We start from the raw sequence: 142891 nt of genomic DNA on the forward strand, positions 1-142891 counted from the left end.
TGACAAGAGGTTGCAGTGAGGTGAGGTCTCTTCTCCCAGGTAACAAGTGATGGGAAAAGAGGAAACGGCCTCAAGTTGCAGCAGGGAAGGTTTAGACTGGAGCTTAGGAAAACGTTTGTCACTGACAGAGTTGTCAGACACTGTCCCAGGCTGCCCAGGGAGGTGGTGGAGTCCCCAGCCCTGGAGATATTTAAAAGCTGTGTAGCTGAGGGACATGGGTTAGTGATGGGCTTGGCAGTGTGAAGTGAGTCGTTGGATTTGATGAGCTTTTCCAGCCAAAACAATTCTGTGATTGTATGGCAGTAAAAAAATCTAAACTTTAGAGCCTAAAAATATACCAGGACAACCCAGGGCAGGGTATGTACTGAGTAGTGGGGTTATGAAAGCAACCAGTCTGGGTAAGCAGCCTCACCTGGTCTGTGGGTGGCAAAGATAACGATGAGATCGTGACAAGACCTTGGGTTGGAAGGGACCTTAAGGATGATCTAGTTCCAGCTCCCATCTTTTGTTGAGATGGCATGCTGCTCAGTGGGATTTAGCAGAGCTGCCTTAACTTAGGATTTCAGTTGCTTGCTTGTCCTCTCTCTGCCCTCAGTACATCTCAGTTTTTCATACCACACTTCACCTGATGATACCTTTTCCCTCACAGGACGGTGTTTAATTGCCATGAAGGACTGCAGCCAGCACTGCACATTCATCATCAGGATCTCAGACACTTCTGTTGGACTGATAACCATGGGACAGTGATGGCCCAGACACAGCAGGGTATGAGGATTTTTCTTGCAGTAAATGAAGCATAAACATGATCTCTGTACTTCCTTTCATAGACTTGTACTTGTCATGTTCATGAAAGCCCTTATTCCCTCCCCCTTCTCCTCTCTTTCAGATTTTAACAGTGGGAAGATGCTGATGGACACAAACGAAACTTGTCTCTCTAATTTTTCCTCTGCTGCCTCCTCCTTTGTGAAAGGAGGTGGTCCATTGGCAGGGGTCGGCCTCCAAGAAGTGATCATTGGGCTGATACTGACCCTCATTGACTTGATCACGCTCCTGGGAAACACAATAGTCTTCCTCTGCCCGCTGGTGGAAAAGAGGCTGCGCACCGTCACCTACATGTTCATCATGTCCTTGGCCATGGCAGACTTCCTCGTAGCTTGTCTGGTCATGCCCTTTAGGTAAGGAGTGCTGGTAAGGCAGGATCAGGCAGCAGTGTGACATCTCTCCTGGCTCTGCAGCCACTCTTCGAGCAGGGCTGGCTCAGTGTTCACATGGTCTCCAAAGAGCTTAACTGTGGGTCAGTGCTTCCATGCCTCAGTTTCCCTACCCTTTATAATGCCTTAAAATGACTAGAGGAGAATTCCAAAGGGTATTTTTCTTGTTGGCTGTAGAGGGACCCTGACTGCTGGTCTGAACTAGATCTCCAGCTTTTCAAATGGCTCCAGTGCACTGAGTTCCCTCTTTCAGGACCAGCTCTGTGTTGCATGAGGTGATTTTTGATGCTCTGAGGAGATCAAGTGCACCCTCAGTAAATTTGCTCATGACATGAGGCTGGGCAGGTGGGTAGACCTGCTTGAGGACAGGAAGGCACTTCAGAGGGCCCTCACCAGGCTGGAGTGATGGGCTGAGGCCAATTGTATGAGGTTCAACAAGGCCAAGTGCTGGGTCCTGCACTTGGGCCACAACAACCCCAGGCAATGTTCCAGGCTTGAGGCAGAGGGGCTGGAAAGCTGTCCAGGGGGAAAAGGACCTGGGGGTGTTAATTGACAGCAGCTGAAGATGAGCCAGCAGTGTGCCCAGGTGGCCAAGAAAGCCAATGGCATCCTGGCTTGTATCAGAACTAGTGTGACCAGGGCAGGGATTGTCCCCCTGTGCTCAGCACTGGTGAGGCTGCACCTCAAGTGCTGTGTGCAGTTCTGGGCCCCTCACTACAAGAAAGACACTGAGGTGCTGGAGCGTGTCCAGGGTCAGGCAACAAAGCTGGGGAAGGGTCTGGAGCACAAGTCTAATGGGGAGCAGCTGAGGGAACTGGGGGTGTTTATTCTGGAGGAGGCTGAGGGGAGACATGATCACTCTCTGCAACTCCCTGACAGGAGGCTGTGGTGAGGTGAGGGTTAGTCTCTTTTCCCAGGGAATGAATGATAGGACAAGAGGAAATGGCCTCAAATTGCAGCAGGGGAGGTTTAAGATTGGAGATTAGTGAGAACTTTTTCCCTGAGAGAGTCGTCAGCCCCTGTCCCAGGCTGCCCAGGGAGCTGGGGGAGTGCCCAGCCCTGGAGATATGTAAAAGACACACAGATGAAGTACTGAGGGACATGGGTTAGTGATGGGCTTGGCTGTGTGAGGTGAAGTGTTGGACTCGATGATGTTAAAGGTCTTTTCCAACCATAATGATCCTATGACTTCAGAGGGCAGTTCTCCATGCTTGAGGTTTATTTTCACAGGAGCTTCACTACCTGGCTCAAATACAGTATATCTAATCCAGAAAGCAGGCTCTGGCTGTCTTGTGCTGCAGAATGGCCAGATTTGTGTAAAGCAGAAGGCTGGCACCCTTGTTTAGTGTTCCTGGAGCAATATGAAGAAGCTGAACTCTTTTCACCTTCTGTGCCTCAGTTCTCACAGAGCTTTCTGTGCTTCTGAATTTGGCATCAAAAGTTATTTTCCCAACAAGTAATTAGAATCTCATAACTATGAGTTCATAGTGTCAGGTGGAATGGAAAAAAAAAAAAGCAGTTAATGATGCCCTTTGAAAAAACATTGCTGTCAATTTAAATTCTAAGCTTGGTGAGTTTTTAAGTTCAGATCCTGAAAATATCCATCTGTATTCACCTGCCTCTTCCCTCCACCTGGTGCTACACATATCTGCCCTGGGGGTTTGGATTGCAGCTCAGTTGTAGGATGATCCCCTGCTGCTCTCCTGTTACAGTTGGTGGGAATGACAGTAGGGATTTAGCCAGGAGATTTCTATTGCTGGTAGTGGGGGTTTTGCTCTGTGTTGGAGAAAGATCACAGAACCACAGAATCTTAAGGGTTGGAAGGGACCTCAGAAGCTCATCCAGTGCAACCCCCCTGCCAGAGCAGGACCACTTAGAGTAGGTCACACAGGAACATGTCCAGGTGGGTTTGAATGTCTCCAGAGAAGGAGACTCCACAGCCCATCTGGGCAGCCCCTGCCAGTGCTCCCTCACCTCAACAGGGAAGAACTTTTTCCTTGTATTTCTTTTGGAACCTCTTATATTCCAGTTTGTGCCTGTTGTCCCTTGTCCTATCATTGAGAATAGCCTGGCTCCATCCTCCTGAAACCCTCCCTCTATGTATTTGTAGACATGAATGAGGTCATCCCTCCACAAAGATGGGATTGTAGAGGTGGCTCTTTGCCAGGCAGGGGTGGGAAGGGTCTGCAAGCTGGCTGACTATCAGCAGCTCTGAGTAGGTATGTGGGTGATGACCTGGCTGATGTGGCTGCAGCAGTCCGGCTATCTGCTTCCTTCCCCATTTCCAGTTGTAAGGCTAAACTGGGCTGGAGCTGGTCTGCAGCTGGTGGTGGTGGAGTCTGCAGGGCCTGAGCTGGGCTTGCCTGCAAAACAACGTGGTTCCCCCTGCCAGAGGGGATGCAGAAATGATCTGTGTGCTCCTATCAATAGCACCCACTCATTTTTCCCAAGAGAAGCTCTGGTTCCCACTGCACAGATGAGGCCACTGCAGACCACTGCAGCCTCCTAGAAATAGCACAGGGCGTCAGACACCAAATCTTAGCTAAAGCAACAATCCTTCTCCTACTTAGCATTTCCATGTGCTATTTATTTTTTGCCTTCCCATGTTCTTTTTTAAGCTCAGAAATGAGAGGTTTTCAACCTGGTAGAGCCCAGGTGTCTCAAGGAGTGCACAGCATCCCCTGCTCTTACACCCACACCAACCATCCCTCCAGCACATCACCTTCTCCATTTCCCCAGTCTTAGGAATGGCAGCACCTCATTTGCTCAAAGATGAGAAAGGCTCAACAACCCCTGCTTAGGAGTGAGTTCCAGCTGATAATCGCTAGCACTGCTTCCTCTTTGATTTTCCTGTTGTCCACTTGACTCCTCTGGTGTCTCCACATTCTGCTCGTGCCTGGCAATATCTGTCCTCAATTTCTTGTCTTGTAAATGGAGTCTGGGCATTTCTAGATATCCTCCATCCTCGTTACTTCTGCCTCCCAGCTACTGATGGGGTATTTGCACCCTGGGCAATGGGAGGGAGCAGTAACTAAGAGCAAAGGCAGATGGGTGTCTTGGCATGTGTAGCCTCCCCTGCCAGACTGGTGGCATCCCCCATCACTGAAGAAAGACTTCTTCCTTGGCAAGGAGAGAAAGGGAATTTGGCACTGGGTTTTGCTCAGTTAGGGATGAAGGAGAAGGGAATTCCTGCTTCTGGGGTCCCAAAAAAACATGGAAGGAATGAGAAGAAGCAGAAAAAAATGTCTGTAGCTTCTCAGACCCAACAGCAAAGGAGAAGAAGGGTACAGCAGGGATGAGGAGGGGAACACAGCTGTGAAGAGGGTGAGGGGAGAGGAAGGATCATAGAATGTTTTGGGTTGGAAGAGTCTTTTAAAGATCATCTACCCCCACCCTCCTGCAGTGAGCAGGGACATATTCCACTAGGCCAGGTTGCTCAGAGCCCTGTCCAAGCTGACCTGGAATGTTTCCAGGGATACGGCATCTACCACCTCTCTGGGCAACCTGTGCCAGTTTTTTACCATCTTCATTGTAAAAAATGTCTTCCTTATATCTAGTCTGAATCCACCTTGTTTTAGTTTGAAGCCATTACCCCTGATGCTATCAGAGGGCATTACAAGGGGGAAAGGATTTCCATGAAAGCCAATGGCTTTGCCATGCAGCCACAGAGAGAACAGCCCACCTAGGAGAGTGGTGACTTAGTTAACAGCAACCCAGATTCCGAAGGGGAGCAAAGACCAGAGCAAAACTGATGTTCTGTGCCCCTCCTGAATGTCCTGGTGTTGCCTGGCATGAAGACTTGCCAGCTCTTGGTGGGCCACGTTGTGAGGAACAGACCCTGCAGGCTCAACTGGCAACGTTCAGCCCTGCTGATGAAGTGGCTGTTGTTTCACATCTTTCCCAATGGTTTGGCTTCATATCTATGTTGCTTTTGGGAACTGCACTTTGCTCCTCAGCTGGCATATTAACACATGCCAAAGAGAAAGAAAAGAAATGATCTTAGGAGCCATTTCAGCTCTGGAAAGTATGATAGAAAGGAAAAATAAGGTGGTTTCTTGGTGCCTTAATTTTGTTAGAGTAAGGCTTCTGTTTTGCTCCTGGTTTGGCTTGTTTGAAGGAGTGGTTCAGCTGTGCTTAGCTTGTCATCTGGATACTCCAGCCAACCCAGGCTGAGTATTTCCAGCTCCTCTTTTCTCTTACAAACAAAAGTGAAATAGAGGTGACTTCACTTCTGTTCATATTGTGTGTTTCTTTGGGCTTTTGTTGGTCGTTTTTTACCAGTATAATCATAGAATCCTAGAATGGTAGGGGTTGGAGTAGAGAGGGAGAAGAATCTCCTTTGACCTGCTGCCCACATTCTTCTTGATGCCCCCAGGATGCCATTGGCCTTCTTGGCCACAAGGGCACATTGCTGGCTCATGTTCAGTTTATTATCAACCAGCACTCCCAGGTCTCTCTCTGCAGAGCTGCTCTCCAGCAGGTCAATCCCCCAGCCTGTCCTGGTGCATGGGGTTGTTCCTCCCCAGGTGCAGGACTCTGCACTTGTCCTTGATAATGCCCAAGCTGCAGAGACTGTCAGAGAAAAGGGAATGGGTATCCACCACCCTGTGCTGAGAGAACATCTGCTAGGTCAGGTGCATCCCACCAGATGTGTGCTGATGAGAACTAGCCACCTGCTCAGCTGGGCTCTGTGTGCAGGGATGCTCATGAGAGCAGTGTGGTCTGCTTCTGGAAGGCCACAATGCTCACACCACAGGCTTTGCAACTTCTCTGGGGAGAAGGAAGGCTTCTGAGGAGTGGCTATTAATGGATTCCTGCTTCAACTTCTGTATGTCTCATGACCCCATCTAAACAAGATCCATGAAACTTCTCCCTGTGTGACCAGTAGGAACCCTCCATGCAGCCACGTGGAGGTCACCACGGTGCAGGGACAGGTTCTGCTGTAGATTAACATCGACTTGAATTTTTGCCTAGCATTTACATAACATAAAGCTGCCAAGGGCTGGGGCCTTTCAGCAGCACTGTACCCACCTAGAGCAGCCCTTGTGCTCAAGAATAACCTCCACAAGGCATTTTAATACTCTGTTGCTCATTAGATGCAGAGCAGACGTTGGTTTCTGACTCCTCTGCCATCAAGTTGACTCTTTCTGCCCTTGCCAGAGCCCACCTGAGTGCACAGCAGCCCTATTTTCAGTGTATTTGACCAGCAAGCTGTGAAGTTACAGGATAATTAAAGCCTTGCAGGACTAGGTAGTTACTCAGCCTTTCCCATCAAATTCACACGCAACAGTTCCTTCGGCAGCACCGCAGGAGTTGCAGAAAGCTGGTGAAAGAAAGGGGGAAGTAAATGGCATCTAACTGGATGCTATAGAAACATGCCTGAGCCTTCCTACAGCTGCCATATGTTCCTGCCTTCGCTGCTCGCTTCTAACAGGCCCTTTTTGACTTCAGAAGATATAATTTTGGCATAATGTCTGCTTTTTGCTGGTGTGTTTATCCTGCTGAGGCACTTGTGAGCTGCACACCTTATGAGCCATGGAGGCTTCCTCCTAAGAGTTTGAGTGGGGTTTTTTTTCAACCCAGAGCTGAAATCCTCTAGTTCTGAAACACAAGACCAGATGAAAAGTGAGTTTCTTGGAGGAGAGAGCAACTTCTGTGCCCTAGGAACTGGGCCATTGGCAAAAGCTGTGGGAAATAAAGCTGTGCAGATGAAAAGGAGGTTGTGGAGTCTCCATCCTTGGAGGTCTTCAAGACTCACCTGGACGTGTTCCTGTGTGACCTGACCTAGGTGGACCCACTTGAGCAGGGGGGTTGGACTAGATGATCTCTAAATCATCTAAATCCAATCCCTACTATCCTGTGATTCTATGAAAATTTGGGGAGCTTTGAGGTGCAAAACACTTCTCTTGAGGCATCTACTTGGAGTGCAGGAAAGAAGCATAGGTTTGGTCTTCACTCATAGAATCAAAGAATCACAGAATGGTGGGGTTGGAAGGGACCTTTATCTAGTCCAACCCCTCTGCAGAAGCAGGTCACACAGGAACGTGTCCAGGTAGGTCTTGAAGACCTCCAAGGAAGGAGCCTCCACACCCTCCCTGGGCAGCCTGTGCCAGGGCTCCCTCACCTCACAGTGAAATAGTTTTTCCTTATATTTAAATGGAACCTTTTGTGTTCCAGCTTCATCCCATCAGCCCTTGTCCTGTTGTTAGATACCATAGAAAAAAGTGCTTCCCCAACCTGACACCCACCATTTAGATATTTGTAAATATTAATGAGATCCCCTCTCAGTCTCCACTTCTCCAGACTAAAATGTCATGCCCCACCTGTGGCTTATTGCCACAGCAGCATTTTGAGGATGAATCCCTGCTGTCAAACTGAGCTGCACCCCCATCTGTAGTTAAACAGTTGTATTTTTTTTGTAGTTAAGCCCTCAGAGTTAAAATACCATGTTACCTCAGTGAAGTCTTGAAGCAATGCCTGAAATCCACCCTCCCAGCTTTGACTTGAACCCATTTCTCTTGCAGCATCATTTACGAGGTGACAGGGATGTGGTTGTTTGGGAAGCTGTTCTGCAAAGTCTGGATCTCCTTTGATGTCATGTTCTGCACTGCATCCATCGTCACCTTGTGTTTCATTAGCCTGGACAGATACTGCTCCGTGGTGACCCCATATCACTATTCAAGAAGGATGTCCCGTGGCAGGTGAGTGGAGCTGCTCCTCACTTTGGGTCCTTCCAGATTCTGACTTGTCCATGGCCTGTATTGATTCGATGCCAAATGACCTATTGACAGTCACTGCCCAAAAGCAGAGTGATGTGGCAAAAGCATCTTCACATCTTTTCAGACTTGGCAGAAAATGTTTAATGTGGTGCAGGAGAAAATGAGAAGGCAACTGAGGTGGTTTGATGGTGCTCCTGGGAAAGCACTTCTCAAGCTAAGGATGGATTGTAAACGGTGGTAGAAACCAGAGATGTACCTACATCTCCTGCCCCTTGTAGGCATTTCATGGGAATTTACTGTTGAGGTGAGCGAGCCCTGCCCCAGGCTGCCCAGGGAGGGTGTGGAGGCTCCTTCTCAGGAGGTTTCCAAACCCATCTGTGTCCCCTGATCGAGGGGAACCTCCTTTCGCAGGGAGTTGGGCTGGATGAGCTCTGGAGGTCACTTCGAACCCCCACCATTCTGGGATTCCATGATTTCTCCCAGGAACTAGGGGAAATGACCTCCAGAAGAATGCATGTAGCAGTAGTCTTCCTCCTCTTAAACACATGATGTTTTCTCAAGTGATACTCATGGGGGAACTGAAGTAAAAACAGGATGAGCTTCTAAGCTCCTGTCCAGGTTTCACATGGGAATGTTGAAATGAGGACTGCAGGGTGGAGGAAGTTGCCTGAGGAGGGGCAGAGAGGAGGCAGCAGCTGCGGGGTGCATGACAAGGTGGGTTCAGGCTCTTTTGGGGATGTTTTTCCCCACTACAACTCTTGTTGTGCATGGTTTGTGGAGAACAGGCAGTTGCCAAAAGGAGAATGGGGCTGTTCAGGCCATCAAGTCATAGAGCAAGTGGTGATGGTACTGAGGATCTGGTGTCCATCCAAGGCATGAGATAATGGGCAGACATTAAAGCTGAAACCAATCAGAAAAAAATCTGCATGCTGATGTTTTAAATATTCATAAAAACCCTCAGTGAAACTTTCCCTCCTCTTTTTCAGGCAGCTCTGAGAATCCCTTACGCTGACCCCAATTCTGTAAACCACAGACCCAATTACCCACTCATTAAGAGATATTCATGTGTGGACTCGTTGTACCCTGGCTTTTTCCCTTCTCCAGGCCCTGTGGGACTGCTAAGCAGTGACATATCCCACACAGGTTACCATGGGGATTGAATTGTACTGGATGTTCTCAACTCTAAATTACTCAGCCCCTCTCTCCCCTCCCCATCTCTCTCCTCTGGCAGATGCATCGTGATGACCTGCACGGTCTGGGTATACTCCTCCCTCATCTCCTTCCTTCCCGTCATGCAAGGCTGGAACGAGATCCCTGGGGTGGACTTTGATGCAGGCAGAGAATGTATCTTTGTCACCAACTGGATTTTTGCCATCGTGGCTTCTGCTCTGGCATTCTTCGTCCCATTCATGGTCATGTGCAGTATGTATTTCTTCATCTACCGAGCTTCCAGGCTCAAGGCTACTCGTATCATGTCTCAGAGCCTGGAGATTCACTACCACCCCAACAGCAAGCGGCAGAACCACCTGCAGCTGGAGAACAAGGCCACACGGACCATCAGCATCATCATCTCAGTCTTTGTGCTGTGCTGGCTGCCGTACTTTGTCCTGAACGTCTGGCTGGCCGCCAGAGGCACCGACTCCAGCAGCACCGTCTTGGTTGACACCTTCAAGATCATCACTTGGTTGGGGTATTGCAACTCTACCATCAACCCAATGCTCTATGCTTTCCTCAACAGGGACTTCCAACGGGCCCTGAAGAAGCTGCTCATTTGCAGGCACAGGTCTCAGGTGGACATTGGAGAGGACATGGTTTCCATCGCCACCTTTTCCAAGACTGCTCCAGACTTAGAATACAGCATCACGGGGCCTGTGCCCAACAGTGCCCTGAAGGGCAAACCCAACTAATGGGGATTCAGTTGCTGGAGGCAGTGGAGCAGAAAGTGCCAAAGCACATCCTGATGGGAGAGTAATGGGCAGGAAAACAGGGGAAGGAGGGGCTGGAAGATGACAGTGGGAGGCACATGACACAGACGCATTCCTTCATCTTCCAGTTTTACAAATGAGGAACTCGGATATTTTCGGGGTGATTTGTTATAACTAATGGAGTTAATTCTTTCCTGGGTAATCATTTTTTTAATGAGCATTTCCTAAGATAAATTCAGGCTTCAGGCTGGGGGGAAAAAAAAATATCAGTATGATACTGTGAACTTGTCCTTGTGTATATCCCAGAATGGTGGAGGTTGGAAGGGACCTCTAGAGCTCCTCCAGCCCAACCCCCTGCTAAAGCAGGTTCCCCTCACTCAGGGGGCACAGGAATGTGTCCAGGTGGGTTTGGAAACCTCCAAAGAGCCTCCACACCCTCCCTGGGCAGCCTGGGCCAGGGCTCCCTCACCTCAGCACCAAAGGAGTTTCTCCTCAGGTTATGGTGGAATTTGCTGTGTTGCAGCTTGTGCCCATTACCCCTTGTCCTGTCACCCAGCACTGCAGAACAAGGACTGGCCCCATCCTCTGGACACTCAGTCTTTGGGTGTTTATCAGCATTGGTAAGATCTGCAAAGTGAGGTGGGACAGTAGTTCTTTCTTCTCAATCCAGTGTAGCTCTCACTTTGCACTTTACATTACAAATTTGTCCAGACAAGTCCACACATGTCAGTGTATGGGAGTTAGGAGGGATGTAGTCAAAGAACAGAGGTGACTTCTTTACAAAGGCACTACTCTGCAGTCAGGGCTCGTGCTCAGATTTCCATTCATTTCTGAAATATCAAGAGGTTCAGAGCTTCTGTGAATTACAGGTAACTCACAGGTCTTTCCTCATTCTGGAAGGGAATATCCCATGCTGCAGATCCCAGGAGATGAGCAGGACTCGCTGTAACACCGAGAGCACTGAGTGCTCTGGGGGTTCAAAGGAGGCTGGCTACAGGTCACCAACCAAAGAGGGGATAGTGAAGAGGGATTCTTACTTGTGTTTTGCACTGTGATGTCTGTGCCTTGATGCTGTGAGTGTAGCTACAGAGTACTGCTGGACCCCACAGCTGTGAAAAAAAAAAGATCATTAATGGGAACAATTATTTTTACCACTCCCGAGAGCTTGTCTGGACTTCAAACAGCATCACACATCCCCAGCTGCCTGGAGGAGGGCTGTGGAGGAGCTCCCTGAAGCATCACCCTAGAAAGGCAGCACTGTAACAGTGAGCAAAGGTAAGAGCTAAGCCCCAGGAACACAGCTTTTCTGTAGCAGGGTCCTGTGAGGGCTGGTGCCTGCTCAGACAACAGCCATGGCTTCCTCCAGCGCAGTTCTGGTGGGGGCTCATGCTGGTTTGCACAGGAGGGTCACTGTCCCCAGAGCCTGCTCTGCTTTGGACAGGCAAGGCTTCTGCAGCCTGGGAAGCAGAGAAAACACAAAGCAAAGAGATCCAGGCTAAAACTAACTCACTCAGAGGGGTGAAGAAGGTCACAGTATTAATGAATAAAAGGGGAGGCTAGTAGAAGTTCTGAGTCCCTGTGCTCTTCCAGCTCAAAAGCAGTAGAAGGTCGTCCTCAGAGGTGTAGCAAAAAGCAAGCAGCTACTGCCTGGAGCAGCTCAGCTACTGCAGATGCTGGTACAAGAATCAGAAGTTCTCTGCCAAGAGCCTGGTAGAAGAAAAAACCCTAGCCTGGGGCTGCAACTCCTGTCAAATCAACTCTTCATGGAGTGGGTGAGGTCTTCCACCTGACAGGACTCCAGTAACAACAGGGAAGAGGTGAGCCTGCCCTTATTCTGGGGGAAGCATCCAGAGGGCACAAAGCTGGACAGGGCAGGAGTCCTCTCTGCCCAACTCTCAAGCCAGTCAAGATCTTGCTGAATGGCAGCACAGTCAACCTTGACTATGAGCCATCTGATGTCCCTGGAACTAGGGTTATCACGTAGAGACTGGGATCTCACAATCAAGGTGGAAAGCTGCTGCTGTCACCCGTACAGAGCCAAGACAAGCTTCTCTTCATTGCTTCCTCTTCCAGGATGAGAGCAAAGAGCAAATGCAGATTAGATCAAATGCCTTCAGTCTTTCAGTCATGGTTTGCTATCTGGTCTGAGTCAACTGAAAAATATCCCCAAAAGGCTGTGCTGCCATTCAGGGAGATCTGGACTGGCCTGACTTGGGCACAGAGGAACGTCCTGAGGTTCAACAAGGACAAGTGCAGAGTCCTGCATCTGGGAAGGAACAACCCCATGCACCAGCACAGGCTGGGATGGACCTGCTGGAGAGCAGCTCTGCAGACATAGACCTGGGAGTGCTGGTTGATAATAAACTAACCATGAGCCAGCAATGTGCCAAGAAGGCCAATGGCATCCTGGGATGCATCAAGAAGAGTGTGGGCAGCAGGTCAAGGAAGGTTCTTCTCCCTCTCTATTCTGCCCTGGTGAGGCCTCATCTGGAGTCCTGTGTCCAGTTCTGGGCTCCTCAGCTCAAGAGGGACAGGGAAGTGCTGGAGAGAGTCCAGGGCAGGGACACCAAGATGATCAGGGGACTGGAACATCTTCCTTATGAGGAAAGGCTGCAGGCACTGGGAGTGTTTAGCTTGGAGAAGAGAAGGCTGAGGGAGAAATTATCAATGCTGGTAAATACCCAAAGGGTGGGTGTTGAGAGGATGGAACCAGTCTTTTTTCTGCAGTGCCCAGTGCCAGGACAAGGGGTAATGGGCACAAGCTGCAACACAGGAAGTTCCACTGGAACAGGAGGAGAAACTTGTTTGCTATCGAGGTGAGGGAGCCCTGGCCCAGGCTGTCCAGGGAGGGTTTGGAGGCTCCTTCTCAGGAGGTTTCCAAACCCACCTGGACACGTTCCTGGGCCCCTTGATTGAGGGGAACCTGCTTTAGCAGGGGGCTGGGCTGGAGGAGCTCTGGAGGCCCCTTGCAACCCCCACCATTCTGTGATCATCTGACAGAAGGACAGGGATAGAACAGTGGCATGTAGTATAATTAAAACCCGTTTTAAAAGAACATAGGAGGTGCACTCCTCTAGGTAGGCTGCTTCTAAAGAGCTGACAAAACAGTCCTGGAGCTGATAGGGGTGTTGAAGCCCACAGAGGTGTTTCATAGAAGTATCCTGTTCCCCCACTGCTGAGGCAGAGCAAGTAGAGCTGTCAGCAACAGGGAAACAATCGCTTGTAGGCAAGATCTGAGTTCAGTGGGAAACTTCTCTGGTTATGGAAAAGATTTTCTTGGTCAAACCCTGCAGCAAAGCCAGAGACACCACACTCCAGCATCCAGTGCAAAGAGAAGCAAAGACTCACTGACACAGGCAGGAGAGTGGAGCCTGGCCAGGTACTTTTGTGGCTGGGCCTGTACCACACCAGGTAGGATTTGCACGTGCCTCTGAGGACAAGGGTGACGTCCCAGAACATGCAGACACATTTTGTGTGAACACATAAGGCAATTTTTGGTGGTGAAATGCTGCAGGGCCCTTAGAATGGGCAGCTACTTACACCCAGGCACAGATGTACAGCAAGTTAAAAATACCTTATTCCTCATTTCCTGTGCTCCACCTGTAATCACAGAGCTGGCAGGGAAGGCAAAGAGCTTCAAATGTGGCCATTTAGCTGTGTGTTTACACCTGATCCTAACAGGGAACACGCTTAACTGGCTTCTGTTTCAACTCAGCTAACCCCAATATAATTCTGTTTCTGACCAAATATTCACTGCAGCATTCAACTGGACAAGCCTGTAGCCAGGAGAGCACAAGCAAGCCCATCTTTGTAATCCTCTTTTGCCTTATCACAAAGCTGCAGAGTGTCAGCAGGTTTAATTGCGGGTCCCAGTGTCACACCACAGTCCAGTGACCCCCCCAAAAGGATCTGAATCCAACATCTTTCTAAGAAACTGATTTCAGAGGCCAGAACTTTTAACAAATTTAAGCCTGCGAAACAGGAAAATTCAGTTATATGAAACCAGTTCTAATTGTGTAAGAATTACCTCTTCTTCTTCCCTCTCTGTTAACAGCTGACTGTCTGCATAACCCACTTGGTACACTGTCTCCCTTCCAAGCAGCATATTCATCTTCACATGCACTGTGGCAAGTCTGGTCACAAAAAGCAAAGTTACATGAACACCATCACCCACCTCTCATGTTGCAACTGCACCAGGCTGCTGTCTGCAGCAAGCACTGATGCAGGGCTTTGAACAGAAAGAAGCAACCAACCATCCAATTGAAATCTTATAAATAAAACCAAAAAGAGTTTATTAAATCATTTAGACTTGAAAGAAGTCACAATAATTAATGCACTCAACAATTACAGCAAGTGCATTCTGTACACCACCAACCCAAATGGATTGATCCTCTAGTTTATAAATAAAAATAAACATATTTACAGGGAGAAATGAAAGCATGGCATTAGGCAGTTAAATCAGCAGATTACACAAATGCCTACCAATTGATTTTTTTTTGGGGGGGGGGGGGTGTTTTACAAAGTACAAATCTACAAGATTACATATGACAAGTATGACTTCATTAGGTTTAAGTTTTTGCAATCACAACTTTTTCATACAGGATTTTTCCTATGGCTCTCCAGACCACTGCCTATTAAAAAACCCTCCTTTTAATGGCAAAAAGCTCCTTTTCCTTCTCTACAGCTTTATCTGTATAAAATGCATTCCCTAGAACCATAGAATGGTAGGGCTGGAAGGGACCTTTAGAGATCATCTAGTCCAACCCCCCTGCAGTAGCAGGGTCACCTAGATCAGGTCGCACAGGAACGTGTCCAGGCGGGTCTTGAAGATCTCCAAGGAAGGAGGCTCCACACCCTCCCTGGGCAGCCTGGGCTCTCTCATCCTCACAGTAAAAGTTTTTTCTTATATTTAAATGGAACCTTTTGTGTTCCAGCTTCATCCCATTATCCTAGATCTACCCATTTCCCTAAGATCTACTACAGTGCAGAGGTATGAAATGATTTCCTCTAATGACTGGCTACAATGAGTGACAGTTTGTACAACTGTGGTACTTTTTTGCTTTAAAAATAGTGCAGATTCCCAGTTTACCCACTAGGGACAAAAAAAAATGGAGTCATAAGTCAGTTCCAAATCATTTCACCAAAGAGCAAGTGATCCAGACAGATACTTACTAGGCTTAGAGACTGTAACTCACTCTATAAAAATACAGTATCTTAATTCTATTTACACGTTACAGATCTCTCACTTACCCAGCAAGCTGATATATGTACAAGCTTCAAAAAACCCCAAACCAACCCCAAGAAACCCCAAACCCTTGAAAAACAATAATGGAGCACAACATTGGTAAGCACAGTAGCTGGATGCATCCACTTAGGAGAGCTAAGGTAAGAAAAAGGGAATGTGAGAAGTGTGGTTACTGGCTTTCATTGGCTGTCAGAGTAAACCAAAATCTGTCCAACACGTTTTATACATGAAACATGGCAACAAAAGGTTGAAGTAAACTATTTCCAAGATAAGACATTCTGTATCATAGGATCCTTCTGCTGAACAATCCCTGGGAAACCTGCCGAGTGGAAGAAGTGATCCTGAGGATAGTTATTTGCTTGGTTGTCTGGAATGCTTATTTCCTGATAAGCTCATTGTCCGTGACCTCTGCCTAAGCACTGGTTTCGGTGGCAGTTCCAAGTCTTCAAACACAGGATTTTCTATGATTGCTGCAGCCTCTGGCCTTTCAGTGGGACTTGGAGAGAGCATGTCCTTCACCATGGTGTACTAAAAGAAAACATGACATGTGCTACATGAACCAAGTCATAAATTCTTGTTAAATGTTCTGACTTCAATTGTAGCTGTATCAACAGGTGGTAAATGTCCCCAGTTGCTTTCTGAGTGATTTGGGCACTAGTGCTTTGGCACAGTAGATGGAAGTGCACTAAATATTTGAAGAAGTATCACTGTGCATCTCTTAAACTGTCTTAACTGTGGAGGACTGCAATCAATTTGGTAAATCAAATCTGATCCAAGACTCAATAGAGTTATAAAACCTTTACATCATTTGCAAGCAAAAAACTCATTAAACACATGAAATGTAATGTATGAGTAATGTTTAGCTTCATGTGTAAGCCACTGTGTTTTAAGCCACATAGTAATTTTTCACACCAAATTGGAGGTTTTCCTTTAAATATTCAGGTAGTTTGACTATTTCATAGAATCATAGAATGGTAGGGCTTGGAAGGGACCTTTAGAGATCATCTAGTCCAACCCCCTGCAGAAGCAGTTTCACCTAGATCAGGATCACACAGGAACATGTCCAGGTAGGTCCTGAAGACCTCCAAGGAAGGAACCTCCACACCCCCCCTGGGCAGCCTGTGCCAGGGCTCCCTCACCCCAACAGTGTAATAGGTTTTTCCTATGTTTAAATGAAACTTATTTTGTGCCAGCTTCATCCCATCACCCCTTGTCCTGTTGCTAGATACCACAGAATAAAGGGATGTCCCAACCTCCTGACACCCACCATTTATATACTTGTAAATATTAATGAGATCCCCAAATTTATCTTAAATTTAATCAGAATCAGTGTCCTATTCCAGCTGAGCACAGCACATCACATTGCCCTGAGCAGCCTGCATCTGTAAACCAAGAAAACCTGGTCTCCTTTAGCTGCTGCTCTGAAGCTACCATGGACACCTGAAAGCATCTCAGCCTTTTAATGGGGGATTTTGTTCATCACCCCCTCTTGATCTGCCACTGTATCACTTTAAACATCTCACTAAGAAGAACACAGCACAATTTGCTCATATGGTTTCCCACTTGAGTGATCCAGTTGCTAGATTTTTTTTTGCCTCCCTTTTTAACTGCAAAGCAATTAGAAAGCAAAGGAAAAAAGCTACAGCTATCAAAGAAAAAGCTCCAGTTAATAGCATCAGACATACTCACCTCTTGTGCATATTTCTGAGTGAACAGTGCTGGAAACTTCAAATTTCTAACATCACTTAAAGTCTGGAAAAGTATTAAGGAAAACATGTAACTTTTCAAAAACTCCATTCTTTGGTAGCATTACACTATTGCTCTTAGAAACAAATGCAAACAAATCAGCTTGATGGAAACAAAACCTTGGCTTAAAGCCTTGCTTTAGTGGCCAAAAATCACAACATACCTAAATGGGCAAATTGCTGTTTCCCTATATATATACAGCCTATAATGTTACACAATTGTCTTTCCCACTTGGGCTCTACAAAGCCAACAAGTGTGTGCACTACCCATAATCCCCAAGATCACCTGCACCAGTATTAAGACACATTAAATAACAGAATTACAGAATTTTAAGGGTTGGAATGGGCCTTAAAAAGCTCATCCAGTGCAACCCCCCTGCCAGAGCAGGACCACCTAGAGTAGGTCACACAGAACTCGTCCAGGTGAGTTGGAATGTGTCCACAACCCTGGAGTCTGGGCAGCCCCTTCCAGTGCTCCCTCACATCACCAGGGAAGAAGCTTTTCCGTGTGTTTCTTTGGAACCTCTTATGCTCCAGGTTGTACCCGTTGTCTCTTGTCCTATCATTGGCCATCACTGAGAACAGCCTGGCTCCATCCTCCTGACACCCACCATTTATGTATTTGTAAACATTAATAAGATCACCCCTCAGTCTCCTCCAAGCTCAAGAGCCCCAGGTCCCTCAGCTTGTCATCACAAGGGAGATGCTCCACTCCCTTCATTACCTTTGTGGCCCTGCACTGAACTCTCTCCAGCAGCTCCCTGCCCTTGAATTGAGGGGCTCAGAACTAGATACAATATTCCAGATGCAGTCTCACGAGGACAGAGTACTGGGGAGGGGGAGAAATGACTGGTTCTGACTTAGCAATGTAAGCCCTGGCGTTTATTTAACGATTATGGCCTAATGGGCAGATTTATCAGCAGTTTGAGGGCAGTTCACGTTGCCTATTTCTGTGACCTTACAAGGCTGCTGGTCGCCTTCAGTGTTCGTTCCATAACAAGCACATCAGCTCCATCTAGTGACAGTATGTTTTGCATGTTCAGACACAATTATTTGCAGCAGGCTGCCTTAGGAATTTCAGTTCTGTAATTGTCAGCAGCCCATGACCCACTTTAGCATGTTTTTAGGGCAGAAGGGCAATATTTAGCATTTAATTTGCTAACTGGCCTTGTGGCCAAGAAGGCCAATGGCATCCTGGGATGCATCAAGAACAATGTGGGCAGCAGGTTAGGACAGGTTCTGCTGCCCCTCTACTCTGCCCTGGTGAGGCCTCATCTGGAGTCCTGTGTCCTGTTCTGGGCTCCCCAGCTCAAGAGGACAGGGAAGTGCTGGAGAGAGGCCAGTGCAGGGCCACCAAGATGCTGAGGGGACTGGAATATCTGTGTGAGAAGGAAAGGCTGCAGGCCCTGGGGCTATTCAGTCTGGAGAAGAGAAGGCTGAGGGGGGACCTTATCAGTGCTGATAAAAACCCAAAGGGTGGGTGTCAAGAGGATGGGGCCAGTCTTTTTTCTTTAATGCCCAGTGATAGGACGAGGGGTAACAGGCATAAGCTGGAACACAGAAACTTGACTGGAACGTGAGGAGAAACTTATTTGGTGTTGAGGTGAGGGAGCTCTGGCCCAGGCTTCCCAGGGAGGTTGTGGAGGCTCCTTCTCTGGAGGTTCCAAACCTGCCTGGACACGTTCCTGTGCCCCCTGATTGAAGGGAACCTGCTTTAGCAGAGAGATGAGCTGGATCATCGCTGGAGGTCCTTTCCAACCCCCACCATTCTGTGATTCTGTGTAACTTAAGAAGGATGTCCTTCTGTGCTTTTGGGCACAAAATATTAAGGAATCTAAACTAAAAGCAAAATTCAATTCACTGTTACTCCACTGAAAGTATAAATCGACCAATTAATAGTGATGAGCAAGAGCCCAACTCCTGTTCAAGAGAACTGAGCAAAAAATTGTCCTCCTCTACCAATGCAGCCTGCATTTAGTGATGCGTTTTCAAACACTTAATCTGGAAATCACTTGCACTGCCATAGGCTGCTAACTGCTTGAGGCAGAGGCAGGTGTCATGCTCCTCGTCTGGGGATTCAGCAAGCAGTGCTGATGCTTGGCTGATACCATGAAAACTTCAGCCTAACAACTTGGAAACAGCTACCAAAGCACCTAAAGTCCAGAACTTGACAATAAAAGGGGTGAGGGTTTCTTTCTGGTTTTACAAAAAAGAATATAATGACAGTGAAAATAGTGGGAGGTCAGGGCACTCTTTTTACTCTCTCATGGAGCAAAAGGCCAGAGTTAGATGCCATTTAGGATTCACTCCCATTACTTGCTATGCTTTTAAACTCAGGAATACTGGAAGGGCAAAGCTTGTAGTCACTGCCTCAGGAGAGTTTGAGAATCCAGGATAGCTCTTTATTAGCTCTAGACCTCAGTAATTATTTTATTTGGAGAAAGAAACTGGTTCCAATGCAAGGGGTTCAAATTAAGCACTGTCACTCCTCCTCTAGACACTCTTTTGTACTATAAAAAGCCAGAGCATTTTAAGCAAGAGAATGCAACACCAGCATAGGTGGAACTTTCAGTCAAGCTGCACTCATTGTATGGTTCAAACTGCTTCTCACATCTCTGCTAAAAAGCAATCCATCCTTACAGGAGAATTTAATCCCCCCATGTACATATAAAAGATAAATACAAGTTATAATGGCTCTTTCTTTCCTGCATAGGTCACTGGTCACCATTTACAAGAGGAAAAGCCTTTCTGACTGTAGCTCCTGTACCCCATGAACTTGTTCTCACACGCATTTTAACAGCAAGGAAGAGCTGTAATGCACCATCAAACCTCCCAAATTCATATTTGATGCAGTGAAGGTCAACAGTTACTGCTTGAAGTTGTGAGACTCACAGCTAAAACTTGCTGTTCCTTTTCCTATAACAATTTCTCACTAAGTGCTTTGGGTGAAAAAAACCACTGCAGATGCAAACCAAGGAAGAAATGATAAAAATGCACAGCATGGTTCCAATCCTTGAATGAAAAAAAAAGCTGGCAGGCTCAAAGTCACAAGCTATATTTGTTGCTTGAGTTCTTGGATATCCTAGTTCAATAGTTTCTCTTACTTGGCTTAACAACAGAGGAGGTTTGTAAAGAAATTAAGGCCTCAATTCAATTGCACACATTAGGAAGACTGTAATTTATTTTCAGTGATTCAGGGGGTCTGTGAAAGGCTGATAAAGAAGCTGTCCTCCTAATTGCAAGGCTTTTTTCAAAACCAAAAAGAACTCTCTTGCAAGTGTTTCACCAGGCCAATAGCTGTCTTACACAAATGATCAAACTGAAGACAACCCAACACCATACTTACCCTGACCCTCTCCATCTGTGTGCTGAAAGGGTAGAGCAGCTCAAAGAGAATCAGTCCCAGAGAAAAGATATCCACTTTGTGCGAATAGGTGTTCCCACAGATCTGAAAATGGCAGAGTTAGGGTTTTGGGCAATCAGGGCAATCACTGTATGCAATTATGTACAATGTAAACGTCCTTTCAGGTCAACATATGGAAGTGATTAGTCCTGTGCAGAGCTGAAAACTGCACAACAGGCAAACTTTATCAAATGAGCATGGGTAAGGTCCTGACCCTCAGCTCCTCTTTGCAGAATCAACTGCAGAGCAAAATGTTTCAACTTCAACCTCATGCACAATACTGTGTCCTCGCTTAATGAACTTGAATATTACACAGTTACCTTTCTGCTACATTAAAATCAAGATAAATGAATGCATCTAGTACATTCAACAGACAATAAATGAATGTATCAAAGTACAAATCATTAGCCACTTTTTTTCTATAATCAATAAGATATTAAATTTGGAATTCAATTTAGGTCAAAACTGGAATTTTTAGTCACTTTTTGCAACAGTTCACTAGAAAGAGTGCCTAAGCTTTTTCCTCCTGGGAATTCACGTGTCTTCCAGGAACTGCCACGCAGAGCTTTAGAGCAGAAGTGCACAAACCTGTTCTGGACTCATGTAGAGTTTGGTCCCCACTTGTCCTGTGTGCCTGGCATAAGCTGGCATTGGGGTAAGTACTGATTCCTCCTCCTCATCTTGGTCCATAGCAGTCACCAGTCCAAAATCCCCAACCTTTACTATGTCATCCATTGTGAAAAAAATATTGGAAGGCTAAGAAAACAAACAGGTGAAAAAAGAACAAGTAATAAGTCTCTGTGTTTCAGCAGATACTACACTTTGTTTGTTGACAGCCATGCTTTCAAGGTTAAAAATGCTCATTAAACATCAGATTAGCACAACCAGCTAAGAATCTTAGTTATTTGGGGAAAAGATTAAATACTCTCCCTTCCTGAAACTCAGCCTGATGACTCCTTGTCATCCAGTAGAGGTTTATTAGCACTACATAGTTCTGCTGAGCAGCCTACACAAAAGTCAACAGCACAGGGAAGTTCTCCAATTTTCCATCACATGGCAAATTCACACCAGATGCTGGAATTCTGACTCCTAGTTGGTTTTATTCTGATCTCTGAGTGCTAAAATCATTTGCCACACTCTTAACTAGCACGTAGCACATAATGTTAAATTAAAGACACCTTGGAAGTCTGGGAACAAAGGCTGTGTTTCAGCTGGTACTGTGCAGTTTAACTGTGGTAGCAGCTGTTTGCACAACAGAACTAAAAGGTTCTTTTTGATAGAAGCTTCAGAACTTTGCAATTTTCTACAGCAGCAACAGTGATGATCTGGCTTAATTCTCCTTCAGCTGGTTTCCCACAGCTTGCCATCCTTGCCTTAACCTACTGCTAGAAAAGTCTGGAGTTGAGATGCTCCCTTGCTAATGGCACAGATCTCAGATGGATTCTCAAGACATTTGCACTTTGGATGACAGAACAGTACACACCAAATGACTGATTAAGTTTTTTGAAACATGACCACTCCACCTCAGTTACAAATAGAGAGACACACAGTTTTGAGGGAAGAACAGATTGATCCTGCAAGGGGGAAGAAGCAGCAGGATTACATGCAGTGAAAGGGCTGAGGCGTGGTAAAGAGGCAGGTGGTGCTGGGCAAGCTCCCTTGGACCTCCAAGGCTGAGAGAACACAGTTCACGTTCTATTGACATAAACCCTGGAACAGGAGGGAGCAAACAGATAGAGGGCACTATTTTTCTGCAAGATCAAAGGACTACAAATCTGACCTATTTCAAAGTCCTCAGTTACAGACAAACCCACTCTGTGCAAGAGAGAAAGGAGACATTTAATAGGCGTCTTGTGTCTTTTTAAAGCAATGGTCAGCTCTGACACAAGCACTACAGAAATAGATATAAATTGTTAGTTTCACTGTGCCCACATTCTGTCTCCAAAATTGCCTTCTGAGCCAGTTCTTTTCTCTGATATATTCTTCTGTAATGAATCATAGAATGGTTTGGGTTGGAAGGGACCTTAAAGATCACCTTGTTCCAGCCCCCTGCCATGGGCAGGCACCTTCCACTAGACTCCAATCCCCATCCAGACTATCCTTGAACATGTCCAGGGATAGGGCAGCCACAGCCTCTCTGGGCAACCTGTTTCAGTGCCTCACCACCCTCACAGGGAAGAATTTCTTCTTAATACCTAATCTAAATCTGCCCTCTTTCAGTTTAAAGCCATGACTCCTTGTCCTATCACTGTATGCCCTTGTTAAAAGCTCCTCTTGCTGCTTTCCTGTAGGCTGCCTTTAGGTACTGGAAGGCTGCTTCAAGGTAACACGAATGTCATGCCCTATGGAGTTCCAGCTCATTTGGTGCACAAAAGCTACTACCCTGTAAATCCACAGCACTGCCAGGCTCTTTCTGAAGCATTTATACAGCACCCACCCTCTGATTGCACACTCACACTGTCCAAAAAAATCTTTGTATCAGAATTTTAATGCTCAAGGCACAGATGTCTCCATCTGGGATTTGTATCACGTTGCCTTTTCCATTTCCCTCCTCTTCCAACAAACAAGAAGTCAGTAAGATCTGTCTTGCTCCTCAGGAGAAAGCTCTTCTCAACAGCACACTTTATTTGTTGTACTTCTCTGTTTGAAAACAGTCTGTCTCTAATATCAATGCCACCACAAACTTAAAGCAAAAATAAGCCATCAAGAGGACATTCAGAACGGGGAAGTCTAAGGCAGATGTACACAATTTTGATTTGAATCAGAAGAACAAAACCACCCTCTAGTTATCTTGCCAGTTGCACAAAGACATTTCTCTCCAGAGATCCAGATTCTTCAATCAGAATGAGAATTCCCTTTTTTCCCCCCCACAGATAAGCTACTGGCCATATCTGGAATAATACCATTTCATTCAATTAATGCTGCAAAATGTATCTAAGACTGTTCTTGGAGCCCTGTGAAACACCTAATTTCTTTTGAGCTGTCAAGCATGAGCAACAGCTTATCCTGGGAATAACAGTAAATCCACCTGACAGACAGATTTCTCTTTCTGTACTTCATTTTCTTCAAAAGAATTTGAACTGTGACCTATTCATTTGCCTGCCTACACTCCTGCCATCTTGTCCTTATGGTTATCTGTGATGAGTAGGAGCCTAATTAATACATCTCAAAGTTAACTTAAATACTTGAAGTATCTCCTTCAATTTTTAACAGGCATGCACACAAATTTTCACATAGGTCTGAGTTCTTCCTGGTGCCAATGGGAGCAAGAACTGGCCTCTGCTAGCAGCTAGCTCTGCCTCCAGCAAAGACAAAACAGCTTGACAGGTTATTTCCTTATTAGTGCTGGCACAAATTTAGGAGTTGCATGACCAACTTCTTGGAGAAATTACAAAATGAGGTGAGATATGTTCCTAGGAGTGTCTGAAAACTGTAGAGAAAAACCTAAATGTACTGACTGGATAAATCAACTTCCAGAGTAACACCTATACATGCATGGGAAGTGTTCTGAAACAAGAAGTTGTTCATCCAGGGAGAGCCTTTCCAAGTTGTTTATACCAAGTAAAAACCACCACAAAAAAATCTCTTGTTCAGATTGCTGCCAATACTGAACTTTGAAGATGTCCCAACACATCTGCTGATTAAGACCAGCATAGCTTTAAGTGAAGATTTACATAAGCTTTACTGAACAGTGACCTCAGTAAAAACTGCAGAGAGTCACAACTGACAGTATTGTTAAGAAACATTACTAATTAACATGTCTAGCAACATATTAGTACAGGGATTTAATTACTTTTCTGGCTGGTTTCTCAAGCAGTAAAGATTTCTCAGATAACTGCTTCACAGTGATCGCCCAGTGCTGATGGGGAAAGGAAATACTTAGAGTGTTTCTAACTTTGAGAGGTCTTTTCTGTGTTACTGAATTTGAATCCCCTTTTACTGCCACATCCACCATGGCATTTTTCTTTTTTGTTTCTAATGATTACCAAATGATTACCATCTGAGAAGCTATACCTGTGCTTATAAGTCATTTCAGCATTTAGTCCATTGTGGTAGGTATTAATTCCTCCTCAAATAAACAGAAACAGGAACTTGCCTCTCCACTATTTGGCAAAAGCAATCAATTTCTCAGAGCTCAAAATAACCATGCTAACTTTAGCTGGGCTCTTTAATTAAACCCTGGTATTTGGAAATACATACTGACACTTCCAGTCCTAAAAATTCCAGCAAGATTAGAAACATAGGATTAGAAGCAAAATGAAAGGAAAGGTACAAAAAGTTACTCTTGACTTCAGTTATGCTGAATACCAGAGGTAAAAACCATTTTCCCCAACCTTAACTGTCTGGATGTTATCAGACATTAAAGAGATTAAGAATCCCTCAGAAAGCTGCATTGTGATAGCTGGCACTGACTCAGAATTCAACCCCAGGACAGTTTACATTTCAATCCTAGAGCAGCAATGATTAATTTTTAGTGTCTCTAACCTGGAGTAACACTGCTGCTCTTAGGCAGTTTTGCTATAGAAAGAAGGAGGAAAACATCAGAATCATAGAATCATTTAGGTTGGAAAAGACCTTTATAGATCTTTGAGCCTAACTGTAAACACTGACAATCATCTGCTTCATGTGAAACAGGAGAACAGGATCCCAAACAGCTTGCCTTGACACACAGCTCAGCAACCAACAACCCTGTACTTGAATTACAAATGTCATAAAACAAATGCAACTGATCTGTGCCAGGTACAAGAAGTCTTGCTGTAAGAAAGACTTTAATTGCAATAATGAATGATTAATGTCTATTTCCTGGAACACTGCACCTCCGGATTATTGTGCAGATGTTAAGCCAGCTTTTTGACATCAATGCTGAGGTCTCACTGATAAGAGTCAACTACTTGAGCAACATTTGCTCCAGTGTCATATTACTCCCACACACAAAAACCAAAATTTTACCTGTATTCACCTGATCTGTAAATTTAAAGCAGAACTTGACACTGAGCTAAACAGCCTGGCACTGCTCTGCTAGGAACAGTCAAATTGGGAATGGCTGATGCGCAGCTTTGTAATGAGGTGGAGAGATAGCTACCCTGTCATGCCATTTGGGTCAGTCTATGTGTTTCAGGAATTTTGCAGCACCAGAGACTTTTCTATACTTTGGATACAGATAATTCAAGCTATGATAGCTCCAAAGACAACTTCACAGTACTGAACATTTGCCTGTAGGGAATGGCCAGCGAGATAACCAATTAAAACAAGCATTTGGAAACATCGAGCATTCAGTGATGATCACATCAATAAATACATAAAAAAAAAAACCCTCCAACACTTTTCCTACAGTAACCCATGAATACAAACCTTGAGATCCCTGTGCATTAATCCCTTGCTATGCAGAAAGTCAACTGCTTCGGCTATCTGCAGAAATATCTGCAGACACTCTGTCCTTTCTCTCTCCTCTATCAGGCATCTTCTGCTCATCCAGTCTTTAAGGTTCTCTTTCCTGCAGAGCTGCATCTGGATGTAAAGATACACCTTTGGAGAGGTGGGCTTGACCTTTTCTGCAATATTTTTAGATAGGTCCAGGCTTAAACTTGTTGGCCTTGGTGGAGAAACGGAGAGCGGACTTCCTGAAGCAGATTTCTTGTTAGCAGATTCCTTTGTAATTTTTGCCTTATCCTCAGAAAGACTCTCATCATGTGAAATATCAACTTTATCTTCCTTACTGGAAGCATTTCCACAACCAGAATCCTCAAACACAATAGAAGAGGAGGTCCCTTCCCTCAGGTGTACAACAGGAACAGCTGAAGAACGAATTTCCAAGGAGTGACCCAGCTCGTTATTGTTGATAGTACTGTCTTCTACATCACAGCCTGTAAGGACACTGTCCTGGAGGTTTAAGAGTGGATCTTCTGACTGGTGTAAGTCCCTGTTGTCTGTGGCAGAAAATTCCAGAGGAGAAAAGTGGCTTCCAGAAGAATCAGACTGACCACAGGGTATTCCCACAGACCTTACCCTCTCCGATGAAGTGGCAATAACTTCAATGTGCTCCTTTGAGGAAAACGGCTCTGTTCTGATCTTAAACGATGGGACATCCATTGGACTGGGAGAACTGAGTGGCCAGTCAGTGCTAGAAGAACAAAATCCAGAGATCAGTCAGAGTGAGGATAATGCTTTCTCATTGATAAAGGACAATTTAGCAAGCTCTACTGCCTGGATTCCCAATGTGCAATCAGGCTCATCTTTAGCTTGAGAAAACTTGGTCCTTTAGAACATGCATTGCAGTGACTATCTAAAGTGCCTTGGCAGAATTACAGCTGTGAGATGTTAATTTGATGCCTGAAACATAAAGGTTGCTATATTCTAAAGGATTTTCAGGCACATTGAGATCACTAAATAGTCTTGTATTAGGCTTCATTCTTGAAATGCCAACATACACCCACACTTTTTCCTTTCTTTTAACATCCTCTAACTACTTTATTGAATTTTCCATTTTTAACCTTCTTCTACCAAGCTTTATAAATTGTCCCTGTTATTATCCCTCACACATTTCTGATGAACTACATTAATTGAAGCATTGGAGTACTGAACCAGATCCATCTAAACCAAGACAACAAAGAGGAGAGAGTTTAAAATTGAATCACAATAGCAATGCTTCAACCTTCCAACCACCCAAAAAGCCAATTACAAAAGTTAAATTAAGAACTACAAGATGTTTCCTAAGCTGAAAGAAAGACTTTAACACAATGGAGGTCCCAAAAAAATTGAGACATCCTATGTACAACTGTGACCTATTTGTACCTTGTTCAATTTAAAAATTGACAGGCTAAGTTAATAACATGAGTCAGCAATAAGCTCAAGTAGACAAGAAGGCCAGTGGCATCCTGGCTTGTATCAGAAATAGTGTGACCAGCAGGGCCAGGTCAGGGATTGTCCCCCTGTACTCAGCACTGGTGAGGCTACATCTCAAGTGCTGTGTTCAGCTCTGGGCCCCTCACTACAAGATGGACATTGACAGGCTGCAGCATGTCCAGAGATGAACACCAGAGCTGGGGAAGGGTCTGGAGCACAAGTCTGATGAACAGCAGCTGAGGAAGCTGGGGGGAGACACGATCACTCTCTACAACTATCTGAAAGAAGGCTATGGTGAGGTGTGGGTTGGTCTTTTCTCCCAGGTAACAAGTGATAAGGGGAAATAGCCTCAAATTGTGCCAGGGGAGGTTTAGATTGGAGATTAAGAAGAACTTTTTCCCTGTGAGGGTTGTCAGACACTGTCCCAGGCCGCCCAGGGAGGTGGTAGAGCCCCCATCCCTGGAGATATTTAAAAGACATAGATGAGGTGCTGAGGGACACAGGTTAGTGATGGGCTTGGCAGTGTGAGAGGTTGGACTCAATGGTCTTTAAAGGTCTTTTTCAACCAATATGATTCTATAAAAACTACCTCTTTCCTACCCAGTCTCTTCATCTTCCTGGATCATCTACCAGTTCTCCAGTTCTGTTGATGTACAAGCTTCAAACTCAATTGTTAAAAAACAACGCAAATTACCTTTCATCTTTTAACCACTGTTCATCCATCTTTTCCTGCCATCTCTCAGGTGGAGCTTCCAGCCAAGCGTTGAAATACCGAACAATCCCTGGATGCTCCAGCTTAGCTAATGCCTTGACTTCCCTCATCACCTTCTCACGAGCCAGCTCCCTACAATTTGGAGGGAGAAGAACAAGAGATGTGGTCACATAAAGCAGCAGCATAGCACAGAAATTTCTGCAAAGAAATTTAATCAAATTGGCCCACTATAAGCCAGGCAGGTAGTATTGCTCTTCACACCAAAAGACAGGTATATCTTAAATACCCCAGAGTAACTCCTTTACATTAGAAGTGTGGAGGAGTGGTATGTGCTCATCACAGCTAAGTATTTGGTCATCCCTTTTCAAATAATTACAAGCAGCAAAACTGAGAGGAATGGGTTCATCTTGCTCTCAACTGTTTATAAGGTAGAAAAAAAAAGGGCACTAAACAATATTTTACAGGGATGTAGAAGACACTGACAGAAAAGAAGACAGTAATCATAGAATCATAGAATGGTAGGGGTTGGAAGAGACCTCCAGAAATCATCTAGTCCAACCCCCCTGCAGAAGAAGGTTCACCTAGATCAGGTCACACAGGAACATGCCCAGGTGGGTCTTGAAGACCTCCAAGGAAGGAGCCTCCACAACCCCACTGGGCAGCCCGTGCCAGGGCTCCCTCACAGTGAAATAGTTTTTTCTTATGTTTAAGTGGAACTTTTTGTGTTCCAGCTTCATCCCTTTCCCCCTTGTCCTGTATTTCTTTACTAATTGGCACCACACAAGGAGACTGCATAAAGACTCCATTCTATGGACAGGAAAACAGGCAGCCTACTATCTTACTGAAGTAAAGACTTGCTGCTCTTGAGACTGTAACCAAATCAAATGAAGCCTGCTGATTTTATTTAATGGGTTTGAATATGCCTGGAAAAGAAGAACCTTAAATTTCTACCTTAAATTTCTAAGCAAAACCTTTAAACTTAAATAGTTACACTTATTTAACACATTCAAAAAAGTAGTTATTCTACATTTCATAGTTTTACCCCCTCCCTCTACTGGCCTGCCTGTTGCTGTTCTAACTTGAGATTTCCAGAAGCAGTGTCTCCCATCTCCCACTAAAAGGAACTGCTGCAAGCTCTGTGTAGGGTAATTCAGTAGCATGGCTTGACCACCTATGACTGAAAGAAAAGGTAGGGGTTGTGGGACCAGAAAATGAAACAAATGAACAAATGGAGTCAGAAAAACTGGGAGAAGGGAGAGAGAAAAGAAAGAGAAGGTGGGGTAGGAATGGTAAGGAGAGGAAGGAGAGAAGCAAATTAACAGTGCTACAAAAAACTGGTCCTCTTATCAAAGGCTGTATTCATCAAGGAAATCAAATATGTTTCCACGTAGCTGCAGCATCCTCACAAGTGTCCTGCCACACCAGTATTTTAGCCAAGCAGGTCACCCTTCTGCTGTGATTATATATGCCAAATTCTCCATGCCAAAACTTGGTAAGTTTCCCCCCCCTCCCCAATTAAAAAGTCTGTCATCCATCCTAATGTAGTATCTGCGAAACCAGTTCAGGAACAGATGGTTCAGTGCAGGATGGGATCCCACCATTCACTTGTTACTTTTTCTGTATCTTAACGAAGTAATTCATTACCTGTTGGGTAAACGGATCCTTTTGATGGCGTAGTTGCAGTCGTCCACTTTATTTCTAGCTTCAAAAACTACTCCAAAACCTCCACGACCCAGACACTGAATTGGTTCAAAATCTGTCAGATATCTGGGAGGAGAAGGGTGTGAAGAAGAGACAGAAGAATATAGGGAGGATAAGGGAGAAAAATACATTAGTATAGACAGAAGAAAAAAATCATTTGAGTAAGAGTGAAATATTTCTGTACAGCCAAAACATACTGAACAACTTGAAGCATTTCTTAACCTTTTTCCTCTGATAACTCGTTGAGGCAATCAGATATTTACCTATTTATGAAATGGACAGTTGCTGATTATGCACTTATCCAGTGTCTAACATAACCCAGCAAGATCCATTACACATGTACAGGGGAAACAGAAGAGGTTTTTCATACTATCAGCTTGCAAGCTTACTGGACTATGGACCATGAGTATGGAGCCTAAGTTTCTATACCCAAACTAAGTGGTGACAAGTAATTACTTCCTAAATCATGATTTGCCTTTAACCCCACCCCAAATAACTATTTCTGTAATTAGTCCTTCTAAGTAACCATTCCAAAATGTCACTGTTCTTAGATCTCACTATCTTACTCTTCCTCATTTTCAATACTCCAGGTCTTACTTTCAGTGAGTTACAAATGTGCAGGAAACAGTCACATTTTCTCCAGAGTATCATGATACATCCCTATACACCCTCTGTCTTAACCAACTCCTTAATAGCAGCAAAGGTTTGTTCCAACTACAGTCTGCCTATTCTGCTGAGTATATAAAACATCACCTGTTTCCATTTGTAATTGCCTTTCTCTGCTTTAATCCATAAATAGAGAAACAGAAGGCATAAACACTGATTAAGGCTTTCAAGAAACAATCTTCCATTTCATGTATCAGCAGGAAATATGACAGCAATGTTCCTGATCACAGGAATCTTGCAAAGTCTCTGGGACTGCTTAGACCAACTATAACTGTAATCTTCCATCAGTAATGGGTGACAGGGTTCTTTGTGTCAGCTGCCATTATCCTGCAAAGTCAGAGCACTAGGGACTAGGGTAGGTAAGAACAAGTGGACATCTACTCTTTCATAGAGCACAGAATCCAAGGGGTTGGAAGGGACCTTGAAAGATGATCTAGTCCTCAAAACAGTATTAGTTGTCACACTGACTAAAAACTCTGTACTGGTTATGTTGAATTGAGCTCACCTTGACACATATCCAGAGTTCTTGACGTCACTCCAGCTGCTGTCTTTAACATCTCCACAGGCGGGCTCGTATTTACTATCAGTCTGACATTGTGTTTCGGATTCCTTCCTCAGCTAACAAGGGTTATGGAAACAAGACCAAAGAAAACAAGCAAACAAAAAAAATCAGCTCCTCAAGTACTTGAGACCAATCTGTACCCCTAGATATGGCATTGAGTCATTTCAGTGTAAATACCTCCGGAGGTACCAGATATGGTTGACGCAGTCTGATTTGCTTGCTGAAGCAGTTAAGTAAACTGTAGACGGCAGCTTCACAGATAGATTAGAACAGTAGATTTAGGCTTTAGATTTTGCTGTTTAATTAGTTATTAACTTATTAATACTACTCACTGCAGACTCAAACCCCAAAGGCTAGAAGAATATCCTCTGTATTTAGGATTCAGATAAAAAACAAACTTACTCTGCTGGAAGGATGGGGATGGAAAAGTTTGCGAACGATAAAAGTTGTGGCCACGATGCAAAATACAATAGTGCCAACAATCTCCTTCCACCAATGAAGCAGAAGAACAGGATCTTTCTTGCGAATGTTCTTGTAATTTGGATCGTCAAAAAACCTCACAGTGATCTGAGTGCTCCGTTTGTTTCTCTCTCTCTTGTAGTAGGGTAAGTAATAACCATTATCTGTGTATAAAAAACACACAGAAGGCATAGATTTACTTGTAGGTAACTATGATCTTCTCATTAACAGTTGTCCTCAACAGAGAGGGAGTATTCTTCATAGAATCATAGAATGGTAGGGGTTGGAAGGGACCTTTATAGATCATCTAGTCCAACCCTCCTGCAGAAGCAGGGTCACCTAGATCAGGTCACACAAGAACATGTCCAGGTGGGTCTTAAAGACCTCCAAGGAAGGAGCCTCCACAACCCCTCTGGGCAGCCTGTGCCAGGGCTCCCTCACCTCAACAGTGAAATAGTTTTTTCTTATGTTTAAGTGGAACTTTTTGCGTTCCAGCTTCATCCCATTACCCCTTGTCCTGTTGCGACCTGTAACAGAAAAACGGGATGTCCCAACCTCCTGACACCCACCACTTACATATTTGTAAATGTTAGTAAGATCTCCCCTCAGTCTCTCTTCTCCAGACTAAACAGCCCCAGTTCCCGCAGCCTTTCCTCATATGAAAGATGTTCCAGTCCCCTGAACAGGTGGCCCTGCACTGGCCTCTCTCCAGCACTTCCCTGTCCCTCTTGAGCTGAGGAGCCCAGAACTTGACACAGGAGTCCAGATGAGGCCTCACCAGGGCAGAGTAGAGAGGGAGAAGAACCTCCCTTGACCTGCTGCCCACATTGTTCTTGATGCATCCCAGGATGCCACTGGCCTTCTTGGCCATGAGGGCACATTGCTGGCTCATGTTTAGTTTATTATCAACCAGCACTCCCAGGTCTCTCTCCTGGTGCTGCTCTCCAGCAGGTCAATCCCCAGCCTGTGCTGGTGCATGGGGTTGTTCCTTCCCACATGCAGGACTCTGCACTTGTCCTTGTTGAACCTCAGGAGGTTCCTCTCTGCCCAACTCTCAAGCCGGTCAAGATCCCGCTGAATGGCAGCACAGCCTCTGGAGAATCAGCCAGTCCTCCCAGTTTGGTGTCATCAGGGAACTTGCTGAGGGTCACTCTGTCCCCTCATCCAGGTCCTTGATGAAGATGTTGAACAAGACTGGCCCGAGAACCGATCTCTGTGGAACTCCACTGGCCACAGGCCTCCAACTCGACACTGTGCCATTGATCAGCACCCTCTGGGCTCTGTCATTCAGCAGCTCTTGATCCACCTCACTGTCCACTCATCCAAGCCACACTGCCTGAGCTTTCTGATGAGGATGTTATGGGAGACAGTGTCAAAAGCCTTGCTGAAGTCAAGGTAGATGACATCCGCTGCTCTCCCCTCATCTAGCCAGCCGGTTATGCACTCATAGAGGGATATCAGATTGGTCAAACAGGATTTCCCCTTGGTGAATCCATGTTGACTCCCCCTGAGTTGTTCCATCACCTTTCCAGGGATGGAGGTTTTTGTCTGCATGCTCTATGATTTTAAATGGCACATAAGCAAGCTCAGTTCATTGAGTTTACAGGTTATAAACTCCACAACAACTAAGCCTCCCAACAAAGTTTACCACTTGAGACGGCCTGACTACTGAGAGCTTGAAACCAGAATATCTTCCATATATACCACCAGGCTGAGTCTCTAGCAGTGTTAGCAAATTCTGAAGAAGTAACAATTCACAAGGTTTTTCCACTTGGACCAACTACCAGTGGCAATGGCAGTGCACACAATACTTCTGCAGCAGGGATTTCTGACACTCTGGAGTGCTTTGTGTGGCACTAATGGTACACATGCCACCATTTGGAAACCCTACTTTGGGCAATAATTTCCCAGTTCATAGAAGGTTAAAAAGAGCTATATATTTAAAATCAAACAAACAGGTACTTATTGAATGTCACAGACAATAAATGGGTAAGCCTTGCTGCTGAATTGGGAACTTCCACCTACCGTATGGATACTGTAGAACTGAAAGTGCTCCATTACTGTACTCCTCATGAGAATATTTGTCATTGCTGAGACACTTATCAAACTCATCAGACCCCACCAACACTGGAGTCCTGGAAGGCGAATCTAAGCATAGAAAAGACACAATTTTCTGAGCTGGACTGTTACCAAAATTCTGTTATTGTATTAATTTAATGACAACTTCAATTGTGTAATCTATGTCTCTTGGATCAGATCATGAGAACCACAATTACTGCAAGGAAACATTGAGAAAGGTATTTTAAGGTAACTTAACAACTCTCTCCCTTGCCAAAATACCACTTTTAGACAAGTCAATTCATTTATATTCACATCACTGCAAAAAAAATCCTCTTTTTCTTTGAAAAATGTGATTTAGAAGACACAACAGTTCATTATTAAAGATGACTGTCAAATTCATAGTAAAAGAAAGCAGATAGAAAACATTGAAATAGTAACAAACCCCAACAATTAATAAAGCACTGACATCATGCCTAAACTGTTCCACAGCTGGAAACTATTAGACTAGCTTGCAACATACTGAAAATCAGAAAGATGGCCTACCTTTTCAGAGCTAAGAGAGCAATTGAAACTTGGAACTGCTACTTACGGATTAAAGGTTTCCATTTGATTTTAGGGAGAGGAATAATTGCATTATCCTTCCTGGATTCCAGAGCTTTTGGGTTGGTTGGGAATTTCTCAGAAATTCTGACTGATGACTGAAGATACAACTGGCCTCTATACATACCTAAGTAATAAACCAGAAAGCATATTAGTCTTAAGGTTTTAGGTCACTTGAGCCTCAGAATAAAGTTGCCTGGTTAAAATACACAGTTAAAAACATTTTTGAAACTATTTCTTTATATTCTGAGAGTCTGAGATACTGACTCTAATTGCTAGGCTGGATGAATTCAAATAATATGTTCCCCCTGTTCTAGAAAAGCAAGAGATGAGAACATCCCATTTTCACTGTTGGAGACCTGCTGCTACAGAAAAATGCCAGCAATTCTAAAGAGCTATAAAGCAGCTTGGACTTTGCGTAGCTAATGCTTCTTTCAAACTTCCTACCCTTGTTAATGCTGGTAGATGACTCCTCAACAACCATTAGCAGGAAGGCTGAATCATAGAATCATAAAATGATAGGGTTGGAAGGGACCTTTAGAGATCTAATCCAACTCTCCTGCAGAAGCAGGTTCACTTAGATTAGGTTGCAAAGGAACATGTCCAGGCGGGTCTTGAAGACCTCCAAGGAAGGAGCCTCCACATCCTCCCTGGGCAGCCTGTGCCAAGGCTCCCTCACCTCAACATTAAAATAGTTTTTACTTATGTTTAAGTGGAACTTTTTGTGTTCCAGCTTCATCTCATTACCCTTTGTCCTGTTGCTAGTTACCATAGAAAAAAGGGATGTCCCAACCTTCTGACACCCACCCTTTAGATATTTGTAAATGTTAATGAGATCCTCTCTCAGTCTCCTCTTTTCCAGACTAAACAGCCCCAGTTCCCACAGCCTTTCCTCATAAGGAAAATGCTCCAGTCCCCTCAGCATCTTCAGGTAGCCCTGAAAAACCTGTCTTCTTTCTAGTGTTGTTCTTTACCTGTGTAATCACTAAAAGGAAAGCTACAAGGAAAGCTACAAGAAAAGGTTAAGGCAAACAAAGTCTTCCAAAACCAAAGCACATTTACCTCTCAGCCAGAGTCAGCTGAGAGGAAGAAGGATCAGAGTTCACTATTTCAAATTGTCATAAGCCACATCAAATGAATTCTGACAGCTGGATGACAACTTAAGGCACGTAAAATCTTAACTGAAATTTCTTCATGCTAAGTTACTGTAATCAGCGTAGAGGAAAAAATGAATGTGACAAATCAGCAGACTGGAGGGTGATGTTGCTCACTGATTACTGCTTACCAAGCAGTTAAGACTGCCTTGTTAGCTCTAAACCTATCTTTAAAAGTTTTAAGACTTTGAATAATCTCCAATGTAATGAAACTACAAAGCAACAAACATTTCAGAATCAAAATGGAAAAGACTGATGGTTTTGAAATCTTCTGTGTTTGAAAAAGAGGGAGGAAATAAATCAATCTTTTTACTATCAGTGTCTAGGCTAAACAATAAAGATATCAATTCTCCCATAGCCAAAGCTATCCTGTGCCTTCTGCTACTGTCACAATTTCTAAGATGGGTATATGGAACACTGACTCTGAATGACAACAGTAAAGATCACAGCAGGCTAGGAATTGATGAGGACACATCTCTACCTTCTGAAATTCTTTAAACCAAGTTTTTCTGGGCTGTGTATGTGAGTTGGGGCTTTATAAAGCAACATGGGCTAAATTTGACAGCCTTCATTATGCAGAATATCAGACTGGACATGTTATAGCTCTTTTTAACTGTGATCAAGAAATGTCTGCTTTACTACAATCTCAGAGAGGAGAATAATGTTTGCTACAGATAACGTTTCAGTTGGGGTCTCACCCAAATAGACGCTGGATTCTGTGGCCCCTCTGGCGGCTTCCACGAGATCTTCTTCATCTTCCAACACTTCACTGTTTGCAGTGTAACTTGTGTCATCAAACAGACTGATTGGAATTACTTTGCCATCCTTAACCAGCCATGCAGAAGCAATTGGAGTGCAAAACTGAAGAAGAAAGAAGTAACTGGAAAATTAATGCTGTATAACTGGATATTATACAAGAATAATGTTAAACAATGTGCTTAAATTCCTTGGTTTAATTTTTGTGCAGCTCAAAGTCAGAACTTCACTTAAAAAAAATTACAAGCAGATGTGTGCCTCTGTACAAAGGCAGTACCTGAAACTCAAGATGAAAGACATCAAAACTTCTGCTTTAGTAACATTTAATATTCTGTCTTTTCCCTTACCTGATATTCCCATTCCAGATGTCCTCCTCGTTTGTTAAAAGCCATCACCTTCCAGTCAGCTACTGAGACCTTTATCACTGTATCTTTCATCATAGCTTCCTGCTCCTCCACATCTGAAATAATTTTTGTTTCTTCTTTGTTCATATTTGATTTTAAATTGCTCTCAATATACCCTGCTCTAGTTTCAATGTCTGGGACATAGCGCAGCTCAAAGTGACCAACACTGAAATTCCACCTTAAAGAAAAAGAGAAAAACTTTCTGGAAACAATTTATATATCCCAAATCCTCCATCCAATTGATTCTTAAACTGAATATACCTATATTTGGCCCATATCTGCACCAAACTCTTTTAAGATTGTCAGATGAACACAGCTGTACCAGGAGGGGGAGTGCTAATGCAGAATACAAACCAAACAGAAATCTCGTCCAATATAGTGAGGAAGTTGAGGAAGCCTGTCTGGACATGTTCCTATGTGACCTGATCTAGGTGACCCTGCTTCTGCAGGGGGGTTGGACTAGATGATCTCTAAAGGTCCCTTCCAACCCATACCATTCTGTGATTCTGTGAAGTAGGGCCAACGGCATTAGAGGTGTAGTATATGGAGAGGCGTATAAAAACATCAGACCCTACAGCTGTGTGTGTTTAGTAGGAAAATGTTATGTAGCTGATGAAAGCAACAAGCATAAAGCATTTAGGAAGCAGTCTCTTACACAAGACATAGTTATCTTCATTAATAAAGTGGATTTAATTTGAAATGTAAGGTACAATGCTTGCTTTTGTTTAATCCCTCATACAAAGTAACACAGGATTTGTTAGACAAGTACTTCATGAAACCAGGAACAATCACAGCCCATGAGGTAATGCTAACACCAAAAAAATCCAGTTATCTCACATAGACAGAAGCTTTTTATTTTTGTAAATCAACAAATTGGGGCAGAAACTGAAAATTATTTTCAGATAGAATAAGTCTGTTTTGTTCCCCATAATATAGACCAATGCTGTAGAGAAGACAGATGGGAAAGGATGGCAAGTTTGCTTCTTTAACAGCAAAAAGGAGGAAAATATTTCAACAGTATGGCCAGGACCAGTCTGGCAACAACCAGAAGTCCAAACTGCCTCCTTGAAGAATTTACACCCTTATGGTAAAAGTCTGGCATATTGTATATATTCAATTCATTTATTAAAATTTTTGGGGTTTGGCTTTTTTTTTCCTCTGCATTAAAAACCCAGATCTATCCTGTAAACTCCATAGCAGCCCTATCATGTCACCAGGAAAGCAACTCTATTTCTAACTACAAAGACAGGAGGATCTAGAAGAGATGTATGAAGGAAAACACATGTTTTGATGACACAACTCTCCCTGTCAATGTAAGTATCCAAGAAGGAAAGAACCTGAGAGTTCTCTTTTTAGACATCTGATCTGCTAATCTGTTGCGAGTTCTAATTAGCTTCCCTCTGACACACTACAGATGCACAACCTGTCAAATCCTGCTGCAAACAGTAGAGGGAGCAGAGGATCAAGGAATGTAGTTCACTAAATTGTTGGGCAGTTATTGTATCAATGTATGACAACCAGCCTTTTGAAGCTGTATTTTGTGAATCATAGAATCCCAGAATCGTTTAGGCTGGAAGTGTGTTTTGGATGTTTATAGTAGAATACCTGCCTGTGACCTGATCTAGGTGACCCTGCTTCTGCAGGGGGGTTGGACTAGATGATCTCTAAAGGTCCCTTCCAACCCTACCATTCTATGATTCTATGATTTTTATAGCAATCTTGATGTAGTTAAACTTCAATGTGACAGCACTCAGCAAGTCACAGGCTGAACCACTACCTACAGTTTGGACAGAATAGACCACCTATGTTACAAAATGAACAAAGCAGATTTAAGGATGGGACTTCTAAAAAATACGACTGAAGACACTTTAAAGTATTAAGTTAAAATGAAAGCTAAAGACACCAACTATAAAAAAAACACCCAACCACACCACCACATTGGCACATACCATGAGCAGGTAAAGAACTAAAAACTCCAAGAGCAGGTCATAAGAAGACTTTTTGTCTCCTTTAGTACAAAAAAATAAAACAGTTGAAACAAACACTATTGACATTTGCCTGTGCAGTAGAGCAATGACAAGCTCTTTTGAGGAGAGTAATTTTCATTTGACTTAGAGGGAATAAACATGTGTACATATCTTCTCTGTCTAGTCATCTATAAAACTAGAGTTCAGGACATTGTTCCAAAGCACTGAGAAGCAAAGGGCTTAGATTCTAGCCAATAGTTCGGTGAATTCCTTCGCTTAACCAGCAAAACTCCCTTGTGCAATGTCTAGTCTAAAGAGAGGAAAAACAAGGTCAAATCCTTAAAACATTACATATTAAGCTCTTACCTCTATCAGATTATTTTGCAGCAATTCTTACACTTACTTTTCATTGCCACTGCGTGGTCCAACAGCACGGACTGTTTTCTGGGTTCGGTGTAATAGGAGTGTCTCTTCCTGCTCTGTTTCCTCATCATCCCACCGGCGACAGCCCACAGCTGAGCAGATGTACTTCACCTAAGTGACAACGCAAGAGGCTTGCACATGCTTCCAAGTTCTGAAGCACTTCAAGGCAAATGCAATCAACAGCAACATTCCAAGCTAACAATCAGTACAACACATTATTGGCTCGCAGGCGATTTGGAACTCTGTGATTTTAAATGCTCAACTTGAGAGATGTTGAAAAGGTTGGTTTAAGAGATAAGGGCTTTTCAGAACTACAATTTTCAAAATATTCCAGAAAGTCTACAGTTTTGGCTATTTTTTCCCATCTTTGGGTATATTTTGCACATATTTCTACTTCTAACAGAACAACAATCTTAGTTCTCTTTTCCCACTGTTTCTATAGGCATCAAAAGAACTTTCCTTTAGGACCCACAGTATAATTCCACTTTCATGCCATATGTAACTCAGCATAACTCTATGAGCTTCAAATGAAGTACTATTGACTTAGGGAAATGGTCTAGTGCTTGATAGGGGTGGGACAAAGGCTGGACTCAATGATCTTAAAGGTCTCTTCCAGTTGAAATGATTCCATGATTCTATCACATAAAATAGCACTGAGCCGTCCCCCTTCGCCTTGTCAGCTATCAAAGGGGAAAGATTTAACTCTCACAGTCATACAGACTGCAACAGTCCCAGTTTCAAACACAATTTGAGTTCTGCGGGCAATTGTCTTTTGAAAAAGGATCTGAACACACTTTCAGGAAGTCTGAATCGACAACATACTGCCAAAGACAACAGACTGCCCAAATTCTAAACAAGGAAGAGTCGGGCACTATTTCCTGTATGAGGCACCTTTGCTACTGTGAGCCTAAGCCATGAATCAAGTAGAAACCAAAATTTCCACTTCCTGAACAGTGGAGGAGGAACAGTTTGTTGGGGCACAGTGCCCCAGGCTATCAATGAGGAAATCAAATTGCTCTCAGTAACTCTTTCTTTGGGTCTGTGCTCTTTATCACTAGTGATCTCACTACACCATACCATAAAAGTTTTCTACATTAAAAGTGTCTATATTAAAATGTAGGGTCAAATAGATATAAAATGAAACAAAGATTTTGTGGAAAACAAACATTGGAAGTTTAAATTGAATCTATTTTTTTCTTAAACTTGTTTTCAAATGCACAAATGTTTCTGATTTTTAAATGTCTGTTCTTCACTATATAAAGTATACACAAGAGGTTTTCATGGCATCTGACATGAAGGGACAGGGAGAGGGGGATGTCAGTTCTAGGATCCTGGATAATGTAATTGATTCTTGTGCTTTTTCTAGACTTTTTTCTTCTGTGTTTTATTCAAAATAGAAAACTTTTAACCTATGGATTTCAGCAGAAAATTACTTTCTGAACTAGTTAGCTAGCTAGTTAGCTAGTTTTCAACTTAACTATTACATATGATTTGAAAATGTATGGAGGACTTCTAAGAGACTGTAAACTTGCTGACAGGAATTACATCTTCAACTTTTCCATATACTGAATGTTTTTCTTGTTTTCAACCAGCCATTCCTCGTTAGTTGTGAAAAATCCAAACTTAGCTGTGAAAAAAGTGTGTCACTTAAAGCTTTTGTTATACAGTAAGATGAACAGCAAGCCTGCTTCAAGCAGAGATATATGAAAAAGCTGAACTTCTCTCTCAGCTCTGTAGAAAGGAGTCATCTGTCTTTTTTTCTCTCCACACTTACCTCTGATCACAAAATCCTGTCCCTTCCCTACTGCTGGCTCTGGCACTCTCTGACCCCTTGCTGGGCTGGCTACAGCTAACACAGCCAAAATGAATCTAATAACTGTGGTCTGTTGAGTTAGCAAGTTCAATCAGCTTGGCAAAAGGTGAGACAAGAGTTGAAACCAGAACAGAAGCACACACGAAGGAGATCGCAGTGAGGGGCTCAGCCATCCTATCTAACTGCACCAGCTGCTAGCCTTACTCCAGCCCACTGCCTTTGTTGCCCAAGAAGCTCAGATTCTCCTCTTTTGGGACACTGTACTCATGTACTTTAGCTATACTGCAGTTTAAATCTCAAGAGCAACCTATTTGCAAGACACTACTGGAAATACACATACATAAGGCAACTTTCCAGGCTCTCACCTTCCCTGAGTATGAGCTCAGCCCATAGGTCGTCAAAGACTTTCCCCCAACTAAGACAACATCCTCGCCAAATTTGTAGGATGACTCCAGAAGAGATTCAACTGTGAAAGGAACTGCTTCCATGCTCTCTCGATCCCGATCCCACTGGAAAAGGTCCCCATCCAAGGAAGGGATGATCATCTTATTTCCAAACACCTAAACAAACAAATGAAGTTTAGTTACCATTTAACGACGATTTCATCAAAGCACAAGGTTCACAACTGAAAACAGAAATGCTGTATAAGCAAGGACATACAAGTATATACAATATATTGTATAAGCAATATATTCCAGTGGCCTATTTTATGGTTCCCCTTCCAGAGTGTTATTTTTCAAGGTTATACTGAAGACAGAAAACTTTCAGGCATTTAAATCAAATCCGTATTTCATGATTCTTAGTTAAAAAAAAAGGTTTGGTGTGGGACACTTCTTCCACTGCAAGCAAAATATTTTAAAGCTCACTTGATAGACTAGCATTCACCCAAAACGTGACATAGAGGGGAGCATTCTTGAAGAGACAGTCACTGCTCAAAGTGTAAATTTTGCAATCAGTTGTGATAGTTCCAAGACAATGGCATCGTAGGTAAAGTTCAACTTCATCGCCCTTTTTTTTTCCCAGAGCTAGTTTACTGCTAAACACAGAATCATTGTCTCTAGATCAGAAGACTGAATTCTGGTCTTCAAGGAAAAACTGAGGTTGCATGTGAAATCTTTTATAATTAATGACTACTCCAGGACATCTATCCTCTTGTAAAGCAGAGAGAGCAATCAGTATCAAGATCAGAGCTCACATTTCACCTTTGCCTTTCCAGGTAGTTCAATCTAACTTCTCTTGTCCATAATTTCTTAAGCATACCGTTCCTTTAAAACTTGCCTGGCTTTTTCTTAAAGACACAAGCTAAAAAAATTAACAATCTTCCCCAGGATATGGCATTTCATCCATTACACTGAGATTTCCAAGGAGACCCTAGTTCGGAAGCATGACTCATTGTCAATGAGTACTGAGGGACTTATTAAGAAACTCATTATCAGCCTGATAGACCATAACTAATACTGTGGAGCCACAGTGGCTGTGTCCATCAAGAACAGTGAGAAACTGTAATCCACATAATCTTAGCTTTTGAGGCTATGGATTAACATGGAAGATTTTAATAGATCTTCAGAACTCTGTCCATTTGGGCAGTATCCTACAACATAAATTACTTTAAATTCAGATACTTTAAACATTAGGATTTAAAGACTCTTTGAGGTACATATATATCAGTCACTTCAAACAAAATATTCCTGCTCAGACTCCAAGGCACAAACGTGTGTTATGAAGCCATACAAAAGATCCAGAAGATTTCTGGTTATTATGGCTGGAACCACTATAGGGATCTGAAATCACATCTCCTGCATGATTAAAATTCTAACATGAAACTTTTAATTCCTCTAACTGGGTCACAGACAAACAGCATTAAGAAAAGTTGGGATTCACCCAAACAGGGAGAGTAGATGCATGCGTGTCATAACTATTATCTCTTCTCACACTGTTTGACACACTTCACTCAAAGAGAAAATTAAGGTGAGTTACTGACAATGCTGGTAACTGTATTTAAGATCCCTGAAGGATCCAGCATCGATGCTTTCTGGCTTTGAAAAGCCTCACGATGAGTGACAATTAAAATAAAAACTCCTCTCAGGAGCACAATGTGTAATTGAGGAGCTGATAAAAATAAACCCTTGAGAATTCTTTACAAAACAAAATGAGGCATGATCTCTCCCTCCCTGATAGTCACCTGATGGCAAAAAAAGGGCAAGCATCCTGCAAGAGACGTTGCATGAGATCTGTGATGCCCAAGAAATGTTGCATTATCATTGGGGAGGAAAAATGTACATAAACACACACACACACACAAAGGGCTCTACACACATGCTTACAGAAATAAACTGACAAAAAAGCAAACATTTGTGCAGGGACGGGTCATTTGGAGAAATCACCTGATCAGAGGAAAACAAAGCAAAGAAACAAGGTTTACATAAATCTTCATATTCAAGAGCAGCCTTGTGATCTTGAGAAACAAAGGCACACAGATTTGGCAAAACACTTTTTTAAAAGCAAAACATGCCAGTGTCAAAGTGGCAGCTCTAACCATGTTGGATCATCTTGTTAAAACATTCAACACAAAAGAAAACTATCATAAAATGTTTTTGCAAGCTATTCTTTCAAATGTATGATCATTTTGATGACAACTTTTAGCCTGTGCAGCTGCTATTTTGCATCAATAAATCCACTGCAAAGTTTCTTCCTGTGTGTGGTCCATATAGCCTGTGAGTAGTCTGGAAGCTCATTGCTCACCTCCAGCAACATGAGATATTCCACATATAAATAAAAATGAACAGCAAAGGTTGTTTTTATAAGCAGCTTTCCAAATATACAAAAGTCAAACCAGCTCCTGTACCGCTGTTTCGGCACACAGAGCCCAAACTCACCAAACCCAGCCATCAGCTGGCTTTAAGACGGATCCTAAAGAAATTCTACTGGCAGCTAAATTTGTGCAGTGTGGTCAAACTAAGCATGTGCCAGCGGCAGATAGCTACCTGCAAGTTTGGACTTTCAGACACACTTGCTAGAAGCCACAGCCACAATAGGTGCTCCAGGGGCTGCAGAAGATCCCATCAGTTGGTGACGAAAGGCCTTTGCCTTTTCCTGAAGTTCTTGCTCCAGGGTCAGAGTAGGAAATTTTGCACTAGCAAAAAACAGGCAAAATGTTGGCTGTTTCTGGGAACCACACCCCCGAATTCCCAACAGCCATGAAGCTGACTTAGCAACACATGCTTACTTCTATACTCCCAAAATACAGGTCAAATCAGGTGATGGCTTCTGTACTGTCAAAAATTCTCTGACAGCGGGGCACTGCCTGCTGATCTGTTAAAACCTTGTTCCACATAAGCTGTAGAGGACAGATGAGACCATTTTGGTCAGCTCTGCTATCACCTGCCTGTGCTCTCAACCTAGGGAGCCTATGGTAGCAGCATGTCCTGCGTGACATCAGGAAAGAAAGACACAAATGCTGCTGGTGAACACACCAGGAAAAGGGGACACAGGCAGTAGAAAGAGCTGCTGCACTGAAGGACAATGCCAGAGCATGAGCAGGTGGGGTTAAACCGACCATGAGTAAGTGGCATTCAGGTTACTAACCATCACCAACGTGGTATTTCATGACAGAAACGGAGCAGTGGGGGGTGAAAACAAAAATCACCTTCTTTTCAGATGAATCTCTCTATAAATGGGATTACATGATATGGTGCTGACAAGGGACTGATTGTCACAAAGGTCTGCTTTTAAAAGAGCTTTATTTGGAGAATGAGGCAGGTATGCAAATGTGCATACTTGTAAGTGCCCACATACACACATAACAACAAGCATTTGTGGCTGCTTGTGCTGACATCTTCTCGAAGGACATTAATAACAACTCCTATCCGAGTTATACAGCTCATTCTCTAGTACATCAGCAGCAGCAAAGGGACTTTCCTTGAAAGTACTAGCAACTAGCATCGGCATGCAGCTCAGGTAAAGGAATGACATCACCCTGTATCTCAAAAGCATTACCTCATCTCCTAATCCAAGGAGTGAGTCACCCAGGCAGTCAGCTGCAAATCTCTTGGCACAGAAAATGTAGGTTACCACGATGCACTTACACATTCCTCTGATCTGTCAATGTAAATAGCTATTTGTTCAGCTTCACTGGTCAGCAATATGGCACATAATTGTTAAGTGGCTTGTCTTTCAGAAGTAACACTTAAAAAAAGAAAAAAAAAACCCAAACCCACATTAACTCTCGAGTCCTAAATGAGAAGCTGCTCTTTTGCTCATTAAGAGTTTGAAGCTGAAGTTCTCCATTGGCTCAGCGCAGGGTGCCGCAGCCCTATCAGCGACGCTGGCTGCTCAATCTCCAGGCCGACGGGTGAGGTAATGCAGTTGCTAAAAAGCCTTCACACAAAAAAAAGCAAAAAGGCATAACGATCTGAAATGGCATATGCTACCAGGGAATTTGCTGTCTAGACTCTTTACTGGAAAGGAGGGCACTGCACGCGAGGTTCCACGGCAGGTTGAGCAGTGCAGGAAGAAAGCTGCTGATTTATAGCGGTAGGGAAGAAAGGGGAAAAGAAACAAAAATATAGAATCATGTAAACAGAGATCAAAACAAGCTGAAGTACTAAAGCTTCCACGAGCTGTTTAACAGCAAGTGTGACATTCATTTCCCATGCATAGTGCTTTATCGTATCAAGCCTGCTCACGTGCAGGCACATCTGAGACAAGGCTGGTGCCAAAACAGTCAATATTATTGTTTTCCGATGGGCTCAACTTTCCACTAACTCCAACAAAATAAGTAAGCAGAGTGAAATCTTTTCCTTAGACTAGGAAGTGTTAAGTCTTTATGTTTTTCTAACACTTCAGTTTATGGTTTTCAAATCTTAACAATAAACTGCAAGAGCTTCCTTCCAGTTATTAATTAACAAAGACTAACCTACATGATCTTAAATGATGAGGGTACCATTTTTTTTCCTTCTACAATTAGCCTATAATAGGATCGCTGCATCAAACAGGATCATAGCCAACATCAGGCATGTTCTTAAGAAAGCTATTTCTCAGTGAGAACTAGGTCTTTTAAACCCCTTGAAAATTGATCGAGACAACACATTAAAAGGCACATATGTCAGCTTCACTCTAAAGAGTACAAACAAGAGTCTGCACAAACAAATCTGGGGAAGTGGAAGTAATCACTGTATGTTCCTTTTTTTTTCAGTTAAAAAAATCCCTGCTATAAATGTTTACAGATTTTTCAGGTGAATACAGATGAATATATACATAGACACAAACGCTGGGCAAAGTCCTGAGATGTCCCTAGTTTAGGTTGGTCTGGAATTGATTTATTGTCTGCCTTTTCTGCATATGTACTCAGGGAGGTATCTGCACAGATGCACTGGTTTATGACTCCAGTATAACAAGTTATTTCTCCTCTTCAGCTTAGATTTCAGGATGTTGATTCATCTGTTTTCCCTCCAGCTACCTGCAGAAATCCTGAATCAGAGGGTACCACAAGGATGACAGCATACTAGCAGGCAAACCCTGTAGTACAGGGGAAGAGGGGGCCAACCAGAGTCTAAGGAGATATTTTCCTTCACATTTTCTGGAAGGCCCACAACATCACCACTTCCTTCAGAAGAGAACAAAGACCCAGGCACTAGTACAGTCTTTTGAAAAACACAGGCTGTTGAGTTAAGCTATTCCACTGCCTAAAGCACTGGTAAAAGAGCAAAGTATTCTTCAGAGCATACACTGCTGTTTAACCAGCCAAGGAAGAAGAAAATTGACTGCAAACGGGAGTCCATGATCTACATGAGTAAAATGACCTTCTGAGGCACATTCAAGGGCAATGGGGAAACTGAAGCAGGAAATACCAACAGGCAGGTGGTTGCTCTAGCTAGAAAACTCTTTCCTTCTTGTCAATGCCATTATTTCTGATCTCAGCACTAACACTTGTTTACAAAGCGCATGCCTGTTCCTGACTACATCCTGCTTGTGTTAACCAGTGTATGTACCTATATTATCTTCAAGAGCAGGACCGTGAGAAAGGCAGCACTTGACACCTGATGATTCAGTATTTTATGAGGGCAGGATTATGTGGCTTTCCTCCTCTGAAGTGCCAGTCTGTGGCAGCACGGCACATCAGAGGAGCCGTGGAAATGGGTTTCATCTCAACTGGGGTGTGACAAACCAAACAGGCACACCAGCTCTGCACAGCAACAGCCAGTGTCTATGTTTCTCAAATCTCTGGATGATTTTTACCTTCAGGCTGTACAGCTCATCCAGTAACAGTTCACAGGATAGCTCCTGTGACCAAACCAATCCCCTGCTCCTGTTTACATTAAGATCCTTATGACAGAAGTCTTTCTTCTTGTCCTGCTGTCTCCCATAGCCCACAACCTGGTAATTTCTTTTTCATTCCTCATTGGTTAGAGAAGACTAGTGGTTTAAGACAAGTCATAAACATAACTTACATGGCCCTGTATTTTGTGTATGAGGAACGCATGAAGCAATGCTCTAATCCTCTGCCTGAGTAAGTACTAGAGAACATGTTTGAAAACTCCTCTTTTTTTGCTCCCCTCAAAGCAACACCTGCAACGTTCTTCCAACAACTTCAATAAATCACTCTAGCTGGTATCTGTCAGGAGGATGGAGCCAGGCTCTTCTCAGTGGTGGCCAATGATAGGACAAGGGTCAATGGGTATAAGCTGGAACATAAGAGGTTCCAAAGAAATATTACGAAAAACTTCTTCACTGTGAGAGTGAGAGAGTCCTGGAACAGACTGTCCAGATGGGTTGTGGAGTCTCCTTCTCTGGAGACATTCAAACCCCACCTGGACAAGTTCCTGTGTGACTTACTCTAGGTGGTCCTGCTCTGGTAGAGTGGTTAGACTAGATGATCTTTCAAGGTCCCTTCCAACCCTTAGGATTCTGTGAGTCTACATTTCAGATCTTAAAATCTGATGGGGTATAAGCTATGATAGTCCTGACAAATCTGTCTTTTACACAAGCAGTGTAAAAGCAACAGATGACAGCAGCACAGTAACTTGGGCTCCAGCATGAGGGGCACAGTACCCTGTCCAGCTTGAATTTGCCCTTAAAAGAATCAGCCCTATGCTGTCCTCTCTTGATCAGCCATACGGGGAATCAGAGGAACTGCAGCATCTTAACTAAACCAGCCCTGCTTCAAAAGGGATCAGGTCCCCAGTACTGTTTGCCATGCAAATAGACCCTTTTTCTGAAGGCTATCAAACTAAAAAGCCACCATTACTTTAATCGTAGTCAAGTCTTGGGATTTTGACTACAGAGATGCCAGCCTGCTCTGCTGCCATGGTAACAGACTTTTCAAAACTGTTCTCCTTAATAATAATAAAAAAAACAACGCACAGTGCTTTAAGAAAGATTTTATTTTGACATTATTCCATCCCCCTCTTTAACATGGCAAGTTTTATTAATAATAGACTGCAACAGTCTTACAGAACTTAAGAGCAGTACTTTCTGAGACAAACTGGTACTGCTGCTACCGAGCCCATCACTGAGCTCAAAACTAATAGGGAGAAGATTAGTGAAGAGAATGAAAATTAGGCAAACCTTGCCTGTACAGAAACAGGCCCTATACAGAAGCTCATCAGACACCATGTCAAAATTGGTATTGTTCCTGTATTGGGATGTTTCAAGACAATGTTTTAACTCCACCAACCACCTCCACTTCCCCCAAATTTCCCTTGCAGACTACCTGGGCTGCAGTGGCACCACTTGGGTGCAAAGAAAGAAGCTTCTCTCTTCAGAGACAGGGAGAATGGGCAATAGCAAAAGCCCACATCACTTCAGTGGCTCAGGATTTAAGCTCACCTCTGCTGAACCTTGTGTGTTTCTTCCCCTGGCCCAGCCTGGACAGGGTGGTTTTTGAGGTAAATACACAGAATCTGCATGAAAAATTAAGTCACAGAGCAACTCCTACGGGAAAAGAGAGTCCAATACAGGATGGGAACAGAACATGGCAAATGCACAGTCTCCTTTTTCAAGGATGCAAAGAGAGTGCAAAAACCAGGCAGAGAGATTCTGACAGAAAGATTAACAATTACCTGCCTATGGAGAAAAAAGTCCTTAAGAAGTTCGGAAATGAGATGTCAGTGGCTATGCTGCTAGATAAATGATTTGCTAAACTGTCTAAAATGATTAAAGTTCAAAACAGGTGCTTTCTTTTACACATAAAGATATAGGCTGAAAGCTCAAAAAGACTTCAGGACAGAGTGTGGTGTATTGGATAGCTGAGCCCCAAATATCAAAGTTATCCATTCCCTGTCCTGAAACAGCTATTTGACTAGATATTAGTGTTAAACCACTAGAACTGCCTAACAGTCAATACAAAATATGCAGTGTACCATATGTAATCAAATTACAAGCTAACTAAAGCTTGTAAGCTCTAAAGATAACTAAACAACAGAGACAGTGAGCTGATGGTAAACATCCTTTCCAAGATTTGCAGCATTTTGACCATGTCTGTGAACGAGACAGATGAAAGCTGGTCATAAACAGTAGCCCAGCGTGACTGTGAGAAACATTCCTGGTTTTGTTCAAGGCAGAGAGCATCACTTGTGAGGCTTGAGATCAAGAGCTCTGATATTGTGTAAGGTCACAAGATCTCCTTTTGTAGCTTCCTATGAGCCTCATAACAGAAGTTATCATCCCCCCAAATCTATCTACAATGCGGGAGGACAGATGTCAGCATTTTAGAGCTAACTACGTCAAGTATCAGCAAGAAAGCAACCGAGCTAAAATTGTAGGAAGTCTTTTGTCTTTTTCAATTGAACAAGACACTGAACTAAGATGACTGCCTTTGAAGATGGGCAGTTTTGATAGGTAAGACCCCTTGTCTAAGCAATAGCCCTACTTGTCACCTCCACAAAAATCACGATGCTGCATCGTACCAACCACTAACTCGGATGAGTCATCCGTCAGCAATTCCCTTCCTCCAGAGGTTTAACACTTCACAGTTTAAAGTTTGGTTGCACTTCCTAGAAAAGCATAACTGTTGGCTGTACAAATAATTTAAACTATTAGTCTTTTGCCAGTGATGTTTTGTCTGTGAAACATCATTAGAAGTTTACTTCCAGAGGAATTATAAATTCTGGTTTTTAGTTTCACCATGAAAACAGCAAAATTCCATACTTAGAAATCCACAGGTCTCACTAGCAAGTTTCCTAAGGCTGTCACCTCTTTATGGCCATGCACACTGTACCTGTTTCCAGCAACAGAAATTAACAGAAATGCCATCAGGATTCATAATACATCTGTGTAGTTAAAGAGCAGTCACATCCATTCTGTTCTTGCAAAACGCAGGCTCCTCTCCCCTTGATAGCCCTAATAGGCCTTCTCTGCTTCAATTGCAATTAGAATTTATCTTCCTTTGAAGTACAATTCTGGACACTCACTTCTTATTCATTATGAGCTTTTCCAGGACCGTTTAAGACACTAATATCTCTCTCTCTACCCGCAGGCAGTACAGGATCACATTTCCTTCCCATGCAGAGGAATTGAGATGACAGATGATAACTTGTCACAGGATCCTTTAGTACACAGGATTCTCAGTTTTAAACTGGTCATTTCCAACCTTCAACAAAATTGTTGTTATCAAACCTCACATCTTTTATTTCATGTAGTAGAGTTTAATTCCATTTCTACGATAGAAAACCTACATGATGGAGGGCTGGAGAAAGTCTAAGCCTTCCTCTACAGGAATGATACCTCAGCTATCAGAGCATCTGGTAGCCCTACATTTGTCTCAGTAGCATACAAAAATAAGGATCAGCTACAGGACTCAAGAAACTCTACTAGAATACTCTTCCAGACAACTAAAATCATACCACCTTACCTGCAAGGAAACAATTTCCCCCCATTAGTCCTCTCAATAACAACCCATCACCTTACCTGCAAGGAAGCAATTTCCCCACATTAGTCCTCTCAATAACAACCCATTGACTTACAACAATTTGGGACTCTACATCTGGTCACAAAATACTACAGCTGGAAAGTAACTTTACAGCATTAACAGAAATTGCTAAAATTGTATTCTTTACTTTATGGAGTAAAACTTTGCTTCAGAAAGTTTTGCACATGCTTTAAAAGAACCAACTTGTTGTTCTTTGTATATGGAAGTCTGACCTTGTTGCACAGCATTTGCCACCTGCAGGCAACCTGTACTGTGCACAAAGACTTTTCTGAGGGTTAAAGATTACTTCTGTCACTGATGTAGCTCATGTCAGAAGTTTTAAGATGCACAAATACATGAAAAGTTCAGATTAACAGCTGTGAGCTAGACTGAGCCATTCATTTTTAAGCAGAATCCAGAGAGAAAGCCATTTTCTCAGAATGTTTTTGTAGTTTGAAACAAATCTCCTTTTTGTTTTGTACAGTGACTGTTGGCAGAGTCAGAACAGATTTCTACAGGTTTAAAAGAAATTCATAATACTCAGCACTGTATTCGACAGCTGCTATAATAACCTTTCTAAGTGAAAGTACTCAAACAAGTCTGACTGACAGTTTTAAACATTCCCCACCCAAGCTCAAAACAAACATATCTCATCTTTTCATTCGCTGATATTTACAGGCAATGACTTAACTGAAAAATAACTGAAACCATAAACCAAACAAATCCCTCATTTTTATTCAGGCTAATCAAATGCTGTTGCAGGGCTGCCCTAAGTGATGGGAGTGACTTTCCCAAAACTGCTATCACAAGATTTCCCTTTCAAAGAGATGGTTAAATTATTTACCCTCCCTTAACCTCTGGGAGGGCACAAACAAGAATCCAGAAATCACAATTCAAGCTCTCAGGGGGAGTTCTGACCTCTTGTCTTGCCCCGACCCACTCTAACATGGGTTTTGCAATTTCTTCTCCACCAAAGTTTAAGAGGTTCAAGGATGACAGTTACTAAATTTCTTCATGCATTCCCAAAGCAACCCAGGACAGCTTCTAGCTCTTCTCTGGCTTGACTGGGTACACAGTTTGTCTTACTCATTGTGCAGGAAAATGCAGGCAGTACCTTAAAGTGATCCCAGGTGCCTGGACACCTCACAGCAAACTTAGTATTTCTTTTGGGAAACCAAACCACTGACAATTTGGAAATGTTTATGATGCTGATAACGGGAAGGAAGAAAAAAACCAAACAACCAGAACTACCAACCCAAACTACTCCATGCAAAAAAAGGTTCATTCATACTGTACATTTAATCCTGTGACCAGTGGAGCTTAGGAAATGTAAAAATCCTTTGTCAACTTAACTACTCCAAGCACCAGTCTATCCTCTTGAAAGAGCAAGAAGGGAATGATCTGCTAGAGATATCTATGAGTTCACTTTGCCTACAATACAATTAGTTTTCAGCTGACTTTGGTATAAAATTTCTTTTCATGTCCATGTTTCTCTAGAGGAAGAAATATTATACTGGGCTATTCCACAAAAGCATGTCACTTATGTCCAAACAATTTCACATAGATGTCTGAGTTTGTAGAAAACTATTTTATGTGGCTATGGTCCTGCTCTGGCAGGGGGGTTGGACTAGATGATCTTTTGAGGTCCCTGCCAACCCTTAAGATTCTGTGATTCTGTGAATTTAAGCTATGCAATGAAATTCAAAGGTACTGAGAGCTTTTAGAGGGATAAGGATGTGGACAGATTTTGTGACAGGACACTTTAATATTTCCAGGATACAGTGGTATGTTTACTATGACTGCAATAAATGTCAGCCTTGTGGACTGAAACTCATTTTGTCCCATGATCTCCAATCTCTCAAATAAGGAAACAAGATGCTTACATAGGGATTAGTCTGTTACAGCCAAATCATGAGTCAATACAGTTACTTTTATTGAGTACATCCCAGTATAACCTCTGCCTAGAGCACTGAAACTGCTACAACTAGAGCTGCCCTGTGACACTGAACTCCCTGCAGCATTCCTGACAGCACAGAAAAATTGTGCTAGTCATGAATGTATTTTCAAGCTGTCACTTGATGGTGATGAGATGAGAGTATCTCACTTCAAACATCAGTTGCCAGCTTTTTCACAGGACTATCTCTGCCATTCATCCAGCCCACAGTAGGCACTTTTCTGTCCTCATCACTTCTTCAGCATTCCTGTCCCATCAGTCATGCAAGCCACTACTGGCCAGTCATTTTCATATACAGGCAAGTTCACATTTTCATTTCTCTCATTTAACAGATCCTCATAAAAGACAGAAGCCCATTAAGTAATTCAGTATAAAGCTATGCAGGTAAAAGGATGCATCACCCTTCATTAGTAAACAATGACAATTTCAGTGATGTGCTATGAACCACTTCCACTGCTTGAAAGACAGTTCTCTATTTCCACTATGGTTAAGCATCATTATTTTAACAGGCTGATTATTTCCAAAAGTATTCTATTCTGTCTAAGAACAGACAATGTATCATTACAAAGCTAAACTGTATGAGTAAATTAAAGTGTCTCCATGAGAAGTAAGCTCCCTTTTAGAAAAGCTGAGATTCAGTGACCTTACTTGCACATAGAGAGTGGCTGTTGATGTTCAGCATAACAAGAAATCTTGGAGTTGTAAACACACAGGCTTTATAGAGAAGGATATTTCATTTTATCACAGTGGACAGGGAAATAAAGATTTTAAGTTCTTATGCACAAGACTGAAATATCATACACCTTTTCAACACTGGCACCCTGACCATGGTTGTTTATGTTGGAGCTTAGAGTCATGGAATAAATTTTACCATTTTAGTTACTCAGATACACAATCAGTATTTCAGCAGCCTTTCCTTTCTAATTGATCTGTTCACATGACAAATGATGAACATCTCACTTGTCAGTGTCTTAAGCAGTAGTTTGAAGATCTGAAGCGTTTGACAGAGCTGCTGGAACATTTGAAATTTACTACCTCACTTTCCTAATTAACACATGAGCTCCAGACAGCCAAGTTGACATTTTACAGTTAAGCAAAGGAAGTGACTACAGTTCTATTAAACACCGAAAGTTTGAAGATCTAATGTCTTTTCTTAAAAGGCACTTGGAAATTAAATTGATGCTTTCACACCAGGAGCTGGAACTAGTTCATTGCTCTCTCTCACCCAAGATAGTTAAAAAGAAAACCTCATCAAAACAATTAAGACACACCAGCACACACTTTCCTCACTCAGAAAGAACACTTTAACACTGCAAGTGTAACACAAAAAGAGTTCTTCATCTGTTATTTCTTGCAAGAAGATGTAAGTAAACAGCTCACATGATACTGCTTAATGACGAAGATAATCTTGTGGTTGTAAGCACAGAGACCATTTTACCTCAGAAATTTTGGAAGAGGAAGAAAACATCTCAATAGTTTGAGAGCAAAATTAACACATTACATGCCCAAATCAGAGAAGAAATACTGTAGAGTAGGGAGATGATAAGGCTCCAAGACTCTAATGAGTTTAGTATTTTGACCCACACCAAAAGTTTCCCAACAATTTTAGTGAGGCCAGTTACTCATTCAAGTAGCGTTTAGATTCACTGTATGAAGTCTTTCAGATGACACTGACAGCAGATTAAAACACTTAACTATTTAAATGTTTAAAAGAAATTTTATTTAAATGCTAAAGTGTAGCTTATTTGGAGTATTCATCACTTTGGTTCATCACTTGTTCAGTTCTGTCTTATCTTAACAGCATTTGTTTACATGACAGTAAATCTAAAAAGGACTAGATTCATAATGCTTAACGGCTTCTAAAAGGCCAGAATGAAGTTTTACTTCCAAAATTAGTTCTCTCCTAGGCTCTGCATCTTAACTGCCAAAATCCATCAGTGTCTTTGGCCACAGTTGTAAAAATGAAACAATTTGAGAGCTCATCTGAAAGCTTCCTATATGCTTAACAAACACTCTCTGAAAGTGTATTTTTATGACCCCCACAACCTACTAACTTGTAGCCACAAAAGAGAATTAAATATTGCATGGATAACCTACAATTTTTGTTATCTAAGCACCAACCTTTAGTTTCTACAGTTATAGCACATTTGCAAAAAGATCAAAACTCTGGAGAGATCAGTTAAGTGAGAAAAATCTAGATCTGCAAAAAACACTGCCATAGTATGGACTGCTTTCATTCTCAAAGCCCCCTAAAACCCAGGCTCGTGTCTTCATTTGTAGTGAAAAAGGAAGTTCATATTTGCACACATTTTGTGTGTTTTATAACCAGTGGTTCTATTTACACTGTGGTCATAAAAAACCATTTCTAGCAACACATAAAAGACTGATATTTTCTGTATCTAGTATTGAAGACACTTGTGAAGTACCACAGTTTATAACTGACACCTTCCTCTCTACAGAGCTCCCTACAATTCTCTTTACAGTTTTTATATTCTTCTCAATTATGCTCTAGAACGTGTTTTGGGGGGAAAGTTCTTCTTTCCTAGTGCTTTTTCTTAAATACAAAAGAGGACCTGAACTCAGAAGCTGCATCTATAAATAAATATCAGAAATAAATGAACCTGAGTTAATGTTCACATTACTTTTGCAATCTGAGATACTTATTACTAGCTCTCATACTTGCATTACCACAGCAACAATACAGACCAAATCTTTCCTTGGACTTCATTATACTGAAACAGAGGTCATGTCAACAGCAACAAAGAATCACAAGCAAGAAGCTCATGCAGTCTGAATACCCCTGAACTCAACTTTCATTCTCTGATGCTCATCACCATAAAGTATCTCTTCCTTGGTATATTTGTTCTTCCTGATTCCAGGACAGAATGACTCATGTATCTCACTTCTTCAATGCAGGAAAAACAACCACTACACTTTCCTCTAATTTCTAGCCTAAATTTATTCAAACTGGTGGTAGAAATAAGGCAAAACAAGAAATTTAATTCTTTAGATTTCTTTCTTCCAGTTCAAGTGATGCAACCCTTTACCACTCAGCACTTCAGGGTGACCTTCAGCTTTCTATTTCATTGCCAACACATTCTATTTCATAGGCGGCCTCTACTTAACTAGTATAAAAAACCCTCAATCCTTTGTTCATTTATTAAGTCACAAGGACTTTTGCTTTTCTTGAAGAGGGTAAAAAAAGTGCCAGTACTTGCCAAAACATACTCTAATAATGCAAAGCAGATGATCCTTTCATTTGCTTCAAATTACAAGTAAGTTGTTTTCAATCAGCAATTACATACAATCCCCAAACTCAGTTACATCATCTAGTTTGAAAGTTATCACATACGTCAATCAGAAGACTAAAATGCTGACACTCTAGTTTGAAATGGCAACATGATGTAAGCACTCCAGAAAAAGTTTCAGAATAGCTACCAAACTTTATCCATTCTAAAGTTGCTGCATTATTTAACATCTATCAAACATGGAGGAAGTTGCAGTCATTTTATTACAGAAAATTCTGAGTTTTAAGCATTCAGTCAGGAAAGAGATTAAGTCTTACCTCTGGTTTACTGAGACTGGACGACACAAGAGAACCTGATCCCACATCCAGATCCCACTGCTTTCTCCCACTGTTTTCTGGATCCAGTGCAGCAATTCGTCCATCCAAAGTGCTGATAATGACTAGAGATCTGCAAGTTGGAAGCATTCACAGTCAAAACTACAGCCATATGGAGTTTATCTATCAGTTGCTTTCTATATTTAATAGAGTGAAACTCCAAGTTTCAAGTAAAGTTTATAAATTCTGTAGAACAACAATTGAATTTGGTGGCTTTATCCAGACCAACAGGAGAGAGCAGAAAAGTTGTAGTCTCTGGCTGTATCTAAAATTAATTTACATGCTGTAAGACACTTTCAGAGTTCAGTTTCAGGGGAAGTTTGCTCTCACATACAGATGTTACCACTACAACACTGAATGAGATCATCTTCTTTTGAAATATTTACATAAACAGTACATATTCTTTTTTTTATCCAGTCTCTTCCACACTGATCTTTAATATTTCCTTCCAAAACAACCTAAACGTAAAATTACTAACCCAGAAATTGGTACAGAACAAATATTGTCACAACTAAGTTTTCAATACCTCTAGATGAAACATGGACATCCTAGAGAATTGACAGATTGTAGATTACAGTAAGTCTCACCTAAGGCATACACAACACAGTAGAAACAATCACCAATGTCTACAGATAACAAAGCAAGCAAACTGCCTGCTGCAGCTTAGGCTTTAAGTAGTCTGTCTGGGGATACAGGGTGATGGCAGGCTAGCTGTTGATTTCTACAGCACCTGAAGCTCATCAATTTTAGTAACTCTTGTTTCTTATACAGTAGTACAATTAGAATAAGCACTTCTGCTTGGGCTAGAAGTCAAGCGTTAAAATTTAAAACTGAGCCAAATAACAACAAAAAGCTATAAACAACACATCAGAAAGAAAATACTGACAAGGCATTTCAGAAGGGCTTTTTTTTTTCCTTGAGGATTGTTTCACTCTGACCTGGAAAAGCTGGGATGTGTTGGCAGTTTTGGCTTGCAGCAGGCTCACCAGTCTCAAAAGGCTGTGGGAGTAGCGCTTGATCACTTTACAGCCTGCTTGCACTGAGGGAGGCTGGATCTAGTGACCCAGAAAGACCTTTATAGACATCAGTTTCAATAAGAACAAAGAACTGTGCAAATAAACCTGATGAGTAGATTTAACTTTTTTTGGGTAGGGGTGAAGGGAATAGGGGGGGGGGGGGGTGGAGTGCAAAGTAATGCATATGCAGACATGTAGATGAACCATTAGTTTAAACAACAGGAGACACTAAATTATTGCCTGGAACTGAAGCCAAATATATTCATATGTCTGAAGTTACCACTGTAGTAAGCTGAAGTTTTGAGAGGAAATGATGGGGGCTGTCACTTTTCTTTAAAGATTAAAATCATGATCCTAAAAACATGTTCAAGGATAGTGGCTTATTACATCACCTATAACAAAGGTCACGTGTAATATGGCAGTTAGATATGTAAAAGTAAACTCATACATTTTATAGGACCTTATACTATATTATAGCACTATTTTCATAGAATCATAGAATGGTAGGGGTTGGAAAGGACCTTGAGAGATCATCTAGTCCAACCCCCCTACAGAAGCAGGTTCACCTAGATCAGGTCACATAGGAACATGTCCAGGCGGGTCTTGAAGATCTCCAAGGAAGGAGCTTCCACAATCCCTCGGGGCAGCCTGTGCCAGGGCTCCCTCACCCTCACAGTGAAATAGTTTTTTCTTATGTTTAAATGGAACTTTTTGTGTTCCAGCTTCACCCCATTACCCCTTGTCCTGTTGCTAGCTACAACAGAGAAAAGGAATGTCCCAACCTCCTGATACCCACCCTTTAGATATTTATAAATGTTAATAACATCTCCCCTCAGTCTCCTCTTCTCCAGACTAAACAGCCCCAGTTCCCGCAGCCTTTCCTCATATGAAAGATGTTCCAGTCCCCTGATCATCTTGGTGACCCTGCACTGGACTCTCTCCAGCACTTCCCTGTCCCTCTGGAGCTGAGGAGCCCAGAACTGGACACAGGGCTCCAGATGAGGCCTCACCAGGGCAGAGTAGAGAGGGAGAAGAACCTCCCTTGATAAATAGGACATTAAATACACCTCTACTCAGTATAAAAAAATAACATAGCAGCTCTCACTTCTAAAAGGTGCCCAAACATCAATTCCTCCAAAAGCTGAGTTTAGGAAACTGTCAGAAAAACACCAATTCTGTAAATATTTGAACAGTAGAATGAGTTTTTATAAGCTGAGTACATACAATTATTCCAACTGTACAGACACCAAGACCAAGTTAATAATAAACCAGATTTCAGAAGACTATCTGATCTCAAGCACCATAAGCAAGTACTCATGCACTAAAGGCCACAGACACACATTTAACAGAATCCCTTTGCTTTATGGTAGAAGAATTTCTCTGAAGCCCTCTAGGATTGCACAAAAAAAAAAAATATTCCAAATGGGTCTATTAATTTTATGTTGATCCAGCTGACAATGAGGTTATAAAAAAAAAAGGTAGGAATGTAGCTAGAATGGAGGGAATTTTGGCAGTTACACTGTAGAGAAGAAAAATCCTAAAATTGCACTGTGAAATGTTTCCTTCCCATCTACTCCCATTGTTTTCCTTTATCTAATTCTTCCTGCTTGACTTCTCCCTCAAGTAACAAATGTTTTATGCCTTTGTATCTTATGGTTCCATATTATCTTTCCCCACCAGATGCAAACTTCAGCCTTCCCCGAGAGTTATCTCTATCTCAGCTTCACCACCACCACCCCAGATAGCAGTTTTGGAATCTGTATGTGCGTCATGACCTCTGGCCACCCAACTTGTGGTATAACCACCTTATGCTTTAAATTTGGCTTATGAAGAATGGGGGAGAAAAAAAAATGCCTTCAGACAGAATCTTTGTACCAATAGCATACACTTTGAGAAACTGGTTGAGTCAACTGCTTCTGCAGACCCTAAAACCATATCCACCACTAGACCACATCCCTCAGCACTACAGCTACATGTCTTTGGAATCTCTCTAGGGATGGGAACTCCACCACTGCCCTGGGCAGCTTGTGCCAGGGCTTGACAACTCTTTTGGGGAAGAAATTGTTCCTCATGTCTAATCTAAACCTCCCCTAGCATAATTTGAGGCTATTTCCTCTTGTCCTGTCACTTATTATTTGGGAGATCCACCCCCCACCTGGCCACAGCCTTGTGTCAGGGAGTTGCAGAAAGTGAGAAGGTCTTTCCTCAGCCTCCTCTTCTCCAGGCTCAACATCCCCAAGTCCCTCAGCTACTCCTTATGAGACTTGTGCTCCAGACCTTTCCCCAGCTCCGGGGCCAGTCTCTGGACACACTCCAGCACCTCCACATCTTTCTTGTAATCAGGGGACCAAAACTGAACACAGCACTGAAAGGTGCCACCACACCAGTGCTGAGTACTGAGGGACAATCACTTCCTTAGTCTTTGGTGCAATGGTACCTTTTAGGAGTCCTCTTGGCCACCAGCTCTATAACAAACTCAGTTTCACAGATTCTAGCTATTGATCAACCACTTTAGAACTGGAACTATGTGCAAGAAAAGCATTCCTTTCTGCTTTTTTAATGAGTGACTCATTTTTAATTAAATCATTATGTTTCTAGTTCCATCTTCACCTTTCTCTTCAACAATAATCCCGTGTGTCAAAAAGAAAGTGCTGAAAATTCTTCTCTTTTAACAAAATCCTGTGTTACTTTATTTTTCTAAAAATTTAAATCTTATACCTGTTCATCCCATCTCTGACCAACTCCAGCAAGTTAAAATCTTGTGACTTTCACTGATGGGTATCAGATCTGCAATTCATCTACATGTGTCCTAGATCCATGCTAGTGTTAGACTTCCATTTTCAGGTTTCCCTTCCTTTTTTACTGTGAGCTTTTGCTGCTCGCAGCTTTGTGTACCCAGAGTATGAAGCAGCGACAAGAGACCTCTTCATCTTTCAGGTAGTCTAATCAAACACTAGATTAACATACTCTGATAAGAGCAATTTAGGCAACTACTTCAAGAAACTATTTCAGAGCTTACAAACAGGCAGGCAGCTTGCTTCTTTTTTTTCACCTCATAGCCATTTCCATCAGTGTAGTGTAACATATTATGCCCAATTCTCACAGCAAATTCTTTACAAATTTACCAGTAGAATATGGCCATGATTCAAGAATAAAGAGCCACCCTTCTTTCAGTCATCTCTCTGCAAGCCTCTGCTGGCTGAAGGGTTTAGGACTGTACCTGGAATTCCACGTTAAACTGAAATAGGAGTATTCTGGGTGTCTTTGGGACACCTGATAGACGAGTTGTCAGGAAAAGGAATTCCCAAGTTACCTTCTATTTCAGTTAAGCCTGATACATTCTGTTATTCTCTGCAAAATGACACCTTATCACTGGCTTTATCAGCACAACCTCCCAACTGGGTTAAAGCTTAGACAATACCTTGACCAAAGAAGCCAGCTCTCAACACAGAAGTTTCCAAAGAACACTACCAAACTACACCTCTACTCTCCATATCATCCCACACAAACCACAAAATATTACCAAATTTAAGGTCAAAGGTAAAAAGGTTAAAAGTCACAACTATAATGTGTATTCTTGAACTGGCAAGACATCTATTGAAAAGTAAATCACAGGCTATACTGGGGAGTGAATCACATCACCCAGATACTAGAGAAGGAAAAAAAAACCCCAGCCCATCAACACAAACCCAGAATTGCAAGAGTCTCCACAAGCCTGGATCAGAACAAAAAAAGATACAGAAAGGATTAAACTAGGCTGTTACTGAAATCCCAGGATACATCAACCAGGCACTTGAAAAATGAACATCGGCAGAACAATGAAGACACAAACTTCACCTTGCCTCTAGCTGCTGCTCCAGAGCATATAATGAACCAAGCAACGGAGAAGAAAAAAAATCCCTTCAGCACCCTTATAGATGGCCAGCAGAAGGACTAAAGCAATGAGCCAGTTTAGCACATACAAAAGTATCTGTAACCACAGCACCTGGCAGAGACTAAGTTAAAACTATACAGTCAGATTTCATTTGTACTTTGCAACTGTGAAAACCCATCTGGACACACTTCCCCATCCTGACCATCTAGAAACAGCCTCTATAGTTAAATGAAAACAATTTCTTACCATTTCCTATCCTCTTTCACTCAAATACATGAGCTTGTTATTGAAGTGTAGTTGTAATGCTTCCCCCTGAGACTACGTAAAAATATCTAGTACAAACTTCCACATATATTGAGAAAAGACCGGTCCTGGACCTTAAAACCACTGTTTATATCCTAACATGAAGGCAGCCCACTTTTGGAGATCAGCACAGCTCTGTTCCACTTTACAGAAGTGAAGGTATCTGATTTGCCTACAAATGTAAGAAAAGGGCTAAGGTTGCAAGGGCAGATGAAAACAGGATAGAGGAAGAACACTTATTTATCTCATCTACTTCACTGAGCAAGAACTTTGTATTTATTTGAGTAAGTTCCTTTTGTTAAAAAAACAAAGTAAGATTTACCATCCTTTTGGTGCAACATACACTAATGTTCCCACAGAATCCCAGAATGGTGGAGGTGACCTCAAGAGATCACCCAGTCCAACTCCTCTGCTAAAGCAGGTCCACTTAGATCAGGGGGCACAGGAACATGCCCGGGCAGGTTTGGAAACTTCCTGAGAAGGAAACTCCACACCCTTCCTGGGCAGCCTCTGCCAAGGCTTCTTCACCTGTATGGTAAAGGATTTTTTCCTTATGTTTAGGTGGAACTAAACATAAGCTTAGTTCCCATTTGTTTAAAAATCAACCCTAATATCCTCAACCCTAAAGAGTCACTTGGGACACTGCAAATAACAGCTGTCAGTGAAACTTGAACTCTATAACACAATTTCAAAACTTGCATGTTTGTATATAAAGAGCATGGTAATTCACTAATCCTCACATTTTCTTCTAGGAAATGAAAAAAATCCTCAAAAACAATGTTATTACGTTCATTTGTATGCAGCAAAAACAAGTAGGGGTTGATTTTGTTGTTTAGTTTGGGGTTTTTTTCAGATTATATTACTACATGGGTATTTTATCACTCAAGAACAATTAGCTGAGGTGAACAGAAACTCACAAAATAGAGATGAAAAAATAAAGAAATGTCAGCAAATACTATGGTCAGGCAGCCATTCTATTTTTATTTGATGACAGCAAATCTATTCCTATGCACTAATCAATTACAGAACAGCTACATTTAATCTCTGGCTGAAATTACTAAATTGAACATCTTTAACCCTGAAAATACTTGAAGTAAAATACACTAAATAAATTAAGGTCTTTTTAAAAAGTGAATACAGTAGAGTTGTAATAAACTAGGTAGGATTTTGATGAACTGATAGCAACACGATCATTCTTTTGTGTGAACAGATTTTCCTCAAAGAAAATAGAATGCCCAGTTACCAGCCAGTTCCTTGCTCTAAGTAATTGCTTGGGTATACTAACAAAAAGCTTTGAGTTTTGTTTTTAGAAGAGGTTCTCAAACATAGTAGGCATTTAGTCATCCTCTTCTTCCTTTAAACTTGGGCTGTGGCTTATCACCTCATCTTCCTCAGCCAATTCAGAAACAGACTGCAAACAGCTCAGTAACATTTCTGCATTTGAGTCATTCATTAAAATCTTCCTTTTGCCAGAGCTCCCTGCCACATGCTGTTATTAACTGTTTTATTTCCCTTTGTTAATTTCTGAAACTTGTTCTGTAATTTGTCTTGCACGATTGGCTTCTCTTCAAGCATACACTAGTGTCTGTGTTTTACTGAGAATTAAGTAAACAGTAGAACTGCAATTTCTTTAAAAGAAAAAAAAAATGGGATAGGATGCTCTGAAGTAGTGTGCATTGCAGATATGGGAAAGAGTTTAGCCTACAGATGCAGTGTTTTTGAGTCTCCTTCCCACAGACACAGCACTGCCACCCGCTAACAAGTCAAGGAAGGGATCGAGGCTTGGTATTACCACAGTAAGCAGACAGGTCAGATGTCACATAGCGTGACATCCGGCAGCTTATTTGTCTAAGAATTAAGTCACTCATTCTCCTTACTAACACCTACAGAAAAGAGCAAGTACCTTACCGACGGTGAGGTCCTAAAGTTCCTTCTCTTTACAGCCACAGCCTCTCTCTCACCCCTTGGTCCAGCCTGTCCATCACTGCAATGCTACTTCCAGCCCCATCACGGGACTCATCACTTCCACCCCTTCACCCCCCAACTTCTTCCACCTCCTTCAGATACTTCCCTGCCTGTCCCTACAGTTAAACACCACACACACTAGCTTGCAGCACCCTTGTTTCTCCACACACTCCCTTCCCAAAGGGCTGCTCTCTTTTCAAACAACCTATAACCCAACTCTCCCACCTCCATCCTTCTCCTTTCTTCCCACGCCAACCCCTCTGACCTTACACCAAATGCTGTTCCCCTGCAGCGGACCTCTCCGGTCAGGACTCCTTCCTGACCCCTTCCCCACGCCCGACCCCCGGGACTTTTCGCACGCATCACTCCCCACTTCAGCACTTTTAGTTGCTGATGCTCAACATGGACACAGCTCCCCTACACCAAGCCCCCGGCACTATTCCCTTCTGCTCTAAGGCACTGACCTCCGTCCCAGCTACCGGTCTCCGCCAAGCACCCCCAAACCGGGCGCTGACCCCCTCCTCACCATCTCCACCCACTGACTCCCCTGTCCAGACGGCCGACCACTCCTCGGCAGACTCTCACACTCACCCCCATCCCCCCGAGAGCCGACCCTCCCCTCAGGCCCCAGGCACTGACCCTCTTCCCAGCCAGCGACTCCCCCCGCCCACCTGCCGCCGGTCCGGGCCTCTCCGCTCTCCTCAGGCTCCTGCTCGCCGGACGCCGCGGGGGCCACACCGGCTTCATCGTCCTCCACCGTCACGTCAGCGGAACCGGCTGGCAGAGCGGCGGGAGCGGCGGCCGCCCCCAACCCAAAAGCGGCCTCCACAGCCGCGACATCGCCCGACGGCGACTCCGGGCCGCCGGCCGCCACCCCCAACAACACCAACAACGTGAAAGCGGCCAGAGCGCTGCGGCACCGCGGCCCCCGCATGGAGGGGCCCCGCCTCGCCCGCCGCCACCAGCCGTTAGGACATGAACGCTGCCGCCGCCGCCGCCACAGAATGGGCGCCCGCCGCAGCCCCGCCCGCGCGCGCAGCCGCCCCACGCCCCGCCCGCCTTGCCGCCACGTACCGGCACTCCGCGCGCCGCCCCTCACGCCGGCACGCCGCCCCTCCGCGGCGGGGAGGGAGCCGATTGGCCCGCGGACACGCCGCTCCGCGCGTCGCTGCCCCGCGATTGGTGCTACGGGCAGCGGGGGCGGGAAAGAGCGGTGTTTGTCAACAGAGTCGCCAGGCCAATTGGAGTCACGCCGCTCTCTCCCCTCCCTCTGCCGCTGCCCCGACCAATAGAAAGAGCATGATTCACCTACCTGCTCTGTGATTGGCGGACACGGCGCGCCACATGTGCCGCTGACTGGAGCGCCGGGCGCCAGGCCCCGCCCCTTCCCGGCCGGCCCTGGCCGGGCTGGAGACGTGGCTGTTCCTCCGTGTGGGCAGGGCGGGGCCAGCGGCGCGCACCACCCGGCGCGCGGGACGGGGGACACTCAGACACACTCGCAGACGGGTAAAGGGCCCCTCCGGACCGAAATGGACCCGTCGGGCGGGAACGGCGGAGGGCGCCCGGCGCCACACACACACCTACGGCTCCCCGTGAGCCGCTCAGCGCCCTCCTGAGCCCGTGGTTCATATTGCTGCAGGCGGCTTTTCTAGCTGAGCACTTTGTCATGGAATCACAGAATGGTGGGGGTTGGAAGGGACCTCCAGAGCTCATCCAGCCCAACCCCTTGCTAAAGCCGGTCCCCCTTGATCAGGGGTTACAGGAGCGTGTCCAGGTGGGGTTGGAAGCCTCCCGAGAAGGAGCCTCCACACCGTCCTTGGGCAGCCTGGGCCAGGGCTCCCTCACCTGCACCAAACAAGTTTCTCCTTGTGTTCCAGTGGAACTTCTGGTGTTCCAGCTTCTGTCCATTAAATTATGTCAGAGCTCTATTAGAAACCATATTTCAAGCTTCCAAAAGACAACAACTCATTTCCTCTGGAAGGGGTAATAAACTTTTAAAAGAACTGAAAAATATTTTAACTTAAAACTGCAACAAACGGGATAATAAAAGCGACAGTTAACATATGAAACACTGGCCACATACATTTTTTTGGTTTAGAACAGCTGTCTCCTTTAGGAAGGGGCATGGCAGCATCAGCAGCTCCCCTCAGGAGCTCATCCCCCCTTTCATGGCTGCCTCATCCTCCCTGACTTCAGCAGGTGAGCGTGGCTGGGCTGCTATGTACACGATGGAATGTGGTGACTTGAGATACTGAAAAGCTGTGTAGATGAGTAGCTGAGGGACATGGTTCAGTGGTTGACTTGGCAATGTGAGATTAATGGTGGACTCAATCCAACAATTCTATGATTCTGTGACTGGTAAGCCCAGGAAGAGCTGCCCCAGCATGTGGCGGCAGTCTTGGGAGCTACCTGTGTTACACAGCAACTCCTGCTTCCTCCATGCGCTCACAGATTGGGTTTCCTTTAACAAACAGGTGACACCTGTGCATCTTTCAGAGGCCATTGAGCAGTCACCATTATGTCCTTTGCTCTGGGGAGCTCCTTGAATTCCCATCATCACTGCTTCTGGCTCCTGCCCTCACTGACTGCACACCTACGGCCTGCAATGGATCACGCCATGACTTGCACTGCCATCACGGTAGAGACAGGTATGTGGTTAATCAAGCCATGCTTTTATCTTTGTAACAAACCCAATTAGTTACAAGCTCTTTAATTCTCATTTTATGGCTTCTCCTCCAGCCCTTAAGTGCTCTGTCCCTTCCCTTTTTCCATTTTCATCAGCATTGCGTTTCAGAATATGGACGTCTGTGCTGTATTCATCTGTATCTAGGGGTAGAAAAGGGTCAAGTATATCCCTAGGTGTGTCTTGCCTTTGCATAGGGGCAAAGGCTGATGGTAGGCCATTAGAAAGAGCACAGCACAAGACTTTCCTTCCTTTATGTCCATGGGCATGCCTGAGGTGTGTGGCTTTGCATTTGACTATCCTAAGAGGCAATCCCTTTATTCAGACCCAGATCACCACGTTTTGAACAACACCCTTTGTCATCCTGACCATACCACCCTGCTGATGCAGATGTCATCTGCAAATTGTATTAGGAGTGATTTGGTATTTACTTCCAAATGACTAATGAACATATTGATTAGGTGCATGTGTAGTACAGCATATGTGATCCTGGAGGGATTTCATTAAAAGTAGCCTTATTCAGTAATGATTTATAACTGTTCTAAACAAAAAAAATCTCTGTGGCCAATGTTTAATATATTCTTAACTGTTGCTTTATTACCCTCTTTGGAGGTTTTTTGATTAAAATATTGTGCAGTCCTTTTAACAGTTTATTACTCTTTTCAGAGGAAATTGTATTATTTGTTGTCTTGTTGAAGCATGAAATGGGTTTTCTATTAGACCTCTGACTGACATCCTTTCATCTGAGTCACAGACCAACTATTTTTAGTGTTTAGCCACGAACTGTTCTTCCATCTACTTTTACTACAACTCTCCTTTCTGAAGACAGATACCAACCTGTCACTTTTTTAGCTTTCTAGAATTGCCCTAGCATATCCAGGTTTACTAAAGATGAACATAACAGATGAGGGGTCTCTGCAGCCAGCTGTTTCAGAGCTATTGGGCCACAGTTATCCCTAGAAGACAAGAGCTTCACTGGTTACTAATGGACTGGAATTTATCACATCACATCACTGTTAAGTAATCCCCCCACATACCTTCCTGCTTCTTTGCAAATGTAGATCATAAATGTTCCATGAACACTTCTGTATCATTATTGACATTTTAATCATGTCCATCTGGTAATGGGCCTGTACCATTACTAGGGTTTCTGGGATTTAACTTTGCCAGCTATAGATTTCCTTTGATGTGCTTCACTTCCAATAACTACTCTGCTTCTCATAACTTCTCATTCATAGCAACACTTCTTTATTTCCTGCTTTCCCCATTTTTGACTATTTATTTTGCATTTTTAATCGCTCTTCCCAGTCCACTAATTAAACAGGAATTGTCAATGTATTTTCTCTGTCAGTTTTGCAATTGTGGCTCTTTGATCAGTCAGTGAACTCTTTTTAAAGAGCCCTAACTGTCACTTTTAGACTTCTACCTAAATTTTTCTTTCTGCTTGCACTCTTACTTTCTGATCAGTTGGAAAAACTTTTAAAGCACCAGATGCATGCCAAGTCAGGCCATGAACACTGCTCCCCAGACAACCACAGAGTTGCAATCCAGGGATTTTGGAGGGATTTTTTTTACTGACTTCATTGTAACAAAGTCCGAGAGGGTTTTACCTTGTGGCACATGCCACATGGCTCCTGTCGTTTTTAGTAACTCAAATGACATTTTATTATTGTACCCATATGGTCTTGTGCTAATATTTTCTTTTTTTAGAGAACTCCTCTCTCTTGGGTGTCTACTTGTTCATATGTTTATAAAGAGTAATCAAATTCCTTCTGTTTAGCTGGGCAAACCAAGACAAAGGCTTTTATTCTTCCCTTATGCTTTTGGCTTTCTGCTCTCCTGTTCATCTCACCCTCCCCATTTAAATTAACCTTTCTTGCCTAGCAATGTTCTGACTAGTCATGTTGAATGGTAACTCTAAGACATTAAAATTCTAAACTCCATCATATTTATCGATCATGCAGAAAAACTAGTTCTGTACTGTGGGTTTTTTTACAGGAACTTCTCTCTTGTCGTACTCATTATTCAGGGGGCTTAGGGACAGGTAATACAGTAATCACAGGCCCCAGCGAGCTTCAGAATATCAGAATACTTCACCAGTAGACTTGCACTTCTACCTTTGTGCTGGTTCATGAAAGTTTATTATCCTTAGGGCAAAACAGTAACAGCCTTATGCAAGTGTCCCTATCACACCCATGAGTATGACCTCATTTTCCTGTATTTCCTCCCACCTCAGATCATCAGCCTTCATATCACAGCCTTTTATGTTAGGGGGGCTCTAACAGTTTTGATGGGAGCACACATTTTATTCTCAATTCCTTACCACTGAGGCAGAAGGAATAACAATTGTAATCTAAAAGCTCGTACTCTTCTGTTTTGGAAACATTTCTATAAGGCATGGGCAATGTTATTCACAAATCCTTAAGCCAAACACAGCAATACAGCCTTATAATTTTCACTATGATAAAAATGTCTGCCAACAAACCCAAACTTCCTGCTTTTTGTAAAGCATGACTCACATTCTCCATTCTGTTTTGACTGACATAAGAGATCTATTTCAATCATATGACAATAACTTTTAAATCTGACCAGCCATTTATGTGGAAATCAAAGCCTGTTCTTGCAGGAAGGATGGATGTTGACAGGAGCGGTGTTTTAGGTAACTCCACTACAGATCTGCCTGCTTTTCTGGAATAACTTGCTCTCAGAGCAGAGAAGCACAGCAGCAAAAGCCCTGCGTGCCACCTCGTGGCTGCCCTGCACCGAGGGCCATTCCTAGTCCCCTGGAAAAATCATCAGTTAGAGCTTGCTTTTTTTTCCCTCCTGGGAGAATTCAGACCATCACAAAACTGCACGTGTGGTAATTAGTACGCCAGCCCCCCTGCTGATGTCTTTTCACAAGCAGCCTAAACCCAAGCAATTCTTCATCCCACATGTCAAACCAGAGCCAAGGAGTGAAACAGGTGTTATTCAGAAGAAATGGCACTGAACTGGAGTTTACAGGATAAAAAATCAGGTGGCAAGAAAGTAATTGAAAGGCTTGGAGAGCCACTGCCAACCAGAAAGAGTTTATCTGGAAAGATGAGTTAGAAATGCTCCATCTTACACTCAGTTTCCCCACCGTTATTAGTGAAGTTTTACTTTCCTAAGTTGATTTTTAGCCTGTTTTGTGCCTTATCAAGGGAGGAAGTTAACTGGATAAATACATCAGATACCCAGAGACTGCAGTCCCTGCACTGGATTTTTGCTTAGGTTAGCATGTGCTTTTGCAGCAGGTTTAAACTGGTCTACACTGGGCCTACAGCCTTCTCACTCCCAACCAACAGCCCCTCCTGGCCAGCTTCCCACTTATAGATACCAGGCATGATGTCAGGTGTGGTATCTGATACCTGTTGGCCAGCCTGGGTCAGCTGCCCAGGCTGCACCTTCCTGGTTCCTCACAGAACTGAACCCTATTCCTTCCTAGTTCCTCATAGAAGTTAAACCTATCCTGGCTAAACCCAGTTTCTTATAAAAGTTAACCTTATCCTAGCCCAAACCAGGACAACATGGAAGTAGCAGGAGAACTTGGCAAGCCATGAACTGAAGGGTGGGAATGGCCCTTTTTGGGGACAATGCTCTCAGACCAGAGCAGCTTGAGCCAGGTACAAAACTCCTCTTCAGAGAGATGTTGTTTGTTAGGTTTGCCTGAGCCAGTTCAACCTCGTGTACCTGACAAGACTCCATGCACCAGTACAGGCTGGGGACTGACCTGCTGGAGAGCAGCACCAGGAGAGAGACCTGGGACTGCTGGTTGACAATAAACTAACCATGAGCCAGGAACATGCCCTCGTGGCCAGGAAGGCCAATGGCATCCTGGGATGCATCAAGAAGAGTGTGGGCTGCAGGTTGAGGGAGGTTCTTCTCCCCCTCTACTCTACTCTGCTCTGGTGAGGCCTCATCTGGAGTCCTGTGTCCAGTTCTGGGCTCCTCAGCTCAAGAAGGACAGGGAACTGCTGGAGAGTGTCCAGCACAGGGCTAGCAAGATGATCAGGGGACTGGAGCATCTTCCTTATGATGAAAGGCTGTGGGAACTGGGGCTGTTTAGAGACTGAGGGGGGGATCTCATTAATATTTACAAATATCTAAATGGTGGGTGTCAGGAGGTTGGGACATCCCTTTTTTCTGTTGTACCCAGGGATGGGACAAGGGGTTATGGACAAAAGCTGGAACACAAGAAGTTCCATTTAAACAGGAAGAAAAACTATTTCACTGATCAGGGGAGGGAGCCCTGGACAGGCTACCCAGGGAGGGTGTGGAGTGTAGGCACAGACGTAGCTTGGACCAGCCAGCTTGAATAAAGATGGTAGGGATAAGTTAATGCAGCTGGCATGCTACTTCAGAAACAGGTGCTGCAAGTTAATCAATTGGGCCCTGGGTGATCTCATGGGCAGAAGCAGCATATAAGGAGGTAGCTAGCAAAGGAAGGGTGGCTTCGAGTCAACTCTGGTGGTTGTACTGTGTTGCCCCTGTACGTCTCTGCACATGCATTACTTAGACCCTCTACGTCTTTGAGTGATTATTGCCTTCACAACAACAACATTTGGTGACCCCGACGTGATTCGCTGAATCGGTTGGATCAAGAACCCTCGGCAGAAAAGCACTTGGATTTCTGCTGGAAAAGGCAAGTAATCTGAGCAAACTGATATAATGGGAAAAATGCTAAGCAAAGAGGAAAGTCCTATTGACACCCTCCAGCATATCCTTGCGGAAAAAGGATTCAATTATGAAAGAGAGCCTTTGCTAAGGCTTGTAAGATGGGGACAGGAAGTAGGTCTCTTTGCTTCCCCCCAAGAAGTATATGAAAAAGGACACTGGGAAAAGCTAGGAGACATGTTGAATAATGCTATTGGCTTGTGTAAATTGGTATCATCCATTATACACCAGCTAGAAGCTGAGCGTGCTGCCGCTGCTGCCATGAAAGCAGAAGCTGCTGCACCATCTGCGTTCCCAGTGGATGCTAAAAGATTCTTTGGAGGTGGTGACTTTATAGTGCCATCGGCTCCACCTCTAGAAGAAAATACTCAGAGATTCTTCGGAGGGGATAATGTTGTAATACCCTCGGCTCCACCTCTGGAAGAGGAGAGCATGGATGTGAGCCCACCTCCCCCAGAACCCCCTAGAGCACCGTTCCAGGAGCCGAATACACACATTGCTTCTCCTCCCCTCCCACCCACCCTTCACCATCCTGCCCCATCCCACCCTTCTGCTATACCTGAAGGAGTACCTAACAGAGAACGGAAGGTACGTTTTACAAATGATATGCCGTTGCCCCTGAGCTCATCAATCCCTGAGTGTATCCCTCTGCCATCATCACCCCCAACTTCTAGTGAAGATCAACAAAGACAATTATTAAAGGAAGAGTTAATACAACACGGAGAAGATATGAAACACACTTTGGCCCAGCTGGAGGAACTGATAGAAAAACCAAAAGCAACAGATAATCAACTGTTGGAACGAATTAATGAATTAACCAAAACAAAGATTAAAGTTTCATCCCCACAGGTACTCAGAGATCCTCGTCCAGATGATTATGATCCGGCTAAGAAATGGAGAGGCCTCATACGTGATGCGGTAATTGAAGGCGAATTTATTCCGCAAGCCTTTCCAGTAATAACAGCACAAAGAAAACGACAATGGGCACCTTTAGATTGGAAATTGGTAAGAGAAGGCCAGAAAGCAGTAATGCAATATGGCTTGTCCAACCCATACGTTCAGACATTACTAGATCATATTTTTGCCAGTGGGTTAATGACTCCATTTGACTGCCGGAAGCTTGCAGAAACTTTCCTGAAGCCCACTCAGGTATTACTATGGGAGTCTGAATGGGAAAAAAGAGTTGATCTGACAGTGGTGGAAAACATGGACTTACAACAGGGAGATCCGCGGCGAGTCGTCACAGCAGACATGATGCTGGGTAAAGGAGCATTCGCTGATCCTCAGGTACAAGCCCGGCTGCATGAAGCTATCTTGCAGCAAACACAGACACTGGCACGTCAAGCATTTAAGATTGTTCCTGATATGGGGGTGCCAGTTCCCTCATATACAACTATTATTCAAAAACCTAATGAGCCTTTCATGACCTTCTTAGACCGCCTAAGAGCAGCTCTGGATCGTATACCAAACATGTCGGCTGAAGTAAAGGCGGAAATAGGATTACACTTAGCAGTTGCTAACGCTAATCATGACTGCAAAAAGATCCTGCAGGCTCTCCCGCGGACAGCAACTTTGGTCGACATGATAGAAGCCTGCTCTAGGGTAGGATCGTCAGCACATTTAGCTGAGGCAATGGCAACAGCATTGAAACCTTTAGTTCAAGCCCACAAAGGAGATCGGAGGCCAAAGTGCTTTAACTGTGGAAAAATAGGACACGTGAAAAATCAATGTCGGTCCAGACCATTGGTATGGACAAACAGCTCCGCCAGGCCATCTGGGTCCAATGGCAGATTTCATGGTAATTGTTACAGATGTGGCAAGTTTGGCCATAGAGCCACTGAGTGCCGCTCTCGAGTGGCCAGACATACAATGCCTAAGGGAAACGGGTTGACGAGCGCAAAAAGGGCGAGCGCGATGACACAAAAACGCCCTTCAACACCAAGAGCTGCCTGGATGGCCTCAGATCAGCCACTGCAGGAAGCGCAGGAGTGGATGTGGAAACAGCAGTAGATGTAACCATCCACAACACAGAGGTAACAATTATCTCCTCTAACGTTAATGGACCCCTTGGCTATGGATTAAGTGCTTTACTTTTAGGACGGTCATCGGCCTCTCGACAGGGTATTTTTGTGCTCCCCGGTGTAATTGATGCAGACTATGAAGGAAATATTGGAATAATGGTTAAAGTTTGGCAGCCACCAGTTTATATACCTAAAGGAACTAAAATAGCGCAGTTAGTTCCTTTCAGGGCTAAAGTTCCTTTCGCAGGAAGTCGTAAGCGTCGAGACGGTGGTTTTGGATCCACTGGAGTACCTGAGGTAAGACTGGCGGTGCCACTTTCACAGGGAAAGCCCACTCAGACAGTTGTATTCCAACATCCAAATGGTGAACACATGGTTGGGTACAACACATTACTGGATACGGGAGCAGATGTTACTATTGTGCCATTATCCTATTGGCCAAAAAGCTGGCCTTTAGAGAATTTAGATACCCCTGTCGTTGGAGTAGGAGGAATACAGATGACAAAAATTAGCACAGACCTGATTTCGGTATGCATACAGGGCGAAGAGAATAGATGTGTGCAAATTAGGCCCTATGTAATGAATACTTCAGTTTGGCTTTTGGGTAGAGACGCCTTAAGCCAAATGGGCTTTCGTTTGTCAAATGAAAATTTTTAATGGCGGCCATTGATGGGCGACCAATCCTGAAGTTAACCTGGCTAACAGATAAACCAGTTTGGATTGATCAATGGCCGCTAAGCAAAGAAAAGCTCGCCCACATTCATGAATTAGTAAATGAACAACTACAGAAGGGTCATATTAAACCATCCACCAGTCCATGGAATACACCAATTTTTACTATCCCTAAAAAATCAGGGAAGTGGAGGCTGTTACATGATTTAAGAGCTGTTAATGCAGTGATGCAGGACATGGGTGCTTTACAGCCAGGATTACCCTCTCCTGCAATGCTTCCAAAAGAGTGGCCCCTGTTGGTGATTGACTTAAAGGACTGTTTTTTCACAATTCCCTTACATGAGGATGACAGTGAGAAGTTTGCCTTTACAGTACCATCGATTAACAAACAAGAGCCAGCAAAACGATATCAATGGACTGTTTTACCTCAGGGAATGAAGAACTCACCAACTATTTGTCAAACTTATGTTGCCTGGGCGCTGGCACCTCTGCGCAAAAAATACCCTCGTGTCTTATTTTACCATTATATGGATGATATCTTGATTGCAGGGAAAGGCCTGGACCAGCATCGCATTCTACAAGAAGTGAACCGACAGTTAAGCAACTCCGGGTTGGTGATCGCGCCAGAGAAGGTACAAATGCACGCCTCTTGGAAATATTTAGGTAATATTATCACTGATGCGCGCATTTATCCTCAGAAGGTGGCAATTAAAACAGATATTGCTAACTTAACAGACGTTCAAAAGCTGATAGGTGATATCCAATGGGTACGAACCATATGTGGTATCACAAATGAGGATCTTGCGCCACTAATGCCTTTGTTAAAGGGCTCAGTAGAGGCTGATAGTGCGCGAAGACTGTCTCGGCAGCAAATCCAAGCAATAGAAAAAATAGGAAGCAAGATAGTCAATAACTACAGTCACCGATATGATCCTGACTTGTCAATTAACATTGCTGTGATAAGTCAAAACCAGCATGTAATGGCAATCTTGATGCAATGGGATTCAGTAGCGAAAGACCCATTGAGGATCTTGGAGTGGATATTTTTGCCATATAATTTACAAAAAACAATTACCACGAGGCTTGAGGCAATTGCGAAAATAATAGTTAAGGCCAGGAAACGTCTGCTGGAAATAGCAGGGATTGAGGCAGACATCATTTTCGTTCCTCTCACAGATGAGTTCTTGAACTGGGCACTGCAACAATCTGATGAATTACAGTGGGCCTTATTGTCATATCCAGGAACTATAAATAATCATTATCCGGCCCATAAATTGTTCTCTGTTAAGTTTCAAATGGAAGACCGGCCGTTGAGATCAGCAGTACCCGTTAAAGGCCTGACTGTTTTTACCGACGCCAGTAAGATCCAAGCCAAAGCAGGAGTGGTTTGGTGGGAAAATGGAAAATGGCAAAATCTAACTGTCCACTCCCCAGGCAGTTCAGTTCAACTGCTGGAACTGATGGCTGTAGTTAAAACTTTTGAGAAATGGTCAGACGTCCCATTAAACATCATCTCCGATTCCCTCTATGTGGTCGATGCTGTCACTCGATTAGAGAGAGCGCTGTTGAAAGAAATCTCTAATCAGAATCTGTATAACTTATTTCTGAGACTCTGGCATCAGATAAATGAACGGCAAACTGCTTATTATATTGGACATATTCGAAGCCATTCGGGCTTAAAAGATGGCCTATCAGTTGGCAATGAAATTGTTGACAGGATAGTGGCAGCTCCTTTATTGATACCTACGGGGCCAATAATTGACAAATTTTCTCAAGCCCGAAGATCGCACGATTTTTTTCATCAAAGTGCGAAAATGCTGGCGAAGCAGTTTGACCTGACCATATCGGACGCTCAGGGTATTGTTTCCACGTGCCCTGCATGCCAGAATCAGATCGGCCTAGGAGTAGGAGTCAATCCCAGGGGTCTGGCACCATTAGGTATATGGCAATCAGATATCACTGTCTATGCTCCTTTTGGGCGATTTAAACGTATACATGTTACTATTGATACTTATTCAGCCATGGTTTGGGCCACAGCCTTAACCAGTGACAGTTCTCGAGACGTCATAAGACATTGGAGGAGTTGCTTTGCTGTCCTTGGTGTTCCAAGAGAGATAAAAACTGATAATGGCTCGGGATACATAGCCAGTAAAACACGTAAGTTTCTAAACTTATGGGGTGTTAAACATACTACTAGTATCCCAGGAAATTCCACCGGTCAAGCCATTATTGAACGGACACATCAAACCTTAAAAGGCCTTCTAGAAAAACAAAAAACGGGGGAAGAGGGGGTGAGTCCTCAAGACAGACTAATGAAAGCCCTTTATACAATGAATCATCTCAGAATTGTGGCAAACCGGAATGAACCACCGGCATTAACACACTTTGCCCAAATGAGTCGGGATTTGGATTTCACTGACAAACCTAAAGTTTGGTATAAGAATCCCACTACTGGAGAGTGGCAAGGACCTGCAGATCTGTTAACGTGGGGAAGAGGCTATGCTTGTGTCATTACAGATCAAGGTCCCCGATGGATTCCGGCAAAATGGATCAAGCCACATCAACAGAAAGGACTTAACTGTAAGACCAATGGAAAAAACAATCTTGAGGAAAGAACCAAGTGATCCACCCTCAATCCATCACTCTATTAAAATGTAAACCCTCGCAACTGTGGCACCACTTAGGCTGCTGTAAATTCCTTCAGCTATAAAAGAATTAAAGAACTTAAGATGACCAACAGATGAAGAGATACTTCCATCTTATTGATAATGCTCACAGATCAGCATGCTAAAGGATCTGAAGAAAAGTCCAGAACTACATCAGGAAAAAGAAATATCAGTGGAGCTACCAAGACCTCATCCCTTCCTGCCAGTGTGCGTCCCTCCTACCAACACATATCAGATTGTTTATTTTGACTTTATGGATTTCTGTATTGTATTGTTCAGCGATGTAGCTGTTATTGACCTTTTGTTGTAAACTCATGGCCATGGGTAAAAATATTTATGTTTTCTTCATGTACCTTTAATTCTGAAATGTGTTGCTAAAGGCTGGCTGGTTCAAAAAAGAAAAAGGGGGGAATTGTAGGCACAGACGTAGCTTGGACCAGCCAGCTTGAATAAAGATGGTAGGGATAAGTTAATGCAGCTGGCATGCTACTTCAGAAACAGGTGCTGCAAGTTAATCAATTGGGCCCTGGGTGATCTCATGGGCAGAAGCAGCATATAAGGAGGTAGCTAGCAAAGGAAGGGTGGCTTCGAGTCAACTCTGGTGGTTGTACTGTGTTGCCCCTGTACGTCTCTGCACATGCATTACTTAGACCCTCTACGTCTTTGAGTGATTATTGCCTTCACAACAACAACAGTGGAGGCTCCTCTGGAGGTTTTCAAACCCGCCTGGACATGTTCCTGTGTGACCTGATCTAGGTTCACCTGCTTCTGCAGGGGGTTTTGGACTAGATGATCTTTAGAGGTCTCTTCCAACCCCTACCATTCTATGATTCTGTGTGTGTGTGTGCTTGGCAAGGTGAATCAGCAGAGTCATGGGAATGTCAGAGCCAGAATACACTCTGTACCCAGGCTGGGAGTGCATGGCGAGTGAAGAGAGTGAAAAGCAAGATCTTCCCCTTTTGTGAACAGCAAGCTGTTATCTTGGCTACTGTGTAATTTCCTAACATGTAATTTCAGCCTCAGATGCAGAATTCCATGCCCAGGATCACGCAGCCCCCCTTGCCAGCCCAATAGCCCAGGCAGGGCATTTTGCTGGGCTTAACACCTTGCCCTTACCACCCTGTTGGACAAACAAAAGGTCTCTTCAAAACAAAGCAGGTTCAAAAACCTCTCTCTGTGCTGAACCAGAGGGTAAGAGCTGGCTCTTGGAGAGGCTTTGACAAGGGGTGAACACAGGCTTGTACAAAAGGACTTGGAGCTTGTTGCAGAGCTGGTTGCCACTTAAATTCATTCCTAAAATGTCCAACACCACCTTCTTGTACATTGGCAAGGCTCAGCACACCATCAATGAAAGATTTTCCTGCATTCACTGAAACAGTAACCAGCAGCTTCAGATAAATTGCTAACAGCCCCATTATCTTTAAGTAGGAATCTCCACGCCCCTCCAGGCAAGAGGTGTTGCAAGCCAAAGCCATCAGCCATTGCTGTGAAGATATAAACAGGTTTTTCACTCTGTGCTGAACTTCTGGACTAATGCTCCCCACTCCGGTGGGATCTGAGAGGTGTCCACATGTACAGGTGTGCTTCCTGTAAAACCCCCATGATTGTTTTTCTTTTCAGGCAAGAGTAAAACATTTAGGATACCGAAAGGAGGAACCCCAAACACAGCCACCTGCTCCTTTGGGGTTAATATCGTAGAATCATAGAATCGTTTCAGCTAGCAGAAGCCTTTGAACTCATTGAGTCCAGCCTTTGTCCCAGCCCTGTCAACCACTAGACCATTTCCTTCAGTGCAACATCCAGCCAGCAGCTGGTGACTCCAGCACTTCCCTGGGCAGCCCGTTCCAATGCCTGACAACCCTTTCAGTAAAGAAATACCTCACATCCAGTCTGAACCTCCCCTGGCTCAACTTGAGACCATTTCCTCTTGTTCTATTGCTTGTTTCTAGGGAGAACAGACCGACCCCCATCTTGCTACAACTTCCATTTAGGTAGGTGTAGAGAGCGATGTGGTCTCCCCTGAGTCTTCTTTTTTCTCCAGGCTAAACAGCCCCAGACCCCTCAGCCATTCCTCATCTGAGATGTGTTCCAAATCCTTTCCTGGCTTGGCAGCTCACCTCTGGATCCTCTCCAGCACCTCAATGTCCTTCTTGTAGAGAAGGGCCCAAAACAGGACAGTATGAGGTGCAGCCTCATCAAAGCTGAGTCCAGGGGAACAGTCACCTTCCTGCTCCTGCTGACAACACTGTTCCTGATCCAGGCCAGGATGCCACTGGCCTTCCTGCCCACCTGGGCACACAGCTGGCTCATGTTCAGCCGCTGCCAACCAACACTCCCAGGTCCCTCTCTGCCTGGCAGCTTTCCAGCCACTGCTCCCCAAGCCTGTAGCACTGCTGGGGGTTGTTGTGGCCCAAGGGCAGGACCCAACACTTGGCCTTATTGAAACTCATGGCATTGGCCTTGGCCCAGCCATCCAGCCTATTCAGATCTCTCTGTAAGGCTTCTCTGCCCTCAAGCAGATCAACACTTCCACCCATCTTCGTGTCATCTGCAAACTTACTATAGGTGCATCTAATATTAATGCATTGTGGAAGAAAACACCACCAGAGGCTGATTCTTGATGAAACAGATACCCCATTAGATATGTGTATTTGCATTTTAGAATGGTTCACATACAGGAAAGATCATGGCCAGCTAGCAGCAAACACCAAACAACCCTATGGTATGGCCATCACGTGCTGCTCTCTCTCAGTAGCAAGTCACCTGCTTCCTGTAGAAAGGTGAGATAAAGCTGGGTGGTGATAATAGAGTCTTTGTTGAAATATCACCTCATTGTTCAAACATTACCCAGGGAAAACAAAAAGAAGCCTTTCTAGCTTCTTCAGAGCAGAATTGCAGAGGTTGGCAACAAAACCGGTAAGTCACATACACAATTAAACAAAGAACAAACCGGTGGGGGCTTTTCTGTTGTACAAACCTAAAAAAATAAACTATGTGATTCTCTAAGCAATGTGGTCTGACCTTGGAGTGAGCAGTGAGTGGTATATCCCTGCAACTCTCATCCATCTTGGTGGGACTGCAGCTTGGAGAGAAAGGGAGATGCTTGTGCGTGGTCATGCGTGGCTCCCAGGCCTGACTGTGTGGGTCCAGGCTGGGATAAGGACAAGTGAGTGCTGGCTGATAATGTTGTGCTCAGAGGACCAGCGATTTTTGTCATCCCTGTGTTCCTACCTGTGACTGCTGGGACAGCGTCTGTTCCCAGCTGGGACTGGCCTGGGCTTGCCCCTCCGTAGCCTCCAACAAACATAACAACTTTTGAGTGAGACAGTACCACAAAGTTTGTGTCAAACTCCGAGAAAGGCTCTTCCTTAGCACCTCTGGAAGCCCAGGCAGGGTTCAACTAACCCCCTGAGCTCGTTGCACTGGCCGCCCCCTGCCACCTCCTCTCCTCCCTTAGCGCTTCCAGGTGGAACATTTTCCACTCCTCTGCGCTTTGCGGGAAAGCCTCAATCCCTCCATCCTGGCAGATCCGGTGGATCGGTATATATACATCTATATACATCGATAAAACAAGTTGCTCCGCGGTTCGGGGGGTGCAGCAGGCGCAGCCGACTCGCCGAGCCGAGCCATGCCATGCCGCGCCGTGCCGTGCCGAGCTCGGTCGTGCATTGTGGGAGCCGTAGTTCGCGGCTCGCAGCACTACAAGTCCCATCCTCCCGGAGGAAGAGGAGAAGGAGGAGGAGGAGGAAGGGAAGCGGCTCGGGCCAGGCCCCCAGCCCGTGCGGGAGAGCCCCCCGGGGGGCGGGCCGCGGCGGCATGCGGCTCCTCGGCCGGCTCGGCCCGCTCCGCCACACGGCGCTGCCTGCCCGGCCGCCGCGGAGGGGCCGAGCGGGGCCGGCGGCGGGGAGGCGCGGCTTGGCCCGCGGGAGGCTCGGCGGCAGCATGGCCGAGGAGGCCAAGAGGCGGGCAGCCTACGCCGCGGTGGACAAGCACGTCCAGGTGAGACGGGACGGAGCCCGGCGGGGCGCGGGGGCGCGGCCCCCCGTCCCGGTGCGTGCGGTGCCGCTGCGGGCAGGGAGCGCCCCGGGCGCGGAGCGGCCGTGGGGTGCACGGAGCCTCCCGGGCCGCCCCCTTCGGGCTCCGGGGTGCAGTGACGGACCCCGGAGTGTGCGGAGTAGTGCCGGGGTGCAGGGACTCCCTCAGTGCATGGAGTGGCTGTGGGTGCTCGGAGCTTCCCAGTGCCGGAGGGTCCTCGGGAGGCAGGAACTCCTGATACATAGAGTAGTGGCCGTGGGTGCTTGGAGCCTCCCGGTGCCGGAGAGGCTTCGGAGTACAGGGAAGAACCTGGAGTGCACGGAGCAGTGCCCGGGTGCAGGGACACCCTTAATGCATGGAGTGGTCGTGGGGTGCTCGGAGCCTCCGAGTGCTGGAGGGGCTCTGGGTTGCACAGACTCCCAAATACACAGTGTGGCCCCGGGGTGCAGGGACCCCTAATACACAGAGCGGCCATGGGGTGCACAGAGCCTCTCAGGGCTTGGGAGTGCATGACGGGCTCCAGGTTTCATGGAGCAGCCCCAGGGTGCATGGACGAGTTGCACAGATCCCTAGCCCCCTCTCACCCCCCAAAAGCATGGATGGTACTGGAGTACAAGGAGAGACCATGAGGTGCATGGATGGGCCCCACCGAACCTCATCTTCACTTTAAACTGCACTCCTTTAGACTAGAGAGAAGGCAGAAAACTACTTTTGCCTTGTAGTCTCCATGCTTGCCCAGCACACACCTCCCAGGCAGTGGCTCTGTGCCTTGCCTGGCTTGGTATGATGCACCTCAAGTTTAGGGTAACTCCTTGCACCTCCAAACTTTAACCATGCACCATCCTGTGAGCTGGGCTGTGGTGGGAGTTTAGGTGAATGCTATGTCCTGTTCCTTTCCCCAGGCCTGGGGTGCTCTGCTGCTGGCACCCAGTGCCCAAGCAAGGAGCAACAGCCCCTGACTAGGAGGTCATGTCCTGTCCGATGCACAAAGGGAAATGCAACAGGGGGCTTGAATCAATCCCTTGAAGGTCAGATAGGACTGGAACTCTGTGAGTTTTGGCACAGGTTTATAATGAATACTTGGAAGATCAACGGTTAAAGTCACGCAATAGTTTATCTCAGTGTTTGCTGTGCAAGTCCTTTTGCAACAGCAGTGATGAAATGGGTGTAGAATCGCTGCCAAGAAGGTCGGTGTTAGCATTCAGAGGACAAAAAGTCCCCCTTCCTTCCCGCTTCCCCCCATTGGGTTGATGTCTCAAGGTTCCGTTGCTGGTGGCTTCCCTGGTGCTCCACAAACATTTCCCTTGTTTTGCAGCCTCTGCTTCTTCAGAGCAGTCTGTCCCTGCCTGCACAGAGCACAGCCACATGCTGAGACCTACCCGCTGCCAGCCCAACATGCTCAAAAGCTGTCAGAGGAGTGGGGGAGCCTGGGGAACAGACTAGCAGTTGCATAAACCCCCTCTTTCTTACCTAAAACAAGCCCCAAAGTTCTGCATTGAGGAGTTACAGGAGGAAAGATTCATGTTACAAGGTGTGGAGATGAGGCACAACCACTGCTGTGAGTTAGCGTGAGCTGAGTGCACCTTTGATTTGGGGTAAAACAGCAACTCTTGATTTTGGACTTTTCCTAGTGTGATAGCTGGCCTTTGTGCTGGTTTGTGGTGAAGTACACTTAGGATAACGTTTCTGGCCATGTCCTAGCTGATGAAAGTTCAGCTAGCCAGGCTGATTAAGTAAAATATTCAGCAGTTGAGGTGATACTGCAATGTTTGCTGTGCCAGTCAGTTTGAGGGAATGGTGGAGAAGCAGGTTACAGTTGCTGCCAAGGAGTTAGGTGGTGTCCCCCTGAGTCTGCACTGTCAGGGTGCAGCTGCTGTTGGTAATGGATCATTAGTGTTATTGCTGTTAATGAAGGGAGCAGTAACGGCTCAAAGCAAAGCTGCAAACTCCCTTCTTTGCATGGCAGCAGGATGTGGGAGATGTCCCTGGCTTCAGGGTTATGCTGGACAAACCTCCCCTGCTTAACTGCTGTAAATCCCTGGCACTGTGGACTTGATACTGGTACTAGGTCAGACTCCTCACTTGGTTACTCTCCTTCACGCTCGTTCCTGGCTTGGGCCAGTGCAGCAGCTCCTGGGGGATTAGGAGAAGATAACTTTTTATTCTTTATTTTTAAAAATTAAAGGCAGATTGATGTGTTTTCCCACAGCACTTTTTCCCTGGCAGCTGTAGGAGCCGAGTTCCCCAGTACTGGAGCAGACACTGAGATCACCAAGCTCGGAAGCTGTGGGCTGTGCTGCTATGGTGGCTGGGAGGAGTGAGGCTAGCCCAGGGCTTGGGGCTTTAGAACTATAAGCTGCTTGGGGAGAGCTGGCTTTGTGTTTATACAACACCTCAAGGCAGGCCCTGTTGGCATTTCTGACAGAAATGAAAAGATGGGTGAGAGCTGTAGGTCCTTCTGCCCTAGAGGGCTGAGGATTATTAAGAGGAAATTTTGGGCTTTGGACTGGATTTATCTCCTGCAGTTTGCTCACGTAAATCCTAGTCCTGGAAACACATTGGACTAGCCAGCCCGTGTGCTGCTGCTGACAGCTACTTGGTTTGCATTGCCTGGTTGGTATCTCAAATGCTGGGACGCATCCCTCAGCCCCTGGGTTAGCAGGGACAATGCTTGGTTGCTACTCACTCTGCTCATGGACTCCATACATGGACCCTCAGCTGTGCTGTGGCTCAGTGCCTTGGTTTTGTTTGCTGGGGCTTTGTTAAGGAACCTGAAATGTCTTTTTTGTTGCATGGGGTGCTGTGAGCTGGATCTGATCCTTGCATGCTGATCTTGTCCTCTGCTTCTCGCCAGCATTCGTCCTGATTTTTAAAAGTGGATGATGCTTTTTTGGCTGGTTTTGCCCTGGTTTGGGCTTGGAGTTGAGGAGGGAGAGCTGGAGTCATGGTAAGGCAGGGGTTGTGACAGCACCAGTTTAGACTGGATTAAACTATTTTTCTGGGAAATCTGCTTTGACCAAAGTCTTGCCACTGCCTAAGGGAGGGAGCTTCACCCATCCTCACTGCAGGCAGGCGTTTATCACCGGCGATGGGCTGGGACCTTCTGAACTCTCTTCATCACAGTAGAGTGGCTGATGCTGAGGCTTTCCCCATCCCTTTAGGACATCCAGCTGCTTCATGAAGCTGTCCCACCCTCTAGAAATGAGGGCCAAGAGAAGAAACTGTCTCTTCCCAGGTCAAAACGAGTCTCTGGGGAACATTGGTACTGCCTGTGTCCCACCAGCCCCCGAAAAGCTTTGCTTGCCCCTTCCTCATCTGGCCACGCTTGGCTCTGCCTGCTGAGCAGGGGAAGCTGAGGACCTAGGGAGCAATTGGGTTTCAGCTGTGATCTGCTGCTTTCTCTGTCTTTTGCAGAGTCACAGGGATGAGTGAGGGCTGGGACATCAGCTGGGTCTCTGGTTGTGTGCTGAACTTTGTTTTTTTAAGTTTTTAACTAGAAGCAAGGGAAATGATTAATCTCAGAGGAACGTGACCTGCCTTGAGCTCCACCTTTCCAGGCAGGCGTGCATGTCAGTAAGATTTTAGCTGGTTGAAATACTGCAGGTGTAGCTTTTTCCACAGCTGCTAAACTCTGGATTTGCCAGAGCTCCAGGGAGAGAGCTCCAGACCCGTCTAATGTCCAAGAGATAACGCACATCAGCTCTGTGCCCTCCTCTCTGACTGGCTTAACATCTTTCACATCTGAAGTCCCTGGAGTGACGTTGGACCTCCTTAAGTCAATTTAAGCTTTGAATCTCATTCAGAGAGGGGCAATGCATTGAAAGTGTGCTAGAGGCCTCAGGTAGCTTCAGTGGATGGGAGATTGAGGTGATGATAAACAAGAGATGTACATCTAAGACCATCTTCTTGGGGAGATAACACAAATGCACACATCCACCCTCAACCTGCAGCACCTTTAGAAGCATGTCTGTTGCGGATGAGAATGTCTGTTGTGGATGGGATGGTAACAATCCTTCTTAAACGTAAGCAGAGAAAGTCCAGGGCTGAGCTGTGGTTAAAATGTGATCCTCTTCAGCATACACTACCAGGCTCACCCATCTTTCAAGCGTGTTGCTGGACTGTCATATAAGTAATTGTCTATTCTGTTTCAGAGGGTGCTTTTTATTGCACTTCAGGAATGGCTGTGCGCTTTGCTTTGGCTGCTGGTGCATCCCTACCATTTACTAACAACACCGTTGGCAGCAAACCTGGGCTTTTACTGTGTGGCTTCCTTGGGAGATGTTATCTTGAGGTTGTTTCAGCTTCTTCCTCTGTGGTATTGTCTGAAACTCCCAGCTTTCCGGCAGGAAGGGGTCCATGGAGTGCCAGAAACCAACAGTGAGCGTGCATTGAACACCCCGAGAGTCAAACAGTGGGGGTATTTCTTGAGCATGTGTCCTTTAAGGGAAGGGCAAGTTACTTAAAATCCCTTAGCCACAGATAGTGATCATGCCCTCACTGGCACTGTGTGTTCCGTTCCTTGCCTGCAGCGTGCTAAGGTGTTTTGTGTCAGCGTGCATCTCTGGGCAAGGTTTGTCTTGCATGTATTTATAACACTGAGGCTCCTGAGAGAAGCAGGCAGCCCCTGTGCTGAGCCCCCAGTAACAGCTCTCCTCTGCCTCTCTTTGCTTTGCAGAACAATCAAGTTCTTGGGATCGGAAGCGGGTCTACGATTGTCCATGCGGTGCAGCGATTAGGTAGGATGCTCCCCTTCGGGACCCTCCCACTGCTGAACGTCCCCTTGCCCAGACATCCCAGCTACTTCACAAACCATGTTAAATTGACTGGATACTGACTTGGAGCTGATACATGGGGCCTGCTCACTGACTGCTGTGTCCTCCTTGAAGCTAAAGGTTAAAACTGGCTCTTGTGCTCCAAATTTATTGCACAGAGTCCCGAGGAGGTAATGATTTGCCACCTGTTCTCCCCATACAGCCAGGAATGCTGTACTGGCACCCAGCACAAACTGGAGCTGAACTCCTCCTTTGGCTCCAGCTCTGCTCAGTCCCGACTCGCTTTGTGGCTTTGGGCCATGCAGCTGCTCTGCTTCCGTTAACCCATTTGTATGCAGCTGAGGCTGCTTGCTCACATCCACAGCATTCACACTGAGGGTCCTGCTGGGGTGTAAAGGAAAGGAGGAGTGAGAAATCCTTCTGTGGTTTTTTTATACCCTACAGCTAGGTTTATCTGCTTGTCCCAGGTACAGGTTTGCTCAAGGTGTGATTCATAAAATTTCAGCAAAATATTCAAGTGAGGGAAAAGCATTTTTGCCAAGTGAATGAGGGTAATTATCCTCATGCCTCATCACACAGGACTGAGGCTTACAGTCCCCTTTGCAGGGCACTCTGAGCCCGAGGGTAGATCTGCTCCTGGAGGTGCTGTACCTCCTCCTGCTTTGCTGTCCTTGGATGCAAAACAGAGCAGCTGTGTGTGACAGTTGGGAGTGCATCCTCAGTCCTGTTCTTGGGGCACTTGCTCAGAAGCAGAGTTCAGTGTGTCCTGCCTGGGTGGCTCTGCATGGCTGGAAAGTCCCTGGTGACCTTGAGCTCCCTGGGGCAGAGCTGTTCCCCAGCCCAGGATGGGTGAGAGGGGTTCAGGTCTGAGCACAGAGGGTTGAGGGAAGTTCTCCTTCCCGTCTGCTCTGCTCTGGAGAGGCCACATCTGGGTATTGTGTCCAGTTCTGAGCTCCTCATTTCACAAGTGCAAACAGAACTGCTGGACAGAGTCCAGCACAGGGCTACCAAGATGCTGAGGGGACTGAAATATCTCCCAAACCAGGAAAGGCTGTGAGATCAGGGGCTCTTTAGCCTGGAGAAGGCTGAGGGAGGACCTTAACAGTGCAGATAACTAACTGAAGGGTAGGTGTTGAGAGGATAGGGCCATTTTTTTTTCTGTAATGCCCAACGACAAGACAAGGGGTAACGGGCACAAACTGGAACACAAGAAGTTCCACTTGAAGAGGAAAAACCTTTTTCCTATGAGAGTAACAGAGCATGTAGCCTGTGTGTTTGCTGTGGTGCAAGAGCAGTTGCTGACTGTCAGGCTGTTGGCTTATGCCTAAGTATTGTAATGACTAAAATAACATTTTGCCCATAATGATATCTTGGTAATAAACTTTAGTCATTTGAGGTTAACCTAAGGGAGGAAATATTTCCTTCCATTTAATGGAATACTGTCTTTTATTAGTACTTTCCCTGCCATATATTTAAATACTCTGTAATAAATGAATGTGATGTCCCCAAGGCAACAAGCCAGAAAACCTTTCAGACAGCTGCTGAAGCTTTCTGTTTACAAGGAGTGCAGCAAAACCTGTCTAATGGAGTGAGAGAGGGGAGTGGGGCTAATTTCCCTGCTGACAGTTTGCTGACAAGGCTCCTCTGCTGCTGGAGACACAAAGGTTAATGGCTCATGGTGTCTTGGGCTGAGCCAGGGTGGGTGTTGAAACGTTTCTGACTGTAGAAACTGAGCCTTAGTCTGTGCTGGGTGGCACCTGTTTGCTTTTTGAGCATGACTGAGTTATTTGCAAGCCAAGCAAGTAATTGCAGTGATTCAAAGGGACTGGTCTGAGCTGAGATTTCTTAAAGTGAAAGTTGGTGTGTTTTTTTCCTTCTGCAATGAACAAACTGAAGCTTCTGCTTTTTCTTCTTTCGTACAGCTGAGCGGGTGAAAGAGGAGAACCTGACCATTGTCTGCATCCCTACATCTTTTCAGGTGAGTACTTTCCTCCTTTGCTTTCTGCTACTCCAAACACTCGCACAGGGAGTCTTCCCTTTGGCTGTGGGACGCAACTACACTGCTCTCTGGACCAGCTCACTGCTGTGCCAGTTGCCTGAAAGCAGTGGGGATGCAGAGAGACCTGATGAAGCTGGGTGCTGTCTTACCCTGACCTCAGCTCCAGGGATGCCCGAGTGCTAGGAGGTGTGTTTTAACCAGTGTGGCAATGCTGGTTGTGTCACTGGTGGTGTGTGGCTTACTCTGGATCCTGCTTGCAGAAAAAGGCTGTTTAGTGGTGAAGCAGACTCAGAATGCAAAACTCATCGGAGACACTTGGTCTCCTTTTGATTCTGTATCAAGCCCTGAAAGCTGTAAAAATCACCCTGCAAGCAATAATAGCAAGCTCACGTGTTTTTGAGAGGAACTTGAAATGCATCAGCTGGCTTTTATAAGAAATTGCAGAGGAGAAATCAGCTGAATCTTTTCTTTGCTGTGCAGCTTTTGCAGGACTTGGCTTCTACCAAGCCAGATGTTGAGAGGTTTGCAAGAAGGGAGAGAAAGCAGATTGGTGGTGAAATGCAGAACTGCTGGGGAAGCTTCTGAGCTGCCTCTCTGCCTTCAGACACAGAGGTGGGGGACCACCTGCAGAGTTTTCAAGGCTGGGTGGCAATGCCCTGGTCTAGGAATTGGGCATGTGTCCTTTTCCTGGTCTTGGTGTGGACCTTGGGATTGTACTTCTCTCACAACATTTTCCCTGTGAGGACAGTCAAGCAGTGATGCTGTGCAGAGTCCTTTCTTTGAGGTTTTCAAGACTTGAGTGGGCAAAGCCTGGTAGCTGACCCTTGCTTTGACTTGGAGGTCGAATAATCAACCTGAATTATCCTAAAGTCTTATGAAAACTTTACATCCTCTTACCCTACAGATGTTCTTTTGAGTGTGGGACAATGGGACTCTCTCTTTTCCCAGCTCTTGCAAACAACCGGTGTCGGACTGAGACATAATGCAAACTGCTGCAAAGGGCAACAAGTGAAAACTACCAGTACCTCTCTTTCAGATATAGACTGTGGTGAGAGTCTGTCTTGGATCTCTCTAAAATGATCCCCTATCTTGAGATACCATGTTCCATTTGAACCTAGGAAGAGTGCTCTGAGTTCAGTCTTTGGATCTCACAGAAAATAAAGCTCTTGTAGTGACTGTGAGCTGGAGTCTGCCCTACCTTGAAGTGTTAGGATACGTTGCTGTTAAAGGAAAGAGGCAGATTGCACACCTTCAGGAGCCCAACCCCCCCAGATACGGGGTTGCCTTGTATCTTTTGCAGTCTCTTAGATTGCACACAGTTCCAAGTGAAGCGTTCCCAGATCAGCAAAACAGCATCTGGTTTTTGCTATGTACAGGCATAAATGGCTTCCTGAGGTCATTGACAAAGAAGAATTGGTTTCAGTGGGCTTTTATTCTCCTCCCTTCCCTCTTGTCAGGTTGGGTTGTTCCATCACCATCAGTAAAGCTAGAGCAGGGGTAAGTATCTGTCCCTTGGCCTTTGCATTGTTTCTTTTCACTGGGACGTGTGCTGAGAGCACGGAGTGAGACTGTTCTTGGCAAGTGCTGCACAGTTTCAATTGCTTTTTCCCCAGTTGTGGGAGCTCTGCTTTTGATTACTGCTGCTCTGCTCCCACCACTTTGCAAGCAGAGAGCCTGAAGTTCAGAGCCACTTTGTTTCCACGCTGCTGACTGGTCAGGATCTGGCCTGCATGTGCAGCACAGTGTTTTTCAATGCTGTTGATTCCCAGATACCTGAAATCTCTTTACTTGGACACCACATAATGAATGTAAAACCCACTGGTTTTTCTTCTTTTTATTTTGTGTGTCCTTAGGGCAATTCTAGTGCACAGATCAAGAACCCACAGCCTGTGGGTGTTAAAACTGCATGCTATGAAATACCACGAGAAACGATTCAAATCCTATCTCATTGCCAGGAGTAGCACCTGCTAACTCTTCTTAATGATTCTGGAGTGCCAAGACATGCAACTGATGCACTTAGTGGGTAAAATTTCAGGGGGTCAATTGATGCAGGCTGTCACACATTGGTTTCTTGGGACTAACTACAGCATGGTAGGAAGTTCAGACTCACAGATTCTGTGCATAAAGGGAGTCTCACTCAGAAGATGCTTTGTAACACAGAAAGTTCAGCCCATTGAAGGCTCTCTAAGCTTGAGCTTCTGTTTAAACTGGCCAACTAAGTGGAGAGTAACTCCAGATGAAGAGGAGGGTAGCTCTGGATGCTCTGTGTTGTATTGCCACTAGAGGGAAATAAATGGCTACTTCAGTAAGGGGAGATCACAGCCACAAAAGAGCAGTTTCAGGAGGCTTCCCAGACTTTGGTGGGGTTTTTTTTTAGTTTCTTTGTTTCGTTCCCAATGAAAAATACATTCATTGTTATTCCAATATTGCTGTGGTGTAAATATTTCATTTCCTTACTCTCATTTTTCAGCTGAAGGAAATCAGCAGGGCTGGATGGGTGGGAGGGAGAATGATGTCCAAGTTGAAGCAACACAGGACTCAAAAATCCCACGTCTGCTCTGATGCTTAGACAACACAAGTGATTCCCACCGAGCTGTTGAGGCCTCCTGCTGTTTAGTATGGAGACACCTCAACCTAGGAGTCCCATTGCACTATCTGAGCACTTCAGTTCAAATCAGGGTTTTCTTTTGATAAAAAGAATCTAGTCTGGAAGGATCATTTTCTCCTCACCGTGTGTTCCTGCCGCTGTCTGCAGCCTCTTCACCAGCACAGGGAGCTCTCCCAGGGAGACTCCAACCTTGTCACAGCTGAGGAAATGACATGAGGAGTTTGTTTTCCTTCCCTGCTGCCAGTAAATGGTGTTTGCTGTGTTCTTGGTGCACAGGCCCGTCAGCTGATCCTGCAGAATGGCTTAACGCTAAGTGACTTGGACCGACATCCAGAGGTAAGTGAGACTGCGGAGGTGAGACCTCACCTGACCTTCTTCTAACCTCGTCCTTCATAAAGCATCAGGCTCCTTTGTCCTCCCCTGAGGATGAGAGTTCATGCAGCCAGCTGCAGAACAAGAGTGAGAATTAGTGTATTTATTTTTTCCTCCAAGCCATAGTCTTGTTTTAGTGCTTGTCTCCTTAGATGGCAAGTAAGCTGCTGGTTGTGTTTCCTCCAGCTGTATGACATCTCTTCCAGGCTGAGGCTGGCTGGCCTCTGATGGGGATATAGTGTTAAAGAATTCCAGAATGGTGGGCTTTGGAAGGGATCTCCAGAGCTCATCTAGCCCAACCCTCTGCTAAAGCAGGTTCCCTTCGATCAGGGGGCACAGAAACATGGCCAGGTGGGTTTGGAAACCTCTAGAGAAAGAACCTCCATACTCTATCAGGGCAGCCTGTGCCAGAGCTCCCTCGCCTGCACCAAATAAGTTTCTCCTTGTGTTCCAGTGGACCTTCTGGTGTTCCAGCTCATGCCTGTTACCCCTTGTCCTGCCACTGGGCACTGCAGAGAAAAGACTGTCCCCATTCTACCTGCCCTTTAGGTATTTATCAACACTGATAAGGTCCCACATCAGCCTTGTCTTCTCCAGGCTAAACAGCCCCAGTTCCTGCAGCCTTTCCTCATAAGGAAGATGCTCCAGTCTCCTGATCATCTTGGTGGCCCTGCACTGGACTCTCTCCAGCAGTTCTCTGTCCCTCTTGAGCTGGGAAGCCCAGAACTGGACACAGGACTCCAGATGAGGCCTCACCAGGGCAGAGCAGATAGGGAGGAGAACCTCCTTCAGCCTGCTGCCCACAATGCATCCCAGGTTTCTCAAGTGTTGTGACCAAGATTTTCCCCAGGAGCTGACAATACTAGAGGATGAAATTATGTGCCTTGCAGGTCAGCAGTTGTTTGGGGTTTCTTTCTCCCATGCCTGTGGTTTAGCAGGGCCTGGTGTCTTTGGGTGGATGATCAGATGCTCATCTCTGGTCAGGTTGTCAAGGTGACCCCAGCTCTAATAATAATAACATTTCTGGCTGCTGCCTGTGACACGACACCCTCCCAAGCTGAACTCATAGCACTGCCTGCATGCTGCATGGCAGAGGTTTCCACACCAAGTTTCTCCTTTTCTTACAGCTTGATGTTGCCATTGATGGAGCAGATGAAGTGGACTCTGACCTCAACCTTATCAAAGGTGGCGGGTGAGCTTTGCTGTCTGTCTGTGCATGGTGCTTGTGGCCACCTCTCCTGGCTGTGGCTGTCTCCAGTAGTGGGCTGGAGAGGCTGAGGGGATCCTGTGTAGGGTGTATGTGGGAGATGGCTCCTGACCAAGAGCATGTGCAAGGAGCAGGGTGGGTAAAGTGATGGAGCAGGGGAAGGAGCCCTGGCATGAGGCAAAAACAGCTCCAAAACCAGCAAGAACACAATGGAGGGGACTGGACTTGAGGAGCATCAGGCACACTGAGGAGCAATCTGTGTTCTGAATTTTATATTACAATTTTTTTCCCCCTCCTTTGCAGGGGCTGCTTGACACAGGAGAAGATAGTTGCAGGATATGCAAAATGCTTCATTGTTATTGCTGATTACAGGTGAAAATATTTCTGTGCATTATACCTCTCTGTCCCTTGGGAGGATTAGGGTGGGTCTGTGTTAGGCCAGTATTGTCCTTCCAGTGGGTCAGGGGAGTAGGAATAGGTGCAAATGAGCCTGACTTCCAGTGTTTCAGCAATTCAATTTAGCTTTTTTTTCTTACCTTTCAACTCAGCAGGTCTGCTCAGGAGTCAGCAGAGCTTGTGGGGAAAGAGCTGCTCTGCTCTTTGTGCTCTGTGATTGTCAGCAGAGGATATATTTCCTCTTCTGTCCATACAGCTGCAGGGCTGTAGAAAAAATGACCCATGTCCTGCTTGTCCAAAACGTGTCAAAAACAGTGCTTGTGAAGCATTATGCATTAAACTGGTTCTTCCTACACATATGAACTGAGCTCTGTGCCCTCCGAGGCCTTGTGCTTGAAGGGTTTGCAAGAGGAAATGTGCCTGTGGTGCTGGTGATGTCATGTCTGATGCTGATCCCACCTCTGTGTCCTCAGGAAAAAATCTGAGAGCCTCGGGGAGCAGTGGAAGAAGGGAATTCCCATCGAGGTCATCCCCATGGCTTATGTCCCTGTCACCAGAGCCCTGACCAAAAAGTTTGGCGGTGTGGTGGAGCTGCGGATGGCTGTGAGCAAAGCAGTACGTGTCTCATCAGCTCTGCTTCCCCAGAGGAGCCACCTGAACGTGGGCAATTGGAGCAGCAGAGGTCTGGCCTTTCATCAAGTTAAATCCAGGCCTTCATTCCCATGAGTGGCATTCTGTGTGATTCCTCCTAATTGTACTTTGGTTAATGAACTGGGAACTGGGTGTTTAGGTGTTCAGGCTGCTCATGGAAAGGCTCTTTGGCAGCTAAAACAAGGATCTTTGAGGTAGGGAGAGGAGAGATTGCCAGGCCAGGTCTGACCTGCTGCTCTGCAGGGATGTTTGGGGGCTGGAGGGCAGTTTGTGCTACCAAAGAGAGTCTTGATTTGGTGGGGCAGCTAATGCTCCATCCCAGGCTCCTCCATGATACACAGAGCCAGATCAAACTGAAGCTGCTTTGCCTCTGCTGCCACTGTCCTGTCCTGGCTTGGGCAGCAAGGGTTTGCCAGGGGAAAGGAGGACTGTCTGTAGGAATGGCTGGAGTTAAGGCCTGAGGGCAGAATGCTTGGTTTTAAAACATCTAAATCCCAAGAGGATCTTGGGAAGCTGCAGTTAGGTGCCTGAGAAGAGCACATCAGTCCTTCTCTGTGAACTTGAGACCAGTCTTGCTCAGGGAATGCACATCTGTGCTTCTCCAGCACAGCCTCCACGTCCTTGGAGGGTGCTGGTCCCTCCTGTGTTGCAACACCTCGTCCTCAGACCCAGCTGTCTCTGCTCTGTTCAGAGGACTCAATTGCTCCTTTTGTTGGGCCTGAGAGCGTGTTGGGCACATCAGGGATGCTGAAGTGCAGCAGTTCAACTCTGAAACCTCCCCATGGCATCTAGCAGCATGGTGAAGCAGAGGAGACTTTGGTTTCAGTTGCCTGTAATATAATCTGGCTTTACTCTTGTGAAAAAGATGCCCTTGACTCTCTCTAAAGCATTGCAGCAGGGGTGGCTGGTCCCAGGGAGGGCTGTGACAGGCCTTGGCTGGGAGCTCATGGTGGTGACAAATGGGTTTGGTTCCCAGGGTCCCGTGGTGACAGACAACGGGAACTTCATCCTGGACTGGAAGTTTGACAAGGTTCATGAATGGAGTGAAGTGAACACTGCTATAAAAATGATACCAGGTAATGGCTGCTGTTTTAAAACAAAACCCCAAAGCTGGTAAGGCTTGATCTATGCTAGATATCCTGACTGTGGGAGCTCTCCCCTGGGCATAAGGAAATGTGTGTCTGTGTTTAGTGCACTTTTACAGGTCCCTACATTTGTTTCAACTGGAAAGCTCTATCATCTATATTGGTGTGACTGAACCCACCTGGTATTTCCATATGGTGGTGAAAACCTGAAGTGCTGCCAGATGACTTATGACACCGTTTCCTTTAGGCACACCAGTCCTGTGCTCTTCCTTACTCTCCTAGTGCCCATTTAGAGAGGGACTTTTAATGGATACACAGGTGCACTCTGGAGGGAGGTTTCTTACTGGGTTGAGGTTTCCTCTAGAGGGAGGGAGGTTTCTCACTGGGTTAATTTCCCAGAAGCTGCTTGCAGCCCTGCATCCCATTACCATTGTGCAGTCCTATGGGTTCACCTTGCTGTCAGGGTGCAGCATAATGCTATTGCTGTCTCAAAGAGCAGCAGTGAATGATCACACTGTAAACAAAACAATCTCTCTGCAAAGCCTCCTGCCTTGCAAGAGACCTGCTGTCCAGGCTAGGGCTGCTTCTGGATGATCCAGGTCTGCCCAGGGGCAGTGGCAGTGCTTGGACTGTGAAGCAGCAGATAGACTTGGGCATGTCTGGATATCTTTTTGGCAAAGGCTGTTCATGAATCTGGTCAGCTTTTGAATACATTTTGGTGTGTCTTTTGAGTTTATCTCAGATACCTTCCTGCCCCTGAAATCCATTACACAACTGCTTTCACTGACTGTGTAGTCGTCAGAACATGCAGGAACAGATAGAGATCCTGTTACACAAACCTCTGTATCCTCACAGAGCCACAATACATTGTCCTGGCACAATGAAAACCCCAGAGCAGGCAAAGGCCATGAGTGCAAGCTGGGTGAAGAATTGCCACTCACTTCTAGTTGCTTCTGTTGGGTAGTTTTGCATGCCTCAGTGCTGCTTGTAAGGCTGATTTACTGGAAACATACCCATGTTCTTTTTTTCCTGCACTCCCACTGCTGGCATGCTGCCCCTGCCTCGGCTTGTCCAGGTGTCTGTGATTTGCACTTGCCCGCAGTCAGCAGTAGATGGCAGGTTCGGACCTTCAACAGGAGCAGATCTAAAGGATCTCGATGGGCTTGAGAGATGGGCAGAGAGGAACCTCATGAGGTCCAACAAGGACACGTGCAGAGTCCTACATCTGGGAAGGAACAACCCCATGCACCAGCACAGGCTGGGGGTTGAACTGGTGAAGAGCAGCTCTGCAGAGAGAAACCCGGGAGTCCTGATTGATAATAAACTGAACATGAGCCAGCAATGTGCCCTTGTGGCCAAGAAGGCCAATGGCATCCTGGGATGCATCAAAAAGAGTGTGGGCAGCAGGTTGAGGGAGGTTCTGCTCTACTCTGCCCTGGTGAGGCCTCAGTTCTGGCCTCCTCAGCTCAAGAGGAACTTCTGGATAGAGTCCACCAAGATGATCAGGGGACCAGAGCATCTTTCATACATGGAAAGGCTGTGGGACCTGGGACTATATAGCCTGGAGAAGAAGAGACTGATGGGGGATCTCATTAAAACTTACAAGTATTTAAAAGGTGTATGTCAAGAGGATGAGACAACGCATTTTCTCTGTAGTGATAGGTTGAGGGGTAATGGACAAAAGCTGGAACACGAAAAGTTCCATTTAAACTTAAGGAAAAACTTCTTTAAGGGTGAGGGAGGCCTGGCACAAGCTGCCCAGGGAGGATGTGGAGTCTCTTTCTCTGGAGGTCTTCAAAACCCACCTGGATATGTTCCTGTGTGACCTGATCTAGGGAGACCTGCTCTGGCATGGGGGTTGGATTAGATGATCTTTAGAGATCCCTTCCAACCCCTACCATTCTGTGATTCTGTAAAGGAACCCGTGACTGCAGCTGCTCTGGGCTATCCCTGGTGCAGCTCTATCCTAATGCAGTTGCTGCCCATGGCTGTACAAATATCTGTATCATTAGAGCTGTTTCTGTGCAAGGAGCAGTGGCTGGTCATACTGTTAGCAAACAAAGCAGCATCCCTGCAAGGATATCTTCCTTGCATCTCTTGGTTGAGGGATGAGTGATAAATGATGGGACCTGTTCCATCATGTTGGTGTGGAGAAGGTTTCAGCACCATTTGCTGCTCAGAAATGTTTCTGCTAAGGAGAGAAAAGCATCTTCCCTACCCAGAATTGGATGAGCAAAACTTAAAATCTAAATACAGCGGTACTTGGGAGGATTCTGGCCACTTTGTACTTCTGGTAGCCCATGGCCTCTGTTTTTGTGGCCTCTGGCTTGTGGCTCAGTGATCGCTATGGAGTTAGGAGCACCCTATAATTAAATGCAACCAAAAGTACATTTGCAACTGGGCTACAAATTGCAGAGCTCATGTCTTTAAACTTTGAAGTTTTACCCAGATGTTGTCTAACAGTTTTTTCAGGTGTGCTCAAAAGCCAAGTGAGTAAGCTGGTGGCCATGTAGCTGAACACAAGCCAGCAATGTTGCTCCTATGGGTCATTGGATGGTGAAAAATTAGAGAATCATATTATTTGGAAAAGACCTTTAAGATCATTGAGTCCAACCATTAACCTCACACTGCCAAGCCCATCACTAACCCATGGCTCTCAGCACCTCATCTGTGTGTCTTCTAAATATGTCCAGAGATGGGCAGCCTGTGCCAGTGCCTAACAGCCCTCTCAGGGAAAAAGTTCTTCATAATCTCCAACCTAAACCTCCCCTGCTGCAATTTGAGGCCATTTCCTCTTGTCCCATCATTGTTACTTGGGAGAAGAGACTGATCCCCCATCTCACCACAGCCTCCTGTCAGTTCCTGTCTGCGGGACCTGGGGCTGTTTAGTCTGGAGAAGAGGAGATTGAGGGGTGATCTTATAAACATTTATAAATATCTAAAGGGTGGGTGTCAGGAGGTTGGGACATCCCTCTATTCTATAGTAGATAGTAACAGGACAAGGGATGATGGGATGAAGCTGGAACACAAACAGTTCCACAAAAAAGTTCCACAACATAAGAAAAAACTATTTCACTGTGAGGTGACGGAGCCCTGGCACAGGCTGCCCAGAGGGGTTATGGAGGCTTCTTCCTTGGAGGTCTTCAAGACCCACCTGGACATGTTCCTGTGTGACCTGATCTAGGTGAACCTGCTTCTGCAGGGGGGTTGGACTAGAGGATCTCTAAAGGTCCCTTCCAACCCCTACCATTCTATGATTCTATGAGTTGTAGAGGGTTATGATGTCTCCCCTCAGCCTCCTCTTCTCCAGACTAAATAACCCCAGGTCCCTGTCAGGCTTTTGCTCTAGGCCTTTCCCCAGTTTTCTGGTCCATGTCTGGACACATTCCAGCACTTCAGTGTCCCTCTTGTACTGAGTGGCCCAGAATTGAACACAGCATATGAGGTGCAGCGTCACCAGTGCTGAGTACAGGGGGACAATCCCTGTCCTTGTCCTGCTGTTCACACTGTTTCTGATACAAGCCAGGATGCCCTTGGCCTTCTTGCCCACCTGGGCACACTGCTGGCTCGTGTTCAGCTGCTGTCAGTTAACACCCCCCGATCCTTTTCCTCTGTACAGCTTTCCAGCCCCCTCTGCCCCAAGCCTATAATGTTGCCTAGGGTTGTTGTGGCCCAACCACGGGACCCAGCACTTGGCCCTGTGCCCTCGGCCCATCGCTCCAGCCCATTTAAAAGTGCCACACTCGGGACTGTGTTGGTGTAACAGTGGGGAGTAGGGTGTGAGAGTTGAGGCAGCTTTGGGAGTGGTTTTTTACTCAGGAGAGAGCTTGTTTCTGGGGTGGCCACATGGACAAGGCTTCCCAGGGCCTCCCTGGGAAGAGCTTGGACACCTCTCTCCAAACTGCCTACCACCCGCCCCCTACCCCGCCAACAATCAGAGCAGAGGATTGGGGCAGCTCTGGCATTAACCAGGCCGTGCACTGTTGTTGCCAGGTGTGGTGGAGACGGGGCTGTTCATCGGCATGGCGGAGGCGGCATACTTCGGCCTGGAGGACGGCTCGGTGAGCGTGCGGAGCCGGCAGCCTCGCTGACGCCCGCCGGGGCCGGGCTGGGGCCTGGGCCTGGGCCTGCCCCGCTGCGCTCGGCCCTTGTGCCGGTGCCAACCTGATGTTTTGCCTTAAGGAGCAGCAGTTGTGGCGGCAGGCGGGTGAGGAGTCGGTCAGGATCCGCTGACGTGATACTGAATGTCTTTTTCTAAAGAAAAAAGCCAACAAAAAACCTTAATATTCTATTTCTATAGATATATATTTTTACTTTACAGGAACCTTGTCTGTTTTTTAAAGAATCGTTTAAAGAAATTGCTTTAATGTTTTTATTTTGTTTTCTAAGGAATACTTACCAAAAAGAACCCTCCTTGGTTTGTGTTTTGCTTGGGGTTTTTTTTTTGTTATCTTTGTTTCAAACAGAACTTGAACCCTTCTGGTTGGATATAGTCCTGGGTGACTGAGGTCAGAAACACAATCCTAATGCGTCGCTCCTCACCACCCTGGCTGGGAGGGTGACGACCTAACAGGAGCACATCCAGTCAGGACCTGCAGATGCCTTATTTGGAACCTTTTTGGTTCGGTATTTTATGCCTTTTATTTTTCTATACCACTGGTTTTTAATAGTTCAGGATGTCCTCTAATTGTCCTCTGTGCACATGACAATTCTCTGAGCCTAGGGTGAATTCTCTACCTAGGGTGGTCTCTACATCTCTCTGTCTGGCACATTAATAAGGACCTTTTTGGGGCCTCTGTATGGAGGAGACGTTCATCCTTTGAGCCAAATTCAGCTCTCTATTAACTCAGTACCTCTGATTAAAATCTGTTCCTCTAGCTGGAGATGTTCTGGACCTTGTCCTTGTAAACTGAGAGCAGAACTTGGTCCTTGATGAAGTTTACAGAAGCATATTTGAGCAGCTTAGGCCAGTGTGGAGTACTGTTCAGTGGCAAATAGTCTGGTTTGGAATGAAGGTTAATTATCACCCCTCACAGGTGTGGGTTTGTGGAAGGATAGAGCAGAACGCACAGGAAAACTCAAGTCTTCCTGCCTCAATTTTCCACATGTAGCAGGAGAGAGACACTCGTTCAGTATCTTGTTCTCGGTATATAGGTGCTTTGCATGGTTCTGATGTCAAAATGCAAGCCCTCTCGTTATGTTATAGACACTGAAAATAAAGACCTGTTATACCAGATTTGGTGGTAATTTGGTTCTTAAACTAGGCAGTGGGGCAGAACATCGTCAGAATTACTTCTGCTGCAGTTTCCCTTTTAGAAGGGCCCTTCACTCAGGCATTTGATTTCTTGTTGCTTAAGGTAAATACATTACTTATAAATTAACCAGATTATCTCATCAACCCTCATTAACTGCAGCTCCTGCCTTGAGATTACCTTACATTTGCATGTCTAAAACTCTAAAAACACCTTTTTTCTTTAAGACGAAAATGAGCCATTTTTCCATCTTTAAATCTTGTCCTTCTTGCACATCTATTCTGTTAATTCTGAAGCACTTTTACTGACAACACTGCCTGCCATCCAGCCAACAACTTGTTGGGAACACTGGAATATCTCTACCTACAAAGCTGATGCTGCAGAAGCTCTTTGCAAAACCCTGTTTCTTGCCACTGGCTGCTTTCAGATGCATCTTGGGCTCCTGCTGTAACTAGACAAACAGAGAGCAATCCAGCAAAACTTTGTGCCCAATCCCTCTCACTCCACATGCTTCTGGAAATGAGATTAGCAGGAGCAGAGTGTTGCTGTTGACTCTTCTCTCTCTCTCTAAAATCAAACAGCTTCTTCTCAAAAAGCCAATAAAACCATTACTGCACCATTACTTTCTGGCCCAGGACCAGATGTGATCTCGTTCAGCTTTCTGCTTAGCAGGGGCTGGTTAAATCTAAGCCCAAAGGTGGCAGGTCTGATTCTTGAGCTGCTCTGGGTGTTTGGGGTACAGGTAGCACTGCTGGGTGGTTTTGCAGCAGGTGCCACTCCTGGGGTGGGACTTGGGCTGTGGGGTATGGGGACAGAGTTCACTGTACTACAGAAGTAGAATTAAAATCCCTGGATGGAATTAAAATCCCTGAAGGGCTGAAGAAAATGTTGGTGTCTGAAGAGGTTCTGGAAGCTTTGTGCAGATTTGCTCTGTGCAAGCTCCCCCAGCTTGGATTTGGAGTCAGTAAATGGATTTTTGAGTTAAAGATCCCTTAAGAATGGTCCAGTCCTTTCCCTCTGAGGTTGCCAGGCTCGCTAACCTGTCATGACCATCCACATCTCCATCTGACAGTGTGGGGGGGGCTCATTTAGATGTGGGGCACGGAGTCAATCCTCTCCCAGGTGGTATTTCTAGTCCCAATCCTTTTCTAGACTATCATCCTCACCATTGAGATGCTGAGGGACAAGGTTTAGTGATGGGCTTGGCAGTGTGAGGTTAGTGGTTGGACTTGATCTTAAAGGTCTTTTCCAACCAAAACAATTCTATGATCATTATGTATAATTTTTTTGAGCATGCCATGGTAGACCTTCAGATGAGGGTAGGTACCCATGGCTTCCCTGGGCAGGGGCAGTTCAGCTGTGGCCACACTGGTGGGCTGCTCCCAACAGCTCTTAGACTGGAGCTTATTGAGTATGACTTTAACACCTTGGCTGGTTTGCACTGTGGCATCTGCTTTGGACTTGCATTTTTCAAGGTGCTTTTCAAAAGACCCTTAAGAAGCTTTTAGAAAGAGGCCGACTACCTCCAACCTACCCTGCTCCCTTGCAGCCTGGGAAGAATAGCAGTGACATATTGTTAGAAGATGGCATTGGAAACAAATCATACCAAAAGCAGGTGGGAGGAGTTGTCCTTTGAAAGCCCAAGGCAGGATGGCTGTGGCTATTTAGGCAGGTTCCTGCAGTGAGAGGCTGTGAACTTCAGCTTCTGGGCTGTGAGCGCAGGGAGGGGGCAACACACAGCTGATGTAACATTAATGCTGAATTATGGATGAACTCAGCCCTGGAGAAAACAAACACTTCAGGAAAGAGCAACAGCAGCACTAAAATTAATGAGCAAGAGAAGTAATGAAACACTAGTCCCATTCCAAAAAAAACCCCTAAGCAATATAAATATAAGAAGAGTGCTTCAGATTGAATTTAATTAACCTTTGGTTACTAGGTTAACTAATTAAACTGAATTAATTAAACTAAGTAGAAAGAAATCGTTTAGTTAAAGTGAAGCAGCTTGTTCCACGTTATAAAGGAAGTATTACTATCTGTCAGGTTTTTATTGTTGCCACTGTAGGATGGGATTTATGATCTGACATAGTTATTGTTCTGAGCAATGTGACATAAAAAGAGATGAAAATAATTAAGCAGGCAGCCTGGAGGATGTGTCCTCTGTGTACTGAACCAAATGGTTATAGCTAAAGTGATAAGGAGGAAATAAACATATTCTAACTAGCAATAAAAAAATAGCTCTAATGAATATTAATAGGCTGCAGTGAGTACTAATATATTTTAAACATAAAGCCAGATCCATTTTTTAACCAGGTGGATTTAACCAAGGATTGTTTAATGATGTTGGCTTTGGTCCAGCTGCCCCAGGAGTGAAGAAGGAAAAGGAAACTAGTCCTTATTTTAAAGTGATTTTTTAAATGTATTAAGCCTGTGAATCCTCCAAAGCATCGTGGCAGTTTTATTTGACTCAGTACCTCAGCAAAAAGGTGAAGATCAATTTAAAGACCTATAAACTGACATTGTTTTGTACCTAAAACTTCTGAAGTTTGGTAATTTCCCCTTCCAGTAACTTTAATAGGAGTTGCATCATCCTTGTGTCTCCATAACCCCTCAGTTAAAAAGCCCCTATATAATTACAGAACTCAACAGATCTGCTATTTAGAGATCTTGAAACTCATGTGGGATTTGTCTCCTGACAGGACACTATAAATTACCATGAAATTCCCTAATGAAATTTTTTCTGTAGGAGAATCTCTCTCTAACATCATCTGTGTAGGAAAACTGATACCAGATATTTACTATTTTCAGTTTAGTAGACTTTTCTCTGTGTTTTTACACCTGCTGACACAAATCTCTTTTCAACTTTAATGCCACTTAACAGCCTTGTGAAAATAGTGTCAGGTCATCAAAGTAAATACAGGGAGAAAAACAGGAAAGGATCAGTGGCTTGGGTTTGACTATAACAACTTGAATGAACTACTTCTTTTAGTGAAACAAGAAAAGACTTCACAGAGGAATGGTTTAGTGTAAGGTAGGTTTGCTAACAAGGGTCATCGGTCCTGTTGGAAAGTGAAATGCTGCTGCTGGTTTGTTTCTGGAAACTGATAGCAGAAAGATGAAAATCAGGGGAAGAGAAAAAGTGACTGTTAGGCCAACCACTTGGTATCTGTAAACCTCCCTACACTTAATTACCCAAGTTCACTTGGGGTGTTGAATTAAGAACACTCTGCATCATGGTATATTGAAAGTTTGCTTCGTGTTGTTAAAAAGATGTGCAAGTAAAATTGATCTTGCAAAAAGAGTCACAGAAGCTGAAGTGCCTGCTAAATGGAGTTGTCCTTTTATTGTGCACCAAACTCTAAACTCCTTCGTGGTGACCTTCTAATGCAGGATTAATGACAAACAATACTAACATCAAGTATCCTTTCTACTTAGGAGCATCTCAGAGGTTTGTGTAACCCCTTAACTGAAGCTATTACTGGAATGCCTTATAGATCAAAATCATTAATTAAACTTTAATTCCCTTAAAACATTTTCAAAGCCCTAATTTCAGTAACTTGTGAGTGATTTGCCTGCCACAGCTCACTGTTTTCCTGTAGCAGGACTTCATAACTTGTAACAGTTTAATCCCAACCTAACGTGTTTGGCAATGACAAATTCCGTGGAAAGACCCCTCTGAAAATCTAGAGGATACACTGTGATGCTTTTCTTACTGTCTTAAATTCTTACTGAAAAAAAAGACACTCTTGCCGTCCTCTAAGCTTACATGAGTGTTGTTTTTTGAAGAGGAGATTATCATTCTGTTTACTTTTATATATAGCTAAGTGAGGGCTGGACCAGATCAGGAGAGAGTCATATCCAACAGCTGGTAAATAATGTGCCACAGCTGTCTCTGAAGAGCAGGCAGATGCTCACTGTTTCGTTCTACTGAGAAGATCACCTGGATTCAAGATGTGATCCACTATATAAGCACTTTGGGAAAGCTCAGCCACTTCACTGGGACCACCACTTACTTCTTGGACAGGTTACTTGCAGGTTTCTCAGCTGTGTGCAGAAGGATCCTGTGGTTATGGTTTATCATACATGAAGAGATTTCTACCATCCTTGACATCTTAAACAACACGTGTTGACTCTGGCCAGGGATTTCTGGATTAAATACTACTTGAAGTTCCAAAATGAATATTCATGAGAGGGAAAAGAAACCTGACACCTTTCTAGTCTTCATTTGACTAATTCAAGAGAAATATATAAGATAGAACCAGTGTGTGAGAGAGTCCACATGATGCAGTTACTCTGTGGTGGATGGCTACCTTTCCCAGGAAAGTGGAGAAATTAATGCCCTAAGGCCTGTACTTACTGCTTGAGCAGTAAGTTAGATATTTGAGGGATGTCATTGTTTACAGGATCAATGTTGCTATTTACCCAGACAGCTGTCCAAGCACGGACAAATATTGTTGGCAATCACACACTTAACCATCTGTTGATCCATCTCTGCTCCCATCTGGCTGATCAAACTGAGCTATAGTAGGACCAGGAGCAGCTTCTTCCTGGCTTTACTGCATCAGTAATAGGATTTTTCTCACATAACTTCCCACTCAAAGGCTATGTGAGCAGTTAACCTGAAGCAAAGGTGGAGCCCTGTGGAAAGAGCCACGCAGATTCATCCCATCTGTTTTAGGCAGGACCCATTGCCTCCTGGGACTGCCTACCCTAGATAAATACAACCCACATCCCCTCCTGCCTCCTAATCTCTCAACATCTGAGAGCCCTGATAACACTTTAGCAAAATATTGCATTACTTAGAGAAGACAATATAGTTTTGGTACAGGTGGGTCAGGGTGAAAAGGATGGGGACAAAATCATCCTGAATCCGGAACATTCAGTGGAGGTGGGGGGTTGGACTACATGATCTCTAAAGGTCCCTTCCAACCCTACCATTCTGTGATTCTATGATATAGACAGATTTTTTCAGATCTACTCCAGGAAATGTACAGAGTTCTTGTCAGTCCAAGCTGTGGCTGACTTTCTTGGGAAGTGTGCTAGAACGGCTTGTACTGCTCAGAAGGGGATGACCCACAGTTCCTCACCTCCACAGACAAAGCAGGAACAGCTCCATGGAGATGGATGAAGCTGATGAACAAGAAATCAGTCTTTGCTGCAGATGCATCCAAAGATGAAAAAGGAAACTCTCTGGAAATTTGGAGTGAGATGTGGTTTTACAAATGTAGGTGATCCTAGAAAACCACATTTAATGGGCTTTTTCTAAACCAAATTGTGCTCAGAGGGAGAATATGGATATTCATGAGCTGAAAGGTCTCAGGAAACCTGGGTGGGAGCAGGAGATACAATCTGAGAACCATCTGATTTTTGCAAAGACAGGGCCAACACACTCCAATTTATATTGTTTACATCCCCATCAGATGGACAGTGAATCGTGGCTGTGCTGGGGATGGGGCTGCTTGCCAGGTAGCCAGTCACTCCCTGCATCCAGTGCTGCCCACTGTGTCAGTCCTGCCTTTGCCTTCACCACCCGTGGAGGGACGATTCAATGCATTCAGATGCCAGCAGCAGGTTGCTAAAGAGCATTGCTGGGTCATAACCAAACCTGACCAGCCATGGGGCTGTTTTCTTGAGATACGGTTCCAAGAAGACAAAAGAGAACAGGGCTCTCAGTTTTCTCCTGGCAATACTAGTTGTCACCCCTGTTGATAAACAGATGGTTTCAAACTGTCCTGTTATTCTGGAAATGGGCAAGGACTCTCCAGACAAACAGGGAAATCAGTCCTTGCAGTGGAGACAAAACACACAACAAACCGTTGGTGTCTTGAAGATGGTGACCTGGAGCATCTCTGACACTGCTCCATCCCTCATAGCCCCAAGGACAAACGGGTCAAGTGGCACAGCTTGGGCAGTACACAAAGGGAGGAAGCTTCCCTGGGTCTCACATGAGGCTGGTGTGGTGCAGGAGATGGGCTGTATCTATAGCTATGATTACTAATGTTTTCATTTAGGAATTGTTAGATTTACTGAGGAAAAGCTGGTCTCTCTCTCTATATATATATATAGGCTCTCCTCTCCTCTCCTCTCCTCTCCTCTCCTCTCCTCTCCTCTCCTCTCCTCTCCTCTCCTCTCCTCTCCTCTCCTCTCCTCTCCTCTCGCTCCATTTCTTTACCCTCTGGACATGATTTCATATTATCTCAAAAGAAAGCATCACTGAGCCTAAGAAAAATGCTCATTTAACAAAGCATGTGAGCATGATGAGACCTGCTGGCCCCAGGGAGTTTTACTTTGCATCTGAAGTCAGACAGACAAAAAAAGCATTGCCTTAAAGTGGGGAAGAGGAATTTGACTAAAACCACTGTAATAAATAATCTTGTGACAAGTGTGCAAGTCATGCAAATTAGGTGAAAGTAGACAAACTGTTTAGTTTGCTGCCCACCAGGACTCCCAGCTCTCTCTCTGGAGCTGCTCTCCAGCAGGTCACCCCCAGCCTGTCCTGGTGCAGGGGGTTGTTCCTCCCCAGGTACAGGACTCTGCACTTGTCCTTGTTGAACCTCATGAGGTTGTTGAGGAAGCAGATGTGGTGCTGTGGAAGTGACAGCAAGTGGCAGCTGTTCAGGGCTGGTGTGTATTGCACAAACAGAGCACAGCAAGGACACCTTGACTGAATATGTCCACTGAATATATTTTTTCAGTACTTCCTTCCCCTCCCTCCCCCCCTTTCAGGGAATACTTTAATAGGAATTTCACAGGAATTCGGTTTTGGGTTTGTTTGTAATACATGTTGACATTGGAGTGAAAAAAGGAATCCATAGGAGCAATTACTGGTCACAACAGAGTGAGTGAATGAATGAATAATCTTCAGCTTTGTTAATTTTGTGTGCCTAATGATGACACAGGCTGGTGCACTGACTACAGCATGTTTAGAAGAGGAAGAAAAATTCTGTGAAGGCCCATGGGAGGTAATTAGTTTGGACTTGTCTCTGAAAAATGTGTGTTTTTGTTTTGTAGTAACCTCAGTGCAGAGTCCTGAGGATGAACAGGTTCCCAGGGGTGACACCAGTGGAGACAGAAATCAGGCTGCTCTAGGAAGGGAGGAAGAATCCTCTTCCCCTGATCTTCACGTGAGCTAAAACATCCGTGCTCTCTCCTTTGCATTGCAATCATTTGCCTCTCTGCCACAAGCTGCTGAAATAGGGCAGAGATACAGCCAACCTCTGTAGTAGTTTGGCACTGTAATTAGCTCCCTTCCACAGCAAATGCCCTGTGCTTGGCCCAATTACATTCAGTAAGTGTTGTGTCTTAACTATTTCAGTAGGAGAAGGTGGATGATCATGGAAACAGGACCAGAAGGTACCAATACCCACAGCAAGAGCACAAATGCCACATGCTCACTCTAGAAAAAGTATGGAAAAGTGACTTCCAACACTGAAATTACCGAAATAAGGAGAAAATAATTTTCTTGTTGTCAATTTACTTTTATGCCTTCAACAAAGTTTTTTTTGTGCCCCTCTTCAAGCCTCTTCTCCTTGAGTTTTTGCTGTAGCTTCAAAGAGTCAGTGAGGTCCTGCTGGTCTGTTACTGAACAAGGCTCAGTCTTTTTGTGCCTAAAACCAGAGGATTTCAGAAGCACGGGAATTGTTTGCTCAAGAAATGTCTTCCTTAAAATATTTTGCGCTTTCTGAGGACAAAACCTTGGTTCTTAGTTATCCTCAAAACCTTGGATCTTAGTTGCATAGTCCTTGTTTTTTGCTCCAGCTAAACCGAAGGTCCTTCTCCAGCCAGGGCTCTTCAGTAGAACAGTCCTGGGGAAAACATTAGTGAAGCAGCTCTGGCATCTAGTGGTGCTTTGTGGCTATTGCAGTAGAGGAGGAAAATACCCACTATCAATGTGACCGTATGACAACGCCGTGGTCAAAAGGTAAACGTTCATGACCAGTCTGCACTTCTCCTCTATGATGGAGCTGCAGGGAAGAAAACGCCACATCATTTAAGTAACGTGATGATTCTAGTTCCCGTGGAGGACTAGGAAAGGTCAGCTATCCTTTGCTTTTCTCTGCTGCAACTGAATTGGGAAGGTTTCCCAGAATATAAGAATAGAAGAAAAGGCTTTAAAAGAGAGATTTGAATGGAATTGATTCTGTGGGTTTTCACTAGTGCCAAGGAAACTTTATGAATAGAAAAAGATATATTACACAATGTTAAGAATGGGTATATTTAGCAGGAGCTGATTTTGTGGCTATGTTTGTGTGTGTGATGTGATACATGAAGCTGTGTCTGCAGTTTTTAAAGGTTTTTGTGGACAGGAAACTAACCATGAGCCAGCAACACATCCTCGTGGCCAAGAAGGCCAATGGCATCCTGGGATGCATGAGGAAGAGTCATAGAATCATAGAATGGTAGGGTTGGAAGGGACCTTTAGAGATCATCCAGTCCAACCTCCCTGCAGAAGCAGGGTCACCTAGATCAGGTCGCATAGGAACGTGTCCAGGTGGGTCTTGAAGACCTCCAAGGAAGGAGACTCCACAACTCCTCTGGGCAGCCTGTGCCAGGGCTCCCTCACCTGAACAATGAAATAGCTTTTTCTTATGTTTAAGTGGAACTTTTTGTGTTCCAGTTTCAAGAGTGTGGGCAGCAGGCTGAGGGAGGTTCTTCTCCCTCTCTACTCTGCCCTGCTGAGGCCTCATCTGGAGTCCTGTGTCCAGTTCTGGGCTCCTCAGCTCCAGAGGAACAGGGAAGTGCTGGAGAGGGTCCAGCACAGGGCCACCAAGATGATCAGGGGACTGGAACATCTTTCATATGAGGAAAGGCTGTGAGAACTGGGGCTGTTTAGTCTGGAAAAGAGGAGACTGAGGAGAGATCTTATTAACATTTACAAATATCTAAATGGTGGGTGTCAGGAGGTTGGGACATCCCTTCTTTCTATGGTAGCTAGCAACAGGACAAGGGGTAATGGGATGAAGCTGGAACACAAAAAGTTCCACTTAAACATAAGAAAAAACTATTTCACTCTTGATGTGAGGGAGCCCTGGCACAGGCTGCCCAGAGGGGTTGTGGAGGCTCCTTCCTTGGAGGTCTTCAAGACCCACCTGGACATGTTCCTGTGTGACCTGATCTAGGTGACCCTGCTTCTGCAGGGGGGTTGGACTAGATGATCTCTAAAGGTCCCTTCCAACCCCTACCAGTATATGATTCTATGATAAATACCTAAAGGGCAGGTGTTTACAGGATGGGGCCAGTCTATTTTCTGTAGTGCCAGGACAAAGGGTAATGAGCACAAGCCAGAACAAAGGAATCTCCACTCAAACATAAGGAAAAACTATTTCACTGTTGAGGTGAAGGTGCTGCACAGGCTGCCCAGGGAGGGTGTGGAGGCTCCTTCTCTGGAGGGTTCTAAACCCACCTGGACACGTTCCTGTACTTCCTGATTGAGGGGAACTTGCTTTAGCAGGGGGTTGGGCTGGATGAGATCTGGAGGGCCCTTCCAACTCCCCACCATTCTGTCATTCTGTGATACAGAGCTAGAGGGATCTGACAGAGCCCACAAAGGATTCAGGTGCTACAATGGGTGGACCTTCACTGATGGTGCTCCAAATTTAACTGCAAGTATGTGAAACAAGGATTAGCCCCTGTTTATTTAGTTTAGACATTTGTCTACATACTGTAGGCATTCAATTTTAAGAACTAATCCCTAAGCAAAACATTTCAGTAGAACATTAACTTGGTCCTGCAGAGCTTTGCACAGCAACATTGCTGACTGAGCAAGATTTCAGCAAAAGAACCTCAAAGAAAAATCTTCACTAAGAAGCTGGGTACTTTTCATGTTGTCAGTTATTTTTGCAAGGACAAAAGTGAGTTTAGCACCAAACCATTTGAGCTTTAGGTGCAAGATAAATCCCACTATGGGGTAAATCTATATTTATATTTTATTCTGAGGTTATTAAGCTTCCAGAGAAACAGTGGATAGAACTTCTACTCCTCAGCAGTTCCACAGTGCTGGAAAAAATGCAATTTTAGTACAAAAAAAACCCCTCAACAGATGCATTTGTGGAGCTACTGTAGCTGACAGTAGGATTTCCAGACTCTGCAAGTGACCTGTCTGACTACTGCAAATGACCTGATGGTCTCCAATAAATGCAGTAAAAAGGCCCAATTTGTCAGCTCAGCATTTCTTGAAGCTTTGACACATATTCAGAACTAAGTAAGAACTGCAGCTGAACTTTGCTTTTTGCTTTCATACATGTCCACCCATGGGAGGCAGGTGAACTTCACTGGAACTAAGGGAGAGGTTTATCAGCCGGGACTAATAAAAGCTATCAGTTCCGGATCTAGGACCATCCATCCATCCATCCATCCATCCATCCATCCATCCATCCATCCATCCTCTCTCCCTCCCTCCTCCTGTAGTCATCCCAGTGATTTCCCCATGAAATAGCAGCTGATGACAATGACAGAGGAACAAGAGATGATGGAAGCAGCTGGATCTGCTGCTTTGCCTGGTGAAGGAGCTTGTTCCACATGTCTTGTGACCTCTGGGAACACAGACCTCATCTGTTACAGGCTGTGCTAGATTTAACTAGATTGAGACCTTTCTCCTTTGATGTGGCTTTGGGTGCTCAGAGGAAGGTTACTGATGTCCACAGCTGCAGCTCTGGCCCTTAGACATCAGACTTGCATCAGCTTTCAGCTCAGCTTCCCTTATGCTGAGCTTCACTCCACAATCCTGAAGCTTTAAAAACCAGCATGGCCTCCAGGGAAGGAGAGTTGAGTTTATTGATCATACGGGGATTTATTGTTATTCAGTGGAAGTTCTTTTCAGGGAAAAGAATTAACAGCCATTAACAGATGGACAAGCCATGAGGAGAGGCTTTTCTGGCATAAGCATTTCAAGGAACCTCCATTCTGTTTTGCTCCCACTTCTTCCTGGATAGCAAAGGCCCTGCAGGATCCTGTGTCCTCCTCCAACACCAGGAGAACTCCATGTATGGTTATTGAGAGTAGAATTTGATGCAAATTGCTGCTTTCCTGTTGTGAATGCTTCCCACCTTCAGACCTGCTCCATTCCTCATGACCAGCAGGGCAACCTGACCATCTGGAAGAGCAGGTCTCTAAGACCTGACCACTTCCCAGCCCTATAGGGCTGTCCCAGGTCTGACACCTGTGTTTTTAACAAACTGGATTGTTGTACTCAGCTGCTCTGCCTCCAGGAAGGAGAACAGCAGTGGGATGTATGTGCTGCTCCAGCTGCAGCCCAGTGAGCTGCTAAAAAAACCCATCAAAGTCAAGCTTCAATTTAAGACCCAGAGCTGCTGAAGCTTTTCTGTCAAAATTTGTTGAATGATATGAGTAAACTCCCATGAGCCCCTGATATGTGACAGAGCCAGGCTTAGAATCATCACAGAATCACAGAAACTTGCTTTATGTCACACAGCAAAGAGAGAAAAGAAAAAGTATTGAAATGAAGATCATAGAATCATAGAATGGTGGGGGTTGGAAGGGACCTCTAGAGCTCATCCAGTCCAACCCCCCTGCTGAAGCAGGTTCACTTATATCAGGTCACACTGGAACACGTTCAGGAGGGTCTGGTAACCTCCAGAGAAGACGACTCCACAACTCCCCAGGGCAGCCTGTGCCAGGACTCTCTCACCCTCACAGTAAAGTGACCACAGACCTTCAGCAGCATTTTCCTTCCTGGAGAAACACAAGCTGTGATGGACCTGAAAGTGTCAGTCTGATACTGGTGGGCTGCAGGTACTGTTTTGGTGTCCATCCTTGAGGACTTCTCCCTAAAATACTTCTGATGCTGCTGATGATGTGACTTTGATTGGTGCCAAACTGAAATTGGACCCTTTGTTCATGAAGCACCACAGAAACATCAGGCTCTTTAGAAATACCAAGCCTTGGCACTGCTTAGGGAAGATGAGAGTAGAGTTTCTGTGCTTATTTATTTTTATTTGGCACTATTAACACTGAAAAAAAAAAAACCCTTAAAATAGCTGTACTAATAGCAATACCACAACAATTTGCATGATGTTTCAGAAACAGAGAACAGCATATAAAAAGTGTTTGCTGAAAGCAGTATGGGGAACGTGCAGGAAAGGAGCAATGAGATGACCCACCAACACCCATCTTTCCCTCCCTGCTGTAAACTCACAGCTGGTCCTTATCTCTGCTGCCTGGAGTTACACCACAAGTCCCAATGAGCCCATTTCTAACTAATTCCTCAACAGATGCCCTCAGCCATAGCTCTGTTACTGCAGAATCACAGGCTATAGGGAAAGAATAAAGCAGATTAAAGCACAAATGTGGCTAAACCCTCCAGAAGGAATTCTCACTTCTGATTTTCTCTGTGCTCTTTACACATGGAAGGAGTGCAGTGGTCCAGCTCCTCCTGATGACTCCCAGGACTCAGATGCTGGGACTATTTTTGCTTACAACCTGTACATTAAAGTACAGAAAGCCACAAACTAGTCTGGTTTTAAAAGGGTCAGCACCCTTAGCCACTGGAAGCTGGATATAGGTGAGGCCAGGGTACAGCTTCATGTTTGGGTCCCTGCCTTGATCCCAGGGAGATGGTGGTGAACAACCCATTTGTTTGCACATTCTTAACTTCCAGTGACAGGAAGTGACAATGCCACTAAAGCTAACAAGATGCATGAGAATTTAAAGCTGCAGAGCTGTTTCAGTGAGGGTAAGAACTGAAGACAGTGATAAAACATCAGCCAATGCTAGGAGCATAGGTCAACACTTACGTGAATAAGGGCTAAACCAGCTGAAGAGCTTGTCCCTGGTTTAGCAATCCCCTAAACCTAGGCTTTCCTCAAAGCATGGCCTTCCTACTAAACACCCTCCGCTGGACCTTGCACTTGTCAAAGGGATATTTTATTGTTGGACAGCACCAGGAGGAGAGAAACCTGTTCTCTAACGAGAACCCTGCAGGGTTCAGCTCCAGGATCTGTGTTGCTCTTAAAATGAAGTTGCTCAATTAAAAATGCAGTAGAGTGTGATCTGATCCCCTACCAGGACTTGAGGCTTTCTGCAATGGTCACAAATTACTGTTCTCAGATTAAATCCTCAAATCTTGCTTATCCTTTGGCTACCTCACTAGAAGTGTGTCAGTCCTGAACTTTGTAAGGCAGCCCTTGCTGTTGCTACCTGAGTGTTGCTGATTGCTGTATTGTTTCTCCCTGGCCTGGATAGTTTCTTTCTAGGCAATTAATTAAATCAGCTCAATTAGCATTGGTGGGACATAGTGTTCTCTGTCAGGAACCAAACCACTGGGTTAAAACAAATGAAAATGGGGTACTTTTTTCTCAATTCCACGTATGCCAAGCCAATCATATGCTGTCCATCTGGTTTCTGTACCCGGAAACTTTTACTGTTAGGGTGATAATGTCTTGCGTCAATGCTAAAATTCAAAAGGCTCTGTATGCATTCAAGTTTTAAAAGCAAATGACTGAAGAGATGTTTCACAAAATCACAGAATCACAGAATCTCAAGGGCTTGAAGGGACCTCGAAAGCTCATCCAGTGCAACCCCCCTGCCAGAGCAGGACCACCTTGAGTGGTCACACAGGAACTCGTCCAGGTGGATTTGGAATGTCTTCACAGAAGGAGACTCCACAACCTATCTGGGCAGCCCCTTCCAGTGCTCCCTCACCTCAACAGGGAAGAAATTCTTCCTTGTGTTTCTTTGGAACCTCTTGTGTTCCAGCTTGTACCTGTTGCCCCTTGTCCTATCATTGGCCATCACTGAGAACAGCCTGGCTCCATCCTCCTGACACCCACCCTTTACATATTTGTGCACATGAATGAGGTCCTCCCTCAGTCTCTTCTTCTCCAAGCTAAAGAGCCTCAGCTCCCTCAGCCTTTCATCAGAAGGGAGATGCTCCACTCCATCATCTTTGTGGCTGAGGTCTGGAAAAATCCCAAACCCCAAACCAATAACCCAAACCCTCATCTTACACAATTCTACTAGAATCACAACAAATTTGCAGTTGTCCTTATTTTATTGTGTTATTTGACTCGATGCCTGAGCTATTTTAAGTTCATTTGATATCCAACAGATGGGCTTCTGACACTACATAAGGAGAGAAACAATAACCTGCTGTATAAATTTGATGAGGTCAAAATCTCCAGGTGTCCCTCTTGACAGGAGTGACATTCATATCTGACCCTTGGCAGTCAGATAGTCCTGCCTGTCACTGCCATCGATGAACCAAGGTGAGGGGGGTCATCTAGAAATGGTTGGGGTTCTCATTGTTTCCTTTGGTTTTCTGCTGCCCAGTCTCACTCATTTCTTTTGTGTGTTGCTTTGTAGCTCAGCTTCTCTCTCTCCTCCTCCTGAAAATACAGTTTTGTTGAGAAACTGCTAAAAGCCAAATCTTCCCATAGACAGAATGATATCAGAGAGGCATCTAACTCAAATTCTATAATCCCCACAAGAGCCTTAGTGAAAGCTTCAAGTCAAGGAAAAATTGATTTGGAAATGGAACCAGGTATAAATCTTTTAGTAGTGAGTGGGTTCCTTGTAAAATCAGTGTGTCTGTCCTCCTAAGGGGATCATATGTACCTCACAAGGAGCTGAATATTTGGATGTTTTATTTATTTATTGCAGCCTCATTCTGACCTCTGTTTTATGGACATGAAGGGAGCGAAATAATAGCAGGATGAAATGAGTGTGACTTTGCCTATTTAATTTTATCCTGAAGGAAGACTTTGTCTCTTCTTGCCCTCTTCCCATATGCCTCTGCCCCTAGATGCACAGATAGATACCTGTGTTTTTTCTGAAGGCGGCTGATGGCACAGGAGATGAACTGACCAGTGTCTGAAGCTCATATGTACAAGTTAAAGCATTTAAAAACCCCGTATGTGAAGCTTCATTATAGAGTTCAGTGGCTTCTCGTGACGCTGATCTGTTTATCGTGGCTGCAAGAACTGCACATTTTTATTCAATAAATGAGCTGGCTTCACGGTTTCCCCTGATTTTTCTAACTTTTCTACAAGTCTCAGATACAGACAAATCCTCTGTTTGCTTTGGAGATGCCTTTCCTGTAATCACTGTTCCTGACACATGCTCTTCTTGTGAATGTTTGCCTAAAATCTCTTGTAAAAAAAATAGCAGCTGAGCCTTTCTCGTGGTTCATTAACCATTTTCTCTTCCAGAACAAACATGGAGTTTATGAGGTAGAAAATGCTGCTGTTAAGAATCTCTGTAGGGAGGAACAAAACCAGTAATTATTGTTTCAGAATTGTGTTGTTTGATTTATTCAAAGACATTCCTTTTCCTGCCGCAGGATCAGCCAGGTAAGTAAATTGTCCATGGTGAACAAGAAAGAGGATTGACCATTCTCTTTTGTTTATTTAAACAATTTATTCTCAAACCATGTAGCCCAAATAAAGTGGTGGGTGCTCAGGACTGCTACACTTCTCAGGCTGACCATTGCAGTCACATCTCAGGCCCTCTGCCTGAGACCATCACCTGTGTCCTCCTTGTGTCATCCACACATCTCTCAGCATTTACTCAATGCATGCTTGGCACAGTTGGGACTGGGGTTTTGCTCTCTTTCTACAGTGCTTCAGGCAAATTACTAACAAACAAGGTCAAGTATCACAGAATCATATAATGGTTTGGGTTGGAAGGGACCTTTAAATATCATCTAATCCAATCGCCCTGCAATGAGTAGGAACACCTTCTACTAAACCAGGTTGCTCAGAGCCCCATCCAACCTGCTCTTGAATATTTCCAGGAATGGAAACCCACCTTTCAGGGTAACCTGCTCCAGAGTTTCACCACTTTCATTGTAAAAAATGCCTTCCTTATATCCAGGCTAAATGTGGCTTTTTTTTTTTTTAGTTAAAGTGAGGAAAGAGATTTCATTTGATGACTAATTAAATGTAAGTTTATGTATGTTACTCAGTGAGAAGCTACCACCTCTCTCTGCAAAATGTGACCTTTTTTTTTTGGCACCTCTATGCCCCCGTTACCAAAATCCATAACAAAGAATCATTCTCCAAACCAATTTTTACAGTTTAGAAAGATGACATTAGTTTATTGTAGCACTGGGTGCATGGGGCATCTCTCTACCAGTCATGCACTCTGAGTTTCAAAAGCTTCATGAATTTATACAGTTACAGGATGCATATTCAGAAAATATTTGAGAATTACCCACCTATTTCTGAGAAGCCTAATACATATGCAGATTACTTAGGCAATACTTCATGCATGCTCAGCTAAATGAGCAAAGGTCTATAGTGATTTCTGAGGGTTGTTTGGGGAGATGGGCTCTCACTCTTTTTACCCTTACTTGGTCATCTCAGGATACAACTTGTATCTTGGCAGCTTTTTGTTGTGTCACTCTTCCCACAAGACCAGAATGGCTTTTGAAAAAAGCTGGGAAGCAGCCCAGTGGTAAAGGACCTGGGTGTGTTAATTGAAAGCAGATGAACACGAGCCAGCAGTGTGCCCAGGTGGCCAAGAAGGCCAATGGCATCCTGGCTTGTACCAGAGATACTGGGACCAGCAGGGCCAGGACAGGGATTGTCCCCCTGTACTCAACACTGGTGAGGCTGCACCTCGAGTGCTGTGTGCAGTTCTGGGCCGTGAGGACACTGAGGTGCTGGAGTGTGTCCAGAGACGGGCACCGGAGCTGGGGAAAGGTCTGGACCACAAGTCTGATGATGAGTGGCTGAGGGAACTGGGGGTGTTCAGTCTGGAGAAGGCTGAGGGGAGACATGATCACTCTCTGCAACTCCCTGAATGGAGGCTGTGCTGAGGTCGGGGTCAGTCTCTTCTCCCAAGAAATGAGTGATAGGACAAACGGCCTCCAGTTGCTCCAGGGAAGGTTTCGATTGGAGCTGAGGGAGAGCTGTTTCCCTGAGAGGGGTGTCAGCCCCTGTCCCAGGCTGCCCAGGGAGCTGGGGGAGTGCCCAGCCCTGGAGGGATCCCAAAGCCGTGGAACTAAAGCGCTAAGTGCCATGTGGTGGGTTTGGCACTATGAGGGAAGGGCTGACACTTGGTTTTAAAGCTCTTTTCCAACGGAAGCCAGTCTCTGCGCTTCGTCACGGCCGCGGCCATTGGCCCCGCTCCGCCCCGCGCCCGCGGCCATTGGCCCCGCTCCTCCCTGCACCCGCCCTCCCGCTGAGGCCGCCTCGGACAACAACACCCACAATGCCCCGCGGGCGGCCTCCGGTCCCGCCCCACCCGCTCGGCTGCGATTGGCTGCCGGCAGCAGGGGGACCGTTCGGGCTGAGCCAATGGGCGCGCGGGGCTGCCCGGCGCCGCGCCGGGGTGGGCAGTGCTGGGCGCCGCGCAGGGCCGCGATCCGCCGCGCCGCTGTCATTGCCGAAGGGGACGATGTCTCACTGCAGCCGCGCCGCCGCCCGCCTCCTCGGCCGCTTCCTCCGCCGTGAGTACCGACCCGCCGGGTCCGCTCCGCCGCCTGGCAGCCGCCGCGGCCCGCCGCCTCCTCGGCCGGCCGTCCCTCCGCGGTAGGCCGCGGGGCCTGAGGCGGGGGGGGCTCCGGCCTTCTCCGCCCGCCACGGGAGGGGAAGGGGCCGGGCCTGCGGCGGGGCAAGGTGACCCGCCTCGGGGCAGGGAGAGCGGCCCGCCCGGCCGCGGGGACATCGCAGGGCGGGAGGCGGCCCGCAAAGCCCTTTCCCAGGCCTCGGTGTCGCGGGTCTCCGCAGGCACCATGCGAGAGGTCCGAGGTTCTCCTCTCGGCACCGCTCTTCCAGAGGGTTACGTGGAGGGAAGAGCGACGCAGGCTCCTCTCAGAGGTGCTTGGCAATGTAGGGCAGAGGCCACAAGGAAAGCTCTTGTTAACAGTTAGGGAAAGCTTTTGCACTGACGGTGGTCAGCCTCAGACAGGGGCACCCAGAACAGTTGTTCGCTCCATTGTACCCACGGGAACACGAAAAACTCGACAAGGCCCGGAGGAAGCTCATAGTTGGATCTGGTCACTGCAAGTGGTAGTTTGGACTAGGGACCTCTTGAGGTCGCCAAATTATGCTGTGATTTCAGCGTGTATTAGTAATGTTTTTTTCTGGCCAAGAATAAGATTATTCGCTTTTATTTATGGACAACATGAGCATTCTAAAACTATTTCATTGTGAGAATGAGGGAGCACTGAACAAGCTGCCCAGGGAGGCTGTGGAGTCTCTTTCTCTGGAGGCTTTGAAAACCCACCTGGATGCATTCTTGAGTGACCTGATATAGGTGGACCTGCTTTGGTAGGAGGTTGGGCTAGATCATAGACTGGTAGGGTTGGAAGGGATCATCTAGTCCAACGCAGGTCCCACCTAGATCAGGTCGCATAGAAACATGTCCAGTTGGGTCTTGAAGACCTCCAAAGAGGGAGTCTCCACACTCTTCTTGGGCAATCTGGGCCAGGGCTCCCTCACCCTCACAGTGAAATAGTTTTTTCTTATTTTTAAGTGGAACTTTTTGTGTTCCAGCTTCATCCCATTACCCCTTGTCCTGTTGCTAGATACCATAGAAAAAAAGGGATGTCCCAACCTCCTGACACCCACCCTTTAGATATTTGTAAATGTTAATAAGGTCCCCCCTCAATCTCCTCTTTTCTAGACTAAACAGCCCCAGTTCCCCCATCTCTAAAGGCTATTTCCAACCCCTACTATTCTGTGATTCTGTAGTCTGAGATTAATACTTCAGCATAGAAATGTTGATGTGTGTTGTTCAGAAGATCACAATAAAAAATAAAGTGCTTTTTCTTCTTTTTTTCTAGTGTGCTTTTTTGGTTTTTGTGCAGTCATGCTGTATCTTCTGCTGAAATCAGTATGGGTATGCCTATACCCACAGCAGATTTTTAGAGCAGTTTCTGGAAATCTAAAGTGAGGAATTGGTACATTAATTTTGTCTCTTGCAGCTGAAAATTAGTGGACAAACCTCTCTCATTTTGCTGCACACAGATTTTTTTTTTTTCCCTGCCTCTGTGGTGATAACTTGCAGGTCAGGGTCTGGTAATGTGAGCTCTCAAGATTTGAAGCTGGTCTGAGTTGTTCCTGTGGTACACCTTCTACTCCCTCAGGTATTCATTCATTCCTACTTTGTGTCCTGCATAAGCAGGAGAGAAAATGGTGTTTTCTTGCAGTGCTGTTAATTTCTGCCAGTTTAGCTCTTTGAGTTAGCTCCTCTGAGTCTGATGAGAATTGGTTCTGCTGGAGTGGAACAGATGAGAATGTATCACCTCCAGTTTAGCTTAATTTATACACCCAGGAAAGCTACTTTTGAGTGCAGTTTTACTTGTTAAAACCCCACCTCGTTCCCTTTGCAAATAGCAGTAAGAGTTTCAAGGAAGAGCACTTCAAATGATTTTGTGAGTCGAGGGGAAGAAGTGGTTGAAGCGGCTCAAGAAGTGTTCTTTTTGCAACAGTTTGCAAAGTCTTTAAAGAAACTACTGCAAGACGAAACAGTCCTTCATTGGAAACCTTTCTTTGGTTGGTGTGATACTCTTTACAGAATGTTCAAAGACTGTGGAAACCCTAAATTTGGACTTTGTACATATATTTTCAGTAACAAATAATTAACGTCCACTTATCTCAGGAGTTTAAAATCAGGAGTTTGAAGCGTGTTGTGTTGCAAAAGAGGTTTCTTTTGGGGCATTGCTGAAGCAAACATGCAGGGTGTGTATCCCTAAGGTTCAGTTCAGGAAGTTGTGAAAACATGGTATAAAATATGTCAATGAGTGGTCAGTGCTTGCTCAAGGTCAGCTCAAAGCACTGTTTGTGTGGGGACAGAGTCAAGAAATACCACTTGGTAGGTACAACTGTGATAGAGGGCTCAAGATGAGGGGTTTTATGTTCTGGGCATGTTAAAAGGCTTTGGAGAGCTCTTAAAGATTACAGTATATTATGTGAATAACCCTGGCAAAGAATTGCTGCAGAAATAACAATCCAAACTGAAGAATTCAGTAATTGTTTTTCTATCAACAGTGTGGAGGGAGGAAAGCTCACAGACCTTTAGCTGCATGTGTTCTTAGCGGAGTAATCGTGAGGGGGAAAAGGGTTTGTTGCCTTACAAGAAGTAGTTGATGTGTGCTGAGAAGAACATGCTTGTTTCCTCAAGGGCCTGCGGTTTCACTGAGATGCTTCACTTTGTTTCAGCTTCATAAATTAGGGAGCAAGCTTTTCTTTGAAATGGCTCCTTCTCTCCAGTCATGTGCATCACCATGAGTGGGGATTCGAGAGAGGTTCTCCTTCCCTACTCTGCCCTCATGAGACTGCATCTGGAATATTGTGTCCAGTTCTGGGCTCCTCAGTTTCAGAAGGACAGGGAGCTGCTGGAGAGAGTTATGGTTATAAGCTGGAACATAAGAGATTCCAAAGAAACACAAGGAAGAATTTCTTCCCTGTTGAGGTGAGGGAGCACTGGAAGGGGCTGCCCAGATGGATTGTGGAGTCTCCTTCTCTGGAGACATTCAAAGCCTACCTGGATGAGTTCCTGTGTGACCTGCTCTGGCTAGTCATTGCATCTGTCCTTTACAATATGATTAATTTACTGAATTCCTCAACTCTGTGTTCATAGATTGTGGTTTCAATAAGTAAGAGGAGTTTGGCAAGGGAAAGGTGAGAGAGGAGAGGCTGAGGGTGATACCTAGAAATCCCCAGAGCACATAATCCTCTTAAATAAAGGAGTACAATATTTTGAGCAATCCCTCCATAGCATGAACACTTCTCTGTCAATCAGCATAATCTTCTACTAATGTAACTGTAAAGGTGGATTCTGTAGATGGGTTTGAGGAGGGAATTATCCAAATGTAATTGTATGTGGATATATACATACAGCCTAAAACCTAATAAAGACCTAGGATGGGAACTTGCATGTGCAATATTCTTGTTAATATCAAGCTTATAGTCAGTAAACTCTGAAATTTGCTGCAGCACTTTGGTCTTTGCCAAAGTTCAGGGTTTTTTTTAATGTCTATACTGTTCTGTAGTGTAAGAAGATGTCCAGAACTGTTTCTGTTCTGTCCCCTTCAGGGCATGTATTTGTAGGGAGAGGAAAAAGAAAGGAAATGGTCTTAAGAATGCTAATTAAGCATCTACAAAATATTGGAAAGATTTCTCAGAAACAAACTGAAGGTCCATAACTGATGGAAAATAAGTGAGGGGATGAGGGGATTGTAAAAAAGATTTCTTAGCATTTAATGTAGTGTTCTCTTTACCTCAGTCCTTCCCTGAGTTTCTGCTGTGCTGGCCTTTATTTTCCTCATTGTTATCAGGGCCCCTATGATTTCTAAGGATTTCTTTTTTCCTTAGGTAGGTTAATAGAAAGGAAAAGGAATATTTCCCTTTGTCTGCAAGTTCTCTGGCTATTTCCAGGAGTAACAGAAGAAGAACTTAACATTGCAGTGTAGGTATCTGCTCAGGTCCTTCTGGAAAGGGATCCCTGCGTTTCACCTTACTTTTATGTTGTACTTGTCTTACAAACACCCTCAGATGCTACCTCAGCATCCAAGCTATTATTTTTTTGAGTGGATGAGAGGAAGACACTTGGATTGGGTTCCTGTCTGTAGCTCTAGGAAATTCTGCAAGAAGTCCTGAAAATAACAAGTTTTCAGCTTTGTGTAGTTTGAATGAGGAAAGGGTTTAGCCCATAGTATCTGTACTGTCAGCTGGCAGAATAAATTGAGAAAAAAGGAGAAAAATTAAAGGTAGCTTCCCCCCTTTAAACCACATTCAAACACTGAATGTGATTTTAAAGCTATTCCAGCTAGCACATCCTTAGGAATCGGCATCTGATCAGCAGAAGCACAGTTTCCTTGAGTACTGTTCATTTTTTGGTACATGTGGAGACTTTGCTCTGTGTTTCCAGTAGGACCAAAGTTTCAGTTCTCTATTAGCAGTTCAACCACTTTTGACAGGCAAGGCTAAGAAGTTCATTAATCTCAGAAAGACTCCTAAGTTTCAAAATAGTCATTAAGAATATTCATGAAAGATTCTTTCTGCTTCCCTATGGATGGTGGCAGTGGAACTCTTGGATACCAGCAAAAAGAAATGTAACATGGTGGCAATAACACAAATTAGTTGGGCAAACTTAGCTTGGGTTCTGTTTAAATGAGATTTGTGCTTGGGAAGTGATGCTGCTCAAGGAGTGTCTGAAAGGTCAGTGGAAACACCATTTGTGTTCGATGTGAGCTTTAAAATACTTTGTAAATGCATCAGTTTCCTTTTTAACATGTGAATTCACGGTTGGATTTTGTGATAAATAATAAGTTATATTTCTAGAAAGGCTTGTTGATTGTAATCCACAAATGAGCTTCAAGTTCAGCTTGAGGCTATGGATGGTGAGTTTTCTTTTAAGAAGTGAATGGAGCTGGATGTTGCTCAGACTGTTCCTTAACTGCAGTGAAGTCTGGGCTGTGGCCTTGATTTCCAGCAGTGTGTCTGCTGGAAGAAACTCTGTCCTCATAGTTTCCAGTAAGGGTTCTTTACTGTAGAACAACTAGTGCTTTATATTCAAACTCACTCCTCTTTGCTCAGTTTACATCTTGTTTTTCAAGGGACAGCGGGGTTTGGGTATTTAAGCACTTTTTGTGACTACTCAGTTGTCTTTTACAATAGACTAAAATAGCTTCTTGTCACTGTATGCCTCTCTAGCTATGGAGAAGCTGAAGTACTGGAAAGCCAAAATAAATTAATCATGTTATTGGTATAATTTCTTGTTTTTAAACCACAAACTATGTAAAACGGAGCAGGGAAGGGGCAGAAATGATTGTCTGGAAAAGATCATAGAGTTTCCTATTTTGTTTTTAAGACTTTTTTTTTTGTCTAAAGGTCTGTTACAGACTTTTTTTTTGGACACAGAAATGTTCTGTTAAACTCTGATTTGACAAAATACAGCATTTCCACCATGCTTTATGGTAAGATTTGGATTTGATAAGGCTTGTCCTTATGCTCTAGGACTTCATCTGGAACCTGCAATCTTTGTAACTTGGCCTACAATTTAGCTGTGTGCATTAAAATAGCATCAGCAGTGAGTTTGGCTTTTACTAGTTCATGGCTTCTCCTGTCTTCTTGAAGTGACACGCATTTATACTGGGACACCCTCATTTGTTCTACTAAAAGCCGTTGCCTGAACAGGCACTGGAAGCTGTAAAGCAGTCTGAGCTAGTGAATGAACATCCTGGTTGGAAATTGAGACTTGGCTTCTGTTTCTGACTCTTACCTGCAGTGAACTTAGGCATGCCATTTCCATTTTCCACCTGTTTCCTTCTCATCATATATCTCTCTTGACTGTTTAAATTGCCAGTTGTTGGCATTCAGGACTTTATTGTTTCTGCTACATACAGCAGAATCTTGTTCTTGACCGATGCCTGTGCTGCTCACAGAATCGCAGATTCTTAAGGGTTGGAAGGAACATTGAAAGATCATCCAGTGCAGTCCCCCTTTCAGAGCAGGACCAACTGGAGTAGGTTGCACAGGAACTCATCCATATGAGTTTGAGTGTCTCCAGAGAAGGAGACTCCACAACCCATCTGGGCAGCCCCTTCCAGTGCTCCCTCACCTCACCAGGGAAGAAGCTTTTCCTTGTGTTTCTTTGAAACCTCTCGTGTTCCAGCTTATAACCATTGCCCCTTGTCCTGTCATTGGCCATCACTGAGAACAGCCTGGCTCCATCCTCCTGACACTCACCCTTTATGTGTTTGTAAACATTAACCAGTTCACCCCTCTGTCTTCTCCAAGTTCAAGAGTCCCAGTTCCCTCAGCCTTTCATCATAAGGGAGATGCTCCACCTTTGTGTCCCTGAACTTAACTCTTTCCAGCAGCACCCTGTCCTTGAACTGAAGGGCCCAGAACTGCTCCTACTCTGCTGATAACTGGGGCAAACTTTTCTCTTTTAGACAGGGCTGTGGACAGGAATTTAAAAACACAAATCCTCAGACTTACCCATCCCAGAAAGTGCAAGGTGATGAAAAATGTATTGCTTCCCATGCTGAGCTGCCTCTCTCTGAAGACAGCCAGGCTTTTTTGAACCAGATGTATTTTCTCTGAACCAGGGCTCTTCAGAAATATAAGCAGCACATACAGTTTTCAAGAGTAAATCCATACAAAGCTGGGAATTTAAGCTTTTAGTTATCAGTGCCCATTTTTTTTTGTGATACTTTGATAGCTTGGAAAATACTCAAAAGCTTCTTATCCTTGAAAAATATATCTATATAGTCTTCTCAAAACTGAGAATTGACAAACTTAAGCTTTCAAACCCCTTCCTTTTTTTTTTTTTTGCAAGATTATAAATATCTGAAATAGATATGGAATGGACAGCTGAACTGAGACTGTAAAATTGCTTTTATGGTACAGAGAAAGGAGTGACTATTTGTCAGTCTTTTTTTCCCAAATAGTGAAATCACTGAGTGTGTGCTGGGTGCCTGGCAAGCTGCCCTCTCTTGTTTTGCAGGTGCATTTGCCAGTGTTGTAGCACGGCTAATACACGTAAAAGATTTGAATGGGTTTGGTGCTGCCTGTGTATACAGAGGGTAATGGGATGAAGCTGCAACACAAAAAGTTCCATTTAAACATAAGAAAAACTATTTCACTGTTGAGGTGATGGAGCCCTGGCACAGGCTGCCCAGGGAGGGTGTGGAGGCTCCTTCCTTGGAGGTCTTCAGGACCCACCTGGACACATTCTTATGTGACCTAATCTAGGTGGACCTGCTTCTGCAGAGGGGTTGGATTAGATGATCTCTAAAGGTACCTTCCAACCCCTACCATTCTAAACTTCTAAACCAGCAGCTCAGCTGTTTCTCTGCTCATATTTGAAGAGGAGAAACTTGTCTTATTCCTGGAAGTGTTCCAGGACAGGTTGGATGAGGCTTTGAGCAGCCTGCTCTAGTGGAAGGTGTCCCCTTTAATATATGGCAAGGGAGTTGGAATGAGATGAGCTTTAAGGTCCCTTCTAACCCAAACCACTCTATGATTCCCTGATTTTTGTCTCTCCTGTGTTGGAGATGGGCTGTGCTTTGCCAGTTGTGTCTTTGAATGACTTGATGTTGCATCTCAGGTGCAGCCTGCAGAGTGTTGCAGCCTCACCTAGGAGGGCCAAGGTGTGCTTTCTTCTGCAGCTGTAGCAATTGATCAGCAGGACTTTCCTCTACCTTTCCACAGACAAACTCATAACCATAGCCATTAAATCCTAGCTGCAGCCATATTTTGTCTGCTTTCTTTTTCCCCTTGGTGTAAAACGTTCCGTAACAGTATCTGTGGATAAAGATGGGATTTAATTTAAAAATCTGCAGGTCAGGAAGCTGATGTGTACTCATACTACTTTTCTTACAAGTTTTTACTGCATGTTAGTCTATACATATCTCTGTAAAATTTAGCAGATTTTTACTTTATGTTGGTCTGAAGTTAGGGTGCTGCCACAGCTTCTTAGAGAACAGCAGAAGCTGATTCTGGGCCCCTCAGTTCAGGAAGGACAAGGAGCTGCTGGAGAGAATTCAGTGCAGGACCACAAAGATGATGGAGTGGAGCATCTCTCTTCTGATGAAAAGCTGAGGGAGCTGGGGCTCTTGAGTTTGGAGAAGACAGAGGGGTGAACTGGTTAATGTTTACAAATACATAAAGGGTGAGTATCAAGAGGATGGAGCCAGGCTGTTCTCAGTGATGGCCAATGATAGGACAAGGGGCAATGGTTATAAGCTGGAACACGAGAGGTTTCAAAGAAACACAAGGAAAAGCTTCTTCCCTGGTGAGGTGAGGGAGCACTGGAAGGGGCTGCCCAGATGGGTTGTGGAGTCTCCTTCTCTGGAGACACTCAAACTCATATGGATGAGTTCCTGTGCAACCTACTCTAGTTGATCCTGCTCTGGCAGGGGGATTGCACTGGATGATCTTTCAAGGTTCCTTCCAACCCTTGAGATTCTATGATTCTGTGGTTGGAGTTGAAGTCCTACCTTTGTGTTCATGCCTTTTAAGAACAGAGCAAGGCCTTTAGATTTAGCAGTAGCACTGATGTCTGTGGGCTTTTTCTGGCATGGTTTTATTTTTCTTCTATTTTTTTAAATAGAAGTAAAGCAACAAAACAATGTATCACTAAAATTTAGTTGGTAAAAGTGCTTGTGGAGGAGTCCTGTGTAGCTGCTCTGTGACAGAACTGTATGTATACATTGATCTTAAACTTTCTGCACTTTTTTACAACTCCATAGAAATTGTGTTATTGCAAGCTGTTAACAATGCATCTGAATGAGTTCTGTGCATTAGCAGTTTATATTGAAGGGTTCCTTTTTCCTTTCTTTTCCACTTAATAGTTTTTATTTCCTTCCTAAAAAATAATACAAGAAAATAAAATAATGCTTCACTTGCTCGGGAACATCTGAGTGGGTGTGTTGGACAGTCCAGGGACCATGATTCAGAATCTCTTGAGTTTTATTTCAGCTTCACATTTTACTTCTTGAAATCTTAAGTGGTAAAGTTCTAAAAGAACTAAAGTTCTGACACCATAAAATACTGGTGTCAGTTTCTGTATTAGGGTTGTACCTCCCCATGTTCACTTGAAGTACAAAATACATTTTGTTTTTAATCTAAAACACTTTCTGAGAGTAAATTGGTTCTGATCCTCACAAAACTCAGGCATTTGAAACATCATATTGCAATGAGTATAGGCAACCTCTGCTTCCTTTTCATACCAGAATAAATTTCTTCTTTAACTGTTTCATGTCAGCCTGTCTTTCCCTTCAGCAGAGGTGCAGTCATTCTCCTTGTCTTTTATACCAGCATGCACTGTGCTGTTTTTCTGTACTTGTTTTGGATTTTGTCAGTACTGGAGTTGTGAGAACTAAATGGAAAAATCATCCCAGTGGAGTGTCTGGAAAGCAGTATTTCCTTATGAGCCTGGGAGTGTTTTAGGCGGTGATGCCTAAGCTCTGTTGTTTGGCATCTGTTGGAAAAAGGTCTCTTGCTGTATGTGGTGGTTTTGTCTGGGCCAGATTTTGGTAACGGGGAGCTACAGGAGTGGCTTCTTTAAACAAAGAGCTGCCAGAAGCTTCCCCTGTAGCTGACAGGCCTAATGCCAGTCAGTTGGACCCACAGCTGATCAAGGCCTGGCCAATTAGTGATTAAGGTAATACCTCTGTGAATAGCATATTGGAGAAGGGGAAGAAGTTACTGTGCAGTTGTTAAACTGCAGCTGCAGCAGAAGGGAGTGAGAATGTGAGAAAAACATCTGTGCAGACACCAAGGTCACTGGAGAAGGAGGGGGAGGAGGGTGCTCAGGCACTGGAAGAAAGACCCCTTGTGAGCTGGGATGCAGCCCATGGTGAGGCAGCTGTCCCCCTGCAGTCAGTGGAGGCTGCTGGGGAGCAGAGATCCACTCGCAGCCCATGCAGGAGCCCATGCTGGAGCGGGTGGGTGCCTAAAGGAGGCTGTGACTCCGTAAGAAGTTCATCTTGGAGCAAGTTCCTGGCAGGACCTGGGAGCCCATGGAGCAGTTTGTGAGGAACTGTAGCCCATGGGAAGGACCCACACTGGAGAAGTTCATGAAGGACTGTCTCCCATGGAAGAGACCCCACACTGTAGCAGCGGGAAGTGTGAGGAGGCCTCCCCTGAGAAGAAACAGAGGCAAAGTCCGTCTGTAGTGAACTGACTGTAACCCCCGTTCCCGGTCTCCTGTGCTGCTGGGGAGGAAGGAGAGTCGTGGGAAGAGGGAGGGGTGGGAGAAATTGGTTTAAGTTTTGGGTTCACTTCTCATTTTCCCTGTCCCGTTCTGATTGTTCATTGATAAATTAAACCTTTTGCCCCCAAGTTGAGTCTGTTTTGCCCCTGATGCTATTTGCTGAGTGATCTCCTTGTCCTTATCTTGACTGGCAAACCTCTCATTATATTTCTCTCTCTCCTGTCCAGTTTAGGAGGGGGAGTGATAGAACAACTTGATGGGCACTTGGCACTCAGCTAGGGCTAAACCACCCCAGTCTTGCTTGGCATTAGGTTTCAGCAGAGTTGAGGGACTCTTGACCCTTTCAATGTCTCATTGTCTAGTACAGACTGTGCCGTGTTTACAGGAATTATCACATAGTAGCGACGTTTTAACAGCCTCTGGGATATCAGGATTTTAGTTCTGTTTTGTCACTTGGCAGAGTTTCTTAAGAGGCCCAAGACATGCTCATTCCCATATGAGAATAAGTGGTTATGATGTTGTTTCTGTCTGTTGTTTGTTTTGAGATGTTCTGATGGGAAGTACTCAATGTGAGAAATAGGCAGCCTGATTCCCAGCAAACTGAGTAATTGCAATGCCAGAATACACTACAGGTGGTTAATATCGTAGAAAGACAAGTACTAAATACAGCTTCCATAGCTGCTTTTGAAAATGTGAGCTACTGGATCAATTCATCTTTTGAAATAACCATTAAGATATATATATACACTCACTTGGTAGGATGTTTTTTGACTTAAAGTCTACCAAAGCAGTGGACTAATGGTTTGCACTCTCATTTCTTTTTCCCTCTAGTGCAACAGAATGGAGTACGACACTGCACCTACTCAGCATCAAGGAAAAATCTGTATATTAACAAAAATACAAAGGTTATCTGCCAGGGTTTTACAGGCAAACAGGTAAGTGTATCAACAATTTCTCCTATCACTCTTTCAGAAAATTAGTTGTCAGAAAAACATAATAATATATAAAAGGGATTATGTACTGGCTTTGCCAATGTTGATACAAAGCTGGACTTCACGATCAGGAAAGTCCTTTCAGCACTGTAGTTTCCTTTCTTTGATCCAAATAGACTCTTTTTTTTCCTCAGATCAATAGACTAGATATATCTTTACATTTGTGCACAAGTTTAAAACTCGGTTTTGAGTCATCTCTGTTATACTGCTTTTGATTTTTGTTCTTCCTTTTGGTCTTAAGCCTTTTCATTGTACACAACTGAAAGGGTTTCTTTATAAAGGGAGATTTGCAAAAAACTATGCAAACCTTAAGAAATGCTTCTTTCACAAGGGCCTCTGAATGTCAACACCTATGAACTAAATTTCTAGTTATATTTCAGGATATTGAATCATTTTCCTACATTCACTCTTTTACATGTTTCCAAGGGGAGAAGCCTGCTTTTGTTAAACTATCAGCTATTCATGGATGAGAGTACTGATTTCTTCTATTTCATTTCGTAGTCTTTGGCACCTGCCAGACATGATGTGGAAAAGAGAAAGGGGCTGCTATGTCTGCAGGTGTTCCTGTGACACACAACAAAATATCCTTTATTGTGCAACCCCAGTGCTGTGATTTAAAAGGAAAAGCATAGCATATTCTGAATGCATTTAAAATGTGTTGATGCACTCTTCAGAATAACTGAAATGTAGTGAAAACTTCCCTACCAATTGTAAATTTAAGTGTCATAAATTGCCTTCAGAATTACAGGTGACAACTGTTTTTTTTGGTTCATTTCCTATGGCATTACCTGCCTTTTAACTTTCCTTATTTTCTGTCTCCTAGGGCACCTTTCACAGCCAGCAGGCCTTGGACTATGGCACCAATCTAGTTGGGGGAATTTCTCCAGGAAAAGGGGGAAAAACTCATCTGGGTCTGCCTGTGTTTAATTCTGTGAAGGAGGTAATTTTGCAGCAGTGACTGGAGGGTAGACAATGCTGTTCAAGGGTTTCTTTTTCCTTGCTTGTACTGAAGAGACAAACATTTGAGCCATGGGTGCTCCTGTGTAAGGAGTGAAATAGAAACCTTGGAGAAGAGGGAGCATTCAGTGTGGTCAGGTGTGAGTTTGGCTGCCACTGTGAAGTTCAGAGTCTGGATATGCTTACTTCAGGCATGCAACTAGTTTCTGATTGATTCTGGTGTGTCTAGTGAATTTTTAGTAAACTGTTACCTAAAGGTATTTATGGTGGTATTCATGGGGCAAATCCTTTTCAGACAGTTGTTATGAGTTCCCTGGTTGTGCTCTATGTGTCTCACCTTCAATGAATTTAATACTTAGGTTGATTATATATAGTAAATTAATACATATCCATTTACTTCCTTTATGCCTGTGACTGGACATGATTGAAATGCAAAGTTGCCAAACATTCTCTTTGGCCTCCACTAAACACTCAATACCTTTTTTTTATGTCCATTACAGGCCAAAGAACAAACTGGTGCTTCTGCCACTGTTATATATGTACCACCTCCGTTTGCTGCTGCTGCAATCAATGAAGCAATCGATGCAGAAATGCCCTTAGTTGTTTGCATCACTGAAGGTATTCCCCAGCAGGACATGGTTCGGGTGAAACACAGACTGCTTCGGCAGGGTAAGACTCGACTAGTGGGCCCAAACTGTCCTGGAGTCATCAATGTAAGTGAATTTTGTATTTGCTTCAAGGCTGAACCATTCTTAGTGCTGGGTTGAATGTTCCATCTGACTTATCTCACTCTTTCCTTAGCCTGGAGAATGTAAAATTGGTATCATGCCTGGTCACATTCACAAGAAGGGAAGAATTGGTGAGTGTTTGAATATTTATGCATAGGATCATGGAAGAATGGGCATGGAAAGGGACCTTTAGAGATCATCCAGCCCAACCCCCTTGTTGAAGCAGGTCCACTTAGATCAGGTCACACAGGAATGTGTTCAGGTGGGTCTTGAAGACCTTCAAGGAAGGAGACTGCACACCCTCCCTGGGCAGCCTGTGCCAGGGCTCCCTCACCTCAGCAGTGATATAGTTTTTTTCTTATGTTTAAATGGAACTTTTTGTGTTCCAGCTTCATCCCATTACCCCTTGTCCTGTTGCTAGATGCCGTTGAAAAAAGTGATGCCCCAACCTCCTGACACCCACCATTTATATATTTGTAAATATTAGTAAGATCCCCCCTCAATCTCTTCTTCTCTAGACTTAGAGTCCCAGTTCCCACAGCCTTTCCTCATAAGGAAGATGCTCTAGTCCCTTGATCATCTTGATGGCTCTGCACTGGACTCTCTCCAGCACTTCCCTGTCCCTCTTGAGCTGAGGAGCCCAAAACTGTGCACAGGACTCCAGATGAGGCCACACCAGGGCAGAGTAGAGGGAGAGCAGAACCTCCCTTGATCTGCTGCCCACACATTTAAACTAAAGTTTGGCACTTGAGTGTTCTTGTTCATGAAACTAGTTACATCCTGCCTTAGAGACAATTGCAGTGCTGAAGAACAGCTTGTCTGCCCTTCAGTTTGTAGCTGAACTTGGCCATTATCAGTCCTGAGGGCCCAAACCAGTCAGTCTGGCACTGGCAGACACTGACTACCGATGGCAGAAGCAAAGCAATTGGAAGTTTCCTTAGGTAATGGGATTGATTTAGCTTCCTTAACACTCTCCTCTGAGGATACCTCTATTTATCTTGGAATTTGAGAGCACTAAGCTCTCCAGCTCCTCTTTTTCCAACAGCTTGGTTCCTGAGGAATAGGATCCTCCATGACAGCATAAGCTGCTGTTGTCTGTCAGCAGAGTAACCAGTTTCACTTGAGCATCACAGTACCCTTTTCAACATTAGCTTTTTATAATGAAAAGCTTGTTTATTATGAGAAAACCTGTTCTGTGCTCTTGGACTTATGTGGGCTTGGTGCAGTTTTTCTAACAGGAGAAACTATCTCTTCTATTTAGGCACTTCTGACTTGAGAATAAACAGTGCCAGGTGAATGCTGGAAGGTGTATGGATACTTGTGTTACACTTCCAGCACTCAGAAGTACCTATAAACCTGGAATAAAAAAAATGATTGCAATTATGCCCTTTGCAGATACCATCAAGACTTTATTCTATGACTGTAAAAAATAACAGCAACTGATGTTGCCCTGAGCTCCCTTCTGAATCAAAGTTCTGTGAAGATTTTTTAAACATGCACAAGAAATGCCTTGTAGTCACAGGCTGTTGGAATCTGAACACAAGGCACTTCAAGTGCAAAAGAATATTTAAAATGCTGAATCCAGTTGTCCCACCATGGCTAGAAACAGTTTCACTGGTGATCCAAGGATCAGGGAATAAAAATGTAACTGTGCCATCCTTCCAGCTTTGTCTAATGTTATGACACTTGGTGATATGCTCCACGGCTTTCTGTTACTGTGAGGCATTTGATAATTTTGGGATGCAAGTTATAAAAACAGCCACAGTCTTTGGACCTTTATCTGTAGCTTCTTTGAGACAATCTAATCTGAATAGTAAAGAGGAAGCCCTGTGCAAACATAGCAAAAGAAAAACTTCTCTAGTAGACACCTGAGCTGTCCAACAGTATAAACAACTGATAAAACTAAAGTTGTTACTCTAATGGTATATTTTTTTCCCCTCTGTTAATGCTATATACTTATTAAATTCCTTGTTAAATGGCTTGAAGTAGATGGCAGATGTCTGTCTCTCCTGGAAGCTTTCCCTCTTGTAGTATTTACAGAAATCTTGACTGGGACAAATGAACAAAACCCCATGCCAATATTTTGCCCTTGATGTAGGCTCTGTATTACCTTCTATCCTGAATTTAATCAGGACTGTACTCTCTTTTAATATTGCAATGTAAATCCTGAATGCATATTGTAGAGCAGTGAACTGCAGCAACAAATCCCATACAGTGATCACTTGTCTTTGTGCAGCTCATTTCAGTTCCGGAGGATCTCTCATGTGCCTGGCCATGTGGAGGTGTGATTAATACAAAATGCTTTTGTTCACTGTTGAGCTACAACTCTTGTTTCAAGTTCAGTGCAGCAGCTAGTCACATCAAGACAAGAAGTATATTCTTCTGGTTTGGTTTTAGTTTTCTTTCCTGATAAAGCTGTAGCATGAGGAATGCTGTCCCAGTCAATATTACTGACTTTGTGGGCAGGTTTGGTCTGTTGACAATCAAGTGTCAAAAAATCCCAAAGAGGAAATATTATAGATTCTCTATAATAGAGTTTTTGTGCTTTGGCAGGGATAGCTGGAAAACCTGGCAGTTTGTTTTCAGTTTATTTAGCTGATTTTCATGAATATAAGAACAACTGCCTCTAGGCATGTGCTTAGCTATGTTAGTGTTATCTCCTTTTCTTTCCTCAAGGTATTGTGTCAAGATCTGGAACCCTGACATACGAAGCTGTTCATCAGACAACGCAAGTTGGATTGGGGCAGTCTTTCTGCATTGGTAGGTTTCCTGAGGAAAAGCTTGTTGCACCTCTACTAATCTACTTTCTTTTTTTGTTTTTTTTTTTTTTTTACAAGAGGAAATCCAAAATAATTAGTTTTTGGAAGCCTGGAAGTTGCTGAATGGCAACCATGTTGAGAAATGAAGTCTGGATGTGCTGTGAAGAGTATAGCCCTTCTCTGTTATCATTTCCACATCAGATTAATAAAGGCCTAAAACTCATCTTTGACTGGAGAACTGCCAGCAAACATGTCAATTTGGAAAGAGCTTTGCTCAAGAAGTTTAAAGTTAGGAAGGGATAGGGCATTCTTAGGCATTCAGTTGAGTATGTTAATTCAGTTTTCTTCCAGCAAGTTTCTAGAGCTGGAGTCTTGGTCCTGCTGTGACTTACACAGAGCCTCTGTATAGAGGTAATATTTTGCTTGTGGTTTGAAAGGTGATTATTCAGATATCAAAGCTCTCTGTGAGTTTTAGGGGAGAAATTTGGCACACTGAATTATGAAGATCCTTTAGTGCTGCCCGTCTTACGAGCTTTTGGGAGTGATCTTTGTGCTGAAATCTGCTTGGAAACTTTTAGCACAAATGCAATATCATTATATTGAGGTTGGGTTTTTTCTTTCTTTTTTCTTTCAGGGATTGGAGGTGATCCCTTCAATGGAACTAATTTTATTGACTGCTTGGATGTCTTCCTGAAGGATCCTCATACTGAGGGGATCATATTGATTGGGGAGATTGGAGGAAATGCTGAAGAAGATGCAGCAGCATTTCTGAAAGAACATAACACTGCAAGTCTTGAACAGCTTGCTTCTAGATACTTTGGTAGTTAGTCAGCTGCTTTTGCCAGTTAGCCATCTTTTGTCATGTCAAGGAAAACTCAGTTCAATCTCTAATCTCTAGTTACAAAACCCCTAAACAGTCATACTTTTATTAAAGAGCTGAATTTAGGAGCTTTATCCAGATTAAATCTACCTGAAGAGCAGAGTTATCATTAGATTTTTAGTCCTCTAACAATATTTGTAGTGGACACTGATGTTTTTTTGTAACATACCTGGCTTTGTAGAGAGATACTTATGGTGATCATCAGGAGAGAAAGTATTCCACACTCTTCATCTTCATTCCATGTTGTCAGAAGTTTCTAGCTGTTTATTATCTTTGCCTGGCTAGCTGATATTTAAAACAAAATATGAAATAATCTGCCATCTGGAATTGCTTTTCATCTCACCCTCCCCCACATAACACAGTCTCTTCTTTCTTCACAGGGTCCAAATGCCAAGCCTGTAGTGTCATTCATAGCTGGTCTGACTGCTCCTCCAGGCAGGAGGATGGGTCATGCTGGAGCAATCATTGCTGGGGGAAAAGGTGGAGCTAAAGAGAAGATAGCTGCTCTTCAGAGTGCTGGTGTTGTTGTCAGCATGTCTCCTGCTCAGCTGGGTAGCACCATCTACAAGGTTTGTTGCTGGGAAATTGGTGTACAATGCTCTTACTCAAAAATATTGCTGCTTTGGTTAAATGTGAGAACTCTACTGACTGAACAAGCTAAAGTTATTACTTAGACACTATGCACATCTAGTTTTCTCTAATGTTGCCTTTGTAGAAAAGCAAACTGTGAAATAGAGAAGAGATTGCATTTTGCTTTCAAGTGTAGCACCTTGTTGAATTGTGTTTTCTGGATGCAAAGCACCTGCATTAGTTGAAACTACGAAAGCATTCTTTGAAGGTAGGGTATTTGAGGAAGGAAAGCCTTGGCATATAGGTCTGTCTGTTTGAAGCATTAATTCAGAATTTCATTGGAATGCATACAACTGAAAATCTTAGGTGTGGAATAGGATTATTTGCATTTTTCTTGATTCATATTAAAAAAAAAAGGCAATGCTTCACAGCTAGAGGAAATGCATAATTCAGCTGTGCTAGATGTGGGGTTTTTTTCCCTGTGGTGACCATGTAGTATAACACCCTCACAGGCTGCTGTGGGCTCCTTCCCTTCTTCTCTTGTGGTTTTTTTTCCCCTACTAAAATGACAATCTTTACTTAATTGTTTCCATGGCTTGAATCTTTTACTGTAAGGACTCTCCTTGCAATTCTCCTGCAGAACTCATGTTTTTCAAGCCTGTTGTGGTGTGCTTGGGAGCAAATGGGTTCCTTCCCAGCACTGCAACCCGAGTGCAGTGCACTGCCTGCGGTCTAGAACCACTGGCTTTTCATGGCTGCTTTTTTAATGTGGGGTGGCAGGATAAGTAATCTCTTTTCCCCTAACTTCTACACCTTATGCATTGTATTAGTTGAGTTTTTAATTCTTATAATCAGGTTTTCTAACATAAATACAAAGTAATTTCAAATAGTAATGTAAGTATTTTCTTCCCCTTCCCCACTCCTGGTAACATCTGTGTGGTATTTGCAGGAGTTTGAGAAAAGGAAGTTGCTGTAAGAGAAGACACTTTGGAATACTGTCTCCAAAACATCAGCCCAGCACCTGGCCTCTGCTTTATCTTTTGTCTGCTAATCTTCAGTTGCCCAAATGACTGACACTGGCCTATGAATTTGACTTGGAAGCCATAAACCTCCTGGCTAAACCTGTTCTGATGTCTCCTGGGTTCAGACATTATCGCCTCCATTGTAAATCACATCAAATTAATAAATCTACTACTAAATGTGATTCATCTTTGAATTCCTGAAGCAGAGCAGTTTCTTCAGTCACCCAAACCAAAATGACCTCTTCTATTTTAACCACTGCCCGTTTTTAAAGTCAAGTCACTTTTAGAGATGCTTTTAAGGTTCAAGGCGCTGCCTTTGTGCTCGTATCACACTTTGCTTTGTTTTTGGAACCTCCAGTCTTACTTGTTGGTTGCTGGCAAAGATGTTTGTTTGAACAACAGGCCAAAGCTTCCGTCCATTAAACCAAAGCTGCTGGATCTGAAGGGGTTGCTTGTTGATCCACGTAGCTGGACACGCCTGAAGTCCAGACAGTCTTTTGAGGGCTGATGAGCCGTGCACAGTGTAGTCCTCTCCTGGCAAGGAATTCTGTTTGTTGTGTGGAGGGGCAGAATTTTGATTCACAAAACAGAGTCTACTTTCCCATGCAAATGTGTATTCACAGTTGGCTGTAACTATGAACATGATTTTGTCTTTAGCTTACGTTACCTTAACTTCCTATTTATCTTAAGTAGGATTGCATTGTTTGTATGAAGTCCTAATAACATTTGGACATAATGGAGGAGAATTATTCTTCTCGGGACAAGAATGTAATGAGGTAACTTCCTTGTTAACCACTCCAGCACTGTAAGGGAAAGAAAGCCCTTTTTGTACTTTGGAAATAGCCCAAGCATTGTGCCTATGAATGAGTGTTAGAAGATCTGTCAGGATGGACTAAACCCAAGATTGCTTTTCTATAGAGGACTGAAAGTTCATGTAAGCTGGCACTTGTCTCAAGCTAACTCCATGTTCCATAAAGGTGCTGTTACCAAAACTCGTGTCGTTATTTGTTCAAAACTGTTCTTAGCTTTCTGACTGTCAAACACCTGTGAAGTTTCTCTTCCTAATGCAAGAGGTAGGCAGGAATCTTGATCCTGACATTTACAGTTTCTAGAGCCAAGCCCTGATGACATGCATAAAAGGACAGGTCATCTCTCTGCTGCAATGAAGGTGTGTTAGTAACGCTTTGTACCCACTCAGGTGGCAGTCAGATGATATAGGCCTTGGGACACAGAGACCAGATGCTGCATCAGTCACCTTGGTGTGATTTACTGAAATGATCCTGACATCATGCCACTAGACGGCTGAAAGCAGTATTGGGTGGTAAATCATTTGATGAAGCCTATGACAACAGATAGGAATTCTCTTCCTAGATCTGCTAAGTTTTCTGGTGGTGCCAGATTTAATCTGGAGCAAAAAGCCTGAGCGGTGCCCTTCAGTGAGGCAACAGCAGTGCCGGCACATCTCAGTCAGTGGAAGAGTGTAGTTCCTCACCAGTGAATGTCAGGGTATTGCAGACTGCCTCCTTGGGAGCCTGCTAATCCAGGTGCCTCGCTGTAGTGGTGGGCTGCACCACACGTCTTTTGGGATGAGTGAACTGCCTGAATTTCATTGTTGCCATCACTGTTAGAACGGGTGACCTTCCAGGACAATCAAGCTGTGTAGTAAGTTTTCTGCTAGAACTTGCTCTGTGGAGCAATTGAGAGGCACCAGCTATTTGAGAAGACAGCCATAAACTCCAATGACTGTGGCCCCCTGAGAAAGTGTTTCCTCCTATCTCGAAATCTAAGGATGCATTTACAAATGCAACTTTGATTCTGTTGTCTGCAGCAGGCACCTGGTGCTGCACCTCAGCAGCTGCCTGGCTCTGAGCCTGAGGCAGCATCCCTGCCAGCTGGAACTGAGCATCACCTTCAGATGGGGAGCAAATCTGACCTTGTCTGACAGAGAGAAGGCTTAGTTTTCACAGTTTTCTCTTGCTGCCTGAAAGCCTGCACTTGACGAGTATCATCAGAACTTCTTACACTGCTAATGACAATGTCTCTTTGGAAAACATCCACATCTGTGTAATACCATATGGACTTGTGAATAAACATTTTGACTAATCCAATCTGGAAAATTCTTCATTTATTTATTTAAATGCAAAAGTTAACATTAAGTATTAAGCCCATTGCTACTTTTATACCTTAGTAAGTAGTTTTTATGTGCAAGAGAAGCGTTGCGGTGTCACTGAGTTTTATGAAAAAGGTCTTTTTTCCCCACTTTGATCTAAAGTTGGCAGTGTTGTGTGTCCTTAAATCAGTTGTGCTTTTGAGGGATAAATTGTAGATGTTCATTTTGGTCTGGGGAATTCATTGCCATGCTGATTCTCTTGAACAAAGAGGATGCAGATCCCCTTCATACCCTTTTTTTCTCTTACTGGGCAACATTGGTCTTTGAATAGGTAATATTCTCACTAGTAGGTGCTCCTTGATGATGTTAATAGTTCCTTAGTTGATTAGAGAGGTCTGACACACCTGAGGCATAGTTTGCTTTTTTTACCCCCAGCAAGTTCCCTGATGACACCAAACTGGGAGCACTGGCTGATTCCCCAGAGGCTGTGCTGCCATTCAGTGGGATCTTGATTGGCTTGAGAGTTGGGTAGAGAGGAACCTCATGAGGTTCAACAAGGACAAGTGCAGAGTCCTGCATGTGGGAAGGAACAATCCCATGCACCAGGACAGGCTGGGGGTCGAACTGCTGAAGAGCAGCTCTGCAGAGAGAGACCTGGGAGTGCTGGTTGATAATAAGCTAAATATGAGCCAGCAATGTGCCCTCGTGGCCAGGAAGGCCAATGGCATCCTGTGATGCATCAAATGTGGCCAGCAGGTGGAGGGAGGTTCTGCTCCCTTGTTGCCCCAACCTACTGACAAACACCTTTCAAATACTTGTGTTAATGAAATCCCCCCTTTGCAAATACAAGTCTCCTCCAAGCTCAACAGCCCCACTTCTCGCAGCCTTTCCTCATAAGGAAGATGCTCCAGTCCTCTGATCATCTTGGTGACCCTGTGCTGGCCTCTCTCCAGCAGTTCCCTGTCCCTCTTGAGCTGAGGAGCCCAGAACTGGACACAAGACTCCAGATGAGGCCTCACCAGAGCAGAGGGAGAGCAGAACGTCATGGTCTTCTTAATGCCCCCAGGATCTTAATTTCATTGAAACTCTGGACTTCAGTATTCCCTGCACTAACACCATTTGCTCAGTTTCCCATCACCTTTGCACTCCCTCTCCCATGGCCTGTCCCTGGGCAGGATTAGATTAAAGCTTTTTGTAAGAGGGGCTATGTGACAGTACAGGCGGGAGCCCTCGGGTGATGTCTGGATGCAGCAGCAGGAGTTGTGTTGTGGGCAGCTGTCAAACAGCAGCTCCATGGTGTTTTACACAACAGGCACATCCTCCAGGAGCATGTGGACAGGGCTGTGAGTGCTAAGGCAGCCCCTGGCTCCATGGTGACTACAAACAGGTGGTGAAGAGTCAAGGTTGGACATTTTTCTACTGAAATTATAACATCAAAACAAAAGCAAAGCTGCTTGGACATGAACTTATAGTATCTCACTATGGGTTTACACCGCATATTTAGCCATATTGTTAAATAATTGGCTCTTCTGAATTATTTAATGAGGTTAAAGTGTATTTCTTTGTCAGACACATCCTGCTGCTGAGTGTGGTACGTTGGTCTCCTGTTGTTAAGATGTGGGAGTTGCTCCAGGCAGCAGCATGTATGGGAATTGCTGCTTAACTTCTGTCTAACCTTTGCTCTGTGCAGCTCAGAGCACTGATGACCCTTCACAGAAGGTTGATTGAGATTGGGATTGGAATATAAGGAATGTAATTCATGTTTAAGTAATGCACTGTTCCAAATTTATAGCACTGGCTCACCTGCCTCTCTCCCTCCTTCTCTGCCTGGTTTGTACAATGAAGCACAGCAGCCCTGTGACTGAGAGTGTTACAGAGATGATTCATACAGGAATTAAAACCAGATAGGTACCATTTTTAGGGAGAAGTTAGTCTGATATATCCCCTTTCCTCATGTCTGTGACAATATGGTTTTAGTGTTGAATTGACCTGAAATCCACAATTTTGGAAATTTTCTTCACTTGGAAATACTGAAACACTTCCAGTTGTCAAAAGGAAATTGGCAACTTGTTCTGTTTGAATTTGAGATGCAAACAGAGTGTCTCCCTACAAGTGGAAATCTGAGGGTTTGGCTCCACTTAAAACACTCAGGAAATTTTCTCAGAATTGCACTGGAGTTCTGGGAATTTTTCCCCTTTTTTCCTTTTCCCCTCCCTTTTTCCTTCCCCTCTTTTTTCTTCCCCCTTTTTTCTCCCCCTTTTTTCCTTCCCCTCTTTTTCCTTCCCCCTTTTTTCTTCCCTCTTTTTCTTTCTCTATCTCTTTTTCCTTCTCCCTTTTTCTTTCCCCCTTTTTCCCTCCCCTTTTTTCTCTCCTCTTTTTCCTCCCCCTTTCCCCCCACTTTTTCTTCCCTCTTTTTCTTCCTCCTTTTTCTTCTCCTTTTTTCCTTCCCCTCTTTTTTCTTCCCCCTTTTTCTTCCCTCTTTTTCCTTCTCCCTTTTTCCTCCCCCCTTTTTCCTCCCCCCTTTTTCCTTCCCCCTTTTCCTTCCCCTCGTACCCTTCCCCCCTTTTCCTTCCCCCTTTTTTCTTCTCATTTTTTCCTTCCCCTCTTTTTTTTTCCCCCTTTTTTCTTCCCTCTTTTTCTTTCTCTCTTTTTCCTTCCCCCTTTATCTTCCCCTTTTTTCTCTCCCCTTCTTCCTCCCCCATTTTTTCTTCCCCTACTTTTCTTCTCTCCTTTTCTTCCTCCTTTTTCTTCCCCCCCCTTTTTCCCCCCTTTTCCCATCCCCCTCTTTTCCCTTTCCCACTTTTTCAACCCCTTGTTTTTTTTCCCTTTTCTGGTTTTCCTTGATGGTCCCAGTCTAGACTTTCTGGCACATGATGTCTTCACCCTGCTATTTGTTGGACCTGCTGAGCATCCACATCTCGCCAACAGCACTCAGACCCAGACAGTTCACTGCTACTCTGAGCATCCAAAACTTCTCATTAAAAAACTGACTCACTTCTTGCAACAGTTGTGTGATCTGAAAAGGAAAGAGATCACTCTCTGTTTACACAAACCACATCAATTTATACAACTGGGATAAAAGCAATGTTTTTTCTGTCTATAATCACTGAAGCACACACAGCAGTGTTTGTGCTGGGAGTCGGTGCAGCAGCCTATAACGATGCCTGTGCTGTGCAGATACATAAATAAGGGTCTCTTAAAATCTGGTTTATTGCTGTAAGAGACAGCACAGCAAATTTATAGTTTCCAGCACATCTGTAACGTTACAAGAGAGCTGCTTTAAAAAACCAAAACCCGCCTATTTCTTCCCATTTGTGGGTTTGCCCTGCAGGTGGCACGTTTGGACACTAAACCAGGGGTTTGGTTCCTGCTCCAAACGCAGGGGCTCGACACGTGCCAGAGAAACAGAAGATGAAAACAAAACACTGCTGCTTTATTCTTTCTATTGATTTATGATCAGATCCTTTCATGTGAGTTGGAGACAGGTGGCAAAAAACCCGAGCTGTTTTTCCTCTCTTTGTTCTCACTGCACCCATGATGTTGAAATTTCTTCTTGTTTTTAAGCTGGTATGAGTAGTGTTGTCTGAACTGCATGGCTTTGGCAGTCAAATGGGACCTGCCTTAGAGAAATACCTATCTTCATTTTGAAATGGACAATAAATGATTTAGGCTGGGTTTTTTTTGAAGGGCACAGCAATTCTGACTTCTCTTTTTTGTGGTTTTTAGTCAGTTACCCAAGGGTGGAGGGCAGAAAAGAGGGAAGAAGAGGTAGGGCTGTTAGGAAGGAGAGAAATGAATCATCAGGCCTAAAAGGAGTTATTTTCTTTACAACAGGAAAAAAAACCCAAACAACCAGTATGTAAGGAAAAAAACACACCTATGAAATGGTCACCAACTGCTGAGTCCTGAGAGAGAAGCAGGGGATTGAGCTGCTTGGAAGAAAAGCCTCTTCCACACTGCCCTGTGCACCAGCTTCATACACTGCAGGTGCTTGGGGTGATGAGTGAGTGGTGCCATTACAGAAGCCCAGAAAGGTGGGGGTTGGAAGGACCCAGAACTCATCCAGTCCAACCCCCTGCTAAAGCAGGTTCCCCTCCATCAGTTAACCTAGACACCACTAACAATGGGACCACTCCTGTTTCTTTGTGGGATGAGAGTAACCTGGTTTGGGGTCTTTGGTGTCAGCCTTTGTGTGGAAGAGGCTGCAAGGGGTCTGGTGGCTTGGGAGGTGTGTTTGGAAAGAGCTGCTCTGTGTGTGGAGTCAGGTGTGTGCATGCACCTGCCTGCAAACGTGTCTCTGAAGGATTCACAGCCTGAAGGGCTGTGTCTTGCTCAAGGTCATCCTCTCCTTTCTTGTTCTGCTTTCAGACTGCAGGTCTTACTATTAACTATAGCTCTAGCTGCAAGGAAGAGAAAGCAACACACAGGAGATTTAGTCTCCAATTGTTTCAGTCATTTAACTGGATATATTTTATTTATCTCAGTAGACAACTGTTATGTTTGTTCAAGACAGGCACTAAATCTTTTTTCTTTCCCACTCTATAGATGAAACAGGTGTCAGCCCAGACCCTATCAGCCCTATCCTAAACATAGGATTTGAGGCAAGATCCATATCCATCTCCTGCAGTTTAGGGACAGAGCTGCATTATAGAATCAGAATTGTTGGAAGGGACCTTTAAGCTCATGGAGTGCAGCCTTTGTCCCAGCCCTATCAACCACTAGACCATTTCCCTCAGTGCAGCATCCACTCAGCTCTGAAACCCCTCCAGGGATGGTGACTCCAGCACATCCCTGGGCAGCCCCTTCCAATGCCTGACAGCCCTTGCAGCAAAGAAATTCCTCCTGACATCCAGCCTGAACCTGCCCTGGTGCAACTTGAGGCCATTTCCTCTTGTTCTATTGCTCTTCACTAGAGAGAACAGACCCACCCCGCCTCGCCACAGCTTCCTTTCAGGTAGGAGTAGAGAGTGAGAAGGTCTCCCCTGAGCCTTCTTTTTTCTCCAGGCTAAACAGCCCCAGACCCCTCAGCCATTCCTCATCTGAGATGTGCTCCAAATCCTTTCCTAGCTTGGCAGCCCATCTCTGGATCCTCTCCAGCACCTCAATGTCCTTCTTGTAGACAAGGGCCCAAAACGGGACACAGTGTTCGAGGTGTGGCCTCACCAAGGCGAGTACAGGGGAGTGATCACCTCCCTGCTCCTGCTGACAACACTGTTCCTGATCCAGGCCAGGATGCCACTGGCCTTCCTGCCCACCTGGGCACACGGCTGGCTCATGTTCAGCCGCTGCCAACCAACACTCCCAGGCCCCTCTCTGCCTGGCAGCTTTCCAGCCACTGCTCCCCAACCTGTAGCGCTGCTGGGGGTTGTTGTGGCCCAAGGGCAGGACCCAACACTTGGCCTTATTGAAACTCATGGAATTGAGTGCTTGGGGAATTATATGCAAAAGGCAAGGACAGCAGAACCTCTGAAACAGTCTTGTAAACACATTTGATCATTGCCCTATGTTTGATTATTGATCTCTACTGATTACATCACACTTAGACACCCAAGGTTCACACCGAAGTGGAGACAGCTACACTGACAGGACAACTAGGTTGGCTTTGTCTGGAGCTTGGCCAGGTGACTTGCCCAAAGTCATGTAGAAAATTTCTGCCAGGCCAGACAAGTCCAGCTCCCTTAAAGTCCAGCCCTGTATCTCAAAAGTCACCTGAGTTTCCCTTCCAGTCTCAGGTCTGATACCATTTTACTCGGCACGCGCTGTGTTGCCCTCATTTCTGATGCACTGAAACACAGCAGCAAATCTGTATTTTTCAATTTGTCCTGTTTATGGGACAGCCCATTTCTGTTGCAAAAACACTGTTAATAGTTGATTTAATGTGTCTTTTATAAATCATTTGAGAACACTGAGATCTGATTCTTGTACAGGGAGAGAAATCACGGAGCGTTAATTCTTTCTTTCTTGCAGTGATGGAAAACAATATAATTAGAAGCCATTCTTTCAGCCTGGAAATTGTAATTGGATTGTGAATTTTATAGCAGCAGCCTTCAAAAAATAAACAAGAATTAGTCAACTAAAGAAAATAGCTCCGTTTGTTTCCAGCAGAGGCTGTGTTCTGTGCTTAACTTTAGTGTTTGTTGATGTAGTTTTGTTTGGTTAGTTTTTTTCTCCTGGCAAAGAAGGCATCCTTAGGGGCTGCATTTTTCCCTAGGAAACCTTGCTGCAGTGCCAGTCACTCAGCCTGAAGGACACATCTGCAGTCTTCCTGTCCTCTTTTCTTTCTGCCTTGAAGTTTGCTCAGAGCATCTCCAGATATATTAGTGCTCCCGTGGATCAGACTTTGAGATTTGGTGGAGAAGCTGGTGTATCCTAAATGGAGGTGATATAGTAATGTGCAAAAAGGAAAGAAAAACCCCAAATCCTCATGAAAGAGAAGAGGAAAGGCAGTCATGTTGGAGGGGAAGGGGGGTTGTCTATTTTCTGTTCACCTATTTCATGCAGTCTGGTTTGAAGCACAGAGAAATAAAAGCTTGTATTTATTAGCTCTGCTTATGAGAAATAGGTAGAAATTCTCTTGTGTGAGGCACTTAATGAGGAGTGGGTAGAAAACAGGCTTCTCATCCTGTGGGAGTTTCTATATAGCCCTGCCAGTCCAAGAGGTGGCAGCAGGATCTACCAAGTTAGGAAGGAATCTCAGGGCATCTCCTGCACATTTTTTTGCATCTCAGCAGCCTGTGAATGTGAGTTTTCCTCCTTAGGGCACTTAAAGGACTTCACACTCCTCTTCCCTCCTGAACTTTCACCTCAGGGTTCCCAGAGGGAAAGCTGTTTCTAGCTGTCTAGACAACTCAAGACTGCATTGTCAACTTATACAGCAAGACCTCATTTGAATTTTTTTGTCAGATAGTGAAAAGTGAGGTTTGGTAAACACTGTGTGTTCTTATGGAGTCTTGTTACCTTTGCTTTATGGTTAAAATAAACCCGGTAACAACACAGTCTCTTGAAAATGCTCATATCCATAAATTTGAGATCCCTCTCCTCTCCCTGCAGCCCATGAGATTTTGCAGCCCTCCTCACTACATCACTGTCCCATAGACAGTGCTGGAGACCCTCCCTTGA

The 142891-nt window shown here is 44.6% G+C and overlaps 4 protein-coding genes across 5 annotated transcripts; 3 read left to right on the top strand and 1 right to left on the bottom strand.

The window, feature by feature from the left end:
* The first annotated feature begins 746 nt into the window (after window positions 1-746).
* LOC104551050 (octopamine receptor) lies at window positions 747-9837 on the top strand. The gene is made up of 4 exons (XM_061993229.1): window positions 747-765; window positions 887-1175; window positions 7736-7912; window positions 9162-9837. The coding sequence occupies exons 1-4, from the start codon at window positions 747-749 to the stop codon at window positions 9835-9837; spliced, it is 1161 nt and encodes a 386-aa protein (XP_061849213.1).
* A 5139-nt stretch (window positions 9838-14976) lies between these two features.
* Window positions 14977-64026, bottom strand: EIF2AK3 (eukaryotic translation initiation factor 2 alpha kinase 3). Its single transcript, XM_061993693.1, has 17 exons — window positions 63682-64026; window positions 55796-55925; window positions 40735-40929; window positions 38537-38667; window positions 36110-36344; window positions 35705-35867; window positions 33842-33979; window positions 33217-33339; window positions 31135-31355; window positions 30676-30788; window positions 29448-29570; window positions 27786-27935; window positions 25601-26369; window positions 20837-21004; window positions 20192-20293; window positions 16790-16852; window positions 14977-15628 (listed from the first exon to the last, which is right to left on the bottom strand). The coding sequence occupies exons 1-17, from the start codon at window positions 63942-63944 to the stop codon at window positions 15452-15454; spliced, it is 3264 nt and encodes a 1087-aa protein (XP_061849677.1). The 5' UTR covers window positions 63945-64026; the 3' UTR covers window positions 14977-15451.
* A 15452-nt stretch (window positions 64027-79478) lies between these two features.
* On the top strand, window positions 79479-98108 carry RPIA (ribose 5-phosphate isomerase A). Of its 2 annotated transcripts, XM_061993890.1 has the most exons (10): window positions 79479-79746; window positions 84458-84518; window positions 86477-86532; window positions 89438-89497; window positions 90661-90725; window positions 91044-91112; window positions 91610-91751; window positions 92764-92863; window positions 96866-96933; window positions 97055-98108. In XM_061993890.1, exons 1-10 carry the CDS (start codon window positions 79564-79566, stop codon window positions 97103-97105), a joined length of 855 nt encoding a protein of 284 aa, XP_061849874.1. In that variant the 5' UTR covers window positions 79479-79563; the 3' UTR covers window positions 97106-98108. The 2 variants fall into 2 exon arrangements, with proteins under 2 accessions (XP_061849874.1, XP_061849875.1); XM_061993891.1 differs by having other exon boundaries at window positions 96866-98108.
* A 17285-nt stretch (window positions 98109-115393) lies between these two features.
* Window positions 115394-135770, top strand: SUCLG1 (succinate-CoA ligase GDP/ADP-forming subunit alpha). Its single transcript, XM_061993704.1, has 9 exons — window positions 115394-115531; window positions 126586-126689; window positions 127570-127686; window positions 128204-128416; window positions 128505-128562; window positions 131108-131191; window positions 131825-131976; window positions 132451-132639; window positions 133590-135770. The coding sequence occupies exons 1-9, from the start codon at window positions 115480-115482 to the stop codon at window positions 133614-133616; spliced, it is 996 nt and encodes a 331-aa protein (XP_061849688.1). The 5' UTR covers window positions 115394-115479; the 3' UTR covers window positions 133617-135770.
* The last annotated feature ends 7121 nt before the right edge of the window (window positions 135771-142891 follow it).

The sequence above is a fragment of the Colius striatus genome, chromosome 3 (assembly GCF_028858725.1).
Source record: "Colius striatus isolate bColStr4 chromosome 3, bColStr4.1.hap1, whole genome shotgun sequence".
Classification (NCBI taxonomy): Eukaryota; Metazoa; Chordata; class Aves; order Coliiformes; family Coliidae; genus Colius; species Colius striatus.

Bases quoted from the DNA above. Each gene is read 5' to 3' on its own strand.
- LOC104551050 (XM_061993229.1), top strand. The intron at 1,176-7,735 runs GTAAGGAGTGCT...TTTCTCTTGCAG, and splicing joins TGTCTGGTCATGCCCTTTAG to CATCATTTACGAGGTGACAG. The intron at 7,913-9,161 runs GTGAGTGGAGCT...CTCCTCTGGCAG, and splicing joins AGAAGGATGTCCCGTGGCAG to ATGCATCGTGATGACCTGCA.
- EIF2AK3 (XM_061993693.1), bottom strand. From the start codon at position 63,944: ATGCGGGGGCCGCGGTGCCGCAGCGCTCTGGCCGCTTTCACGTTGTTG. The intron at 55,926-63,681 runs GTGGGCGGGGGG...TCCAACTTGCAG, and splicing joins GAGGCCCGGACCGGCGGCAG to ATCTCTAGTCATTATCAGCA. The intron at 16,853-20,191 runs GTAAGTATGGTG...ATACTTTTCCAG, and splicing joins CACAGATGGAGAGGGTCAGG to ACTTTAAGTGATGTTAGAAA.
- RPIA (XM_061993890.1), top strand. From the start codon at position 79,564: ATGCGGCTCCTCGGCCGGCTCGGCCCGCTCCGCCACACGGCGCTGCCT. The intron at 84,519-86,476 runs GTAGGATGCTCC...TCTTTCGTACAG, and splicing joins CCATGCGGTGCAGCGATTAG to CTGAGCGGGTGAAAGAGGAG. The intron at 91,752-92,763 runs GTACGTGTCTCA...TTTGGTTCCCAG, and splicing joins GGATGGCTGTGAGCAAAGCA to GGTCCCGTGGTGACAGACAA.
- SUCLG1 (XM_061993704.1), top strand. From the start codon at position 115,480: ATGTCTCACTGCAGCCGCGCCGCCGCCCGCCTCCTCGGCCGCTTCCTC. The intron at 127,687-128,203 runs GTAATTTTGCAG...TGTCCATTACAG, and splicing joins TGTTTAATTCTGTGAAGGAG to GCCAAAGAACAAACTGGTGC. The intron at 128,563-131,107 runs GTGAGTGTTTGA...TCTTTCCTCAAG, and splicing joins TCACAAGAAGGGAAGAATTG to GTATTGTGTCAAGATCTGGA.